The 121896-nt window shown below is 38.2% G+C and overlaps 2 protein-coding genes across 9 annotated transcripts; one reads left to right on the top strand and one right to left on the bottom strand.

Annotated features, from left to right (window-relative positions):
• Nucleotides 1-869: 869 nt before the first annotated feature.
• RAD51AP1 (RAD51 associated protein 1) lies at nucleotides 870-36524 on the bottom strand. Of its 5 annotated transcripts, none has more exons than XM_057303235.1 (9): nucleotides 36371-36487; nucleotides 33695-33744; nucleotides 31824-31965; nucleotides 27799-27908; nucleotides 26354-26440; nucleotides 25695-25844; nucleotides 17490-17654; nucleotides 12576-12728; nucleotides 870-1018 (listed from the first exon to the last, which is right to left on the bottom strand). In XM_057303235.1, the coding sequence occupies exons 1-9, from the start codon at nucleotides 36385-36387 to the stop codon at nucleotides 978-980; spliced, it is 915 nt and encodes a 304-aa protein (XP_057159218.1). In that variant the 5' UTR covers nucleotides 36388-36487; the 3' UTR covers nucleotides 870-977. The 5 variants fall into 5 exon arrangements, with proteins under 5 accessions (XP_057159218.1, XP_026358424.1, XP_057159217.1 ...); XM_026502639.4 differs by lacking the exon at nucleotides 870-1018 and adding an exon at nucleotides 9406-10388 and having other exon boundaries at nucleotides 36371-36524; XM_057303234.1 differs by lacking the exon at nucleotides 870-1018 and adding an exon at nucleotides 9406-10388 and having other exon boundaries at nucleotides 12576-12725.
• A 328-nt stretch (nucleotides 36525-36852) lies between these two features.
• On the top strand, nucleotides 36853-90012 carry CUNH12orf4 (chromosome unknown C12orf4 homolog). 4 transcript variants are annotated; one of them, XM_026502643.4, is made up of 14 exons: nucleotides 36853-36940; nucleotides 38569-38763; nucleotides 40982-41127; nucleotides 50189-50370; nucleotides 55225-55324; nucleotides 55429-55550; nucleotides 60189-60295; nucleotides 62012-62209; nucleotides 63046-63174; nucleotides 67675-67749; nucleotides 72163-72365; nucleotides 88139-88196; nucleotides 88784-88851; nucleotides 89456-90012. In XM_026502643.4, the coding sequence occupies exons 2-14, from the start codon at nucleotides 38586-38588 to the stop codon at nucleotides 89546-89548; spliced, it is 1659 nt and encodes a 552-aa protein (XP_026358428.3). In that variant the 5' UTR covers nucleotides 36853-36940; nucleotides 38569-38585; the 3' UTR covers nucleotides 89549-90012. The 4 variants fall into 4 exon arrangements, with proteins under 4 accessions (XP_026358428.3, XP_057174899.1, XP_057174898.1 ...); XM_057318916.1 differs by lacking the exons at nucleotides 88139-88196; nucleotides 88784-88851; nucleotides 89456-90012 and adding an exon at nucleotides 79202-83705; XM_057318915.1 differs by lacking the exons at nucleotides 88139-88196; nucleotides 88784-88851; nucleotides 89456-90012 and adding an exon at nucleotides 75463-75585.
• Nucleotides 90013-121896: the final 31884 nt, after the last annotated feature.

Genomic DNA, 121896 nt, shown 5'->3' with positions numbered 1-121896 from the left:
GATTTTTGTGCCTGTGAATCACAAAATAATGGTTTTTGTTGTATGTGGTAATGGCAGGGGTAGGGCTGGGGGCAGTGGACTTTGCGTTAGGATCCATTTTTATGAGTTATAACGCTGAGGGAGAGAAGGTGAAGGTTAAATCAGGACCCCTGTTAGAGGAGGTGACTAAGAGTCATAATTTTAAGGAGGTGGTGTGTGATACCCGGGGAGGAGAATTTTCAACAGGCCTCAGATAGGCTGTTGAACTGCAGCTCTTCCCATTAGTGACACAAGCAGGATACAAAGTCAAACCTGAATGCCGTGGGCTCAAGTTTACCACAAAATTTTCAGAGCAAAGACCCAAATAATATGATCTTTTGAGTCAGGTGTGGAAATTCAAACTGAGGGCATTAGATGAAAAAGTACACCTGATTTAGAAGTAATCTTGGAGACGGTGATCACAAGGTCACCACGTCACAAAACTACCTTTATGCTGTGGCGTTTCACTAGTTTTTGAGGCTGGGTAAAAAGAAAGACACCACGTCTGTGTTAGGGGAAAAAAAGAAAACCGAAACACACAGACCTTTTCTGGGAATGTTTGGAACCATTCTAGGACACGTCTGGTGTGGTTCCAGAAATACAGAGCACAATACAAGATATTGTAGAAGAGACGGAAGTCCAGGGCCTCTTGAAACACAAGCCACCTGTTCGATGAAGGCCTTGCAATCCTGGAGTTCTGCAACTATACTCTGGCCCTGCAGCCAATGTCCCTCCAAGCCCACCCAGACCTGGTCTGCCAACGAGCCCAGTCCATCCACATCTCTGGAACTTCCCCTCACCCTGTCATCAAAGGTGCTTAGAGGACAATGGTCACTCCTGGGTTCTGGGTCCCCAAGTCTTCATGATGATACCTCTCTTGCCCAAATGAAATTCAAGGATCTTTACCTTCGCAGGGTTGAGATTCTGTTTCTTTCTTGCTTTCAAAATTGGGAAGGTTGTCAAACTGTAGTTCCTTGGTTTTTTAGCATCCATGTTAGTCCTGCAGTAGGAAGAGTAAAAAGTACATTGGTAGTAGGAGCAAACTATAAGTAATGGCCCCTGCATCCAGGGATGGGAAGAATGCAGGGCAGGCTTGGAGATAAAAAGTGGCAGGCCTAGGGCGCCTGGGTGGCTCAGTTGGTTAAGCATCTGCCTTTGGCTCAGGTCATGATCCCAGGGTCCTGGAATCGAGTCCCTCATCGGGCTCCTTGCTCAGCGGGGAGCCTGCTTCTTCCTCTGCTTCTGCCTGCCGTTCCCTCTGCCTGTGCTCTCTCTCAAAAATAAATAAAAATACTTTTTAAAAATGTGGCAGGCCTAAAAACAGTGGCTGAGTCTCTGCTAACTCCTTTTTTGCCTTCCTGGTGGCTGATGATGTCAGGAGAGGGAGCGTCTTGGCATCAGTCCTCAGGTGCTCAGGGCAGAGGGATACAGCAGCCAAGGAAGGAAGATGATCTAACAAGGTGGCCAGCAGTTTAGGACACCAAACAAAAAGACCCATTTCCTCTAGCTCACTGCAAAGTAAACCATTCTCTTACCACAACCACTTTTTGCTCTGAAAGATACATATATTAGCAGTTACTCCGTAGCTTAATGCCTACAGAAAAAGAAAAAGGGACAATGGATAGAAATGCTGTGCCTGGATCTCATTTAGCCATATTCTTGCACATTATTTATTCAGAGCAGAGCTGTATGAATAATGAACTCATTGCAAGATGAAAAACTAATTCCCATTAAGTTTATGGAATCTGGTTAAAGTGGTGATTTATGTAAATGCAAGAGTCTAAGAGGCTCTGATGCCACTGTTACATGCCTGTTCCTTTAACAGACAGCTGCTGGAATGCTGCTTTGTGTCCCTTTGAAGTTCCTTTTCTTCCTCTAACTCTATCAAGAGCCAAGGGAGCCAAAGATATATGAACAACGACAGAACAGGGATCAGTGCAAATGTTATCCTGGCTTCTGCAAACCACTCCATTGGTAGGTTTTTGCAGACCCTATAATAAATGGTGAGAGCATCACAATTCTGAAATTATTCAGAGGACTCAAGAAAAGTCCTGCCCACTATTATCACAGCATAATCTTGAAACACCAGAAATTACTTGTCTATATGTAATGAGAAGTTAAAACATATGGCATGTATGTATTATAGAATATGAAGCAATCACTTTAAAAAATGAACTAAGTCTTTATGTGTGCCTATAATGTATTGAATAAAAACAGAACAATATGTATGATTCCATGTTGTTTAAGAAAAAAATGAGATGGGGGCACCTGAGTGGCTCGGTCCATTGAGCTTCTGCCTTTGACTCAGGTCATGATCTCAGGGTCCTGGGGTTGAGCCCTGAGTCAGGTTCCCTGCTCAGCGGGCTCCCTGCTAATCATGGAGTCTGCTTGTCCCTCTCCCTTCACCCCTCCCTCTTGATAGTGCGCGCTCTCTCTCTCACTCTCTCCTCTTCTCTTAAACAAATTAAATCTTTAAAAAAGAGAGAAGAAAACAAGATGTCTGCATGTCTTAATCAGGTATACTGAAGAATAAAGAAAAAATAAACTAAAAATAATTACCTTTGGGGGTGGAACTAGGGGAGGTAAGTGAGAACATGAATTTTAACACACACACACAATACAAAAAATTCCTATGCAAAAGTAAACAAAAACTAATTGCCAAGATAATTCCTCTGATAAACCAGACATAGCCTCTGCCCTCAAGGAGAGTTCATTATCTAGGAGGGAGACACATGGAAACAGGTCATTACAATGCACATGATCAGGGCAGTAATAGAGGCCAGTGCAAAGAGCTAATGGAGCACACTGCAGGGGGTGAGGAAGCCTTCACACCTGAACAGAGCAGAATTGTCCTTGAAGAATAAACAGGACATGCATGGAATCAAGAGCAGATGGACTAGACTGTGCAAACACAACAGTATGAAAGAGCACCATCTTCTTCAGAAAGTGTGAGCACATGGACCTTGCCAGTGGAGGGCCAGAGAGGCGGTTAGACTATAAAGAAAGGGTTGCATGGTCCATTCTAAGTCTGACAAAATCAGACTTGTACTTAGGATCCTCTCTTTGGCAAAACCATGGAACAAGGTTTGGAGGAGCTCAAGTAGGAAGCTCTCTTGAGCCTCTGGGCAAGAGTTGATGAGGACCTCAACCAAGGCCATGACGGTGAGGACAGAGTGGAAGTGGGAACTTGGGAATACTTTGGGAGACAGAACTGGTAGAATTTTGGCCATCAATTCGATGTGAAAGTTGCAAAATCCAAACACGGGATAAGAATGAATACAATTTTTCCTGCCAAGGCTCCCTCAATCTATCTCACAGGGACGTGGGAGACCGTACAAGTACACATGCATCGTTGCCGGCAAGTGGAGCTCTTTTCTCTATTCAGCTTCTGGTGCTTTGTAGGTGAAGAGAACATGAAGACCTGAAGAATATGTTGAGGCATCTTGGAGTCTAGTCTCACTTCTGCCCCCAGATAGATTCTGAGCAAGTCATATGCCTTGTCTATACTCCGTTTCCCCATTTGTAAGATGACGGGATAACTAGATGACCTCTGATGTCCCTTCCATTTCTAAACTTCTTTGATTCTAACTTTATTAAATACTACCAGATTGGAAAAGTTCTGTTGTGACTTATTTCACAAGTTCCCTCCTTTGGATAATCCTGTGGTCATCAGAGACTATCTTGTGCCTTTTTTCCCTCAGAATGCATCCAATCTAGCTTTGATTTAATCCATGGCATGTAACCTATGTTCAACGCTTCACAAATGCCACTTTTTATCCTCAAAAAAAGTGGTGAACTATGAGAATGTTTTATATCTTGTTTATAACTGCTGCATGAAGGGTTAAAGATGATAAACTCTTCTCAGAGCTAGAGTGATACTGCTTTGAGAACTGAAACTAAAATTTAAAAGTTCCTATATTATTTTACATGAAGATCAGTTTCCTTACCTCTCCAGCCTAGACCCATTTCCTTCCTCCAATTTCAGCACTTTTGTGTGGAGATCATTTTGTCACTTGGTCAACAACTTGAGTGTTAATTATTTTAGGGCCTACATTTCATCTCATCTTAATTGTGAATCTCTTGGAAGCAGGAATGATGAGCTCGGATTTTATTTTATTTCTTATAGTCCTCCTTGGGACAAGGACAATGGCTTGTCTGTTGAAAGTTCTTGGTACAAATGCGAAGAAAGAGACAACTAAGATAGTTTAGATTAATTAGTCAAAAAATTTGAGACCACCATCTGAATGCCAGAGACTGTGTTAAGCATGGGGGACTGAGAGATAAGTAGAATAGAATCCTTGCTTTCAAGGAGTTCAAGGTCTGGTGGGCATGGCAGACCCAGGAACAGTGGGGCCAGCATCATTACATACATAGTATTTTATACATAATGCCTTATCTATGTGCACCAATCTTCAATGCCCAGAAAGGAAATATATCTTTTGAGGTTTACCTGTTACAATTTCAGTATTTCTATTGCAGTTGTCAGGTAGCTTGATCTTTATGCCCCGGAGAGCTACATTTGGGGCAGAAATTGTGGCAGTGTAGGACTAGCAGGGACTCCCCTTGCATTTCTGTGAACAGGAGATAATGTACCTAATGTATTTAAGTCACTCTCACTGATGCAAAGAGAACTCCTCAGTCCCTCTGCAATTATCTTTGAAACTCTTCATGGTCCATGGATTCTCGGAGCTGGAAGAGGTTTTGGGAGCCATTCATCCATTTTCCCACCCCAGCAGAAATCCTCTTTAGAGTATCCCTGGCTATCATTCAGTCTCTGTTTGAATATTCCTGTGACAGAGTTCACTGTTTTTCCGGGCAACCCATTTCACATCTGGCTGTTTATACTTATGGCTGGTGCTCAGCGAATGTTGGTGGGAAGAAATGATATTGAGCAACATATCCTCCACGGATACTTGCTATCCTCTGCAGAGCAACAAAGAACACATCTACCCTGTCTTCTACTCCAAGAGCTCTTGAATATTCAGAACAGTGCCTTTCTGCCTCCCTGGCTCCTACTCATCACCAGGCATTCTGTAGTTTTCTTTCAAGCACATCTTCGTAGGATAGAGCATCCAGGCTTGACAGACAGAACTTGTGTTGTGATTGTCCTTCTCTACTTTCTAGCTTTTTATGACCTTGTTTTAAGCAGCTACGGTTTCCTGGAGTCTAGATTATGTACAGATCTTTACATCACTCACCTGGTCACTATATTTCTATTAATGAAGCCTAGACCAGTATTTGCCCTTTTTAGCTGTCAAAACACACTCGTGTTGGATTTGGGATCAGCTAAAACCATGGGCTCCCAGCACTGGATCCTCCACAAGTTTGCGTAGTGTGTATTCTAGCCAAGTTCCTGATACCAGTATGGAGCTGGAGTAGGCAAAGTCAAAGAGTGGCTGTCACACCACTCGAGACTCCTTTCAGGTTTATCATTACCCTCTTGATAAGGACTAAAACCGAGAAGGGAAGTAACAGACATAAGTCCCAGAACCAATTAGGCACAGTCCAGGTTTGGAGAATTCCTTGGAACTCCTAGATTTCACGTACTTAACACATGTAAATCCCTTGAGCAAGACTGGCAGCAAAGGACACACTGGTCCTTTCATAGTTTGAACTTTCTATAAATGGCTTTGCACCTTTGCCATGTCTCCATTGATGCCTGAACAGTAAAGCTTGAATTAAGATTATTGACCATCAGTCATTTAAAACAGGTCAGAGGGGTCACAAGTTGCTTAAGACCTGAATTGGCTGGTGGACATTTCAAACATAGCAAGTACCACAAATCAACTACAGATTAAAAAAAAAAATCCAAATTTTGCATTGTTCATCCCCCTTTTAAGGAAAATATTTGTTACTACGAGCATTACAGAGTGGCAAGTACTACCCAGAGGGCAAGTGATGCTGTGGACGTACCTACAATCGATCCACACTCAGCTTGCAGCTGTCCTGCATTGGGCTCTGGTTGAGCATGGAGGCTGCAAGCGGATGGGCTGGGCAAGGACAGGCTGGTATCAGCCACATCCCTAGTACAGCCACGTGAGGCGTGGGGTTGTGGGCTCACTTTTGACTTCCAAGAGGACCAGCCACTCCCAGAAGATAAGGGGGAGTAAAGTTTTGTGCCCCCACGTTGTTAGGGCAGGGTTTGGAAGCAATTTCAGGAGAGGTCTTATGAGTTCCCTAAAATCCATCTCTCCCCACCGCGCACTCAGCTGAAGTCAGCCATGCAACTTTCTGTTAGGAGCAAACTATATGGATGTCAGGTTGTGAGGATGCGGCGGTTCAGAGCACTTTTCCTCCGGTCCGCGCTCACACCCGGCCCCTCTCTCTCCTCCGACCACACTCCCCTGCCATTTTGCATTCTCTGCGCCTCCCTTCACCCCGCTCCCCCCACCTTCTTCCCCCGTTGCCCCAGATGCACCTGCCCCACCGCGGTCCCTTCCGCCCAGCTAGCGCTCCGCGCTGCCTTACTTGGCTCGGGCGGCGGCAGGAGGTGGGAAGAGCTGCATCGGGCTGGCGCAGACTGCCCGGCGGCCGCTGCGGGGCGCTGGCTCCTGCCCCGGCCCGCGCCGGCCGAGGACCACGCCCTCCTCCCGTCGCTATAGAAACGCCAGCCGCCCTTTTTGTGACTTGGGCCGAGAAAGGACTTTGATCCCGTCCCAAACCACCGTTCTGATCAGCCTAAAGAAACCTCTCTTTCCCCCCTACTCCCATTCTCTCGCCCCAGGTAGAACTGGAGGACATCCCAAGGATGGGCAGATTAGAGTTCACCGAACTGCCCAGGCTCATGAAATTATCCCTACTTTCTCCCTCTTCCCAAAAGTTTGTGGTTCCTGGAAGCTCATGGCAAAAGTTCCGGATATAAAGTATTCATCGGATGAGCACTTTTTATAGCATTGACTCTGCATCAGGTTTTAAATGCATGAAAACTAAGAAAAGTTCTAGCTGAATCACAGTAGCGTGACCTGGAGGAATATCGTCTGGTCTATGGAAGAAAGACATTCGAAAAAAGCTTTTAGAAAGATCTGAGTTGAATTTGAGTCTTCAAGGCCAAATAGGGAATTAGCAATGTAAAGCTGGCAAATAAGAGCCAGTGTAAAAGCCCAGAGCTAGGGGACCACATGGTATCACCTGCTGGCCGTTTGGTGTGGCAAGAGTCAAAAGTGCATATGGGCCGCATAAGACCAGGTTGAAGAAGCAGACAGGGGACAGCCAGATTTGAAATATCTCGTGAACTAAACAGGCTAGGGTGTATGTATGTGGATTTTAAGCAGAGAGGTTCATGCCCAGATTTTAGAAAACTTTCTGGCAATATGGTTATGGAGAGTAGGCCAGAGTAGGTTAAGAATCAAGGCAAGGATGCCTGTTAGTAGTGAGTGATGATGTTTCAGAGTAAGGGACAGCAGGTGGAAGAACAGTTCTCAGCAATTTACAAAATGGAAGAGAGCTCAGTGATTGGATGTGAAGGGCAGAAGTGCCCTAGGCCCTCCAGTTGATGGTGGTGCCATTTACTAACAGAAAATCTAGGAGGGGAAACACAGAGGGTAGGAAGGATGTTAGTAATTTACTGATGACTTATTGCATCAGATTATCAATGGACCAAGCTCCTGTGTGGAGCAAGATCTGGGCTAAAAAATCCTGACTTGGCAGTTACTGTCACATAGGTGACCACTGGAGTGTGAAGTCACCTAAGTGAAAGAAAGAAAGAAAGAAAGAAAGAAAGAAAGAAAGAAAGAAAGAAAGAAAGAAAGAAAGAAAGAAAGAAAGAAAGAAAGAAAGAAAAAGAAAGAAAGAAAAAGAAAAGGGCAGGGGAAAAATATGGAGTCACACAGAGTAGGGCACTATGGTGGAAAGAGTGGATGTATAACACAAGGTTATAAAGCTGCCGAATAATGAAGAACAGGTAGGCATGTAGGGAGAAAACTACAAAAGAATAGTGTCATGTGAGCCCAGGAAATAAAATGTATTAATAAGTAGGGTATGATGAATAGGGTCTATAAGATTAGGTGAGAAAAATGTACACTGGATTTGACAACAGAAAGGTCATTAGTGCTTTTTGCAAGGCCAGTTTTTACATAATCTAAGATAATTTTTAGTACAAGCTATTACTTTGAAAAAAGATTTTATCTATTTTAGAGAGAGCAAGCATGAGTGGGGGAGGGGCAGAGGCCGAGGGAGAGAATCCCAAGCAGACTCTCCACTAAGTGCAAGCCCAATGCAAGATCATGACCTGAACTGAAATCAAGAGTCAGATGCTTAACACTGAGCCAAGCAGGCACCCCCAAACTTATTTTGAATAACATGGAGGAAACAGGTTTATCAGGCTGGTGCCTGATGATTAATCAGTGATATCAGTACCTAATACAGGGTAGGCTCTTAATAAACGTTTACTGTTGAACTGCACCATACAGAGCACCTTAACATCTTGTAACTGAGTACGTGTTTTAAGAAGGGGATGCAGTGGGGTAGGTGAGGTGGTAAATGACAGTATAAAAATATACACAAGAGGGGCGCCTGGGTGGCTCAGTGGTTAAGTGTCTGCCTTTGGCTCAGGTCATGATCCCAGGGTCCTGGGATAGAGCCCCACAACAGGCTCCCTGCTCAGCGGGGAGCCTGCTTCTCCCTCTGCCTCTGCCATTCCTCCTGCTTGTGATCTCTCTTTCGCTCATTCTGTGTCAAATAAATAAATAAAATCTTAAAAAATATATATATATATATACACATACGAAAAAAATGTATAATCGCCTAAAGCAAATGGTCACTTTATTTTTTTTTTAAGATTTTATTTATTTATTTGAAAGAGAGAGAGAAACAGAGCATGAGCGCGGGGGGGGGGGGGGGGGGGGAGGGGGAGGGAGAGGGAGAAGCTGACTCCCCGCTGAGAAGGGAACCCAACAAGGAGCTCAATCCCAGGACCCTGGGATCATGACCTGAGCCGAATGCAGACGCTTAACTGACTGAGCCACCCAGGCGCCCCTGCAAATGCTCACTTAAATCACAATTCTAAATTCCTTATTTTCACATTAATATAGATGTTTCTATAAACCAAGAAAAACTGAATAATATTATACATGTTTTAATGGTTAACATGATTTTTTTAAAAGATTTCATTTATTTATCCATTTGAGAGAGAAAGAGAGAGAGAGAGACCTTGAGGAGCAGGGGTGGAGCAGAGGCGGAGGGAGAGGGAGAGGAAAGAATCTCAAGAGATTCTGTGCTCAGCATGGAGCTCAATCCTACATCCCTGACATCATGACCTGAGCTGAAACCAAGAGTCAGACACTTAACCAGCTGAGCCACCCAGGCGCCCCTAATGGTTAAAAAGATGTGAAGAGTCTTTATTAAAAAGTGATCAGGAACTGGTTGAAATTATCACCATGAAATGTAAAATATCTATAACTATTTTTATTCATAACAAATTCACACCCTCTAAAGCATTGGCTTGACATAAAGTGATTATTCTAAGAAACAGCTTCCCCCCATAATTACAACAAAAATACTTTTTTTTTTGCAAAACATTCATTTAATTGTGAAATATAGACAATCAAAAATAGATGGACGTAACGGTATCAAGGAAAAGAGCATACCAAGACTCTTCCACTTTTATTAAAGGTTTTGACAATGAGAGGTTCATAAAATCTCACAAAATTGTTTGCTATATAATAAACATCTACTTCTGAGTAGGAGACATATGCCATATTATAGCAACCATTTTAATATGTAAAATAATTCTGAATTCTTACTATAAAAATATTTGGCTAAAATATGAAACATCTTTGCAGTAAAACTGACAATGTAACTTAAGATTTCAGAAATGTCTCCTGGAAAAAATGCGACTGTTTTCTTTTGCCAGACAAACTCTCAACAGTAAAAGTTAAGGTGCCATAAATTAGACAAAGCTAGAAAGCAACATCAACTTATTATAACAGTATGCAACATGGACTTCCTCCTTGTCAAACAGACAACCACTTAACGACAATGACTTATAATATACAGGAAAAAGAGAATACGTTCTTCAGAAGGAAATGACATCACAAGATAATTCTTATAAACAATCCCCTCCTTGAAGTCCTGAATAGCTTCAGAGAACACCATCACAGAATAGGTAGAGGCAATTCACATGACATGAAAGGATTCCTTTATGATACCCTCCTTAAATAGAAACACAATTCAAATATAAACACACTTGTAAAACTCCGATTCTCTTAATCAAACAATTGTTTACTACCATGCTCAGCTACTAGCGGCATTTGGATGCAAAGGCTTAACTCGTGCTAATCTGGACAAGCCAAGGCGGAGACTCTGATTTGGAGACTTAACTGACACCGCTGCCAGTGGGCTCCTGCTGCTGTTACTGCTGCTTCCAGATATCGCTGAAAGAAAACATACCCCTGATGCTGATGATGTTTGAAATCTCTTAGCAAAGATCAACTTATAAAACAGAAGATGCAAAAAAAAAAAAAAAAAAAGCAGGTATGGATTACTGTGGTATATAAGTTCTATCAAGCTATAAACAAGATCAAAAGAATAAACAGTATTATAGAGCAGAAAGAACACAGTACTGCCTACTTTTGAACATGCTCAGAAGGCAAGGTAATGACACCAAAACTTTAAGCACAAAAGCTGAAATAGGTAAGTTGGGAGCAACTAACATTGGTTGCAAAGGCATGAAGAAAGGCATGCAGTTATAATTTCTAAAGTAGCAGAAAAATCTAATGCATTTTTTGAAAATGCTACAATTTTTACAAATACTCCTTGAATCTATTTTTTCAAATATTAAATTATTTAAACATGAGAAATATTCTTTTTATTTATTTATACTAGTTCATTTAAGTGACATCACATGGTATTTGTCCTTCTCTGACTGGGGGTGGGAGTGGATGGGTGACATAGGCAAGGGGGATAAAGGGACCAAGAGGTATAAACTTCCAATTATGAAATAAATAAGTCACGGAGATGAAAAGTCCAGCATAGGGAATACAGTCAATAATATTGTAATCATGTTGTCTGGGGACAGACGGTAACTATGCTTATTGTGTCGAGCACTGGGTAGTGTGTGGAATTATTGAATCAATATCTGCCTGATATTTCACAAGATGAAGTAATTAAGAGATATTAAGTAATCATGCAGTCTCAAACTGCAATCTTTTTTTATAATGCTTTTTATTTAATATTTCAAGTTTTTATTTAAATTCTAGTAACACATAATGTAATATTAGTTCCAGGAGTAGAATTGAGTGATTCATCACCTACATATAACACCCAGTGGTCCTCAAAACAAATGCCCTCCTTAATGCCCATCATGCATTACCCATCCCCCCACCCACCTCCCCTCCAGCAACCCTCAGTTTGTTCTCTATAGTTAAGAGTCTCTTATGGTTTTCCTTCCTCTTTTTTTCCTTTCCCTATGTTCTTCTGTTTTGTTTCTTAAATTCCACATATGAGTGAGATCATATGGTATTTGTCTTTCTCTGACTAACTTATTTTGCTTAGCATAATACCCTCTAGTTCCATCCAAATGTTAAGATTTCATTCTTTTGGATGGCTGAGTAATATTCCATCGTATATATACATATATATACCACATCTTCTTTATCCTGTCACAGTTGATGGACATCTGAGCTCTTTCTGTAATTTGGCTATTGTTGATAGTGCTGCCATAAACATCAGGGAGCAATATAAAAATACCAACTCAGACTGAAATCTGTCTATTAATACCTAGTTATCCGGGGGTGACCACTGGGGACCAATCAAGAAATGTCAGTGAAAAGTAAACCAAAGCTCAGTAGATTTGGAATGACTTAGAGGAGAGGGAACAAATGAGAGACATACCAGAGGGAGGAAAGTGGACACAAAGAGGCTCTGACAGAAGACGACATACATTGTGTTTAAGGAATAAAAACGGTATCAATTTTCCTGGACTAGAGGGTTCATGTGGTTGGGTGAGAGGAAGGGGATACAGGACTAGTTATGGAGCCACAGGTAATTTGGGCATGAAATGAGCTAGGTTCTTGGTAATGTCAAGAAGAGTGAAGATCAAAGAATTCTTGAAGATCAGTGAGACTTAACTGTGGAGCAAAAAAAACCCCAAAAAACAGAAAACAAAAAAAACACAAAGAGAAGTCAAGTCTGCGAGGGCATTTGTTAAATGCGGGGAGCCCTGTGTACAGGTCCCAAGGCTTCAGTCAGACTGTGACCAGCGGGTCTTGACCAAACAGATTTGTTGCCAAAAATAAATACCAGGAATGTTAAATGTTAACACTCTTTGACACTATAATTCCACTACTAGGAATTTGTCCTAAGAAAATAAACAAGGATGTGCCCACAGATTTCTAAAACAAGGACATTTGTGCTTACTGCAACCTTATTTATGACATTGAGAAAATAATAAACAATCTGGATGCTCAGTATAAGGGAATGACAAATGATAAATGCAGCAATCAAAAACCCTGGTTTTGAAGAGTATGTAATAATATGGTATAACACTTACATCTAGGGGAAAAGATCTGCCAGTGATAATTTTCCAAGCCCCTGTCCTTGGATCAATAAATATACCATACCTGGTGGGACCCACTTAGGTTTTCTGCTTTCAGCTGAAGGACTGCGTATTTGTAATGGTTTCCTAGTGGCCTCTGAAGAAAGAGAAACCTTTTTTGGTGAAGGCTGAAATTCTGATTTCATGGCAGCTGGAGCAGAGTCTCCTGAAGTCGCTTCTTAAAAAAAAAAAAAAAAAAAAAAAAAAAATATATATATATATATATACACACACACACACACACAGAGAGAGAGAGAGAGAGAGAGTAATGAGCACTGGGTGTTATATACAACTGATGAATCACTGAACTCTACCTCTGAAACTAATAATATACTATATGTTAATTAATTGAATTTAAATAAATAAAATTTTTTAAAGATTTTATTTATTTATTTGACAGAGAGAGAGACAGCCAGCAAGAGAGGGAACACAAGCAGGGGGAGTGGAAGAGGGAGAAGCAGGCTTCCCAGCGGAGTAGGGAGCCTGATGTGGGGCTCAATCCCAGGACCCTGGGCAGACGCTTAACAACTGAGCCACCCAGGTGCCCCCATAAATAAAATAAAATAAAATAAAATAAAATAAAATAAAATAAAATAAAATAAAATAAAATAAAATAAAATAAAATAAAATAAAATAAAATCCTAAAAAAAGTTTTTCATAGAGAAAGATTAAGTCTAGCATGTAGGTGTAAAAATTATAAAGTTACATAATCTTATAAAATAATTAAAAAGGCAGTATCATAAATTTGGAAAACACTTATACACAAACATTGATGGAGAGCCTAAGAACAGCCATCTCTCATGACCATTTATAGGCAAGGCAGTGTGGTAAGCATATCACATACACTATCTTTAACTCTCAAAACAACTCTGATACAGATATTCCTATGGGCACCATCAGATAAGGAAACAGAGGCTAAGCAATCTCCATGTAGTCTGATAGCTGATAAATACCTGAGCCAGCATTAGGAACCAGGTCTAGCTCCAAAGTCTACACCAGTAGCCATGACATAATAGTATCTCATCAGTATGTGTCAGTGAGACAATATATTACGCTCTAGGGTTACAAAGAGTACAGCTCATGGATCTTGTTCCCAGGAAACTTAGACTCCAGTAGAGTTAAGTCACTAGACTCCAGTAAAAAGGGGAAAAAAGCAAAGACATGTGTATCATGCCATGTGATGAGAGAGAAGACAGACTTTAGAAATATGCACCATAGGAGGGAACCCACAATCTGTGTATATATCTGCATAGGTTTAAAAAGTCACAGGGACTGGAGGAGATAATGCTAAGTGAAATAAGTCAGGCAGAGAAAGACAATTGTCATATGATTTCACTCATTTATGGAACATAAGAAATAGCAGGGAGATCGGTAGGAGAAGAAAGGGAAGAATGAAGCGGGGTAATCAGAAGGCAGAATGAACCATGAGAGACTATGGACTCTGGGAAACAAACTGAGGGCTTCAGAGGGGAGGGGGTGCGGGATCAGGATAGGCCGGTGATGGGTATTAAGGAGGGCATGTATTGCATGGAGCATTGGGTGTTATACGCAAGCAATGAATCATGGAACACTACATCAAAAACTAATGATGTACTGTATGGGGACTAACATAACATAATAAAAAACTAAAAATAAAAAAAGAAATATATTTTTGAAAAATAAATAAATAAATAAAAAACCACAGGGAAGTTGCTTGAGGATAGTTTGAGCCAGATCAAGGCTGCAGAGTAAAGATGAGTTGGAGGGAAGTTATCTAGGCAGAGGGGGCAGAGCATGCAAAGCTGGAGAATGCGGCCGGTTCCAGGACCAGAGGTGCTGGTTCAATATGGCTAGAGCAGGAATGTCAAGGATAGGAAGGGTGAGACACATGGACCGGGTGCACATCACCAATGCAGAGTTTTGCATACCAGGGAAGGAGTTTGGCTAGTCACAATCGGGAACTGATTTTTCTCAGAAACGCCTGTGTTCTGAATACATCTTTCTGATGGTAGCTTAAGGCAAGCAGACCACTTAGAAGGCTCTTAAGGTAATCTAGGGGAGAGGTGATAAGCGCCTGAACCAGGGGTGAATGGAGGAAAAAACAACAGCTTGGAGATCTTTCAGGAATTGGATGGGAGGAGGTGGTGATGGAGACAAAGAAATAATGACTTGCAAGTTCCTGTCATGGGCACACTTATGCAGAGAATGAACATAAGAATGGGACTAGGTTTTGGTTTTTTGGAGGGATGTGCTGGAAATGAAGGGAGGAAGAGAGATGGAATATAAATTCACTTTTAGATAATGCTTACTGTGACATACCTTAAGGGATATCTAAATACGTATGAATATGAAAACTTTCACTATATACTCTTCTTAATGTTAACATCTATATTCCCTAGATCAGCACTATCCAACAGAGACTTTTCTGCTGTGATAGAAATTCCGTGCTGTCCACGTGACAGCCACTAGCCACATGTTGTTATTAATGACCTTGAAATAAATGTGGTTAGCAAAACCACAGAACTGACTTTTAAAGTTTATTTAGCTTTAATTAAATCTAATATAGGTGCATGTGGCCAGTGGCTATCATATTGGGCAGCACAGCTCTCGAAATTTTCTCTGTCAAGAGAAAAACTGTAACACGTACCTGATGAAAGACTCTCAAAAGTTACTCAATACTTTATTAGTGGGACTAGAAATATAATCCAACTTTCTTAATTCTTAATCCCATTATTTAGCAGGTAAATTTTACTTCTAAAATCATATATTAAACTTCCTTGTGAAGCAACTTGCTCCAAGGTATATAGAAGACTTGAAATGGTAAATTCCAACGTGGAAACTGACATTTTATTCTGAGTTTTTAGGGTGTCTTGGTGAGGAAACATAAACAAACGTCTAAAGAAAATATAAAATATGTTCATATTGTTAGACTTTTTCATATCAGTTTGTGGTAAGCAGAATAATGGTCCGAAAGATGTCTATAACCCAATTTCCAGGACAAGTGCATGTCCCCTTACACAGCAAAGGGACTTAACAAATGTCACTGAGTTAAGGATCTTGAGATGGGGAGATTATCTTGAATTATCTGGATGGCCCAACGTACTCACAATGGTCCTTATAAGTGAAAGTGAGAAGCAGGAGAAAGACAGCAAGAGAGAGTCAGTGATGTGATGTGAGAAAGTCCTTGTCTTTGCTGGTTTGAAGGTGGAAGTGGACCATCAGTCAAAGAACACGGTGGCTTCTAGATGCTACAGGAAAAGGAAAATTTCTCCCAGAGCCTCCACAAAGGAACATGCTCCCGCTTATAGCTTGATTTTAGTGCAATGAGAACCACTCTGAACTTGTGGCCTACAGAATTACAATAAATTTGTGGGGGTTTTTAAAAGATTTTATTTATTTATTAGAGAAAGTGAGAGACAGAGTATGAGCAGAGGGGAAGGTACAAAGGGAGAGGGAGAAGCAGACTCCCCACTGAGCAGGGAGCCCAACACGGGGCTTGATCCCAGGACCCTGGGATCATGACCTGAGCTGAAGGCAGACGCTTAACCAACTGAGGCCCCAGACACCCCTAAATTTGTGGTTTTAAACCACTACATTTGTGGTAATTTTTTAAGGCAGCAATCAGAAACTAATACACAGCTTTATCTCTAAAACCCTCTGTGCCTAAAATCTAATTTCTGAAAACCAGATGAATTTGTCAATTTAAAAAGACACTAATTGGGACTCCTGGGTGGCTCAGTTGGTTAAGCGTCTGCCTTCGGCTCAGGTCATGATTTCAGGGTCCTGGGATCGAGCCCCATGTCAGGCGCCCTGCTCAGGAGGAAGTCTGCTTCTTCCTCTCCCTCTGCCATTCCCCTGCCTGTGCTCTCTCTCTCTCTCTCTGAAATAATAAAATCCTTAAAAAAAAATAAAAAGACACTAATTAGAACCTCATTAATTCAAAATACAGTGGAGGGAGGAATATGACTCAACCAGTACTTAGTTGTCATTTCTTAGTAAGCACTCAGCACCGCACTATTTAAGGTGACAGCAGCTCTCACCACTAATAAGTGGAGCCCGAATAATGGAAAATTTAGTTTCAAACAACTAAGACATAAAAATATATATCAATAAGGAAAGAAAAATCAGGTTAATGTAAGTTATATCTTATAATAATCTATCATATATTATGAACTCAAATGTATCCTGCCTGCTTTTATATAAGAAACATGCTCAAGTTTTCACAAATTCCAAGTCTTATTGTAAAAATGGTTTCTAACAATTTGTTTTGAAAAACCAAAGAAGGGGCGCCTGGGTGGCTCAGATGGTTAAGCATCTCCCTTAGGTTCGGGTCATGATCTCAGGATCGAGCCCCATGTCAGGCTCCCTGCTCAGCGGGGAGTCTGCTTCCCCCTCTCCCTCTGCTGCTCCCCCAGGTTGTACTCTCTCGCTCTATCAAATAAGTAAATAAAAGCTTAAAAAAAAAAAAAAAAAAAGAAAGAAAAGCCAAAGAAGCCCTAAACATGTGGCAAAAGGGTTCTCAAATCAAAGACTAAGTCAAGCGTGAAAGCAAGAAATGAGAATCATGCAAAGATGTGGTCCAGTGGCTAGAGCTTGGGCTCTAAATGGACAAACCTGGGTGCAAATTCCAACTCCTCACATAATTAGTTGTAAGAATTCCAACAAATTATTTAACCTGAGCCTTGGTGTTCTCACCGTAAAATGCAGGTGATCCTAGCTGTCTCAGAGGGTGGCCGTCAGCGCGGCAGGCGGGTAATTCTAGTAAGAGCTACACAGGCAGTGGGGCTCAGAACTCTTGTCTGCTTTTCTCCCTTCTCCACCCCTGCTTCCCTCTGTGTATCTTAGCTAGAAGTGAACACTGGCAAAATGTTACAAAGACCAAAGGCAGGGAGAAGAAAAACACATTAAATAAACCAAATACATTTCCTTTATAAAATTAAGTGTTTTGGACCAAGCTTACCCAAAGTATCACGTTTGGATTTAGGTTTTTTCTCCTTCTTTTCAACTGGGGATTTTACCTTCACTCCTTTCTTTTTAATTTCTTTCGCTTTATTTTTTCCCATAGTGAAGTCTTCATCATCGTCTTCACTCTCACTAAAAGCAGAGTCATCCTCAGACTCTTCACCTAAAACAAGGATTACATACTTGATCTTTGTTCTAAAAAGTGAGGCTTCCATGTATGCCTGAAACTAATATAACATTGTATGTCAATTTATTTCGATTTTAAAACAAAGTGAAGTTTCTATTACCTCTTTACAGCCTTTGCACTAGATTCTTGGGCACCTCGTGCTATGCTATGCCACAGCAGGACTGAGAGCATGGCTGCCTGGGTTTGAATCCTGGCCCCTCTGCTTACACTCTGTGTGACCTCAGACAGGCTGCTCCCTTCACTGTGCTTAAATTCCTATGTATAAAATGAGGATCATCATAAGGCCTACATCAGAGGGTTGTTGTGCAGATTAAATGAGTTAATATAGGTAAAGCATTTAGAATAATATCTGGCAAACAGCAAGCAAAACAGCACTGTTTGCTTTTACTATTATCATTATAATTTCCGATCAGTAATCTTTACTTCCAATTTTTCCAATTTAACTTAGTAATTTTTAAAAAGAATGGTAGGGCATTATATTAGCAACTCCTTCAAAACAAGGACCTTGATGGTAATAACAGTATACCTTCTTTTAATCACATAAACTTCAACATTCTAGAATAGAAACCAACTGGGAATCGAGAAGAGACTAGTCATACCAAAACATCTTAACTGATACTCCTGTGTATGATTTTATTTGGGACACACGTCTTATTTCCCACAAGCTCTTCTCTGTATTAATGGGATGATACAAGCTAGTGAGGTGATATATTAAGTAGCTACGGCTGCTCTGGAAACCAACTTTTTTCATAGAACTGGAACAAATAATCCTAAAATTTGTATGGAAAAGAAAAGACCCTGAATGCCAAAGGAATGTTGAAAGAGAAAACCAAAGCTGGTGGAATCACAATTCTGGACTTCAAGCTCTATTACAAAGCTGTAATCATCAAGACAGCATGGTACTGGCACAGAAACAGACACATAGATCAATGGAACAGAATACAGACCCTAGAAATGGACCCTCAGCTCTATGGTCAACTAATCTTCAACAAAGCAGGAAAGAAAATCCAATGGAAAAAAGTCTCTTTAACAAATAGCGGTGGGAAAATTGAACAGCCACATGAAGAAGAATGAAAATGGACCATTTCCTTATACCATACACAAAAATAGACTCAAATGGGTGAAAGACCTAAATGTGATATGGGAATTCATCAAAACCCTAGAGGAGAACACAGGCAGCACCTTCTGTGACCCTGGCCGCAGCAAGTTCTTGCTGGACACGTCTCCAAGGGCAAGGGAAACAAAAGCAAAAATGAACTACTGGGACTTCATGTAGATAAAAAGCTTCTGCACAGCAAAGGAAACAGTGGACAAAACCAAAAGACAACCGACAGAATGGGAGAAGATATTTGCAAATATCTTTTTTTTAAAGATTTTATTTATTTATTTGACAGAGAGAGAGACAGCCAGCAAGAGAGGGAACACAGGCAGGGGGAGTGGGAGAGAAAGGCTCCCAGAGGAGCAGGGAGCCCGATGTGGGGCTTGATCCCAGGACCCTGGGATCGGACCCTGGGATCACACCCTGGGTCAAAGGCAGACGCTTAATGACTGAGCCACCCAGGCACCCCAATATTTGCAAATATCTTATCAGAGAAAAGGCTAGTATCCAAGACCTATAAATAATTTATTAAACTCAACACCCAAAAAACAAATAATCCAGTTAAGAAACGGGCAGACGACATGAACAGACATTTCTCCAAAGAAGACATACAAATAGCCAACACATGAAAAAATGCCCACCATCATTATTTTCATTCAAAACCACAATGAAATACCACCTCACATCAATCAGAATGGCTACAATTAACAAGTCAGGAAACAACAAATGTTGGCAAGGATGCAGAGAAAGGGCAAGCCTCTTACTGTTGCTGGGAATGCAAGCTGGTGCAGCCACTCTAGAAAACAGTACGGAGATTCCTCAAAAAGTTAAAAATAGAGCTACCCTATGACCCAGCAATTGCACTATTAGGTATTTATCCAAAGGATACAAACATAGTGATCTGAAGGGGCACTTGCACCCCAATGTTTATAGCAGCAATGTCCACAATAGCCAAACTATGGAAAGATCCCAGATGTCCACTGACAGATGAATGGATAAAGAAAATGTGGTATATATATATACGTGTGTGTGGGTGTGGGTGTATATATATATATATATATATATATATATACACACACACAATGGAATATTACACAGCCATCAAAAAATGAAATCTTGGGGTGTCTGGGTGGCTCAGTCGTTAAGCATCTGCCTTCGGCTCAGGTCATGTTCCTGGGTCCTGGGATCGAGCCCCGCATCGGGCTGCCCGCTCAGTGGGAAGCCTGCTTCTCCTTCTCCCACTCCCCCTGCTTGTGTTGCCTCTCTCACTGTGTCTCTCTCTGTCATATAAATAAAATCTTTAAAAAAAAAATTAAATCTTGCCATTCACAACGATATGGATGGAACTAGAGGGTATTATGCTAAGCGAAATAAGTCAATCAGAGAAAGACAATTACCGTATGCTCTCACTCATATGTCGAATTTAAGAAACAAAATAGAGGATCATAGGGGAAGGGAGGGAAAAATAAAATAAGACGAAATCAGAGAGGGAGAAAAACCATGACAGACTCTTAACTCTAGGAAACAAACAGGGTTGCTGGAGGGGAGGTGCGTGGAGGGATGGGGTACCTGGATGATGGGCATTAAGGAGGGCATGTGATGTAATGAGCACAGGTTATTATATAAGACTGATAAATCATTGAACTCTACCTCTGAAACTAATAATACGGTATATGTTAATTTACTGAATTTAAATAGAATTAAATTTTAAAAAAGAATATCCATAGTTACGCAATGATTCTTCTGTTTTAGGGAAGGCCAGGGGAGGGGAGTCAGAAAACCATGTCTTATAAATAATAAATTCTGAATACTAAGTGTAAGTAAAGAGTAGTACTATTATCATAAAAACATCTTTACATTTTTTTATATTATAAAACAGTACATGCTTATTGCAGGAAATATAGAGCACACCAAAGAAATATTAAGGCAAAAGAAAATTCACTACTAATCTCGCCACTCAGAGATAACCACTGTTATGCTCAGCGTATATAATATTTACTTATCTGTAGGAAATAATACATTTTATATAAAAACTAAATATACATAAACATTTCCAAGCATACACAATGATAGACAATAATAAACCAGACTCAATATTCATCAATACTTTTCTACATTTGTTTCATCTCTCTCTCGTCTTCTCTTCCCCTTCCTCCTTGGAATATGTTAAAATAAATCCAAGGCATCAGGTCATTACACTCCTAGATACTTCAGAGTATGTCTCTAAAAAACACGGACTTTTTTTTTTTTTTTAAACACAGCAATGTCGTTATCATATCTTAAGATATGATATCAATAATAGTTTCTTGGTATCATCTTCTATCCAGTCAATATTAATCACTTTTAAATAGAGCTCTATCCCTTTCCTCTTCCCCCCAACGCCTTTGACTTGTTGACGTAATCAGGTCAGTTGTCTTATAGAACTTCCAAAATTCTGGATTTGACTGTTTTCTTCCTCATGATGTCATTTAGTTTATTCTGTGAGCTGGAATTTTCTCAAGGCTCAATTAGAATCAGGCTCACCTTATTATTTTTTTGTAAGAATATACATCATGAGTGATGCTCTGTACTTCATATTATATCAGATCAGAAAGCACATAACATATGTCCTACTCTTAGTTGGTTCAGTTGACCCAAACTCTCATTGCGAAGGTCCTCATCAGCCTTCCATTGACGGGTCTTTGCCTAAATTAACAACGTCATTATGATCTTCAAATTGTGATTTCCTTATTCTGTCTTTCCACACAGCAAAAACTTAAAAACAGATGAGAGTAATCAACCCACATATTCACATAATGATTACTGTGTTATATAGAATTGGTCATATAGGGGCGCCTGGGTGGCACAGCGGTTAAGCGTCTGCCTTCGGCTCAGGGCGTGATCCCGGCGATCCGGGATCGAGCCCCACATCAGGCTCTTCCGCTATGAGCCTGCTTCTTCCTCTCCCACTCCCCCTGCTTGTGTTCCCTCTCTCGCTGGCTGTCTCTATCTCTGTCGAATAAATAAATAAAATCTTTAAAAAAAAAAAAAAAGAATTGGTCATATAATGCCAACAGACCACATGAAGGCTGCTATAAATAGCACTTTGTAAAATCAAAGAATTATTTCTGGAGTTCCAAAAGGATCTACGTTCGGGGAGGGCAAGTAGTGGAGTTTCTCCAAAATTTCAAAATACAGAGTCTAGGAGGACAAAACTTCCTATGTATCCAACAGTTTTGGTAGTGCATGTATACTTTTCTTGGTGTGAGAGGATAATTGATAGGGGCTGGCTAAACTCTATTTATAAAACTTATCTAAAGATGGGGTCCAACTGATCATCATCAGTCAACAAAGAAAGTAATTTAAATAATTTGGTGGTGGGAAGACCCAGAATCCCAAGTCAGCAGCATACCATACTGGCAAATCTGGCAGGCCCAAACACTGGGGTTATGGATTCTGTGACTCTTCAGACGTCCTTAAGAAAAGTCTTATGTTCTCTCCAATTTTCATTTTTCTTTCTCTACTGAAGGTCACAATGACCCTTTCTCTTTTCATCTAGGGTGAGTCAGTAGAGGGGGAAAGTTCTGACATGTCAGCTAAAGAAAAGGATCTTGCTCCAAAATAACTTCAGGTTGTCTGAAACGATACCAGTTACACATTCACATGCAATAAACAATCACCTCTGAGGGGACTGGAGAGTTGTTGGTCACCGCTGGCTTAGAGTGGAATGAAAATAAACTGTACTGCTCCTTCAAGTACACTAAACATGAAGAGGAATAGGTTTATCTTTCAATTTAAAGGTAAAGCAGGCTTGGCTGGAATAGCTTAAGGAGGCTTACACAGCCAGAAGACAGTATAAGGCTTTTGCATGCTCGGATAGGGGACAGAAAAAGAGAGACAAGGAGAAAATTCTGTCTAAAGCTTAGTTTGTATATCCATGGCACAGGCCAGTGGACAGTTACCACCACAACCAATGAGCAAGCTCCCTCTAACGGAGGGACTGCTTCCCAGGGTGGACCACACGGCATTTTATAGGGAGAATAGCCATACTTGTAGTTTGGTGGAAACCGTAATAATGTAACAGGGGGAAAAAACCAAAGCAGCTCTCAAAGACCTGGAGAAGTAGCCGTCTTTTTAGTTCACAAATAACTGCTAGGTAGGGGATACTTCTTAGAACCTAAGAATGTATACTACCATATAAACAATTAGCATTATTTTCTCCCAATGTCCTAACCAGTCTCATATCCAAGGACTCAGACATTCCATTTATTGACAAATCATTGTTACCATAACAGATTCCTGTTGCGACTACTGTTCTAGTTACAATGATAACAGGCCTCATCAGAATTCACACTAAAATCACTATTTGACAACCACATCTCCCCCCAAACTGCTAACAGGTCTTGAATCCGTCCAAAGGAAGTGAGAATAAATTTCAGTTAGAAATATTTTTTGCAGTCCTCATATCCTAAGGAGCACATATTTCAATAAATGTTTTCTTTCCTATTTTTGGTGCTTTCTATATCCTAAATCACCATTCAACTGTACAGGACTTGAAATTAAATCTATTCCTCTCTCAGAACTATGGCTCATATTTCCTCTCAAAAATATTTGCTTATGCAAAATTGAATAGGAAAAACAACCTGGAACCAAGCTAGTTACTTTTTTTAAATGATTATATCCTTCTTTTTTAAAAATTTCTAATTGTGGTAAAAAAAAAAAAAAAAAAAACCTCTAACATAAAATATACTATCTTAATCCTTTTTAAGTGTGGAGTTCAGTAGTGCTGAACATATTCACACTGCTGTGCAACAGATCTCTGGAACTTTTTCATCTTGCAAAATTGAAACCATACCCATTAAACAACTCTTATTCCTGCCTCTCCCCAGTCTCTGTTAACCACCATTCTACTTTGTTTCTATGAATTTGACTATTTTAGATATCTCTGCTAAGTGAATCACACAGTATTTGTCTTCTGTGACTGGCTTATTTCACTTTGCATAAAGTCCTTAAGGTCCACCCAAATTGTAGCACATGACAGGATTTCCTTCCTTTTCAAGGCTGAATATCCCGCTATACGTGAGACCACATGGTGTTTATCCATTAACCCACTGATGGGCATCTGGGTTGCTTCCACCTCCTAGCTATTGTGAAGAATGCTGCTAGAAATATGGGTGTGCAAATATCTGAGACCCTGCTTTCAATTCTTTTGGGATATATACCCAAGAGTGGGATTGCTAGATCATATGATAGTTCTATTTTTAATTTTTTGAGGGACTTCCATCCGTTTCCCACAGCAGAAATGCCACTACCAGCGCATAAGGGTTCTAATTTCTCCACATCCTCACCAACACTTGTTATTTTCTCTTTTTTGACATTCCAATGGGTGTGGGGTGACAGCTCACTGTGATTTTGATTTGTATTTCCCTAATGATACTGATATTGGGCATCTTTTGCTTTTTGGCCATTTGCGTATTATCTTTAGAGATTTTAACTACTTTTAAAGGCATACAGGTGACTTTTAAGTCACTATCCAAATTACAATTTCAATAAAAACTTATTTTTATAAAATGATTTGAAAGAGATTATTGGACGTTGGAATGCAAATAACACATTATTCTTTTTAAATCTCTATCATACCTGAAACATAACCCGTATAAACCCAGCCAACAAAGCAAATGATTTCATTACCACATAGAAAGCAAACACTTGAACCATTATTAAAGACAAATAATTTCATTGGCATGCTAAGTAGCCTTGCAATTTATAACTTTAAAATTGTTTATGGATTTTTCTGACAAACGTGCGTCAGATAATGATAAGGACATTCTAGAAGCGCTATGATCATCATCCCTGAAAAGACACTTAAACTGACAAGGGGTTATTCTTATCATTTGGGGCTTTTTTGTATTCAGTAACCTTACGTTGGGAAGCATTCAGCCCGTGCTCTCCTACACTATCTCCTCAGGGAGTTTTCTGTCACTGGCTCCTGCTTCCTGGTGCTCCACTTATGTCTCTGTTTCTCCAAGTAGGACTCCTGGACCGCCTGCTTTGGCATGACCTGGGTCACGTAAAATGGCAGGGACTGGTTCAAAAGGCAGATTTCTGGGCTCTACCGTCCTTCCTCTTCTTCACAGCTCTTCTATGATGACACTAGACACGTTCTACATTTCATTATTGTCTGTGTCCCCTCGCTCGAATTTAAGCTCCTTAAGGAGCTCTGGTTTTTGTTGTTGTTCACTGCTGTATTCCTAGTGTCTAGAACATAATGCACGGAACAGATACTCAAATATTTAAAGAATGTTGAGGAGCAAAACTATTTGTCAACAGCATGTTAAAATCTGTCAAACTCTATCATCTGATTTGGCACAAATTTATGGATCCATTCACTTTAAGTTTTAATTAATATATTACAGGGCTCCGTCAAGGTCACTATGCTTCCCATCTGTCCTAATTTCTGAAAGAGTCTGAAAACATGTCACAATAAAATACAGGTTCCATATCACAACCTCAAAATATTCATGAATTTCCACTACCTACAGAAAAAAGTCTACACTTCTCAGAGTGGGTCTGAGACCCTCCATGATCTTGTGCCAGCCTGCCTCTTTAGCCTCTTCTATAACATTCTCTCCTGCAGGCTCACTGACTTCTTCTCTGTGTGCTTGTCCATTCCACTGTTTACGCCTTTCTGTCAGTCAGCAATGCTATTTCACCCTGTTATTTGGCCTAAATGCTATTCATTTTTCAAGGCACAGCTTAAAGGTCACCTCCACATAAAGCTTTCTCCTCAAATGGCAGCGCTGAATTTAACCATCCTGTGTGTTCCTCAAGTTTGTATATAGCAAACACTGAGCACAGTGCTTTGCATACATTAACAGTCTCTAAGAACTTTTTACTGAATTTCCATAGGCTTAATTTTGAGGTAGGCTATAACTCACCAGTTGCAGAGTCTGGTTCAGAGTCATTAGCACTGTCGCCATCGCTGCCTTCCGAAAGAATCTTCCTCTGCTGTACTACAGCTTTTGATGCTGCTTTTCTTTTCCCTTGAGCACCATGAAAATCATCTTCCTCAGTAATCTTATCCAAATCTTCAGGAGAGGCATAAAAATCAACGGAAAACTTTTTGTGACAGGTAATATTGAAAGAATTGCAGAATAGACTTCTATCACATCCGTTGTTTTGATTTGCCCTGCTTTGTCCCTCCGCTGCTTCTGAGGGACCATATAGTCCAAGCTGGGTCAATCCCAGTACATCAGTCTCCTGACAAGAGAGTCTAGTTTAAGGATAAGTGCGAGACTCAACTGAGGACTCTTTCCCGCAAAAAATGGTAAAACTGGAGCTGGGAAGATGCAGTGGTCAATAGCTATTGACTAGAAGCCAGGGGTCATCATGACCCTCCTCCAGGCAAGAAAAGGAAAATGAGTCTGCAGTAAAAGGAAAGAAAACTAAAACACAAAGAAACGAAGGAGAAGTGGTGAAGGGAACCTTAACAAATTTAAATATCTTGGTTCTAGCTACAGTGTCAGGTATTTAAATAAAAGTTAGAAAAATAGGAATGTTGCTAGAAAAAGTAAATATTATTAATATCAAAACTTACCTAAATAATCACTGGCTACACTGCAATTGGAGATATGGGGAGCCTTATTCATTGTTCCAGTTTCACTGCTGCCGCATTTTTCGGTGCCTAAAGGCAAGAAGGAAAAAGATACAGATGCACCTTAATCAGCCAACGGACAGAAATAGGAAAATTGGTGCTCAAATGTAAAAGCATCCAGATACAGATAAATGATCCAAACTCAGAGCACAGTGATTTACCTTGGAAAGGTTAGCATACGGTTAGACGAGTTTGGGCTCTGAAATCACACAGACTTAGACTTCAGTTGAAATTCAGGCTCTATCACTTACATTGGCTATACGACCACAGGAAAGTTGCTTATCCTCTCTAAGCCTTGTCTTCATCTATAATATGGAGATAAAAAATAGTGTGTGGAATAATTGGGTTTATTGTGGGGGATCACATGTAGGAATTGCTTATTGTAGTGCCCAGCACATAGGAAAGCATCAATAAATATTAACTATCATTTCTGTGTAGGCAGATACACGCTTTTACTAACAAAGCATAACCTTAAAATGATCTGAAGTATTTCAAGAGGACTTTAAGTCATGATAATTGGTACTATTAAATCCCATTGCTATAAAGTGCATTCATCTATGGGAAGTGGTACTTCCAAGAAAATCCTGCTACGTACTCTACCCTCTCTTACAGGAGAGAGATGAATTTAATCTTCTCAACTTTTGGATGTAAGATAATGCCATTTCACATTTCTTTGATTTCCTGATTACTAAATGGCTCCCTAATCAACAGTGTGTCATTTATTTCCAAATAGGAGGAATACTGATTTAAACATCTATACCCCTAAATAAGCGAACGAGTTAAAAATATCCTCCAACGTAAGTTAAGCCGAAACGATTTCATCCAAAAAGTATTTTCACAGTTTGAATATCTTTTCCAGGAATGATTTTTGCCTCTCCAGAGTATCAATATTGCCATCTGCTGCACAGTTGCCAGAAAAATTGAAGGAGAAAAACTCAGAGAAATCCACAAATCACACATCTCTTATGTCCGCTGAGCTTGCTAACCAAACTAGTATCTTTAACTTTTGTAAATAATAAAAACTACCACCACTAGGTCATGTTTAACTGATTTGAATTTTGAGAGAAAACAGACGGATTATTAGGATTGTACAAATTCATTTGATCAAGAAATTAAATTTCCACTGTAAACAAAAATGTAACTTGAACATCCGAGCTCATAGTCCATGACCACAAGTTTACATTAAGGGTTCAGCAGAGATGTGTGTGTGCGCGCATATAGATTTATGCAGCAGAATAAACAAATGAATCTAATTGTGCGCTCTGCAAATTGATCCGTTTGTTGTCCAAAGTATTAAGATTTTATTCTTTCCTCTGTGAGGGCTCATCCAGAGAATGATGACAAAAACAATAAGGTTATAAAGATAAACATATGGAAAATAAAGTTACTTTTATCTTGAGCCTCTTCCACATCAATGGTGACTGTTGGAAGTTCCTTCACTGATAAAGCCAGTGCGACTTCTAAGTCTCGCTGGTAGAGCTTGTCATCTAGAGCCATCCTAAGGTGGACACACAAATAAAAATGAGTTTTTAAAAATATCAATCTCAACCAAACAGTAAAATCTGTGATTTTCCTGAATTACTATTTAAGAGCAGCCAACCTCACAAAAATGTTTTTAAACAGTAATCATGATCATAATTGACTTTACTGACAGCACTGCTAATATGTAGTAATGTCATGTTACATCTGGCACAAGAGAAAAAAAGAGCAACAAGCGCCATTGTAAGTACAGTTTCCTGTGTAATGTCAGCCCTTACTACCAACTCCAAGCACCTGCTCAACCTAGAATAAAGACTTGGCTCAAAAATCCACATAGAAATCTTCCTTAACCTCATTCACACCTCCTTAGACAAGCATTATAGCTCTTATATTAAACTGATTTTTTTTTAAGATTTTATTTATTTATTTGACAGAGATAGAGACAGCCAGCGAGAGAGGGAACACAAGCAGGGGGAGTGGGAAAGGAAGAAGCAGGCTCCTAGCGGAGGAGCCTGATGTGGGGCTCGATCCCAGAACGCCAGGATCAAGCCCTGAGCCGAAGGCAGACGCTTAACGACTGAGCCACCCAGGCGCCCCTAAACTGATTTTTAACATCTGTTCCTCTCAATCTCAACTTTAACAAATATGTCACCAAGTACTTACAGTGTGTGAGGCATGCATTAGATAGAATACTAAAAGTACCCTCAAGGAGTCTGCAGTTAATGAGGAGGGTAGGGAAATAAGACATACTAATAATTATCCTATATATGCAGATTATTATGTCTCCTATTCAAGGTGGTCAAAAGTGCTATGGTGTGTAAGAAAAGAAATCAAAGATTTTTTTAAAAAAGGTTACATAAAGGACGAAATACTGAGATGCACTTTGAGGGATTTATTGTTTTTTAAAAACAAGTTTTATTGAGATATAATTCACATAGCATAAAACTCCTCCTTTTAAACTGTACAATTCAGCAGTCTTTAGCATATTCAGAGTTGAGAAACTATCATGCTAATTTCAGAATATTTTCATCACCAGAAAAAGAAACCCTATATACATTAGCAGTCACTCCCTGCTTACCTGTACTCCAGCACCTGGCAACCACTAACCTACTTTCTGTTTCTATGGACTCACCTATTCTACACATTTCATATCAATGGATTCATACATGTAGCCTTTTATGTCTGGCTTCTTTTGTTCAGCATGTTTTCAAGGTTCATCCATGTTATAGCATATATCAGGACTTCTTTTTATTGCTGAATGATATTTCAGTGTATGGACAGACCACATTTTATTTACCATTCACCAGTTGGTAGACATTTGGATTACTCCCATTTTTTGGCGATTATGAATGATGAATGATGCTATGAACCTTCATGTCCAAGTTTTGGTGTGGGTAGGCATATGTTTTCATTTCTCCTGGGTATATACCTAGGCTGGGTTATAAAATAACTCTGTGTTTAACATTTGGAGGAACTGCTAACTCTGCTTTCCAATGTGGCTACACCATTTTACATTCCCAGCAACAGTGTATGAGAGTTCCAGTTTCTCCACGTCCTCTTTAACACTGGTTATTGTCTGCCTTTTTGATTATGGCCATCCCAACAGGTATGAAGTACCATCTCACCACGGTTTTGTTTTTTTTTTTTTTAATGATTTTTTATTATATTATGTTAGTCACCATACAATACATCCCCGGTTTCCGATGTAAGGCTCGATGATTCATTAGTTGCGTATAACACCCAGTGCACCATGCAATACATGCCCTCCTTACTACCCATCACCGGTCTATCCCATTCCCCCATCCCCCTTCCCTCTGAGGCCCTCAGTTTGTTTCTCATAGTCCATAGTCTCTCATGTTTCATTCCCTCTTCTGAATACCCCCCCTTTCTTTATCCCTTTCTTCTCCTACCGATCTTCCTAGTTCTTATGTTCCATAGATGAGAGAAACTATATGATAATTGTCTTTCTCTGCTTGACTTATTTCACTTAGCATTATCTCCTCCAGTGCCGTCCATGTTGCAGTAAATGTTGAGAACTCGTTCTTTCTGATAGCTGAGTAATATTCCATTGTATATATGGACCACAACTTCTTAATCCAGTCATCTGTCGAAGGGCATCTCGGCTCCTTCCACGATTTAGCTATTGTGGACATTGCTGCTATGAACATTGGGGTACATATGGCCCTTCTCTTTACCACGTCTGTATCTTTGGGGTAAACACCCAGTAGTGCAATGGCTGGATCATAGGGTAGCTCAATTTTTAACTTTTTAAGGGACCTCCACACTGTTTTCCAGAGTGGCTGTACCAACTTGCATTCCCACCAACAATGTAGGAGGGATCCCCTTTCTCCACATCCTCTCCAACAATTGTTGTTTCTTGCCTTGTCTATTTTTGCCATTCTAACTGGCGTAAAGTGGTCTCTCAGTGTGGTTTTGATTTGAATTTCCTTGATGGCTAATGATTTTGAACATTTTTTCATGTGTCTGTTAGCCATTTGTATGTCTTCATTGGAAAAGTGTCTGTTCATATCTTCTGCCCATTTTATGATTTGTTTATTTGTTTCTCGTGTATTGAGTTTGAGAAGTTCTTTGTAGATCTTGGATACCAGTCCTTTATCTGTAGTGTCATTTGCAAATATATTCTCCCATTCTGTGGGCTGCCTCTTAGTTTTTCTGACTGTTTCCTTGGCTGTGCAGAAACTTTTAATCTTGATGAAGTCCCATAAATTCATTTTATCTTTTGTTTCTCTTGCCTTTGGGGATGTATCATGAAAAAGGTTGCTTTGGCCGATGTCGTAGAGGTTGCTGCCTATGTTCTCCTCTAGAATTTTGATGGATTCCTGTCTCACATCGAGGTCTTTCATCCATTTGGAGTTTATTTTTGTGTATGGTGTGAGAGAGTGGTCAAGTTTCATTCTTTTGCATGTAGCTGTCCAATTTTCCCAGCACCATTTATTGAAGAGACTGTCTTTTTCCCACCGGATGTTTTTTCCTGCTTTGATTTGCACTTCCCTGATGGCTAAGGATGTCAAGCATCTTTTATGTTCTTATTAGCCATTTGTAAATCTTCTTTGGAGAAATGTCTACTTGAATCCTTTGCCCATTTTGTAAATTGGGTTATTAGTCTTTTATTGTTGAGTTGTAAAAGTTCTTTATATATTCTGAATACAAATCCCTCATCAGTTACATGATTAGCAAATATTCTCTCCCATTTCTAGGTTATTTTTTTCCCTGTATTTAAAATGTAGTACAAGTAGCTCAAAAACAAAAACGAAAAAAGAGAAAAAAGTAAAGAGCAGAACATGGGGTAAATTTCTCTATGTTACTGAACTTTTCTCATACTCGCAGCAGTGAACCATATCATGTCCCACGTTCCATTTGTTAATACTCCCCTTCTGCCCATCTCCTTTCCATACTACAGGTTTGGGGCCTCTCAGGACTTCCTTCCCGTATTCTCTCTTCTCTCTACTAACTAATGGAAATCCAGAATTCATCTAGAAACTATAGGACCTTCTCAGTGCTAGACAGTTCTCAACAATATAAAGAGAAAAATATTTTTTATCTACAGAAAAATACATGGTTTTAATTTTTATAAGATTATTCTTACAAATGTAATTTTTAACAAGTAGTCTTATAAGACTTGAGGACTTTAGAGACAGGTACAGAGTCCTATCAAAGTAAGCTGTAACCCCTAAACTTTGTAATTATGATTGTCTTAATACTTAAATGAGTATTTCCTTACATGTTTGTGAATTTCTTTTTTAAGACAGAAAGTCAGAAGGGGATTAATGGTACACTCCTGTTCTTCTAAAAGCACTAAATAAAATAATACCTAGGACTCTGCTCAAGTAATAATTTAAACCGAAAGTCTGAATCTGTCCGTCTCTTAAATGAACACATCTCATGTATATTTAGTATATGTCTTACCTCTCACCTTTTTTTAGGGGTTTTCTCTTGTGGTGGGATATCTTCTTTCTGGAGATTCTTCAGTTTAGGTTTCCTTGTTTCTAGTTTTAACTCCTTTGGTGTTGTTCTGGGTTTCTTATTTAAAGGTGCAGTTGCAGAAACGAAGTCATCTATTTATGTGTGAATCAAAAATAAAAGAATCTATTAAATTGCTTTTCCTAAGTAAGAAATAAAAACATTTTCTGAGCAGTTGAAATTCATTAGTGTGTGTTCAAGTTTTAAACATTAAGAAAATTGTTTAATTTTGCTGCAACGTAAAAAATGTTTGTCTTTATTCTCAGTCATGCTTTTCAACTTTGTTTTGGTGGTCTTTATTTGTTAAATTATCAGTTAGCAAAGGCAATTCGGTAAAAAAACTGATACAGTTCTCTTGACACTCAACATAAAACTGCTGCTATAGCTTTTACACTCATGCATGACACACATGTGCGTAACTTTTGGGCACACGTAGTCTTAATTGCAGCGTTAGTATTAATACATGTTGTCTCTTTCAAGCTTCCCAGAGTAGGAATATGATAACTTGTGGCTTGCCCCCCACCTCCACTCCATAAGGTCTAGAACACAACTGGCAATTTATAAAAATCTACTGACTTACTGATAACAGTAATAAAAAGCTACAAATTACAGTCTCTACGATTTTCTTCCAAGTCTTAGACATACTTATGGTTGAGCCCAGTGCAAAAAACAGGTTCCTTCAAAATTTCAGGATACTGAACATTTGACTCACAGAAAGAAAGCTCTGGTGGTCTGAGAAATACAAAACCTACTTCAAAGTATAATGTAATCTAACTAAATGTTTCTCACACTTTGTGACCAAAATTCCCTTAATAGCAGAGACAAAAAAATACATAACCCATTAGGATATAGTTTACTCCTAGCCTTTCTTTGAGGTCCTTTTTTTTTTCTTCCAAGTTTTTATTTAAATTCCTGTTAGTTAACATACAGTGTAATATTTGTTAGAATTTAGTGATTCAACACTTACAACCAACACCCAGCGCTCATCATAAGAGGTGCCCCTCTTAATCCCCATCACCTATTTCCCCTGTACCTCCACCCACTCCGCTCTGGTAACCGTCAGTTTGTTTTCTATAGTTAAGAGTCTATTTCTTGGTCTGCCTCTCTTCCCCCACCCCCCGCCATGTTCATTTTTTTTTGTTTCTTAAATTTCACATATGAGTGAGATCATATGGTATTTATCTTTCTCCGACCTATTTCACTTAGCATAATACACTCTAGCTCTATCCATGTCATTGCATATTAGTAAGATTTCATTCTTCTTTATGGCTGAGTAATATATGACCCAGCAACTGCACTAGTAGTATTTACGCAAAGGATACAAAAATACTAATTTGAAGGGATATATGCACCTTGATGTTTATAGCAGCATTATTTACAAGAGCCAAATTATGGAAAGAGCCTGAATGTCCACTGACTGATGAATGGATAAAGAAGATGTGGTATATAAGATCTTGTTTTATTGTACCATTAATGGGTATTTCACATTATATTCTGTAACACATTTGTGTTTCAAAAGATAATGTGTTTTCTCTTAGGGAAAGGGATAGGAGGAGACAAGCCCCACTATGAGAAACATGAACCTAGAATAGCTTAGATCTAAAGAGCCATTTCACCTGGCCTTGTTCATTTATCACTTACCTACGTAATTCTTGTCAGTGTAATTATCAGCATAATCATCCCAAATGCTTAGAAGATCATTTTTGCAGCCCTAGCTCATATACAACTGGGCTATATGTTCAATGTTAGAGTTCTATATGTCATATAAATTCTGAGAAAATAAATTTCCAAATTTTTAAAGCAAAAATACGAATCTCCACTTACCATCGCTGTCAGAATTCTCAAACTGTGAGTAATTGACTGGTTTCTTATGCCTATGACCAAGACAGAAATTTTTTAATTACACAAAAGCCAATTTTCTACCTCCAATCCTTAAGACCACTGGGTAAAGGAAAATGTGTTTCACTTCTCTTAAGAATACTTAAACTTGAAACACGAGTTGGATTTTACAGTTGGAACTTAGCATTAGCTGAAATAATCACAACTATACTTGATATACCTGATAAAGAAAAAATGAATTCAGATAACCCTCAAAGTAAAAATAATCAATTATCATTAACACAATTTACATACTGTTTAATTGCTGTGGCGCATTTATAAGTTCCTGTTATATGCATTCTTTTATTTTATATGTGGATTCTGTCTTCTTATTAGATTATAAACTTGACATTGAAAGCTATTGTCTCTTTTTTTAATCTCCCCACAATACTAAATAATGTTCTTTATGCACTGGACACTGAAACAATGGTGAGTGACTTTGTACCTGCCGCCTGAAACAGATCTTTCTACTATTTTAGAAAGCCATTAGAAGAAAATGATATTTAAAGTAGAAACAATAAACTCACTTTCTTCCCCCTTCCTCTAGGCACTAGATGAAATGGCACTGTGGTTTTCTTTTCTACCTTCTGCCAAATACCCAAGTGTGAATAACCTAGTAGGCCAGTTGTTCTTTCAAGTAAAATGGTATCCTATGAAAAAGAGGTCAGTTCAGCTCCCAACTCAATCTCACAAGTGCTTTCCCTGAAGACAACCACTGTAGAAGTAGTTTATGTGTATATATGTAACTCTTGTTACTCTCCTAATCTTTGGAGTTAAAGAATTTGAAAGCTGAATAAAATACGAAAACCTCCTTAGAAACTGTGAAGACTGAATAATAGTAAAATACAATAAAACCTCTTAAAAAAAGTATACTCAACAGTTGAGCTATAATGAATGAGAATTCTTACTGCTTCATCAAGCACATTCTTAAGTGAAACTGGCATTTTCTTTTCTTTTTTTTTTTTTTTTTGTACTCAGAGTGTGCAGCAGTAAGGAATACAAAGATACTCATGCCACTTGGTGCCACTGTCTTGATTCGCGCTGAGGCTCCAGCAGTTATGCCACCATTGCAGTGCACATGACAGAACAATGAATGAAGCGAGCATGTCTTAGGATTACTATGAAAATAGTTTTGACCTCATGGACCTCCTTAGAGGGTTTCAGGGAACCCGAGAGGCCTGCAGACAATACTTTGACAACTGCTATTCCAGATAAGCGGATTATGTCTTTGCTACTTGGGTGTTTAAAATCCATTTCACTTCATGTGCTCAAAATGGAACTCCTGATCTCCCACACCTCCTAACCTGTTCCCTTTCCAAGTCTTCCCCACCTGGGTTAGTAAAAAGATCATCCATTCAGGTAGCTCAGGCCAAAAACACTGTGAAATCATCCTGGATTCTTTTTTCCCCTTACCTCAACATTCACTTCATCGGCAAGTTCTTTCAGCAGTATCTCCAAAATATATCCCAAACTCATCTGTCCCATTCCATGTCCACTGGTAACACCCTACTCCAAACCACTATCCAATGATATAGTGGTTTCCCTTTTCCCATTCTGGTCACCCCATCTTCCATTCTTTCTCCATCAGAAGCCAGTGAACTTTATAAAACCAAAATTAGATTTCCTTGCTCTACTTAAAACTCTCCATTGGCTTCCCATTGTACGGAGAATAAAATCTAAACTCCTTTTTAAAGACTACAAGGTCCTACCTACTCTGACCCCTGCCTATTTTTCTGACCTAATCCCCTACAATTCTCCCCACTGCATGCTAATGCTACAGCTTTAGTGGCCTTCTGTTTCTCAACCACAGTCAAGCTTAGGGCCTTGGTTCTTGTTCCCTTTACCTGGATTGCCCTAGATTTTCACTGGCTAGCTCCTTCTCATCATTCATGTCTCTGATCATGTATTATCTCTGCAGAGAGGCACATCCGAACTACATTATTTAAAATGAGATTCTTCTCCTTCTCACTCTCCATCACTGCAGTATTTATTTGCGGCCTCCTTACCTTACCCCTTGACTAGAATGTAACCTCCTACAATTAATACGGTATACAAATAACTAAATGAATGGCTGGCTCTAGGCCTCCATAGCACTCCACTGTGGTTAGACAGGGGAATAGTTTCAAATAGTATAATGGAAAGCATAGAGGATTTGGAGTCAGATGATTTAGGTTTGAGTGTTATCCTGCCACTCACTAGTTTTGTGACTCAGCTAAATTGGCCTAGGAGTTTAAATCGATAAAAACAGGGAAACCTAAACTGTTATACCAAAGAACTATAGTGATGAAAAAAATGAAATAACACGTAAGTAGGAGCTTGGCGAAATGTAAAGCGCTGTTCGAACGCTAACACAGCCAGGCTTTATTTGAATGGGGTGGGTAAAAGAATCCGCAATTGCTGCAAAGGGAGGCAAAGAGAAAAAGCTAGCATGCTACGATACTTCTGCGGATTGGGGGACTCTCAGTGGAGACTGGAGAGCTTCCCAGAAACCGTCCATCCCACTCCACCGTAGCTACCCTCCGTCCTATTCGGCCCTTTCCCTTCAATCGTGTGTAGACGAAGTTGCCTACAGCGTCTTCCTGCTTTTTCTCCCTATCCCCGCCGCTGTCATGAACTGCTCACCTTACAGGCCGCACCATGGTCCGCTCCTAGGCTGAAAATTCGCAGCTTTCAAGTTCTTGTTGGCTGCAGTGGCGGTTTCAATTCCCGCCCAAAACCAGACACAGGAGTTCTCCGCCCCCTGACACCAGCCCTCCAATGATTACCCGCCATCCTTGCAGCTGCGCTTGCGCTCTGAAAAGAGCTGGTTGTTCACGCCTTTCCCAAGGCATTGCCCTTCCGCTTCCGGTCTACCAAAGCCGAGTTTGTGCTTTGCCTTTTTACTTTCGCCACGACAGTGAATTTCCTTTTTTTTTTTTCTTTTTGTACCTTCTCTGAAATTCATAATAACAGTAGAAATACACCTTCTTACATTTTTTAAATGATCAAATTGAGACAGGATGGAAAAGGGGGCACTTAGACCGAGGAATTTTCTACAGAGTGCCGAGAAAGACGAAAAGGTAAGGGCGAATCTGCTGAAGTGGATCTGTTGGCTGTAAAAACAAGCGGGTAAGTCAGCTGATGTTCCCTGTGCCCCAGCTCATTGACAGCTCGGAGTGTGCGGCCGGCTCAGGACTTCGGAACTTAGGGAAGGTGAGCCCAGAATCAAGAGCGAGGAAGCCCTTTGAGACTGAAACCGCCTAATAGAGCGGATGTTGTCCTCACTCGGCTATAGCTCCTCGCGCCAGCAGCCTGCCCTCCCTTTCCTGCACTCGGAACCTGCACTCTGTTGGCGGCAGGAGTTCGGCTGAGCCCTCCCCCTCCCATCCCAATTTTGCCTTCAAACCTTCCTTAATTTCACCCCTGCTTAAAAAATAATAATAATAAAAGTGGGGAGAGGGAACTAAAGTTTCAATTTGTTGAAACATAGTAAGCTTAAATGTTGAACCGTTTGAAACCGGAGCTAATGGTTTTTGTTGACCGAAAATATTGAATCTAAACAAGATTGGCTCATAACCCGTTTATCCGTAACTTTCAGTTCCCTTTTACAGTGTTCCCTTACTGCCTTTGTCTCCATCGTGTATACTCAGTCAGCAGCCTGTGGTTTTTTTTATGTTCTTAGAGAACTTCTTTTATTATTATTACTAACCTTCATCTGTTGATCATCTTGTCAGATGCTTCGTATTTATTATTCTTCTAATCCTTATGACAGTCTTACAAATTAAGAGACTCCCCGATGCCCATCTAAGCTAAGACCTGAAGAATGAGTAGTTGTTGTCCAAGAAAAGAAAAGCAGTAAGAGTGCTCTAGGCAAAGAAAAAGCATTCAAAAGGTTGGAAGTGGAAAGAAGAGAGGTTTGATATTGAGAAGAGCTCAATATGACTAGAAAATGATTTGTGAATTTGTGTGTTGGGGATGAGGGGATGCAGGTGCTGGGGGAAAACGTCTGGAAATATAAACATTGTATACTGTGTGAAGGCGTTTTAATTTTATCCTGAGAGCAATGGAATATGATCAGAAGGTTTTAAGCAGATGAGCAACATGATCAGATAGGCACTTTGGAAAGATTACTATAACTTCAGCATAGAGAATACTGTGAAAACTGATTTGATGGTGAAAAGTGTAGAGATAGAGTCTAGTAAGGTGGCTGATAAATCCTTAGTTGATACCAATTCTTACTCTTTATGGCCAGATTTTCTTCTTTTTGAAAAGTGTCCAATTTACCTTTTGGGATATCCCAAAGGCTTTGTGTGTGTTTGTGTGTGTGTGTGTCCTTTTCCCACATGGAAATCTTTCCAACACCATATTTCTTCCATCCATGTCCAATAAGATCTCATACTCACAACATCCAAGATCTTCAAGATCACTTCTTAGTCCCTGATCTATTTCTTTGACTTTGTATTCACCAGTTGTTTCATAAACTCTGTATCTGCCCTCCTATTCATCTCTTCCTAAAAATCTTCTCTGCTCCTCTCTCCATGTTCTCTCTCCATTCTTAAGAACCCTGCCTAGGAATGCAAAATACTTTATGGGCGTAATGTTTGGGTTTTTTTTCTAAGTGAAGTTTAAAAGGAACTTTTTCATTAAAAAAAGAAGCACTTCATTTTCTTCATGAAGATGAAAATGCAGGGGTAAAGGTAGGAAAACCTAGAATAATTAGCTTTGAGTCACACAAACAAATTCAGTGAGTGGTGGAACATTTTCATAGAAGTGGTACAACTTCTATGTAGTAATGAACTTTTATGGACTTATAATCTGCTGGGTTTTTGTTTGTTCTATAGAAATCCTGCCAAAGAAGATGAAGAAAAGCAAAGAAAGATCCTGCAACAGAGAGAGGGAATTTGTATATAAATTCAAAGTAGGAAGTCAGTGCTTAGAACTGAGGGTGCCCCTCAAATTTCCTGTTCAAGAGAATGCCAGTCATTTACATGGGCGTCTGATGCTGCTGCACAGTTTACCATGCTTTATAGAAAAAGGTGAGAACTGATTTTTTTTAAAGGTTTATTTATTTATTTTAGAGAGAAAGAGAGGGTGGGGAAGGGGCAGAAGGAGAGAATTTTCAAGCTGACTCCCCACTGAGCATAGAGCCCAACACGGAGCTCCATCTTGTGACCCATGAGATCATGACCCGAGCCAAAACCAAGAGTCGGACACTTAACTGACTTAGCCACCCAGGCACTCTAAGGACTGATTTTTTTTTTTTTAAGATTTATTTATTTATTTGAGAGAGAGAGAACACACACATGTGTGCACAAGTGGAGAGAGAATCTTCAGGCAGACTCCCCACTGAGCGTGGAGCCTAACACCGGGCTTGATCTCATGACCCATGAAATCATGACCTGAGCCAAAATCAACAGTCAGACACTTAACCAAATGAGCCACTGAGGTGCCCTGAGAACTGATTTTTTAATACTTTATTATTAATAACACTTTATTATCTTCTGATAGTCTCTTTCCTTAGACATTTCATATTAGAAAGCTTAAGCCTGAGAAGCTTGAAACAGCCATAAAATATGAAATGTTTAACTGCTTCCTAGAATAAAAAGGTTCCCCAGGCCTTTGTTATTGAGTGTTTTTTTTCCCTATAATCCTTGTAGTTGTTTATTAGGCAATTTAGTATAAAAATTGATATACTGGGGCACCTGGGTGACTCAGTTGGTTAAGAATCTATCTCTTAACTGGGGATGTACTGTATGGTGACTAATATAACAAAATAAAAATTATTAAAAAAAAAGAATCCATCTCTTGATCTCAGCTCAGGTCTTGATCTCAGGGTTGTGAGTTCAAGCCCCACGGTAAGAAAAATTAAAAATAAATAAGTGAAAATTAATTTATATAATGAAAAAATAGTTACAAGGTTTGGGTTAGAATGCTTACTCTCTTAGTTGGGTGGATTCATGTCAGCTATCACTAATTATGATATTATAGAATTGTATTGCTAACTGCATTGCCCTTTTAATGATCTGATCCTCAATTCCTGAGATGTCATGGAAGGGAAGGAATACTAATCTTTGATCAATTTTTGCTTACCTAAATTAATTCCATAAGGTCGTCTGTATTAAATCATTTTTGAAAGGTCTCTTTGTTCTATCACACAAATGAGAAAAACATTTTAAGCTGAGAATATTAGATCATAGAGTTATAAGGGAATCTAGGAACTTTTTAACACAATCTCATTGTACGAATAAGGAAACTGGTACATTGAAAAGTTAAATTGTTTGCCTAAGGCAGTAGTTCCCATAGGTTTTTCCTTGATCAGAAGCTACAGCATCGCTTGGAACCTTGTTAGAAATGCACATTCTTGGGGGGCGCCTGGGTAGCGCAGTGGTTAAAGCGTCTGCCTTCGGCTCAGGGCGTGATCCCGGCGTACCGGGATCGAGTCCTACATCGGGCTCCTCCGTTATGAGCCTGCTTCTTCCTCTCCCACTCCCCCTGCTGTGTTCCCTCTCTCGCTGGCTGTCTGTCACATAAATAAATAAAATCTTTAAAAAAAAAAAAAAAATTTTTAGAAATGCACATTCTTGGGCCTTGCCCCATTCTTTCAGAATCAGACACTCTGGGGGTGGCATGTAGCAATCTATTTCAATAAGCCCTCCAGGGAATTCTCATGCATGCTAAAAATTGAGAACCACCGGTCTAAAGTTACAAACATAGTGACAGAGCCAAAACCAGAACACAAGTATCCTGATTTCTACCCTTGTGCTCTTTCTATTAATATCATTTCTAAGTAGTGTCTCTAAAACTGGAATTATAGATCATCCCAGTTAAATCCATTTTAATATGCTAATCATTCAATTTCAAATTCAAAGAATGTAACTCTATATATAGGAAGCTTTTTCATTTAAGTACAGTAACCTTCAGACCCTCAAAATCTGTAGATCTTTATGTGTTTTTACCTGCTCAGTTTCAAACTGAAGAATCAGACTTAAGAAAGTAACGTTTTTAAATTAGTATCAAAGTTATATATAAGAGTTAAGAATTGTGACCATTCTCAATGCAATAACCTGTAATAGTAAAGAAAAATAATTGTGAAGCTAGTCAAATGATCCCCAAGCTAATTTTATTGTATTTAGACATTTTACTAAGATACAGGCTTGATAAAATAAAATTTCGTGTTGGAATGCTTATCCACGTAAAACGTTCCCTGTTTGTGTCGGGATTTTGCTGATGTTGGCATTCTTATCCCTGTTACAGACTTAAAAGAAGCTCTGAGCCAGTTTATAGAAGAAGAATCCCTCAGAGATTATGACAGAGATGCTGAAGCATCCCTGGAAGCTGTGAAATCAGGTGAAGTAGATTTACATCAACTGGCCAGTTCATGGGCCAAAGCTTATGCTGAGGTAAGAAGATAGATCAGATTGTAAATTTCAGGGATATTCTGGACTTTGATGAAGCTTTTAAATTGCTAAAGTGATACTGAAGCAGTTGCAGAATCCTTTTTTTCTCTACATACAAGACTTTATTCCATAACATATGGGATATATTGATGTTCCTGTGCCTCCTTCCTATATGAGGGTGAGCACCAAATGCTCTACGTAATGTCTTTGTAAAAGAGAAGCTACTTTTATATTTCTAACCAGCACCGGTTGGCAGATTTAGTAATTAAAAATACAGGGCACCCAAATCTTAAAGAATGAATAATTTTTTTAGTATAAGTATATCCCACATATTATATGGAACATACTTACAGTAAAATTTATTCTTTTCTTATCTGAAATTCTAATTTAACTAGGTGACCTGTATTTTATCTGGCAACCTTAAACTAGCAGTAGTAATTCATTTTAAGCTTTACTTTTGTCCTCTCACTTATCCTCACTGTTGTTGCCTTTTTTGTTTTGTTTGGTTTGGTTTTAGAGAGAGCTAATAAGTGTGAGTTGGGGGCAGAGGGAGAGACAGAGTCTTAAGCAGGCTGCCTGCTCAGTGTGGAGCCCAATGCGGGGCTCGATCTCACAACCCTGACATCATGACCTGAGCCAAAACCAAGAGTCGGTCACTCAACCAACTGAGCCACCCAGGCACCCCCTCACTGTTGTTTTTATGGTTACATAATGTCATCCTTTTTCCATTTAAATAATATATTTTATTTCATAAAGTCTAAGATGCCATTGATCATAACACAAACCATTATTTTATCTACTACTGAGATAGAACACCACCACCAATTGAACAATGATAGAATACCAAGATACCATCAGTACAAGACGTGTTCTGATTTCGCAAAGTTGTAATGTGAAAAAATATGCATCTTAGAATTGATGAGATACAGTTGAGAATCTACTACATGCCAGGTACTGTACTGTGCCAGGTATTGGACATAAAATAGTGAGCAAGACAGACACAAAATGAAATTTACATTTTAGTTAAGGAGCCAGAAACAAAACTACATAAACAAATTCGGTAATTGCAAGCTATAATGAGTGAATTACATCCCACTTTAAGCAATTGGTCTATGAGAAGTTGAAAATTGATTTTATGGGGTCATATTTTGTTGTTCAAAGCAGTTTGCTTCATGTCCATTAAGGTTTCCTGGTATATTTAAAAGATGACACTATCTACGTGTATTATTTTAAATGTTAAGAACACAGTTGTTGCATTTAAAAAGAAAAGATAGGCTTATAACAATTACTATTTAAAGAAACCTAATATTTTTGCCGATAAAAAGGAATAAAGCTCTAAGTTGTAGCAGAAGAATAATTCTACTAAATTTATTCAAGCAGTGTTTTTTGTACATCTAAAATAGGTTGGGTACACAGCTGAGGATAAGTCTTTGCCTTCAAGGAGCTTACAATCTAATAGAAAGAGACAAAGAAATCTATAGCCAATAACACTGTGCAGTCAGTGTTGGGATTGGGGTAAATACATGGGAGCATGAAGAGAAGTTGGGGGAAGAAAAGTGGTCAAGGAGTTCTTGAAGAAAGCAATCAGTCCTTCTTCTAGGATTGCTGTTGTTTTGATACAGAAGCTGGAAGCAGAACCTTTTCTAGCCTTGATTTGGTGTAAACAAAGAGAGAACTTCCCAAATGTTAGGTCAATAAGTGCTTATGTGTTTAAATTTATCTTATTATAAAAAATAATTACCATATTCACTAATTTATGGTTTTCCTTATTCTTCTGCATATTAGCCATTCTAAAAATAGGAATTTGACTATCTTCTAGGTTAATGGTCATGATAATAGTAATAATAATAGTAATATTAATATAACAAAGTAACAACACTCTATACTTATTTAATCACAAGAGTACAGATTTACAGTGAATTAAAATCAATAAGCCTCAATTGAGCAAGTACTCTGTTTTCACCCTCTGCAAATTTAGTAGATACAGAGCACCTCTTGTTACAGAGAGCTCAGCTTTCTAGCAATACCAGGATTCTAGAAGTATAGTTGCTTGTTTGTTTTTAAAGAATTACGGAAAGAGGGGCACCTGGGTGGCTCAGTCATTAAGCGGCTGCCTTCGGCTCAGGGCGTGATCCCAGAGTCCTGGGATCGAGCCCCACATCAGGCTCCTCCACTGGGAGCCTGCTTCTTCCTCTCCCACTCACCCTGCCTGTGTTCCCTCTCTTGCTGGCTGTCTCTCTCTCTGTCAAATAAATAAATAAAATCTTTAAAAAAAAAAAAAGAATTAAGGAAAGAAAGAGCAAAGAGGCTAATGCTAACAGTAAAAAAAGGAAATCTTGACTGTCAGGAAAATAACCAAGAGGACCCAGAAATTGTTATACCCACTGGATGTATTCGGGCTGCCACTGGCTATGAAAATTATAAAATTGAACACCTAATACAAGCTCAAGAAATGTAGGCATCGGCGACTAAAAAGAAGGAATTTTTAAAAAAGGAAATGAAGTAAGTCAAGCAGAGAAGGAATTATCATATGGTTTCACTTATTTGGGGAACATAAGGAATAGCAGGGAGATCGTTAGGAGCAGGAAGGGGAAAATGAAGGGGGGGAAACAGAGAGGGAGATGAACCATGAAAGACTATGGAAAACAAACTGAGGGTTTTAGAGGGGAGGGGGGTGGGGGGATGGGCTAGCCTGGTGAAGGGTATTAAAGAGGGCACGTATTGCATGAGCACTGGGTGTTATATGCAAACAATGAATCATGGAACACTACATCAAAAGCTAATGATGTGCTGTATGGTGACTAACATAACATAATAATAATAATAATAATAATTTTAAAAAAAGGAAAGGAAACTGTTACAGATCGCCAAAGGGCCAGCAGAGATTAGAAGCTGCAGCCTTATGGAGATTAGAAGAATCCAAGTATGATGAGCAGCAGACTGTGCTAGTGGAAGCAGAATGGAGTACAGGATAGGACAGAAGGGGGCTAGTGCATCGCTGTAGTATATGGGTAAACAGTATTTCAGTCACCTGAGAAGAATAACTGGGCCATCATAAAAAGGTGAAATAGTGTAATGTTTACGGTAATACTGATTACCTTGGTTATGAAGGAATGAGCTCCATTTACTATAAATGGACTTACTAGATATTTCAGATGCAAATATATTTAAATTATGAAACTTTTGCCTTAACCACCTTTTGACAAAGATCTTTTAAAAATTGTGTACAAGGGTGCCTGGCTGGCTCAGAAGGAGGAATGTGCAGCTCCTGATCTCAGGGTCATAAGTTCCAGCCCCACATTGGGTGCAGAGATTACTTTAGACAAGAATAAATAAACTTTAAAAAATTTTTATTTCTATTCTATTTTATTTTTTTAAAAGATTTTATTTATTTATTTGACAGAGAGAGAGAGAGAGAGATAGCCAGCGAGAGAGGGAACACAAGCAGGGGGAGTGGGAGAGGAAGAAGCAGGCTCCCAGCGGAGGAGCCTGATGCGGGGCTCGGTCCCAGAATGCCGGGATCATGCCCTGAGCTGAAGGCAGACGCCTAACGACTGAGCCACCCAGGTGCCCCTAAAAATAATTTTGAATAAAGACTGTGGTACACATTTCTTTGCCTTCTTAAACACAGTATATAAAATTCAGTTCCAACTTCTTGAGGACCTAATAATGAATAATAATTCATTATTATATTCATTCAATATATTATATTATATTCATTATTATAAATATAAGTGATTATACGTTTAGGTGATACAGTGAGGCATGGCTACAAGGAAGGACTGTCTGTCCCATCACTGCAGAGACGTACTGAATATCCTGCTGTTATATAAGGAATTTCCATTGTGGAGGATCATTGCCCCTGATAGCAGAGCTGTACTTTAACGGATGTACTTGCCTGGTATAGAAGGTTCTGATGGCCTACTAAAGTGTGTATGACTGTGATCCGTACTGTGTGGAGTAATAATGTTTTCTTCTGTGTTTCCTTTTCTTGTCTACTGTCATAGGATCTATTGCGTGTCATCTTGTTCTGTTTTCAGGCTCTAAAAGCCTTATGTGTTTTTTTCCCTAATCACTGCTGTGTCTTTATTATTGCACTAATTTTTTAAAATAATGGGAAGTAAGCTTTGCTAGATGAGGAAAGTTAAACGGAGCCAACTGTTGGCAAAATTGTGACGTTGGCTATTTATTTTTGGTGGTGCCCTATCTTCCATTTCAGTATTGCCTTCTCAAGTCTCTTTGTATTCATCCATTCATCAAATGTGTACTGAACTTCTCTCAGATATCAGATATTGTGTTAGGTACTTGGGGATAAGCAGAAAGAAAGTAGACACAGTTCTTACCTTCATAGAGTTTACAGACTGACAGCAGACAGATATTTAAAATTAAGTGCAGTGGGTGCGCATAGGTGGCTCAGGCGGTTAAGCATCTGCCTTCGGCTCAGGTCATGATCTCAGGTCCTGGGATTGAGCCCCACATGAGGCTCCCTGCTCCTTGGGGAGCCTGCTTCCCCCTCTCCCTCTGCCCCTCCCCGCACTTATGTTCTTTGTCTCTCTCTCTCTCTGTCTCTCTCAAGTAAATAAAATCTTTAAAAAAATAAAAATTAAAATAAAACTAAGTGCAGTGAATGTGGTAAGTGCTATGGTATGGGACAGTGCAAGGAGAGCACAAAGCAGGTATGCCTATTCTAGTCTAGAGAACTTCAAGAAAGCTTCCCACAGCAAAGAGAAATTGAGTTGAGACCTGAAAGATTAGTTGGAAATAGGTAGATGGAAGGTATTTGGTGGGAGAGGAGAGAAATAATATCCTAGGTAGAGGGTATAAATATAAAGGTCTGGAGGTGAGAGAGCCAGCCCATGGGACATTAGAAAAACAGTGAATCATGGAACACTACATCAGAAGCTAATGATGTACTGTATGGTGGCTAACATAACATAGTAATAATTTTTTAAAAAGGGTTCAGAATGGCTAAGAAAGAGAGTTGCAAGCCATCCTGAGTTCTGTCTTTATGCCAAAAGTAATGAGCAGCTTTAAAAGAGTTTAGCAGAGGAGTAAGATGATCATCATATTTGTACTTCGAGGAACATCAGTTCACTGCATTAGTGTGAAGAGTTTATCCTGCAAGGGAGAAATATTGGAATAAGTTAGAAGACTGTTACAGTTAGGGAAGAAATTGTGAAAGCTTAGTCTAGAATAGTGGTAGTGGAGATAAACAGAAGATGACTTTCCTTTCATGTAGTTGTTGATTCAGCAAATACTGTGTGTGGATCCTGTACTAGGTATTGGGGATATATCAATATAACAAATCTGGTCCTTATTCCCATGTAATGGTAGTGAAGAAGACAGTTAATAAGTATATAAATTATCATTTAAAAAATGTTATTAAGGAAATCAGTAGGGTGCTGCCATGGAGAGCCATGAAGAGGGAGAGGTGGGTTGGGAGAACCTAATTTATACAGGATTAGAGAACTCTTCTCTAAGGTGGTAATATTTAAGCTGAGACTCGAAAGATAAAAGATCACTTGGCTCAGATTTCTGGCTTGGACAACTGAGGTAATGGTGGAATGGTGGCTCCATTCACTTGAGCTGCCTTCACCTGAGAAGCAAGTTACGGCATAAAAATGATGGCTTCAGTTTTAGACCTATTAAATGTGAAATGCCTACAAGAGACACCCATGTGGAGATGTCTCATAAGCACTTAGCTATGTGCACCTGGCACTCAGGAAAGATGATTGCATTAGAGACATGGGTATGGGACTCGTTCATACATAGATGAATTTTGAAGTCATGGAATGAATGAAATTGCCCAGGATGACTATGTAGAAGGAAAAGAGTACCTCCCTGCACAGAATCCTGATGAAACCCTGTATTATAATTGTCTGTTGACTTGCCTGTGTCTCCTACTTGTATGGGTAGCCACCTGGAAATGTTTAGTGTACTCTCTATTATAGCTCTGGTACCTAGCCCAGTGCCTGAAAATAACAGTGCTTTGGTATGGGTTGGATAGATGGGATAGGTAGATGGCAAAAAAAAAAAAAAAAAAAAAAAGATGGATGAATATACAAATAAATGAACACACTAACACTTAAGGGATGAACAGAGGAAGAACCTGCAAAGGGAAGAGGGAAATTGGCCCAGGAAGTAGAAAGAAGACAGAAGATTATGGTTTCATGAAAGTTGAGAAAAAAGAGGTGCCAAGGAGGGAATAGTTCATAGTGTCAAATGCTGTCGAGAAAATAAAATGAGGAAAAAACTCAAAACTATCCATTAGGTTTATCAAGTAATCTTGTCTGTGGCAAGATCAGTTTTAATGGGTTGGTGGGGCTGAAACTAGATTTCAGTGACTTTCAGCATGTGTGGGGGTGTGGAAATAGAATGAGTATAGATAACTCAAGAAGCTTGGTTGCATAGCGAAGAAGGATGAGATTCTTGCAAAATGAAAACACAAAGTCAGAGGTTTGTTTACGATGCTATTGATGAAGAAGGGATAGAATCCAGAACTCAAGTAGAGAATTAATCTTGACTGGGAGGAGGGACATTTCATCTGTTATGGCGGAAAGGAAGAAGAAAAGGATGGATATAGATTCTGAAAATGTTACTGCTTTAGGAGCAGGAAGTTGAGGACATTTTCTTCTAAGTGCTTCTACTTTATCTGGGAAATAAAGACGGGCCACGTGTTTAGAGGAGGTGGGGAGTTGATAACACAGGTGGATGTTTGAGGAGAGAACTGAGCAGAAACAGGTAGATTGACAGGCATCACTGAAGAGAAGGGTTAGCGTAGCACCAATGTATCGCCATACTTTACGGTTTTGTAGTTTTTCTGCGGCAGCGTTCTACAGCTGACTGCAGGCATAGAGAAGAGGAATAATATTATAGTTTTATTAGGTGGGCAAGAGAAAGAACATCAGTCAAGGGGGTTGAGGATTTTGGCAAGACTGTTTGAATGCTGGACCATTCCCTAAACTACTTAGGGAAGAAAGCAAAGCTGGGCAGGACCTAATGGCTGATAAAATATAAGAAAGTAGATGGGTCTATGCAGTGGAGATCCTGATGATTTAAAGAACCAATTGCCTGAGAGTAATTGAATGTGAATCTTGGTTGGAGGTTATAGTCAGAGACTGAATGTTTCAATTTCAGAGGCTAAGCTGTTCCTGGGGATGACGCAGAATGGGGAATAGAGAGGGAGCAGAGGACTTAATAAAGATAAGTTCAGAGATGCAAGAAGTAGGGCACTAGATTGGGCTATCCACATGGACATCCAGGTAACCCAGGCTGATGACGGTAGGTGAAATGAGAAGAAGTCTGTGAACTCAGGGCCAAAGCTTTATGTGGGAAGGTGGAGGTGGAGAAATAATGGCCTGGACATAAAATAGTTATCTCTCTGCAGGCCTTTACTTAATGCCCTCATTCCCCTCAGCCGTCACAGTTCCCGTCCTAGTATCCTCTCTCCTGAGGAAATGGCATTGAGTTAGGTTAAGGAAAAATTCTGTTTAGTGCTTCTCACGTTGGTAGTTTCTGCCTATTCGTAAGGCTTGCTTTAGGCCAAGTTTTAAATTGATGCTGCCAGTTATTGTAGTTAGCTGATCTGGTTAGTGGGGTTCATGAATATCTGGTACTATGTATGGGCAAGCAGATCCCTATGATCTCTCACAGGTTCCTTCCTACAAAGTTTTAGCCTGAACCCAAAGTGAATTTTGAACTGAGCTTAAGTCACATGGGCTGGTGATAATTCCTAGAGCAGTTATCAGAATGTGCTTTCAAGTTTTCAGAGGCATTAGAGCAGGTGAACTCCATGTTCAAGATTCAGCTAGTCACCTTAAACTCTTCCCTCCTGATCTGGCAATTGATTGAAGTATAAGTGAAAGAAAACAAGGAGAAAAGGTTTACCTGTTGATTGACTGGTTTCAAGATACCGATTTCTAGGATATGTCCACTTGTTTTATTTTTAGGTAAATTACTACTCTGAGTTATGTCATCATCGATTACAGTTTCTATTTTCATTGGTAAGAAAAGGGAAGAATTCAGATTGTTCTTTTTTAATAGGTATCTGTCTACAAAGATCAGTAATGGAAAAAACATTGAATTCTTTATGTTCATTCCACTTTTGCCATTAAATTGTATAATCTTTGACAAAGGACTGCTAAACCAGTCTTCTCACCTATAAAGCATTGTGTCTGTCTGATGTGTTGACATGTCTGAGGTCCTTGGGACAGGCTTCCATACCTCCCCAGATAGATACATGTGCATACTTCCTTGGATGGATCTGTGTGTTGAGGGTATCCCCATTTTGCCTCTCTCTGTGTTTCTGTTTTTCTTGTTTATCAGTGTTTACTCAGTCCCTTATCATTTAGATAGCTACTGTTTTCATATTCTTAAAAGCATATCCTTAAAAGAGTCCATATTCTTAAAAGCATTTTAAGAAGAAAGCAGAATACTAGAAAAAGTCAAAATAAGAAAATTGCGTAGGTTTATCCTGATGTAAAATCCTACACATGAGTTGGGTTTTCAGGGTCATTGCATCACTAAACGTGTGAGTACATATGTAACCTCATTCTCTAAATGTATATCCTGTAAAACCTTTTTTAGCAATGTATTTTTTAATAATGAGAAGCCTTTTTTCTAATTATTATAATATAATATAAAGAAAGTAAAAGTCATCAGAAATCCCACTCTCCTGAAATAGCCACAGTTAGCATTTTGTTGATCATCCCTTTGCATATGTGTGTGTGTGTGTGTGTGTGTGTGTGTGTTATTTTACAGAAATGAGATCATAGTACCCTTAATTTTTTTTTTCAATTATGGACACTTCCTGTCCCTTCCTCCACATTAGCACCCCCTCCTCATCCCTGCCTCTGGGTAACTCATATTTTAACTTAGCTTATATCTGTCCATATTTTTGTACACTCAAATAATCCTATATAACTGTATATACACATATGTAAATAGAAGGTCTCTATCCTCGTCTGATGTACAAAAATGGATTCATAATTATGTACTTGTCTAGTAGTATAGTAAATGAAAATGCCGCATCATGATTTAAGAATGTCTGTGTGTCATCTTGTAGACCACGTTAGAGCATGCAAGGCCTGAAGAGCCCAGCTGGGATGAAGATTTTGCAGATGTGTACCATGACCTAATCCATTCTCCGGCCTCTGAAACTCTCCTAAATTTGGAACATAATTACTTTGTTAGTATCTCAGAACTGATTGGCGAAAGAGATGTGGAGCTGAAAAAATTACGAGAGAGGTATTTCAAATTTCTTACACTATCATAGTTAAGTGTCACATTGTCAGATATGATGGCTGCAGAACGGTTGGTTTTCATTTGATTGTAAAATTGAAGAATAAAATAGAAAAAGTTCTCTAATATTGGAAATTAATTTTCTTGTGTGTTTTGATCTATAATTTCAACTAGGAAGTCATCATAGGCTTATAAAACTTCTCAGGTGATTTACCTGAATAAATTATGGTGGCTTTATATATTATTTCTAATCTTCATATCTAAGTTCTAGGCACTGTGCAAAGTGCTTGAGATGATTTTTTTTTTTTTTTTTTAAGATTTTATTTAGTTGACAGAGAGAGAGACAGCCAGCGAGAGAGAGAACACAAGCAAGGGGAGTGGGAGAGGAAGAAGCAGGCTCACAGCGGAGGAGCCTGATGTGGGGCTCGATCCCATAACGCCGGGATCACACCCTGAGCCAAAGGCAGACGCTTAACGACTGCGCCACCCAGGCGCCCCTTGAGATGATGTTCTTAGCCTGTTCAGGCTGCTATAACAAAATACCATAGACTACGTGGCTTAAACAAGAGAAATTTATTTCTCCCAGTTCTGGAGGCTAGGTAGTTTAAATCAAGGTGCCAGCAGATTTGGTATCTGGAAGACCTGTCTCCTGGCTTATAGGCAGTGCCTTCTCAATGTACGCTACCCTGTGCTTCCTTCGGTGTGTGGTCCTGATGCGTCTCTTCTGGAGAGAGAACTCTAGATACTAATTCCATTATGAGGGCTCCAACCTCATGACTTCGTCTAAACCCAATGACCTCTGAAGGCCCCACCTCCAAATATCATCACATTGGGGGTTAGGGTTTCACCATACAAATTTGGGGGGACACAAACATGCAGTCCATAACAGATGCCCTATCTCATTGATTCTTACCACAATCCTACTATTATTACCTCCTTTTACAGATGAGGAAAATGAGGCTTAAATAAGTTAAATAACTTGTCTAAGGACAAGCTGGAACTTGAAGTCATAGCTCCACTCCAAAGCTCTTAACCACTGTACTATGCTCTCTCCCTATTCGGGACCTATTTAATACCTGCCGTTGCTAAGTTCATGGTCTCTTGCAGTTCATTTTTGTAAGTTTATTTACATGAGGGAAAAGATAGTACTAGTATTATTCCAAGACATTTTAATTAGATTTTAATTCATTGCATACAGTATTACAAACAATGCTTCTGTGATTCACTTTTTTCCTCCAGAATAAGTAAAAAATTGCTAGCATTATTTATTTTAAAACATGACTTTCCAGATTGCTTCCTACCAATTCTATAAAATGTAATAATAATCAGGATATGCATCTTTAAATAATCCATTTTAATCTAGCAGAATCTAATAACATTTATTACCTTAAAAACATTCACTTCTTTAGGTATACATGGCATTAAGATAATGTTTTGAGTGGCTGGTGTGAAATTTCTTTGACTGTGTAAGTCTATTAGGACCAAATCACATGTATTGTTTGTGACTGACTCGATAGTCTCTCCCAAAGTAGTAAATTTAAAATGATGTACTGATTTGCTCCTGGTTCTCATTTGCTTTGTATTAGAAAATGTTGGGACTAGCAAGATGAGAATAATCTGTTATTTTGAGGGTTGTCATAGTTAGGAAAGTTTAAAATGCAAAAAATCATAAACAAATGAATTTAGTAATTTTTTTCCTGAGAAATACTCTTCTGTGTACCAGATCAGCACTTTACCGTATTGCACAGATTCGTACATTTTTGTAACAATTCTACTCCTCTCAACCTTTTGTTTTCCTATGTAGTAAAATATTAGAACAGTCCCTGTCAGAAAGAACTGATATTTTGACATTTGTCACTGCATATGGGTTTAGCTTTGCTGATCAGCTGTATTGAGGCAGTTTATTCCTTTCTAGATGGGATACCTGCAGTATGGGTAGTTGCCACCAGGTAAAGAGTTGAAGCTGTGTCCCTGAGGGAGACAAAAATTTGATTTTTTTTTAGTCCTTTATTATGTAGCCAGTAAAACTATGAATATATATTTAGAATAAGAACGAAATATAGGTTAGATCTATAGAAATATATGGAAGTATAACTAACTAAGACTTATTACTTTCTGTTGAACTTTCATTTATTTGATTTTTCCTACCAAGGCTTCAAATGATCCAACCTTCAGCTCATTCTGAATCTATTCTTGGATCTGGGACTGTCCTCATTCTGCCTATTTAGGTATATTAATAAATTCCCAGCTCGGCTAGCTGTAGTCCATATCAGTAGCCATGACTAGTACTTTCATTTAGCTGGTGAGGTACTCTGAATGTGGCCCCCTGTGCTACCTACTCACTGCACCTCACAGAACCTTCCATATCTGGCCATAGTGTTCTAAATCAGAAGAAGATTCCTATTCCACATGATTCTTCACCTTTTGGGAAGCTGCATTAACTTACTAATTATCTGCATTTACTGGTACATCATACTTTTTGTTCTGTTGTGGAAGAGTTTTTTAGTAGGAGTTTGTTTGGGTTTATGTTATTTTTTGAAATGTCCTTTGGCCGAATCTCTTGATGCGGTTTTGCTTTTTTTTTCTTTGTAAACATAAACAGTATTTAAGTACATTTATTTTGATAACAGTTTGTAGTTTATTTTCCACATACCCAAACTGTTAGCTTGAAAGGGGAAAATCAGCTAGGTTCCTCTTGAGGTAGGTAATTGTTGTAAAGATGAGCAGTATAACTTAAGGCAGGTTGGAATTCACTGATAGCTGTGGATGTTCACCCAATTAATTTACCTAATACATGAGCAGAAGTGACACATTTTCCTATTTCTCTTTTCATTTTAATTCTTTTTTTTATTATAATAATATTTTTTATTATATTATGTTAGTCACCATACAGTACATCCCTGGTTTCTGATGTAAAGTTCGATGATTCATTAGTTGCGTATAACACCCAGTGCACCATGCAGTATGTGCCCTCCTTACTACCCATCACCAGCCTATCCCATTCCCCCACCCCCCTCCCCTCTGAGGCCCTCAGTTTGTTTCTCAGAGTCCATAGTCTCTCACGCTTCATTCCCCCTTCTGATTACCCCCCCTTTCTTTATCCCTTTCTTCTCCTACCAATCTTCCTAGTTCTTATGTTCCATAGATGAGAGAAACCATATGAAATTACTTTACATCTTTAAAAGACAGTTTCTTAGCACAGTATAATCATTTTTTTCTGTTATAGCAGACTGTTATAATCGGTTTTTCTAAGTGTCTTCAAGATAATGTTCAGGTTGTTAGAATTGTCACACCTGACATACTGAGCCAATATCTAGTTAGATAGAACTAGAAATATAATAAAATGTCCTTTGATCTTAATCCGAGAAAATATATATTGTATCATTAACTGTATCATCAGCTCTTGCATTTCTGACACATTTAGGATGAAATAAATGTCCGTGCAATTTCTTTTGTTGAATTATTTATTAGTCTTTTTTCCCTCACTGATAATTTGCTGCTGTTAGCAAACCAGATTTAAAATACGAATATTTAAAGATATTCATTTGTTGATATTTAAAGATATTGAATCTTTAAAACTTAAAAATGGCAATGATACTTTTTATCCACTAGAGGGAACATGCGTAATGTAAAATATTAATCTATTTATATCAAAGTTTGTATTTATAATTGTGTTGCAATTATTTCTGCTTTAATTAAACATTTTACTCGTAAACACCTGGACCCCATAGTTCTAAAAAGTTAATGGGGTCACCTGCATTAAAATTAAGTGAGGACTAAATGGTACTGAATATTTAATACTAGGAGGTAAATATAGAAATGTATAAATGTATAACATATAAATGAGTTTTATTTATCACGTAGATATAAATGTCTTAATCAGTTGTTATAAGTAAGTATAAATTCTTTTTTAAGAGCAGTTAAATTAATTAGAGTGATAGTAAAATCCTTTTCATTTATGTCTTTATTTCATTCTTTTCTCATTTGTTTGAAATATGTTTTAGAACAAACTCTTTTAATACATTTATATTAGAAGATAATTTTTTAATTTGAAAAATTTTAAGAACATATTTATTAAAATATACAGAAAAGACAACAAGCTGTAGGTGTACAATTCAATAAGTTTTTATAAAATAAGCACTCCCATGTAATCATCACTCAACTCAAGAAATGGAATATCTCCAGCACTGCAGAAGGCTCCCTCGGGCCTTCTTGTCATAGCCCATCTCTCCCATAAAGAACTGGTATTTGAATTTCTAACACCAATGATTGGTTTTTTCCTGTGGGAAAATCATGTTTAATTTCTGCGCAAATGAAGAAGGTAAGACTAAAACATATCTTTAGGATGTATCTTACGTTCCTCTGCAAAGAGAACTTTGTGACTCAATACCAGTTTGATTCTTAGAACCTAATTGACAGCTTCAGGCGATACTGTAAGCTACCTGTCATAGCTTGAAGTCATTGTAACTCCTGTGCATTTAAGTAGAAAATGTATTAAAGCTGGAGTTGCAGAGTATCTTCTTTGAAGAAATCTGCAGATAAGAAAGGAGTCTAGTTTCAAACGTTAGTCATGGAAATTGAAAGATCGCCTAGATTTTGACTGCTTTCACTTATACGTTAAATTTAGATCAAGATTTAGCTGTACAAGTGATGCGTTATAGGACATTATCATTATTCTCACATCCCCATTTCCAGAGCTTCAAAGTGTTTTCCAGGTATATTACAGTTGCCATTCCTGGACATCTTCCTATTTAAAAAAAAAAATTATTTTCACTTCATAGAGATTGTTCAATGAATCTGGAGTGGCTATACCCCTTAAAGATATCATGAATATATCTGATCTGCTCGTTTATGTTTTAGACAAGGTATTGAAATGGAAAAAGTGATGCAGGAATTGGGAAAATCACTGACAGATCAAGATGTAAATTCACTGGCTGCTCAGCATTTTGAATCCCAGCAAGTAAGTAAAGTACAATGATTTTTAGATATGCAATTATATTTTCTTTCACTTATGTTTGTAAAATAAATAAATGAATAACCAGTTGGTGTACTCTCTCTTTTGAGGACTTAGAAAATAAATGGTCAAATGAATTAAAACAGTCAACTGCCATCCAAAAGCAAGAATATCAGGAATGGGTGATAAAACTTCATCAAGACCTAAAAAACCCTAACAACAGCTCCCTCAGGTATTAATCATCTATTTTTCTTATTAGATGAAAGTTCATTGTTAGTAAGAGTTTATATGTATTGTAAAATTGAAGCTTTTAGTTGTAGCTATTTTTAAGTTACCAATGATAGTTCGAGATAATTTTATACTTCTAACACCTTGATGTTATCTGAATTTGTGTGGATTATTTGGGAGGGGGTTAATTGGTTGGCTTAAAATAGTGATTTACCCCCCTAGAACTTAGCTATAAATCTCTTAGGTGTGTATATCTAAATATCACAAGTACAATCTCTTGTTTGTTTTAAATTGGTTTCTGTTCAGTGCAATAAGCATTGGTTAAGCATCTTAAATGCCAAGTACTCTCTAAGCAGAAAACAAAGAATATGCATGTGGAGCTTATATTCTAGAGAAACTGACCTATACATAAAACAATACTATGTAGAATGATATGTGCAGTCACAGAAGCATGTACAAGGTAGAAGAGGAGGGTATACACAGCTAACGAATCATTGAACACTACATCAAAAACTAATGATGTGCTATATGTTGGCTAATTGAACTTAATAAAAAAAAAGAAAAGGAGTATAAAGGACTTCTGTAATTCATAACTTGTACAGTACCTGATGGCCTGAATGCATTGTATTTCATATATTGTCCTAGAGCTTGACAGTGCTTATGTTATTTCCTGGCTGTATACTCATTTGTTTGAGAATTTCTTTCTTTCAAATCTTAAAGCATCTTCAACTGGAAATGTACTTAGTACAGTATAATAATCCTGTTTCCAGCAGTTGCCTGGTATCTGCTCCAAACATTTAGAAATAGCATTTTATTTGTGTAATGTCAGTCTCGCCTGCTAGTCTTGCCTTGAAGACAAAAGTTATGTCTGTTTTTTCTCCTGTTACACCCAGATCCTTGCCAAGTGTCTACCTCTTCGCATTGGCACATAAGACATGCTCAATAAATATTTATAGGATGGGTGGACAAATAGGCAGATGGATGAATTATCATTTAGCTATTTCCCTGATATCTATATCACCTCTTATCCAAATATTACAATCTTTTGTTTGCCTTATTTTCCCCAAGACAACACCTTAGAAATATTTAAACAATTTTTTATGATTAGAAATTGGGTAACATCTGGGGGCGCCTGGGTGGCACAGCGGTTAAGCGTCTGCCTTCGGCTCAGGGCGTGATCCCGGCGTCATGAGTTCGAGCCCCACATCAGGCTCCTCCGCTATGAGCCTGCTTCTTCCTCTCCCCTGCTTGTGTTCCCTCTCTCGCTGGCTGTCTCTATCTCTGTCAAATAAATAAATAAAAATCTTTAAAAAAAAAAAAAAAAGAAAGAAAGAAATTGGGTAACATCTTTGACACTAACATATTTGACTCATTTCAAATAAAAATAATAAGAAAAAATTTAAAAAAATAATGAACACAATACAAAGGGAGAGGTGGGTGGAAAGATAGGTTGGGAACATCTGTATTCTGTAATGTATAATGATGTTTCTCAAACTGCTGGTTGCAGTCTGCTAGGACCATTCTAGATTCTTTACTTTCCAGTCAGACATTTAAAAATAACAATAAAATGGACTGGAATGAAATGGAATGGAACAGAGTATGGCAGAGTAGAATAAGGAAAAAATATGACAGCACATCATGCATGAAGCTTTCTATAAATAAATGTGTATATTAAGCCAGAATGTAAAGTATATACTGTATGTTGTGGTCAGAAATGTGGCGAGTCTGGTGATGGGCATTAAGGAGGGCACATGATCTGATGAGCACTGGGTGTTAAACGCAACTAATGAATCATTGAACGCTGCATCAAAAACTAATGATGTTATGGTGATATGTTGGCTAATTGAACTTAAAAAAAAAAAAGAAATGTGGAGAGTCACTGATTTCGGGAAGCTGAGAAAGCCCCTTATTGTAAACATTATCTCTCACTTTGTTGCTGTAATTTCAGAAATTCAATCTGTAGAATCAATTCCATTGCGTACATACTGGCCTCTAGCTGATGCTGCTTTTACAAACTAAGTATCCTAGGAAAGAATTTTTTACTGTGACTTTGTCAGTTTTGCTTTTCTTTTAATAGCAGTTTCCTTGGGTAGCAGAAACTTGTTTTCAACTCAACTCCATATTGAACTACTATAAGAAGTTGATAAAAGTGGCATTTTATCTTTAGCCATTATTTTTGCTTTTTTTTTTTTTAATGTCAGGCCTATTGAAGGGTAAATTACGCAAATTAAAATTTACCTCTTTTAGGTTTACATTTTGATGAGTTTTGACAAATTTAACTGTCATGAAATCATCATTGCAATCAAGATATAGCATTTCACTTGTATACCTTTATCTCATTCCTTTCTCTTTCCGAGCTCCTGCTCTGATTTCTGTCCCTGCAGTTTTGATTTTTTTCAGAATGTCTTATAAATAGAATCAAACTGTTAGGTAGCAGTTTGTGTCTTGCTTCATAATGCTTTTATGACTTATGTTGTTTTATTTATGAATGGTTCTTTTCTTTTTATTGCTCAGTAGTATTCTAGAAATTTTATAGTTAAGATTTATATGTATAAATCGTGATGTATTATTTCATATATATTATATGTAAGTAAATCTATCTACTATAAAATAATGAAAAAAAATATATATATATATGTATAATGGTGTATAGTTTTGTTTTTCTTATAATATCTTCACTTGGCTTTGGCATCAGAGTAATGGTGGTATCATAAAATGAGTTGGTGGTCTGCTGATGAGCCTGCCAAAGGAATTGATATCTGTGATCATCAATCTGATATCATATTTTTATTGCTAGTACTTTAATTTCTTTTCTGTCTTTGCTGAGATTCCTCATGTGTCCTTGTGTGTTGTTTTGCAATAGATCTTTTAGCATATTGATCATCATTACATGAAAGTCTTTTCTTTTAGGCCCAGTATCAGTGTCATCTCTCTATCTGTATCTGTTGATTGCTGTTTCTCGATAATGCGTTGTTTCCCTTGCTTGCTTTTTAGGGTGTCTCTCTTTTTTTAAAAGATAAATGCAGGATGTTGTGTATATTAGAAGAGACTGAGGTAAATAATATTTATGTCCAGAAATGAAGAGGCCATTAATGCAAAGGTCATGCCACCCTAGTCAGTAGTTGAGCTGAGTTTGGTTTTTGTTCCTTCGGTGATACCACAGGCTTCATTTTCTACTGTAGTAAGCTGAGGCCACTTTGTATTTAGAATGGGGCTTTAGGTTCTAGAGGGTTTTTCCCTGTCATTCTGTTCCATCCTCAGCTTTCAGTGGTCTTTGCAGGCCTGTGCCACAGCATGAGGTCTCTCTCTAAGCTGTTGCTCTGCCCCTGAGGAATAGACTGTTGTTGTTTGTGACTTGATGCTAGACTCATAGTTTGGGGGTGGAAAACAGGTCTTTGGTGCCTTTGTCCAGCTTCAGTCTTGGGCAAGCCATGTATATCTAGGGCTTGGGTTTGGAGCATTTCTACCTGTGCCACTGAAGGGGCTTACTTGTCTCCTGGACTGCCTCCAGTGTTTTCTGGGGAACACCTGGTGGAGACCAATGGAAAAGAGTCTGCAAGTACATGCAAACCTCCCTTCTGGCTGAGGCTCATAGCTATTCTAAATTTACATGCTAGCCCACACTTGGCCTTTAAGAATTCATTAGAATTTTAGCAATTTCTTCTTACTTCCTTACATTACAGCAACTCATTTCTACTATGCTCTGCCAAGAATGACAACTGTGTCTCCTGTCTGCCCTTGGAGGGGTGTGTTGCACTTTAGAATTGAGTTCACATGGTTGCCATGCTACCTCAAATTTCAGAGAAGTTGGGATTTTATAGATATCTGGCTTTTTCTTGTTGTTAAAGTGGGAGCAGCAATCTCTTGTGGCTTTTCACATCCTACAATGAGGATGTTTATTTAATATAAATGTATTTTTAGGTTTAAATTTGCCATATATTCTAATGAAGTTAGTGAGACTAACAAGGCTCTTTGTAATAACCCCAAGAATGTAGTCCAAAATGACTATTATAGACTTATATCATCTTCAGCATACCATGAAATTTGAATTTACAGTTGTACAGTTGTACAGTGCCTCCATGGAAACCTTTTCAGCAAGTAAACAAGAACAGAGTAGAGCACAGAGAGAAGTCCTTGAATGGGAGGAGAATGTTGGCAGGGAAAAAAGCAGGAAAAGGTGTAAAAAAAAATGTGAATACATCAAAAAGAACTTCATCTTTTTTATTATTCCTTGTATTTGGCTTCTTAATTTTTATTTCTATCTCTTCACATATTTCTTAGTTTTGCCTAGGGCCAGCCTTGATATAGGATATATTATATTTTTTTAAATATGCCATTTTAAAGCAGTAAGTTAATCACTTCATTTAGTCATTCTCTTAGGTCACATGAGTTGATATTCTAATGACTGGAAAGAATAATATGCATTACTTAGTAAGGAAATCAAAGAACAAATAGGAGTTTAGGAACTTCTGGTGTTTATGATTCTTCCTTGTTACCATGGATTAAGGAGTCGTTTAGTAATAAATTAAGTGATACTTTCAGCTTTCATTTTGTCTCATTTCATTATAAAGCTTTCTTCCCTTAAGAAAAATTCTTGACAAATAGACAAAAAAAAGCATATGAATAATTTTATTAATTTCAGTGAGGAAATTAAAGTTCAACCAAGTCAGTTCAGAGAATCTGTAGAAGCAAATGGAAGGATTTATGAGGAGCAGAGAAAGTTGGAAGAAAGTTTTACCATTCACTTAGGTAAGTGGATTCATTTTTTGCAGGCATAATTTGTTATAACTTAGGAAGCTTTTTTTATGCTGTAAGAGAAAAATCCCTAGCATATGAGTACAATGTACCCATGCTGTTTTTAATTAGTAATTATGTCCTGCTCCCAGCAACATGCCGAAGAATAAAACTGGACCACTTTCTTACACCATACACAAAAATAAATTCAGAATGGATGAAAGACCTAAATGTGAGACAGGAAACCACCAAAATCCTAGAGTAGAACACAGGCAGAAACCTCTTTGACCTTAGCTATAGCAGCGTCTTATTAGACATGCTGCCAGAGGCAAGGGAAACAAAAGCAAAAATGAACTATTGGGACTTCGTCAAGATAAAAAGCTTCTGCACAAGAAAGGAAATAGTCAACAAAACTAAAGGGCAGCCTACGGAATGGGAGAAGGTATTTGCAAACGACCTATCTGCTAAAGGGTTAGTATCCAAAATCTTTAAAGAACTTATCAAACTCAACACCCAAAAAACAAATAATCCAGTCGAGAAATGGGCAAAAGACATGAATAGGTACTTTTCCAAAGAAGACATCCAGATGGCTAACAGACACATGAAAAGATGCTCAACCTCACTCATCATCAGGGAAATACAACTCAAAACCACAATGAGATACCACCTCACACCTGTCAGAATGGCTAAAATTAACAACACAAGAAACAACAGGTGTTGGCGAGAATACCAAGAAAGGTGAACCCTCTTGCGCTGTTGGTGGGAATGCAAACTGATGCAGCCACTCTGGAGAACAGTTTGGAGGTTCCTCAAAAAGTTAAAAATAGAACTACCGTACAATCTAGCAATTGCACTACTAGGTATTTACCCAAAGGATGCAAAAATACAGATTTGAAGAGGTACGTGCACCCCAATGTTTATAGCAGCATTATCAACAATAGCCAAACTATGGAGAGAGCCCAAACGTCCATCAGCTGATGAGTGGATAATGAAGATGTGGTATGTACATATATATACACAGATATATATATGTACATACAGCTGATGAGTGTGTGTATACACACACACGGTGGAATATTACTCAGCCATCAAAAATTGTAATCTTGCCATTTGCAACAATGTGAATGGAGCTAGAGGGTATTACACCAAGTGAAATAAGTCAGTCAGAGAAAAACAAATACCATACAATCTCAGTCATATGTGGAATTTAAGAAAGAAAACAGATGAACATATGGGAAGGGGGAAAAGTGAAAAAGGAGAGAGGGAAACAAGCCATAAGAGACTCTTAACAATAGAGAACAAACTGAGGGTTGATAGAGTGAGGGGAGTGGGAGATGGGCTAGATGGGTGATGGTGATTAAGGAGGGTAATTGTTGTGATGAGCCCTGGGTGTTGTATGTAAGTGAATTCTACACTGAATTGTATGTCACTGAATTCTACCCCAGAAACCAATATTGCATCGTATGTAAACTAACTAAAATTTAAATTAAAAAAAATTATGTCCTGCTTCTGTAGTTTGTTGGCTACACATTTTCTGTTTTAGCTAATATATTATTTTTTAAAAATAAAAAGGTTAAATCTGAAGTTATTAGGATGGGAAACTGCAAGGCCTACTTCTAATTATTTGTAGCTCAGATTTATCTGAATTATTGCCATAGAGATTTGCATCCTGTTATACTGGATTTTTGCAGCTGTCTGAGTTTCTTTCTGGGACTGTTGCCCACCCCCCAGGAGCCCAGTTGAAGACCATGCATAATTTGAGATTGCTGAGAGCAGATATGCTGGACTTCTGTAAGCACAAAAGAAATCATCGAAGTGGCGTGAAACTCCATCGACTCCAGACTGCCCTATCGCTTTATTCTACATCTCTGTGTGGCCTGGTTTTACTAGTAGATAATCGAATCAATTCATATAGTGGTATTAAAAGAGGTAAGTTAACATTACCATATTTATTTCATTAAATTTCCCCTTTTAATGCCATTCTTACAAAGAAAGGAATTATAGGAAAACAAAAAACTTAGTTAGCCCTAGTATTCTAGTAGCCAAGCAACACACATACCCAGCCATGGCTATTTTAGATTTCTTTCATATTTCAGCATGGGTAAAGTGCTTTAGGGTATTTACTTTTTCTTAAAATTCTATTATATCACAAGTAATGCTCTTACAGGATTGTTGTTTCAAGGCATAACAAGAAGAATAATAAAGATATAAATGTATTCAATTCAAAAGCAGATCCTGGCTCAGTGAATTTTAGTTCATCCATTTGTCCTTTCTTCCTAGGTTTTTTAGATAACATATTTCTTAAATGTGCTAGGTTAAATTCTATGTTCCCTTTGTACAACTCACTTTGTATGATTATTTTTAAAAATTTAAATATATATATTGAAATGTATAACTTTTTAAGGAAGCTCGAATAGAGTTTATTTCCCATCATAAGTATAAGAACTTTCTTGTATTTTTTAGCATTTGGGGGACTGGATTATGATTAAAGTAACTGTTACTTAAAGAAGGTTTGGAATTATCTGAAAATTTCCTTGTCTATTAATTGTTTACTCTTTTGAGTGATTGAGAGATTAGGCTTCTGACTCAAATGAAATCAGCTGTCCCCTAACTTATGACATTTAATAATTAATTGAAAGGGCAAGTATAAGAAATCATACTTGTGAATTTTATATTTTATTTCTGCTAGCTCTCATTGTTTATAAGTAAATACTAAACATTTGATAGTTCACCTGTAGAAGTTTATAAATGTTTTGGGTCCTTAGATTTTGCCACAGTTTGCCAAGAATGTACTGACTTCCATTTTCCCCGAATTGAAGAGCAGCTGGAAGTTGTCCAGCAGGTGGTACTTTATGCTAGAACCCAACGAAGGAGTAAGTTGAAAGAATCACATGGTCAGTAAAACTCAAATTTTTCAAAATTTCACTTTCAGTGTATTCTGTCCCTAAGCACTCTAATAGCATATGGACCATTATTAAAATACAGAAAGTTGTATTGGTGGAAAAGTGGAAGAAAGATATTAAGAACAGAATTCAAGATCTTTAGAAGCTTGAATTCTGTTCTTAATTTCCTTTTTTGCATTATTTTGTTCAATAACCTTAGCAAAAACTGTTTTTAAATTTAAATTTTGTAGGGTGCCTGGGTGGCTCAGTCGGTTAGGTGTCTGCCTTTGGCACAGGTCATGATCCCAGGGTCCTGGGATCAAGTTCCACATCGAGGTCCCTGCTAAGTGGGGAGTCTGCTTCTCTCTCTGCCTTTGCCTCTCCCTCTCTCTCTGTCTCTCATGAATAAATAAAATCTTTTAAAAAAATAAATTTAAATTCTGTAGTTGAAAATTGAAGTACTCAGTGGAAAGTTGGTGGTCTTTTGATCCAAGTTCTATATCTCTAAAGTGAACGTAATTACTACCTCAAAGGGCATTGAAGTGATAGAGTAAATGTTAGCACAAAATATACACTTTTTATATGTTCTGTCTTTGATCCCTCTTAGGTAGCAGGAAATCAATTACAAGACTTGTTTTTGATTGTTCATTTGAAAAATTACTATGTCCAGAACTATGTCCTGTTTTTTTTCGTATTTATCCACAATATAAACATCCTTTCTAACTATTTGAGAAATTTGCTGAAAAATTCTTTTTAAAGCTGTGGAAAATGTTCATGGCATCTCTCTGTAGAAGATTTCTATTTATTCATAGACTTAAGGGAAGATATGGGTAAAGGAAAGAACTTTGGCCCAAATTACAGAGTAATTCTATTTTTTAATTGAAAAATATAAGTTTAAAAAGTAGTTTCTTTATAAGTTAAAATGGCACCATAAGTTTGTTTAGTTAACAGCTAAATATAAGGGTAATATCCATTCAAGAATATGTGTAAGCTGTGAGTTTCTTATTTTTCAGGCATTTCATATTGTATCGCAGCCATAAAATAACAGTACATGTTCTTATTTGGCTTTAATGCATACTCAGCATTTTAATTTTTTTAGTAAAAACTTGATGTCTTGCCCCAAAAATAAAATATGGAAAGTTTTTAAAGTGTGTCTGGTCAAACTTTTAAATCTGCTTCTGGTACTTGGATGTCTTTTTTGTTGGTTTGTTTTACAACTGCAGTGTTTAAAGGAAACCATTATGGTACTTTTGGTTCATATGTTTTGTGTTTTGTAGTAAGCAAAGAGCTATTGTTTTATCTTAGCTTGCTGTCTTTGTTCTCCCAATATAAATTGTAGAATTTCTCCCTTTCTCCTGATGCTAGAAGGTAGCTCTCTAGACTTACTTGATTAGCATTCACTATGGTTTCCATATTTATTCAATAGACTTTCAAAAACTTGTTTTATTTTTTAATCATTTCCTAAATAGGTAAAAGAATCTCAAGATTCACAATTAAGACTGTACAAAAGGGCATACAGTGAAGGTCTTCCTAATTGTCCACCAGCCATTCAGTTCCCACCCCAGAGGCAGCCAAGGCTGCCTTGTACCTTCCAGACTTAAGTTTATGTATGTATCTGTGCGTGTATGTGTGTGCATGTATTTATTTTTCCTTTTTACACAAGTGGCATCTTCCTCTGCACACTTTTCCATACTTTGCTTTTTTTACTGAATATTTATCTTGGCCATCATATCATATCCGTGCATAAAAAGCATCTTTATTACCTTTCCACTGCCACATAGTAGTCCGTTGCAAGGCATCCTGTTATTATTCAGTTCCATGTGAGGCATTTAATCTGTCCCAACATTTTTGCTAGTATAAGTAGTAATGCATGAGTCACCTAATGCATACATCATTGTGCATGTGTGAGCATATCTCTAAGAATAGACACCTAAAGAGAAATTACTAGGTTCAAGGGTACATACACTGGTAATTTTGATAGTGTTAGCATTGCTCTCCATAGCGGCACCACTACTTTATATTCCCACTCTGCGGAACTGTGGCTTTGCTGTGGCACTGTGTCATATATGACAGAGCCAGGCTGTGTCAGGAAATCATACAGAAATATATCCTAACAAAGGACCTTTCAGAAAATTCCAGTGTGTCCTCTTATTCTTCTACCATCTTCTTCCTCCATCTCATTCAAACTAGCAGTGATGTAATCAGAAACATCTTAATAGTATTCTTAGTAGTGACTAAAAGCATGAAGATTGAGATCATGACAGGTGTGGGAGAAGGAGGAGGATTCTAAGTATATTTATGAGAGATCGAAAGTGTGCAGCAAATGACAGGAAGTTTTCAAACCACATACGGTTAAGGCAATGTGTGTAAATCATGGTATTATTTTGTTCTTGTTCAAGCAACTATTTTGTGGTTTAAGTGAGTCAGTGAAACAAGCAGGTCTATAAAAGACAACTTTCTGAAAGGAACCCACATGTTGTCATAGAAGAGTTCTGTGAAAATACTTTCTCTGTCTTTTCCTCTTCTGTGCACACCCACGTGTTTGTTCTACACGTTTACATCCTGATACTCAAGTACCTATTTATTCTAAGGCATTCCATTGTTTTTCTTACTGTGTTTATTATATTAGAATCTTTATATTTCTACAGTCCACGATAACAAGCCAAAACCAATTTTGTTTTCTGTGTACATGTTATATACATTTTTTAAAAAAATGAGAATAGTCATTTTCTTTTTTTATATAATTTTTATTTTGTTATATTAGTCACCATACAGTACATCCCCAGTTTTTGATGCAGTGTTCCATGATTCATTATTTGCATGTAACACCCAGTGCACCATGCAATATGTGCCCTCCTTAATACCCATCACTGGCCTATCCCAATTCCCCACCCCCTCTGAAGCCCTCAGTTTGTTTCCCAGAGTCCACAGTCATTTTCTCAATATTACAAGGTATTACCATTAAAACATGGAGAGGGGATGGACCATGAACTGTTCTCTCTTATTCACTTAGTAGGGATTCTGTTTATTCATACCCCATGCGAACAAAAGAGTCCTTATTATTTCTTTTGTTTTCTGTGCCTTGATCGGACATTTATTCAAAGCCTATCAGTCGCATGGCTCTGTGTGAGAGACAGACTATTACATTAAATATAGATTCTGGCAACACAGAGCCTCCTCTCTCTACCTCTCTCTCCCTCTATTGATAAAATATATGCATTTACAAGGTACAATGATATAATCAATTATTCAAAGTAGTCACTAAGTAAAAATATTAAGTTACTTTCATTCAGAACATTTTTGAAAACATAATTGCCCTTGATATTTTCAGTTTACTCATTTGAAGTTCTGTTTTCAAGTGATACTCTGATGCTGACATCCATTCCAAATAGTTTTGTATTTAATTCAAATACATATACACCCTCTTAAAGATAGCTGCTTTGAATGCTAATATTTATTCTGCATTTTTGAGTTTTGGTAAAAGATACATCTGAATCTTATTAGAAATCTCTTAAAGGGGCGCCTGGGTAGCGCAGTCGTTAAGCGTCTGCCTTCAGCTCAGGGCGTGATCCCGGCGTTCCGGGATTGAGTCCCACATCGGGCTCCTCCGCTGGGAGCCTGCTTCTTCCTCTCCCACTCCCCCTGCTTGTGTTCCCTCTCTCACTGGCTGTCTCTGTGTCAAATAAATAAATAAAATCTTTAAAAAAAAAAAAAAAAAAAAAAAAAAAAGAAATCTCTTAAAAATACATGTATGTATGTAAAATAATTTGTGTGCAAGTATAATAATGTATGGTCAATTGTGATTAATCTTATTTTACCAATATTTATCCTTCTAAATAATACCATGCCTTCCAGAAAGAAAGAACAGCTATTGAATATCTAAAACAAAAAGTACCCATTTGAAACAAAGTTTCACGTATCTGTTTGAAGTAAATTGTATATGGTGTCAGATAAGAAGCAACAGATTTCAGAATGGGCTGAATATCAAGTGATTCCTGGTACTACTAACCATTTGCTTGTAGTCCTGAGCAAGTTATATCAGCAACAGTGACTCAGAATCTAAAAATAAAGATGGCCACATTACAACTATCTAACGAAGTTGTTTTATGTGTAGTTCATTTAGTGCCCTGAACCTCCCAGATGAAAAGTAGTGTACTGGCAAGTCCAATGTGGTTAAGCCCATAGGGTTTGGAATCAGGATATGTGAGTTCAAGACCGGGTTCAGCCACTTACTGTGCATCCTTGGTTAAGTTACTTCACTTATGTAACCCTCTGCTCCCTCATATATACAATGAAGATAGTAACAGTACCTACCTCATGAGGTTGTGTTTTAGGGGGTTTGTGAGAATTAACTGAGATTATGCATGTAAAACATGTATCAGAATGCCTAGTGCCTAGCCATCCTTAGTAAATTTTTTGCTGTTATTGTGATTGTTTGGGGAGCAGTAGAGTTAATGTGTTCTCATATGTTGTTATGTACATACATAACATGTTGTATTATCTCATGAATAGATTCTGGAAACCGAAATGGAGGAAGTGACGATAAGGCTAAAAATGCTGACAGAAACTATTTAAATATTTTACCTGGTAAGTAGTATTTTATTTGAAATTACGGTTTTCTTAAAATCACATCCATGGTGACCATAGATTTGTAATAGAAGTTCTTATGATGTACATTATAAGAAGTTTGTCAATATATCACTTTGAAACATTGTATCTACAGAATACACTTTCACAGATGTTCTGCAATTTAAATTTTTATTCTTATACTAGTACTGACTTTCTAGATCCATACATGAAAAATTGTTCAGACAATTGCATAAATTTGATCATATTTGCAATTTTAAATTTCTTCTGTTATACATTCTTTCTTAATTTCTTAAATGAAGCAAGAAATTCTTTTTATTCTGAAATACAAACAGTACTAGAGATGGAAACAGTTGAACTTGTAGAAAGAATATGGGTCATAATAATCTAGAATCTTTCTTATTTTCACCTCTCCATAAATGTTCCTGTTTCCCATTTCTTTAATTTCCTTTGTTATTTTCAGATAGATTATTTATCAACTGGAAGTTCAGGCTCTTGATCCTCTTCCAGATTGAATTCACCCTGGTGATCCTGAGTAGTGTTCGGATGACACGGTGTAGCAAGGAAGGTGTACACAAGCATAAATTCTTTTAAGCTAACTAATAAAGTTTGCCTTTTCCTAAATAGCTGGGTTGTTTCCTCACTGTTTCTACCCCAGATTTTCTACATGTAGGTCACATTCCATTTAACGTAAGCAAATAGCATATCTCTTTCTGGTATTCATCTTGTCGGTCCCAGTCAGTTAGCTTGTGGTCATCGGCTTCCGAACTCCCTCCCACCTTCAGAGATCCTACCTTCGTGGGTAATGTTAGAGGCAGGATTGCATCACCACATGCTGTTTCCTCCACTTTGTGGAACAGGAAACTGGCCTCCTCTCTATCTAAAAATACCTTCATTGAGACAGGATTTATTGTATTTCTCTGCACAGATCCATAATTTAAATCATCCATATTTTGTGGCTTTCTTAAAATGTGCCAATCTCATTACTTATTCCGGAGGTACTGATGTGTGGGTTTTTTTCAACTTACCTCTCTCTTGCTATATTTATTTCCTTCCTTGCTCCTTTTTGGGAAAAGCCTATAGGTTAGTATCTCATTATTACCAACAAATCAGGAGGATATGTCATAGTCTACGTCAGGAAAGGAGTATCGAACTATTGGGTTAGATACGCTGACAGCATCTGAATTTCCACTTGTTAAAGGATGCCAACAGCCAGAAAGTTTACCAGAGATGAAGAAAGATCCAAATCACAAATGCTTTTAAGTTTTCAAGTTGCAAAAGAAAACAGTTTTATTTATATATATATATTATTTATATATATATATATATATATATTTTTTTTTTTTTTAAGATTTTATTTATTTGACAGAGAGAGACAGCCAGCGAGAGAGGGAACACAAGCAGGGGGAGTGGGAGAGGAAGAAGCAGGCTCCCAGTGGAAGAGCCTGACGTGGGGCTCAATCCCAGAACGCTGGGATCATGCCCTGAGCCGAAGGCAGACGCTTAACGACTGCACCACCCAGGCGCCCCATTTATATATTTTTTACCAGTAGGTTTGCTCTATCATTATCTAAGTGTTTATGGTTTATATCATCTAATTCTCACAACTTTGTAAGGAAAGCAATTAGGCATTATTTTTCCCATTTCTTACACGAAGTACAGAGCATCTATAAATCAAAATGATTTGCCCAGGATCACTCAGCCAAGAAGTGCTTAAAGACCAGATTTTCTCAATACCCAATCTAGACATTTTTCTGCTATATCATATTATTTTGATGACCACTGCCAGCTCTATGACCCCCATTTCACTACTGGGTAAAATGAGGCCAAGAGACAAGTCATGTAAGGTCAAACAAAGCAGTGCCAATTTGGGGATTAGGAGCACCTGACTCGTTCACTAAGTCATCTGCCTCACCCCTGGACCATAGCCCATATTTAATGCTGCCACTCCCTTCATCTAAATGATCAGTTGGAGTTGAGGAAGTAATGCACTTCATTGAGCCCAGAATGATATTGTCTGATACAGTCTGCCAGGTTTCTGATAGGCAGTCTGCATCTTTTATTGCCTTCCAGGGAAATTGTAACTATACTCTTCCACCAGACAATTTTCCTTTTTGTTTGTTTGTTTGTTTTTGTCTAGTTTATTTTGATGTCTCTGTAACTATAATTTCTTTTTCTGCTTATCTAGTCTTTTATCTTAAGTTAAAAAAAAAAAAAAAGCCTTTGCATGGGGCCTGTCAATGGTATCCATGGGTACAGCTTACAAACACTGGTAGCTACAAATGAGTAAACATTGTGCTAATATACATCAAGTACTTTTAAGCATACTATGTGTTTATAAGTCAATATAAGTAAAATCCTAAGATAATGACTTTGAAGCAAGGGGAGGCAGAATTTGTGAGGGCAGGGGTTAGTGATGGAAGTGTAGTTCTTAGAAGAGCAAAGCTTTCCTAGAATTTTCATATCAGCCTTTCCAGGGAGGCATGTGTGTTTGTAAAAACATATTCTTCATAAGCTTGTATATTTTACATATTTATATTGAAAGAAATTGTAGAATATAAAGGCCAATGGCTAGTGTGGCTACATAGAATATGGAGTGATTCTAGGAAGCCTGGATTTTAAGACTTGTCTATAAACATTTGTTCATCCAGTCATTCAACAAATATTTATTAAGTACTTTCTATGCACCAGGCACTGATCTGTGTGCTGGAGATAGAATATTAAACAAGATAGACAAAATCCCCAATGTTTATAGCAGCAATGTCCACAATAGCCAAACTATGGAAAGAACCCAGATGTCCATTGACAGATGAATGGATAAAAAAAGAGGTGATATGGGTGTCACACACACACATACACACACAATGGAATATTACTCAGCCATCAAAAAGAATGAAATCTTGCCATTTGCAATGACATGGATGGAACTAGAGGGTATTATGCTAAGTGAAATAAGTCAGTCAGAGAAAGACAAATGCCATATGACTTCACTCGTATGTGGAATTTAAGAAACAAAACAGATGAACATAGGGAAAGGGAGGGAAAAATAAGATAAGAGGAGAACAGGGAGGCAAACCATAAGAGTGTCTTAACTGTAGGGAACAAACTGAGGATTGCTGGAAGGGAGGTGGATGGGGATTGAGGTAACTGGGTGATGGGCATTGAAGGAGGGCACTTGAAGTAATGAACACTGGGTGTTGTATGCATCTGATGAATCACTGAATTCTACCTCTGGAACTACTAATACAGTACATATTAATTAAATTGAATTTAAATTAAAAAAATTTTTTTAAATAAAATTATCTCGAACAAAGAATTTCAGTGCTGAGAAGAAAATAAAACAGAACAATGTGGAGAAGAATAAGTGAGGGCTGTCCTATATCAGATGGGATACTCAAGGAAGAGCTCTCTGAGGAGGTGACTTTTGATCTGAGACATCACTGGTGAAAAGAAGTCAGCCATATAAGAATCTTGGGGAAAAACTTGGACAAGGCAGCCCTGATTTGGGAAACAAGCTCTACATGTTTGAAGAACTTTACAAAAGTCTGGGTGGCTGGGACAGAGGAGAGCTTGAGACAAGAGGACAGACTGATAGACAGTATTCAGGTCAGGTCATACAGGCCGTGGGAACCACAGTAAAGAGTTTGGATTATTTTCTGAATGAAGTGTGAGCCTGGTGGACAATGTTAAATAGCAGAGTGATATAATCTGATTTATATTAAAATTGTTTGGGTTGCAAATGTGGTAATGGTTTGTAGGTAGCCAAGACTGGGAGCAGAGAGATTAATTAAGAGGCTTTGACAAAAACCTAGGTGAGAGATGATGGTAGCTTAAACTAGGGTAAGAAGCATGAGCTGGATAATAGCAATGAAGATGGAGTATCTCAGATTTGAGATATTTGTTGGAGATATTACTGAAAGTAGTTGATGGTGAATTGTCTTGCATTAGGGAAGAGATACTAAGATAAAGTATTTAAGGGCAACTTCTGTGTTTCTGTTGTGTGCCATTAACTAACTGAAGGGAGATTAGATCCATTAATTGAGATGGAGAATGCTGATTTAGGGTGTGGGGAAGAGAGGGACCTGTTTTTACATGCTCACTTTGAGTTAAGTAGGACACTTTTAACATTTACATCAAAATAGGGATAAGTACTCATTTGATGTACTTACTACTTGGTGGTCACTTCATACCAATTTCTGAACCTAATGCAAAATTGGCAGTTGTCTCTTTTTTTCATCACCTTTCCAAGAATTAAGGAGCAGTGGCTGTATTTGCTTCCTGAGCCCAATATAGGTTCCTGATACACCTCTCCTTGTTCAGCTCATTGACTGCCCTAATTATAGTTACTTATAAAGCCTACTGATGAATGTGATTTATTCATTTGAAAATCATGATTGTATTTGGTGTTCACAGGAGAATTTTACATTACACGGCATTCTAATCTCTCAGAAATACATGTTGCTTTCCACCTTTGTGTGGATGACAATGTGAAATCGGGAAACATCACTGCTCGAGATCCTGCCATTATGGGACTCCGAAATATACTCAAAGTTTGCTGTACCCATGACATCACAACAATAAGCATACCTCTCTTGCTGGTGCATGATATGTCAGAGGTAAGCAGATACAAGAATACCATATTTTATAAATATGTTAACCATCAATATTGTGTAATAATAATAATCTTTACATTTTAAAAGCACTTTCTAAAAAACTAATGGACCTTTGTATCTCCTGTCTGGTTAATAGCACTGAGTGACATATGATACAAAACAGTGAATGAATAATCCTTAACCATTTATGTTCAGAGAATTGTAGCCTTATCCTATAGTAGGTAAATTAGAAAATCAAAATTAGCTTTAGCTTTGGATAATACATATGCCTCTACTCCTCCCCCTTCCCTTCCTCTTCCTTCATTTTTGTCTTGAGTAGCATTAGGTTTACCTCCACATTTATATTTGGCCTACACTAACATTAAAATGAGTTTGCATTCTCTGAGTATGCATTAGTAGGCAACAGAAGGAGATCCTAGATAACAGGAAGAAGCTAGCCTCATTTTAACATTCTCTCAAGGATGCTTAAGGATGCTTTTCGGATAATACAAGTATTGGTTTCTACAGTTAAAATATGGCATAATCATCCATTCATTTTATTATGTACTGTGCTTTGTTTTATATTTTGGAAAAAAATCTTCCCATGACTGGTTTCTCTCCTGTTTTCCTTCTCATCCACATAAAAACTGGTTAGAGGGGATAAGCTGAAGAAATAATGCAAAGACCAAAAACTCAACTTCAAATAGTCTGGAGAAACAAAGTAGCCTCAAAACAATGGGTGCAGAAAAGTGCTTCTGGGAGAGCTAGCGGTCAGCCTGGTGATGAAGGACCCATATCAACAACTTGGGGCCTGCTGGTTTGGAGGTGGCTTTTTTTTTTTTTAAATGAAATGGCTTAATGCAAATTATGAATGTCAGGAAGGAAGTTTGACCATTGGTTATTAAAAGTTATTTCCCGAAATAAAAGATATGTATAGATGCTACTTTTTAAAGCAAAACACTTCGATTCGTTCATTTTAAATGCGATACCCTATGTAAACACACACACAAAATCAATTCCAGGTAAGATGAGGGATTTTAAATGATTTACCACTTACATCCCATTTGTATTTTCATCAGACACATTGTTTCAATTAAGAGAATTGTGGCTTCATCCTATGAAAGCTGCATCAGACCTCCTAATTTGTCATTCCATTCACTTATGTAGCCTAAGTCATACCTAATATGGAATCAGGAGAATTTAACACACATGGTTTGTTTGGGATTCTTTCAACTGTAGTTTTATAAAGTTTTAGTTCCATCAGGAATTTTTAGCCATTTTTAAGATATCATCACTAACTAGTCCATCTATAAAAGTCTTTGTAGAATAACAAAGAAAGTTTGTGATGAATTCCAGCCGCAAGGAAACATCCAAACATTCCTGCAGCTGGACTCCTGGTTAACCAGTTTATAAAAATGGTTATATGTAGGTGGGAAACAACCTCAAAAACAGTATTTCCAAAAGTCACTAAGTTTGGATTTACTTCCAGACATCTGATACTACTAGCATTCCCTCTCCCACAATGTTACAAAAGTTACATGTTTTAAATTGGGACAGCCAGCTGCAGGACATTAAGTTTGTTTCCAAAGTGTCCATTTTAATTCACAAAAGTATATTGAGCCATGATCCTCCCATTTGTTGTATTTAAACATCCATTCGGGTCAAGAAGTTTATTCTACAAACTCAGACAACACTGCACAGGATATAGAGTTAATCTTTGTTTTAGCTTTCATGCGAGGGTCCCAAAGCACTTTCAGGTGTTGTTTACTTCCTCTAACGAACAGAATTTCTAGACACTCGGTTACCACATTTTAGTGTGTGCACAGTAATGACGATAATGTCTGAAACAGCCCATGTTCTGTGGTAGAAATTAATTGCAGTTGTTTGTTTGTTTTTTTTTAAAGAAGGAAAGGAAAAAATAATCTATCACCAAGAAGAAAGACATCCTGATAATCACCAGTTTATCTCTGTAGATATTTGTAGTCTAAGATACCGTCATACTGGAGCCAATCTAACCTGATAGGTGTGGAATGAACCTGCAAGCCGAGAATACCAAGTTCCTGATTTCCTTTTATTTTTTGTTAACTTGAATAATTTGGAACTTTGAGGATTTAGTTACTATGATTGTGGTTGATGAAAATGTTGTTTTTCTGTTTAGAGTAGAATACTCATATAGAAAAGCATACATAAGCATATTAGCTCAAATTTTCACAAACTTAACACCCTTGTAACCAATACCCAGAACATAAAACAGAATATTACCACCCTGGAAGCCACCCTCATGTTCCCTTCCAGTCATGTAAACCACACTGTCTCCATGAGGGTAACCATTTTTTTTTTTTTTTTTCATTTTGAAAAGCATAGATTACGTAGGCTTGTTTTTGTAGTTTATATAAGTAGAATTATATACTACATACTCCTGTATCTGGCTTCTTTCACTCAATAATTCTGTTTATAAAATTTACCCATATTATTGTCTGTGGTTGTAGATTGTTCATTCATATTGTTATATATTACTCCACTGTGTGACTAGACCACAATTATTTAGCAATGCATTCTACTATTTATGGACATTTGAGTAGTTTCTAGGTTTTGATTATTATGACTTATGTTGCTATAAATATTTTAGTACACAGATTTTGGCATTTCTGTTAGGTATATACTTAGGGATGGAATTGTTAGGTGTCGTGGTATGTGTATGTTTAGCTTTGGTATTTACAACCAAATAGTTTCCCAAAGTGGTTGTACCTAACCCATTATTTTTGAATGCGAAAAATAAGAAAGCCAGACCGTTCCTCAACTTTAGATAATGACTGAGAAACTGATTAATGGGAGTATTTCAGGTACCTCAGAGGCATATACTTGAGAGTAAAGAATAGTCTTTCAGTTTCTCCCATGGGTATTTGAACTCAGAAAATAATTCTGATACCTAACGTTTAAGACATATACCAACTGAGTCTTGATCACCTCTGCCGTTCAACTTTGCCCCTACCAGAAGATTCAAGTTGAGTAGTCAAAGTATGGCCATTTACTTTTCAGAAGATACTGTCTGCAATTATAATCACAATTGACATTTAAAAAATTTTAATTACACTGTAGTTAACATATAGTGTTATTTTAGTTTCAGGTGTACAATATAGTGATTCAACACTCCCATACAGCTCCCAGTGCTCATCAAGATAAGTGTATTCTTAACCCCCTTCACCTTGTTCACCCATCCCCCCACTGACCTCCATCAGTGTGTTCTCTAGTTAAGAGTCTGTTTCTTGGTTTGTCTCTTTTTTTTCCTTTGCTCATTTGTTTCTTAAATTCCCACATATGAATGAAATCATATGGTATTTGTCTTTCTCTGGCTGGCTTATTTTGCTTAGCATTATACTCCTTAGATCCATCTATGTTGTTGCAAATGGCAAGATTTCAGTCTCTTTATGGCTGAATACTATTCTGTTGCATATATATACCGCATCTTCTTTTTTTTAATGTTTTTTTATTATATAATGTTAGTCACCATACAGTACATCCCTGGTTTTTGATGTGAAGATCGATGATTCATTAATTGCGTGTAACACCCAGTGCGCCATGCAATACGTGCCCTCCTTACTACCCATCACCAGTCTGTCCCATTCCCCCACCCCCCTCCCCTCTGAAGCCCTAAGTTTGTTTCTCAGAGTCCATAGTCTTTCATGCTTCATTCCCCCTTCTGATTACCCCCCCTTTCGTTATCCCTTTCTTCTCCTACCGATCTTCCTAGTTCTTATGTTCCATAGACGAGAGAAACCATATGATAATTGTCTTTCTCTGCTTGACTTATTTCACTTAGCATTATCTCCTCCAGTGCCGTCCATGTTGCTGCAAATGTTGTGCTATCGTTCTTTCTGATAGCTGAGTAATATTCCATTGTATATATGGACCACATCTTCTTAATCCAGTCATCTGTTGAAGGGCATCTCAGCTCCTTCCACGATTTAGCTATTGTGGACATTGCTGCTATGAACATTGGGGTGCATATGGCCCTTCTATTCACTACGTCTGTATCTTTGGGGTAAATACCCAGTAGTGCAATAGCTGGGTCATAGGGTAGCTCAATTTTTAACTTTTTAAGGGACCTCCACACTTCTCCAGAGTGGCTGTACCAACTTGCATTCCCACCAACAATGTAGGAGGGATTCCCTTTCTCCACATCCTCTCCAGCAATTGTTGTTTCTTGCCTTGTCAATTTTTGCCATTCTTCCTGCTGTAAGGTGGTATCTTAGTATGGTTTTGATTTGAATTTCCCTGATGGCTAATGATTTTGAACATTTTTTCATGTGTCTGTTAGCCATTTGTATGTCATCACTGGAAAAATGTCTGTTCATATCTTCTGCCCATTTTATGATTTGTTTATTTGTTTCTCACGTATTGAGTTTGAGAAGTTCTTTGTAGATCTTGGATACCAGTCTTTTATCTGTAGTGTCATTTGCAAATATCTTCTCCCATTCCGTGGGCTGCCTCTTAGTTTTTTTGACTGTTTCCTTGGCTGTGCAGAAGCTTTTGATCTTGATGGAGTCCCACAAGTTCATTTTATCTTTTGTTTCTCTTGCCTTTAGAGATGTGTCATGAAAAAGGTTGCTTTGGCCGATGTCATAGAGGTTGCACCCTATGTTCTCCTCTAGGATTTTGATGGATTCCTGTCTCACATCGAGGTCTTTCATCCATTTGGAGTTTATCTTTGTGTATGGTGTGAGAGAGTGGTCAAGTTTCATTCTTTTGCATGTAGCTGTCCAATTTTCCCAGCACCATTTATTGAAGAGACTGTCTTTTTTCCACCGGATGTTTTTCCCTGCTTTATCAAAGATTAGTTGCCCAAAGAGCCGAGGGTCCATTTCTGGGTTCTCTATTCTGTTCCATTGGTCTATGTATCCGTTTTTGTGCCAGTACCATGCTGTCTTTGTGATCACAGCTTTGTAGTACAGCTCGAAATCCGGCACTGTGATGCCCCCAGCTTTGTTTTTCCTTTTCAACAGTTTCTTGGAGATTCGGGGCCTTTTCTGTTTCCATACAAATTTAAGGACTATTTGTTCCAGTTCTTTAAAAAATGACCTCGGTATTTTGATCGGGATAGCATTGAAAGTGTAGATTGCTCTGGGCAGCATGGACATTTTAACTATGTTAATTCTTCCGATCCACGAGCATGGAATATTTTTCCATCTTTTTATGTCTTCCTCAATGTCTTTCAAGAGTGATTTATAGTTTCTAGAATATAGGTCCTTTACGTCTCTGGTTAAGTTCATTCCAAGGTAACGTATGGTTTTTGGTGCTATTGTAAATGGGATGGATTCCCTAATTTCTCTTTCTTCAGTCTCATTATTTGTGTATAGAAATGCAACTGATTTCTGAGCATTGATTTTGTATCCCGCCACATTACTGAATTGCTCTATAACTTCTAATAGTTTGGGAGTGGATTCTTTTGGGTTTTCCATATAGAGTATCATGTCATCTGCGAAGAGAGACAGTTTGACTTCTTCTTTGCCGATTTGGATACCTTTTATCCCTTTTTGTTGTCTGATTGCTGTTGCAAGGACTTCTAGTACTATGTTGAATAATAGTGGCGAGAGTGGGCATCCTTGTCGTGTTCCTGATCTTAAGGGAAAGGCTTCCAGCTTTTCCCCATCGAGAATGATATTTGCTGTAGGCTTTTCATAGATGGTTTTTATGAGATTGAGGAATATACCCTCTATCCCTACACTCTGAAGGGTTTTAATCAGGAAAGGATGTTGTATTTTGTCAAATGCTTTTTCTGCATCTATTGAGAGAATCATATGATTTCTGAATTTTTCTTTCTGGATAAAATCTAAGACCCCGATCGATTTGCGAATGTTGAACTACCCTTGTATCCCAGGGATGAATGCCACTTGGTCATGATGGATAATCCTTTTAATGTACTGTTGGATTCTGTTAGCCAGGATCTTGTTGAGAATTTTGGCGTCCATATTCATTAGGGAAATCGGTCTGTAATTCTCCTTTTTGATGGGGTCTTTGCCTGGTTTGGGGATCAAGGTAATATTGGCCTCATAGAATGAGTTTGGTAGCTTTCCTTCTGTTTCTATGTTTTGAAATAGCTTTAGGAGAATAGGTATTATTTCTTCTTTGAATGTTTGGTAGAATTCCCCAGGAAAACCGTCCGGTCCTGGAGTTTTGTTTTCTGGAAGGTTTTTAATCACTGTTTCAATCTCTTCATAATTAATTGGCCTGTTTAAAAAATCAGTTTCTTCCTGTTTCAGTCTTGGTAGTTTATATGTTTCCAGAAAGTCCTCCATCTTTTCCAGATTGCTTAATTTATTGGCATAAAGCTGTTGATAAAAGTTTCTAATAATCCTTCCAATTTCATTGGCATTGGTTGTGACCGCTCCCTTTTCATTCATAATTTTATTAATTTGGGTCTTTACTCTTTTGGATAAGTCTTGCCAGTAGTCTGTCAATTTTATTAATTCTTTCAGTGAACCAGCTTCTAGTTCTGTTGATCTGCTCTACTGTACTCCTGGTTTCTAATTCATTGATTTCTGCTCTAATCTTGGTCAACTGCTTTCTCGTGTGTGGATTAGGCCTGTCCCTCTGTTGCTGTTCCAGCTTCTTGAGGTGAGAATATAAAAACTACATTTTAGATTTTTCTGTTCTTTTGAGTGAGGCTTGGATGGCTATGTATTTTCCCCTTAGGACTGCCTTTGCAGTATCCCATAGGTTTTGGACTGTTGTGTTTTCATTCTCGTTAGTCTCCATAAATTGTTTAAAATGATTTTTGATTTCCTGGTTTATCGAATCATTCTTTTTTTTTTTTTTAAGATTTTATTTATTTATTTATTTATTTATTTATTTATTAACAGAGAGAGAGAGACAGCCAGCGAGAGAGGGAACACAAGCAGGGAGAGTGGGAGAGGAAGAAGCAGGCTCCCAGCAGAGGAGCCTGATGCGGGACTCGATCCGAGAACACCAGGATCACGCCCTGAGCTGAAGGCAGACGCTTAACGACTGCACCACCCAGGCGCCCCTATCAGCAGGATGGTTCTTAGTCTCCAAGTGTTTGAGTTTCTTCCAAATTTTTCCTTGTGGTTGAGTTCCAATTTCAGAGTGTTGTGGTGTGAGAATATGCAGGGAATAATTTCAGTTTTTTGGTATCAGTTGAGACCTGTTTTGTGACCCAGAACATGATCTATTCTTGAGAATGTTCCGTGGGCATTAGAATAGAATGAGTATTCTTTGGTTCTGGGGTGTAGTGTTCTATATATATCTATGAGGTCCAACTCGTCGAGTATGGCATTCAAAGCTCTTGTTTCTATGTTGATTTTCTGCTCCGGTGCTCTGTCTATTGCTGATAGTGGAGTGTTGAGGTCCCTTACTATTAACGTATTTTTATCTATATGTCTCTTTATTGTGGTTAAGAGTTGGCTTGTGTATCTTGCTGCTCCCCTGTTGGGGGCATATATATTTATAATTGTCATATCCACTTGTTGGATACATCCTTTAAGAATAATATAGTGCCCTTCTGTGTCACTAACTATAGTCTTTAGTTTAAAATCCAATCTGTCTGATAGGAGAATTACTACCCCAGCTTTCTTTTGAGGTCCATTGGCGTGTAAGATGGTATTCCATCCCTTTACTTTCAGTCTGGTTGTATCTTTAGGTTCAAAATGAGTCTCTTGTAGACAGCAAATGGATGGGTCATGTCTTTTTATCCAATCTGCAACCCTGTGGCATTTATGGGAGCATTTAGGCCATTTACATTGAGACTGATTATTGAGAGATATGATTTTAATGATGCCATGTTGCCAGTAAAGTCTTTGTTTCTATAGACTGTGACTTTCTGTTCTGTATCACTCTTGGGGCCTTTTTACTTTTATAGAACCCCCCCTTAATATCTCCTGTAGGGCTGGTTTCGTGGTTACGAAATTGGTCAATGACTGGCAATTCTGGAAGGTCTTTATTTCTCCATCCATTCTGAATGACAGCCTTGCTGGATAAAGGATCCTTGGCTGCATGTTTTTCTCTGAAAGAGCTTTAAAAATGCCCCCCCCCCAACCCTTTCTCTCATTCCAGGTCTGTGTAGACAGGTCTGACGTAATTCTGATACCTTTGCCTTGGTATGTGAGAAATTTCTTTGCCCTGGCCGCTTTCAATACTGTTTCCTTGGATCTAATATATGCGAATTGCACCATGATGTGGCGTGGCATAGGTTTGTCGTGGTTGAGCTTGGGAGGGGTCCTCTCTGCCTCTTGGACACGAATGCTTGTTTCCTTTGCTAGATTAGGGAAGTTTTCAGCTACAATTTGTTCAAATATGTCTTCTAGACCTCTGTTATTCTCCACCCCCTCGGGGATGTCGATGATTCTGACATTGGAGCGTTTCATTGAGTCAGTAATCTCCCGTAACCTACATTCCTGAGAATGGATTTTTTTGAGTCCAGATTCTATTTTAGCTTTTTCTTCTACTAACCCATCCTCCAATTCGCTGATACGTTCTTCTGCCTCATTCACCCTGGCCATCAGAGCCTCTAGTTTTGACTGCATTTGGCTCATAGAATTTTTAATTTCTGCCAGATTCGCTCTCATTTCTGCCCTTAGAGATTCTATATTCTCATTAACATTTTCGTTAATACTTTTTTCAAGTCTAGACATCATCTTGACCATTGTTACTCTGAATTCCATTTCTGATAATTTGGTTATATCCATATCCATTAGTTCTGTGGTAGAGGCCACAGACTCGTTGTCTTTTCTTTGCTGGGGGGGATTTCTCCTTCTCATCATTCTGATGAGGAGAGGTTGCGGGGTTGTCCAGAGCCCAGATTATTGACCGGGACCCAGGTAGTGCGCACTTGTTTTATAGGGATCTTAGGGATGTGGGCTTCTTGGTTTTTCAGCCTGCCTTCTGGGGGAGGGGCCTGTCACGTCGATACTCAGGCAACCCTGTTTGGGTAGAGTCTCCGTGTCTCCTGGGAGGGAGGATGGGGATGCGCACACTGTGAGCTGGTCTTTCCAGGTTTTCTCTGGCGGCTTTCCCTGGCGGTCTGCTGTGCCTCTTCTGAGAGTCAGAGCAGCAGTGGCCGAATCTCAGCCTCTGTCTCAGAACAGAGGGATTGCGGACCGTTCTCCACTGATGTTCTGGCCACTTTAATTCTGTTTCTGTTGGTGCTGCTCAACCCTGCAGCGTCCCGGGATGTGCGCCCCACACCCGGCGTCCCAGCCCTCACTTCCAGGGCCAGCGCGTCTCTGTCCTTTGTGTTTCTAACACCGCCAGCCGCCAGCCGTCCCCACGCTCCCGGAACTCCCGGTCTCAGTCTGGTTCCAGTGAGCGCACCAGAGCTCCGTTTCAGTCTGGTGGCACACGTCCGCGGCTCACGGTCTCAGTCCGCTCTCTCGCGGGTCCGGTCCACAAGTCCGCCCACTCCTCCGTGCAGGTGGCTACAGCTTCCCCGCACCCGAACGTGGCGGCTCCCTCCCCCTTCTGTTTATCTTCCGATATCTGTGCAAGGTTTCACAGTTCCCCGCTTCGTACCTCAATACTCATCGCTGGAGATGTTCATTTGTACAGATCCGGATGTATCTTCCTGCGTCTCAGGCTGAATCTGTGGATGTTCAGGATGGTCTGGTATCTATCCAACTCGACTTAGGGGACCAGCTGAAAAAAATGAAAACATTCTCTGCCATCTTAACTTGATCTATACCACATCTTCTTCATCCATTCATCTTATTGATAGACACTTTGGCTGCTTCCATAGCTTGGCTATTGTAAATAACGTTGCAGTAAACATAGGAGTGTATATGTCCTTAGAATTCGTGGTTTTTGTATTCTTTGGGTAAATACCCAGTTGTGTGATTAGTGGATCGTAGGGTAGTTCTCTTTTTTAATTTTTTGAGGAACCTCCATACTGTCTTCCACAGTGGCTGCACCATTTGCACTCCCACCAACAGCACAGAAGGGTTCCTGTTTCTCCACCAACACTTGTTTCTTGAGCTTTTGATTTTAGCCATTCTGACAGGTGTGAGGTGATATCTCATAGTAGTTTCGATTTGCATTTCCCTGATGATGAATGATGTTGAGCATCTTTTCATGTGTCTTTTGGCTTTATGGATGTCTTCTTTGGAGAAATTTGTGTTCATGTCTTGTGCCCATTTTTTAATTGGATTATTTGTTTTTTGTGTGTTGGGTTCTGTCAGTTCTTTATATATTTTGGATACTAACCCTTTATTGGATATGTCATTTGCAGATATCTTCTCCCGTTGGTTGTCTTTTAGTTCTCTTAGTTACTTCCTTTGCTGTGCAGAAGCTTTTTTTTTTTTCCGATGTGTTCCCAATAGTTTATTTTTGCTTTTATTTTCCTTGCCTCAGGAGACATATCTGGAAAGAGATTGCTAAAGCTGATATCAGAGAAATTACTGCCTGTGCTCTCTTCTAGGATTTTTTTGTTTTCAGATCTCACATTTTAGATCCTTAATCCATTTTGAGCTTAGTTTTGTATATGGTATAAGCAAGTGGTCCAGTTTCATTCTTTTGCATGTTGCTGTCCAATTTTCCCAAAACCGTTTGTAGAAGAGACTTTTTCCCATTGCATATTCTTGCCTCCTTTGTTGAAGATTAATGTTGAAGACCATATCGTTGTGGGTTTATTTCTGGATTTTCTATGCTGTCCCATTGATCTATGTGTCTGTTTTTGTGCCAGCAACATGCTGTCTTGAATCACTACAGCTTTGTAATATAACTTGAAGTCTGGAATTGTGATGCCTCCAGCTTTGCTTTTTCAAGATTGCTGTGGCTATTCAGGGCCTTATGTGGTTCCATACAAATTTTAGGATTGTTTGTTCTAGCTCTGTGAAAAATGCCATTGGTATTTTGATAGGGATTGCATTAAATGTTTATATTGTTTTGAGTAATATAGACATTTTAACCATATTTGTTCTTCTGATCCATGAGGTTGGAATTGGAATGTCTTTACATTTCTTTGTGTCATCTTCAATTTCTTTTATCACTGTTTTATAGTTTTTGGAGTACAAGTCTTTCCTGTCTTTGTTTAGGTTTATTCCTAGGTATCTTACAGTTTTTGGTATAGTTATAAATGGGAACATTTTCTTACTCTGTTTTTTAACTGCTTCATTATTAGTGTATGGAAATGCAGTGGATTTCTGTACATTGATTTTGTATCCTTCAGTATTCCTGAATTCATTTATCAGTTTTAGTGGTTTTTTTGGTGGAGTCTTTTGGGTTTTCTATATCATGTCATCTGCAAATAGTGAAAATTTTACTTCTTTCTTACCATTTTGGATGCCTTTACTCCTTTCTGTTGTCTGATTGCTGTGGCTACACCTCTAGTACTATGTTGAATAAAAGTCATGAGAGTGAACATCCTTGTTCCTGACATGAACATCCTTGTTGCTGACATGAACATGTCTTGTTCCTGACCTTAGGGGAAAAGCTCTCAGTTTTGGGGGGCAAGCAAATTTTATGAAAGAAGGCAGTGGTCACTAATGTGAATTATTGCCAGTAAGGTCAATTAGAATATAAAACTGGGACACATTTGGTAATTAATAATCGTTGAATTATAACCCATTGTATAAAGTAAATACCCATGAGTCTATATTGTTATAAACAGATGACTAAATAAATAAATAGGGGAGAAGAAACAGTGCAGAGGAATTCCAAATAATTTATGTAGATACTCATTCTTCAAGGAGGGAAGCAAAAATCACCTTTTACATGTGTGCTGCTCACAGTGAGTGACTTCTTTCCAAAAAGTGTGTTATGGAAAGGTTGGGGAATGGGAGAGGGGAATAACTTTACGGTGGAGAAATCTGAGAATCACTACCTCAGGCAGGTGATTCCGATCAATATCAACAGTCATAAATCATGTTGCTAATTTGAATTCTTGATATGATACTATGAAAATGGCTTCTTACCTCTGTAGTCTTCCCACCAAAATCCATTGCGCCAGTCTGACCATGAGAAAAACATCAGACAAATTCCAATAGAAAGCATTCTACAGATTACCTGACCAGGACTCCTCAAAACTGTAAGGTCATCAAAAACAAAGAAAGTCTGAGAAACTCACAGGCCTGAGGTGTCATAATAATTCAATATAGTGTAGTACACTGGGTGTGCTCCTGGAACAGAAGACATGGATGAAAGACCTCAATGTGAGACAGGAATCCATCAAAATCCTAGAGGAGAACATAGGCTGCAACCTCTTTGACATCGGCCACAGCAACTTTTTTCATGACACATCTCCAAAGGCAAGAGAAACAAAAGATAAAATGAACTTGTGGAACTTCATCAAGATAAAAAGCTTCTGCACAGCCAAGTAAACAGTCAAAAAAACTAAGAGGCAGCCCACGGAATGGGAGAATATATTTGCAAATGACACTACAGATAAAAGATTAGTATCCAAGATCTACAAAGAACTTCTCAAACTCAATACACAAGAAACAAATAATCAAATCAAAAAATGGGCAGAACATCAGGGAAATTCAAATCAAAACCACACTGAGATACCACCTTACACCAGTTAGAATGGCGAAAATAGACAAGGCAAGAAACAACAATTGTTGGGAGAGGATGTGGAGAAAGGGAATCCCTCCTACATTGTTGGTGGGAATGCAAGTTGGTACAGCCACTCTGGAAAACAGTGTGGAGGTCCCTTAAAAAGTTAAAAATTGAGCTACCCTATGACCCAGCCATTGCACTACTGGGTGTTTACCCCAAAGATACAGACGTAGTGAAGAGAAGGGCCATATGCACCCCAATGTTCATAGCAGCATTGTCCACAATAGCTAAATCGTGGAAGGAGCCGAGATGCCCTTCAACAGATGACTGGATTAAGAAGATGTGGTCCATATATACAATGGAATATTACTCAGCTATCAGAAAAAACGAATTCTCAACATTTGCTGCAACATGGACGGCACTGGAGGAGATAATGCTAAGTGAAATAAGTCAAGCAGAGAAAGACAATTATCATATGATTTCTCTCATCTGTGGAATATAAGAACTAGGATGATCGGTAGGGGAAGAAAAGGATAAAGGGGGGGGTAATCAGAGGGGGGAATGAAACATGAGAGACTATGGACTATGAGAAAGAAACTGAGGGCCTCAGAGGGGAGGGGGTGGGGGAATGGGATAGACCGGTGATGGGTAGTAAGGAGGGCACGTATTGCATGGTGCACTGGGTGTTATACGCAACTAATGAATCATCGAACTTTACATCGGAAACCGGGGATGTACTGTATGGTGACTAACATAATATAATAAAAAATCATTAAAAAAAAAAGGGCAGAAGATATGAACAGACACTTTTCTAATGAAGACATACAAATGGCTAACAGACACATGAAAAAATGTTCAAAATCATTAACCATCAGGAAAATTCAAATCAAAACCACATTGAGATACCTTTTCTTCATCCCTTTCTTCTACTACCGATCTTCCTACTTCTTATGTTCCATAAATGAGTGAAACCATATGATAATTGTCTTTCTCTGCTTAACTTATTTCGCTCAGCATTATCTCCTCCAGTGCTGTCCATGTTGCAGCAAATGTTGAGAAATTGTTCTTTCTGATGGCTGAGTAATATTCCATTGTATATATGGACCACATCTTCTTAATCCAGTCATCTGTTGAAGGGCATCTCAGCTCCGTCCACGATTTAGCTATTGTGGACAATGCTTAAAACAGCAGTTTTTAAATTTGTGTTCTGAAGATCCTCCTAGGATCTTAGCCCCTTTCTGCGGCTCAGCCAGATTTAAAATATTTTCATAATACTACTAAGGCATTATTTATCTTTTCCATTCTCATTCTTTCAGGAGCACTGTGAGTTTTTCCAGAGACTCTACACAACAGATTAAATGCAGAGCAGATAGGAGAATCCAAATGTCTTTTATTAAACCAGGCTTTAATGAGATTTGAAAATATGTAAACCATTGCCACTCTTCTCACTTAAATTTTTTTTGTTTCAGGAAATAGTTACTTTCTACTGGGGAAAAAAAAAAGTTAGGCACGCCCAGGTGGCGTTGGACTCTTGATTTCAGCTTAGGTCATGATCTCAGGGTGGTGAGATTGATCCCCACATTGGACTCTGCACTCAGGGGAGTCTCCTGTCCCTCACCCTCTCCCCGCCCCCTGCTTGTCCACACACAATGCGCTTTCTCTCTCTTTCTAAAATAAGTAATCTTTTTTAAAAATATGTTAACATGCAATAGGTTTCTCATTGTCATTTTTAAGTGAAATTGATTCTTTTGCTTTTTGCTGTCTAGTTTTCCCAACACCATTTGTTGAAGTGATTGTGTTTTTCCCATTGCATATTCTTGCCTCCTTTGTTGAAGATTAATTGACCATATAGTTGTGAGTTTATTTCTGGATTTTCTATTCTGTTCCATTGATCTATGTGTCTATTTTTGTGCAAGCACCATACTGTCTTGAATCACACAGCTTTGTAATATAACTTGAAGTCTGGAATTGTGATGCCTCCAGCTTTTCTTTTTCAAGGTTGCTTAGGCTATTTAGGGTCTTGTGTGGTTCCGTACAAATTTTAGGATTGTTTGTTCTAGCTCTGTGAAAAATGCTCTTGGTGGTTTGATAGGGATTGTATTGATAGCAATCTGTAGATTGCTTTGGATACTATAGACATTTTAACAACATTTGTTCTTCCAATCCATGAGCATGGAATGTTTTATAGTTTTCAGAGTACAGGTCTTTCACCTCTCTGGTTAGGTTTATTCATACATATCTTATGGTTTTTTGGTGCAATTGTAGATGGGATTGATTCTTTAATTTCTCTTTCTGCTGCTTCATTATTAGTATTTTTTACATTTTTCTGTTTTAATTTCTAATGTAATAACTATCAAGAGATAAAATCCACATAAACAAAAGCTCATTGGTGTCCTCATTGATTTTTAAGAGTGTAAAATATCGGGACTCCTGGGTGGCTCAGTTGGTTAAGCATCTGCCTTCTGCTCAGGTCATGATCCCAGGGTCCTGGGATTGAGTCCCACATATTGGGCTCCCTGCTCCTCGGGGAGTCTACCCCTCCCCCTACTTGTGCTCTCTCTCTTTCTCTCTGTCAAATAAATAAAAATCTTTTTAAAAAAGAGTGTAAAAGATCCCAAGACCCAAAAAGATTGAGAATCACTCTAATGAAATAATACATGTATATTATGTTATGATTATGAAGACTTGCAAATGGGAAAGTAATTCTGGTGATAATGAAAAGTAGAATTTGAAATGGTATAATCACTGATCGCAACTATAGAAAATTATAAATTAATCAATTATAGTCTGGCAATAGCACTCATGTGTGCATTTGATCTGCGATTAGAAAGGAGTATAGAAAAATGAATGCATTTGATTTGGTAGGTGGCTGGGATGGGAGGTTTGTGTATTTCTGTCACTTTTGTAATAACATACAGTAAAAGCATTTTAATGCATTGTTCCACTATTATACAAGTTATTGGAATTATTCATGCTAAAATTGAGAGTAGTTGGAGTTCTTCTGTCACTTTATTTGTCTTTAGAATAATTATCTAGAAAGTTTTAAGGGTATATTTATTTTTTTAACTATATTTACTAGGATAATTAAATTGGTTGTATTCCACAAATGTAGTCCAACAGCTATAAGGAATTATATCTAAAAACCAGAAGAAATCCAGCTAAAGTTAGCAAATAGTTGCCTGAATCTGTTCACAAAGTAGATGGTCAACGTTAAAGATACATTAAGACTTGATTTTTTTTTTTTTTTTACAAAGTTCTGTTAAAAACATGATTTGTTTTGGTTCTCTTTTTAGGAAATGACTATACCATGGTGCTTAAGGAGAGCAGAACTTGTGTTTAAGTGTGTCAAAGGTGAGCATAACCTTGTATTTTAACAACAGGACCTGTATTTCTTAGTCCCAACTATTGAAAGTAGAGCAACCAGGAGACTATGAACATTACCTCTGTCCTCTGGTGACTCAGTTAAAAGTGGTTTAACAAGGCAAATATTTTTTACTTATCTGTTTCCAGTCATAAAATAAACAAATCATCTCTGGCCCTCTTTAAATACAAAGATATTTGGATGGTATTTATATTTTGCTCTGATTATAGCTTGCTGTCTATTGCCTTTTTATTTTCTTAAAAAGAAAAAAATAGAACCACATCTTCAATTATCCTTTAATAACCTGCTTTAGCTTTATTATATAGAGACTAAATAGGACTTGAGAAATCATGAATAAAAATGCATTGACAAAATTATGTTAAACCTCTCTGGCACGGGGAATTAAGGATTGCAAAAGTTTATCTGTTCTTTGGGCCTAGCCTCTCCCACACACAAGTGGCTACCTAAAAAAGCAAGACATGAAACCCCACAGTGAAAATTCAGTTTATCTTCATAAGGGACTGGTAGGTTTGAGACCAGAACTCATAATTCAGCAAAGTCTATTGTTCTGTTTTAGGTTTCATGATGGAAATGGCCTCATGGGATGGAGGAATTTCCAGGACAGTGCAGTTTCTGGTACCACAGGTGTGTTATCTGAATAGGTCTTTCCCCAGTTTACTCTCTGCTCTAATATTGCTCCCAGATACAGCTAGGCACCCTGTCCGAAACTCGATATAACATAATAAATTGCTAACAGCTTTCTATTTATTAAGGGGAGAAGTGTTTGGGTGCCATAGAGGCATATAGTTTATTGTCAAAGATGTCAGCATCTGCCACTCAAAGGATCTTTTATTTAACCCCAAAACCAAATTTGACTCATCTTTTGCTTTTTTCCCACATTTATGTTCTATAGATCTTGAAGAATTCATGTAAAAGTGCATTAGCAGGAAAGGATTCTGTATTCTATGTAGAGCTTAGCAAAAATCAGTGGTACTTTAGTTACTTATTACACTAATTATCTAGGGATTTTTCTGGTAATCATACTTACTATTTGACAGAAACAACATAGGTTCTCAGAAGAAAAACACTCCCTGCCCATAACCATGCAGTTAACTCAGTCATGAAAGAGAATTTTCATATACTGCTCTCCCTATCTAAGACTAGTTCCGTATTTTAAATTACTTGAAAAATTTAAAAATCAGTGATGATTTAACAGGTGTGAACTTTTTTTTTTTTTTACTTCTTACAGAGTATTTCTGAAGAAATGTTTTATCAACTTAGTAACATGCTCCCCCAGATCTTCCGAGTATCATCAACACTTACTCTGACATCCAAGCACTAAACCCTTAGAGACTGACACGTTGGCAGAAGACGACTGTTAAACTTTCCAGGAACTTGAGCTGTGCTGGGATTCTGTCAAGCAAAAGACGCCCAGAAAGAGAACTTGTAATCCAAGCCACAAATCAAATCATGATGTATGTCTGTGAAACCTTCCAAAAATTCATATACCATAAAGTCTAGTGATCAGCCTTTTACTTATACATTTATTCTTAAAATTTCTTTATGAAAAAATCTTTTTTTCTACTGTTATGCCCTGTCTGTGAATATGAGTAGTTAAAACGTCCTCTATATCATACCTGGACACTTGATATAGGAGATTGTTAATACATTTTTGTGGAGACATTTGACTTTTCCAAAAGGTTTGAATCATATCAAGTGTAAGACTAAATTAACCATAAAAATAAAATCTTTCCTTTACCTTATTTGCCAAGCAAAAATTAAAAGGCACTGAGATATACCTTGAAAGTATGGATTTCTTGTGAAAATCTTTGTAGAAATACAAGCATATGAGACAGACATGCTTATTCTTTTAAATTCTCCTGTTTCAAAAGCTTTTTCTAAGGTTTTATAATTCAGAAAAAAAATCAGGAAAGGACTTTGAATTTTTTACCTCTGTCTCATCCTCTCTATATGACCTTGCCCTTGTCTATTAACAACATTTCATGGGCTGGGAAAATAGTATGCTCATTTGCAAGCCCAATGGAAAGTTAGTCCAAACCAGCACCTGGCAGGATTTTAGTGCTCGTTAACATTATGACAGTCAGGCAACAAAGATCATTTTTATTTCTCCAATCTGCTTCCTGCATTCTCAACTTCCTTAACCATTCTACTTCCTGCATTCCACTGCTGTTAACTGTCTCCATTTCTTTCTCTGCTCTGTTTCCTCTCCTTTTTCATCATCTTTCCTACTTTCTCAGATGATGAATATCACTTATTTCTCCCATCTGTAACACATTTGCTATGAGTAGTGACTACATTACACAAAGACATTTACAAAAGCAATAGTTTCCTCATATCCAAGTTGTGTGGATGTTGTAACTGACCAATGAAACGAAATGTAGGACATCTGACATCATGAAGAGGTGTTAATGGCCTGATTCCAAGAAACAGAAAGCACTCTTGTTAGTATACCTAAATATCTAAATGTAGTAACTTATAGACACTCTTTTGACACACAAAATGCTTTCCCATAATACAGAATGTGTCTTGATTTTCTATGTCTTGATGCAAGAAAATGACTGTCCAAGTAACAACACTAAGGAGAACATGCTCTCCAGACTGTGTCCATTACGCACTAATACCTTCCACATGCTTTCCAGAGAGCCTGGTGATCCCACCAAGAAGAAGGTAAGTGTATTCTGCTCTCACAGTGAGAAATTGTCTTCCAGCCATCGCTGTTATCCTTGAGACTGATTCTAATGCAAAGCAGAGTAGACAGGGGTGAAAATACTGTTAGGGCAGAATCAAAGACTACTTTAGATCATAATATGAAAGGTCAAGTTGGAGGTGGGTGTAGTTGGATCAACATAAGGCGTTCAAGAAGAGAAACTGAGAATCTTTCCATAGAGGTCCTGTAGCTAAGTGGACAGGTAACAGCTAGGGGCATAGCCAGAGGTCAGAGGGTAGGAGTAAGGGTTCACTCATGGAAATTTGGTGAATGCTGCTGCCCCGTCCTTCCTTTTTCACTCTATAATGTAGTGGCTTTCACTCCAGGGCAATTAGAGGTACTATTTGGCCCATGGAATCAAGATAAATGTATTAAGTATCCTTTTTTTTCACATGGTACTGTATTATGAGATATACGGAGTGGTAAGATTGGAAAAATGCTTATGATATTATATGAAGACATACCAAACTCTGAGCTAATAACAAATATATAATTTAAAGCACTAATTATATGTATTCAAGTGATGGGGATTTAAGTGAAGCAGTACATGAGGAAGTTCGGAATTTTGTGTTTGGGCCGGAAAGGGTGAGATCATGACCTTTTCTGAGTGTTCTAGAGGGCTTCATGGAGGGGAGTGGTTTGGGGCACTTCATGAGTGATATGAAAAAGGTACCTTAGCAGGCTGAGAATGGAAGGGGCATTCTAGGTCTAAGATACAGATAGGAACAGAAATCAAATGAAGGGAGGCACTGGTAAGTTGAGAGAAGCTGACCACAGAGCCTTATTGGGGGTGGGGTAGAGGGCCTCAGCTCAAACATTGGTGAGCATGAAGCTTTCTGTTTTCATAAACAGTTAAGTGTTTGTGAGACAGATGACAATATGGTCCTCAAGGCCTTAAAAATATGCTTTGGAAATCACACAGGGGCATTGAGTCTGGTGTCTCCATTCTATACTGCTCTGTCCTCCCATTCCCTGATTTTTATTCTCAAAGCACAAAACCAAGCAAAGCTATAACCTTGCCATTGATCAAGAAGTGTGGCACCAGCTGTTCTCAGCCTGACAGTGTGGCCGGAAAGGAAGAAATGCATGACAAAGAATTTCAACAGAAACACAACTTAGTTTGCCTGGGAGTTGGCAGATCTCTTACTGGCACAGTGCACACATCATTCGTGCCACTTCAGTTGGATGCTGGCTCACTCTCAAGAAGAAAAAATGTTCCATAAAGGAAAGATGAATTCACGGAAACATTGCTAATGTAGAGGCCCTAAGGAGAATCAGCAGAGCTGTGCCGAAAGAAGGAACAAAACTTAGCAGAGTCTTGGCTGTTTGTCAGTCTCTAGGTGAGAATGATTGCTTTTCTGTTACTCCGTTCTCCCATGTAGATGAACTTCGACTGCTTTGCTCAAAAGGAGTTACAGCAGTGTGAAAATCATTATCACGGTTATGAAATGAAAATGTTTTATGATACCTATTTACCAAAAGTACCATGTATTCAGAACAATTTAGATCAATGGTTTGCTACCCTTTAACCATCAAAGACCCTTTCCATGATCTTCCCCGTATTTCTCTGGAATATTTTGAGAACTTTTACGTAGCAAACGATTGAAGTTAAAAAAAAAAAATAGTAATCCTTTTTTGCTGTTAAAGACATATCTGTGAAGCTGAGCGACAGTATTAGCAAACAATACATAGTGTTCTCACATAGATGATCATTGCATAATTCCCATATGTAGTTTTTACACATAAAATATATAGAATTATTGTGTAATACCAGGGAAATTCACAAGAACAACCTTGCTGTTTTACTTAACCTGCAAGGTCTCATCCCAGTGAAATGTATTTCAGAAAGATTTTTTTGTTTTTAGTTTTGTAGTTTCTTTTTTTATTATGTTCAGTTAGCCAACATATTAGTTGGCATCATTAGTTTTTGATGTAGTGTTCAATGATTCATTAGTTGCATATAACACCCAATGCTCGTCACAACATATGCCCTCCTTAATACCCATCATCCAGTTACTCCATCCCCCTGCCACCCTCCTTTCTGTAACCCTCAGTTTGTTCCTGGAGTCCAGAGTTTCTCATGGTTTGTCTCCCTCTCTGATTTCTTCCCATTCAGTTTTCGCTCCCTTCCCCTGTGGTCCTCCGCTCTATTCCTTATGTTCCACATATGAGTAAAACCATATAATTGTCTTTCTCTGCTTGACTTACTTCACTTAGCATAATCCCCTCCAGTTCCATCCATGTCAATGCAAATGGTGGGTATTCATCCTTTCTGATGGCTGAGTAATATTCCATTGTATACATGGACCACATCTTTATCCATTCATCTGTTGAAGGACATCTCAGCTCCTTCCATAGTTTGGCTATTGTGGACATTGCTGCTATGAACATTGGGGTTCATGTGCCCCTTCTTTTCAGAAAGATTTTTTTAATAACTCCGTAACCTCTCCAAGGACCACAAATTCCAGGAACCTCAAGCTGGGAACCACAACTTTAGACAGAAATACTTATGTGAGAGTACATTACAAAGGGAGGGCAGGAATAAGGACAACATGAGTGGCAGATTGACCCTAGAATCGCATTCAATAAATGCCAAGTGTTTACTGAGTTTCTTGCACACACAGGCACAGTGCTTAGCAAGAGTCAGCCTCTAGAAGGCTGTACAAAGGCTATGGGACTTGGGGAACTATTTGATGAAGGTAAGAAGGCTTGGCAAACTTTTCTGTGATCTGTGATGCTGACTATGACCAAGATAAAATCCCAAGTGAAGCAGGTGAAGGGATGAGTAGCTTCCTGAGAATACCTATAGAACTAGTGATATGGGCTTGTGATGTCCTGTTCAATATCCACAGCTACAGTTACTGCAGTGCAATCCAGGTCTCTCTTGCTGTTCTTTTCCTGACATAACCAAATCCAAGATTTAGCTGAATTTCATGCCGTGTATAGTCAATCCTCATTAATCATGGATTCTATATTTATGATTTCACCTATTGCTCAAATTTATTTGTAATTCTAAAATTAATCCATAAAGGCATTTACCAAGGCACATAATCATTTACAAAAGCACTGTTTTTTATCAAATCCAAGTTGTGTGGCTGTTGTAACTGGCCCACAGAATGAAATAAAGAACGTTTGGCAGCACTTTGGCATCACTCAGGAGTGAAAAATTTGAGTAGACACACACAACTTCCCAGCTGAAAGGAGAAAGGTAACACTCTGCCTTCTGGTTTCAGCTCTTGTAAACAAGTGTACTTTTCATGGTCTATTTAGTGTCGTGTTTTTCACACCTTTATTCTTTTTGTTGGTGATTTTGCTGTTAGCCCCCAAGTGCAGTGCTGAAGTTCTGTCTAGTGTTCTGAGCACAAGACGGTTGCGACGTGCCTGATGGAGGAAATGTGTGTGTTAGAGAAACATTGTCCAGGCATGAGTTATAATGCTATTGGTCATGAGTCCGTGGTTAATGAGTCAACAATCTTTATTAAATAAGGTGTCTTTAAAGAAACACACGTTTAAAAATGTTATGTATGGATTAACTCACAAAACTGTAGTGAGAGGCTCGCATTAACCTCACCCTATAATTTAGGAGCAATGGCTCAAAATGTGTTCCTTCGTGTTCACAGCACTAGAATCAACTGTCTTGTGGGTCTTCTCTCGTAGGCCAGAGCACCTCAAGAGCTACCTGTGGATATCTTTAGCACAGGGGGAGTAGGACATGAAACATATTACCAGAGAAGCAAACAGATCCTTTCTGGAGATGCTTGGGAATTAAGCAGAAATTGCTGTCACAGGTTAGGTATATCTGCAGGAGGAGAGTGTATTTGTGGATCTCTCCCTCCCTGTTTATTCTATCCTGCTTTCTATCCTTCTCCTTTTTTTCTTTCTTTATAATGAAGTCCTAGCTTCTTGTTACCAGCAAATCTGTATTCAAAACTACTTAGGATGACAGTATGCATCAGCGAGGGGGAGCACAGTCCCTTGAATTAAACAAACCAGGTTCAAGTGCCACCTCCCTGATTGACTTTCTGTGGCTTGTCACATTGGGCATATTACCTAACCCCCCTAAGCATGTTTCCTCATCTGGAAGCTAGGAAAAATTAATAATAGTATCTACCTCATTGAGTAGTTGGAAGGATTAAGTAAGAAAGTGCACACTACCTGGCATATAGTCATTCTATAAATATTTGCTGCTATTATCCTTCCTTCATGCCTTCCTGTCTCCCCTTCCTTCCTTTCTTCCTTCCTGTCTAACCTTTCTCCTTCCTTCCTTTCACTAGATAGTAGGGATACTAAGTCACTTAAAACATCATATCCTCAAGGAGCTTACACCCTTATTGAGTTGAGAAGGGAACCCATGTAACTCACAGTATTAGCCCACATATAGTAAGGGTATACAGTCAGTGCAGAATAAAGTGTACACAGAGTGCTGTGGAAGTCAAAATAGAAACATGAGCAATGCATTGGGCCGAGAGGGATGTTGAGCCCCTTGAGAGCTGCTTAGCCCTGCCTTTCTCTGGCATTGAGTGAGTATCCTCTGGGAGCCCTTGTTATACCCAATAGGTCAAGCACAAATCCTCCTGGCAGGCAGACAGAATGCCACCTGTGCCAGTGGCAGCAACAACTTCAGAAACAAAGGACAGGGCAGGTTAGAATGTCAGGAGGAAGTCACAAGGTAGGTGAGTAACCCTGTATTTGGAACAGGAAGGACTATTACATTTTTATCAGGTGAATCTACATTTTAGACATAACGATAGTATGAAGTAGTTATAAAAGTGAAAGTCTCCTAGCTCTGTAGTAGCAATGTAGAATTTGCTTCTGTAATGCTTCCCTGATTCTTCTCTTATGACTCTTTGTCAGTGAGCTGATCAAAAGTTTCCTATCTTACAGGTAACTGAGGCCAGAGGATTAAGTGCTGGCAAAGGATTAAATGCTAGAAAGGTATAGGGAAGAAGTCCTACCAGTGGAGGATTAGAATTCAGACATAACTAGTCGACTTGGTGTACTTTCTGCGTGTGGTCGCGGTGAAGGGGTGGGGATAATAAGTACAACTCTTTATTTTAAAAATCATCTTGGCTATCAGAATAACAAACCACTCTAAAATTTAGTGGCTGAAACAAGAAGCATTTATTATTCATGACTCTGTGGGTCACCTCTCTAGTACTTCTGGTCTTAGCTGGTCTCATTCATGAGTAAGTCTTCAGACCTACTCCAGTAGGTCATATAGGTAGTTCTGATGATCTTAGCTAGGCTTTCTCACATGTTTGAGTGTTGGCTGGCTGTAGGCTGGAATAGAATGACCTCAGCTGGGACAACTGGACTTGCCTTCACTGGGTCTCATCCTCCAGGAGACTAGTCCGAAATTTTTCACATAGCAGTAGCAGAGTTAGCAAAGAGAGAGTGGAATCATGCACTGACTTTTGAGGCCTAGACTCAGAGCTGACTCACTAACATCTTCCACCACATTCTATTGGTTAAAGCAAGTCACGAACCAGCCCCTACTCAAGGAGTGAGGTAGTAGACTCCTCATGTTGATGAGAAGGGCTACAGAAGTCACACTGTAAAGAGCAGGGACACATGGGGCGCCTGGGTGGCTCAGTCGTTAAGCATCTGCCTTCGGCTCAGGGCGTGATCCCGACGTTCTGGGATCGAGCCCCACATCAGGCTCTTCCGCTGGGAGTCTGCTTCTTCCTCTCCCAGTCCCCCTGCTTGTGTTCCCTCTCTCGCTGGCTGTCTCTATCTCTGTCAAATAAATAAATAAAATCTAAAAAAAAAAAAAAAAAAAAAGAGCAGGGACACAGGATGGGCAGAAGAATTGGCAATATTTTTGCTATTAGTGTATCACTCTCTCCTTAGCAGTTACTACTTTCTTGATGTTATTTTTCATTCTTATGGGTTTATTCATAGTTTCAATGCATATCTATATAGTAGAGCCATATCTATACAGTGTAGCTGTAAAATGTGTCCTATTGAAATGTGCCACAGTGTCATATTGAAAGCTTTATTTTCTATATGTCATTCAACAACTTGCTTTTTTTAAAATCCCACATCATGGGGGCACCTGGGTGGCTCTGTCAGTTGGGCATCTGCCATCAGCTCAGATCATGATGGTGGGATCCTGGGATCGAGTCCTTCATTGGGCTCCCTGCTCTGCAGAGACCCGGCTTCTCTCTCTCTCTCTCTGTCTCTCTGAATAAATAAATAAAATCTTTAAATATATATATATACATTAAAATCCCACTTCATGTTTTTGAGATTTAATCATGTTGACACAGCTGCTATATTATTTTTGAATACTCTGAATTATGTGCTTGCATATAATAGTATTATAGTTATTTATTCATTCTCCTATTAATGGACAGTGGGAGGTTATTTTCACATTGTGCCACTTTGTACCATGCTGCAGGAACCACATTCTTACACAGGTATTGTTGTGCACATATGTGCTGGTTTCTCCAGGGTATATACGTCTGAATGGAACTGCTGCATTATAGAGTATTGACATCTTCGAATTTGATGGTTCCAAATATTACTCCAAAGTACTTGTACCAAATTCCCCTTCTACTGGCAGTATGTGAACACCCCGTTTTCCCCATATCTCATATGAACTAGGCAAGAATTTTCAGAAATTTTAGTTTTTCCTATTTGGTAAGTATGAAATAGCTTCTCATTGTTCTTTTGCTTTACATGTCTGTGGTTATGGTGATGATGAATAGCACCGCATGTTTGTTGTCCGTTTTAATTTTTCTTTTTTTTTCAGTTTCCTGTGTGAATCCTTTGTCTACTTTTTCTATTGGTTTGTCCTTTCCATATTGATTTGTAGACTTTCTTTTTATAGTCTGAACACTAAACCTTTATGACTTATTCTTGTACATCTTTTCCCCCAGTTTATAGTTTTCTGTTCACTTTTTTATTATATATTATTTTTTACAGAGTTTTAAATTTTAGTGTAGCATAATTTATCACTCTGAGATCTAAGCAGGAAAGCAAAAATAAACCTACATCTAGGGGCCCCTGGGTGGCTTAGTCATTAAGTGTCTGCCTTCGGCTCAGGGCGTGATCCTGGCGTTCTGGGATCAAGCCCCACATCGGGCTCCTCTGCTAGGAGTCTGCTTCTTCCTCCCCCACTCCCCATGCTTGTGTTCCCTCTCTCACTGGCTGTCTGTCTCTGTCAAATAAACAAATAAGAATCTTTGAAAATAAATAAATAAACAAACTACATCTAGGCTTTTCATGGTAAAACTGCAGGACACCCAAAATGAAGATAAAAATCTTAACAGTATTTTATTTTATTTTATTTTATTTTATTTTATTTTATTTTATTTTATTTTATTTTTTTAACTCAGAAGTCCCCAAACCTTTTTATTAACCAGGAAAATAGTTCTATTCATTGTGCAGATAAGGAAATTTTCAAATAGAAGATTAGGAAAGACACATTATCACGTGAACAAATAATTACATTAGAGATGCAAAAGTTTTTTTGAGATTATGCTTTTGTAAACAAGGTGATCTTGTTAAAATGGAGGATTTGTGATAACTGCAATGTAAAGGAGCCTCAGAGGAAAAATTAGGAAAGCTGAGTATGAGAACTATTTATTGCCCGAGTTAGTTGTATGCATAAAATCCAATGAATGCCAAAGACTGTGCAAAATCACAACACACTGCATTCTATGACATAGTCCCATTCACTTCTTTTAAATATCTAGGTAACTTGTCATTTCTTGTAAGTGAACTGAGGAAATGTTGTCTCAGACTGACACACTTCTGAATGTTTTAAATCTCTAACAATCAAAATTTTAAATAAAAACCAAGCAAAAGCAATTTGAATTACAATTTGAAAAACAGCAGACTTCTCAGTAGCAATAATGGATGCCAGAAAATGATCAAGGTGTCAGAGAAAATAACTGCCAACTAAAAGTTTTATACCCAACTAAACTATCATTCAAGCCATACATCTACATAAACACATTTAAGTCAAAAAAGGAGGTTTCAACTAGCAGAACTCTCTAAAAGATCTTCTCAAGGAAATTACTTCAGAAAGAAGGAAACTTATCTTCAAAGGAAGGGAGAATCTTTCAAATTGAGAACAGAGGGTTTGTTCATATACAACAACAAAAGGCCAAGAGAAACTTGGCCAGGTCATCAACAAAAACATTTAGCTATTTATGGATTTTCTGAACTACCTTAAGAGTTTAATCATGGAGCACACATGGCACGCTGTCTCCGTTTAATATTTGCTAGTGTCCTTTTGTTGGCACATCCACCTTAGTTAAATCAAGACATCATTACCCACATCAGAATTTCCCCATCTCTAAATCTTTATTTCATATTTTCCACCTATGCTGCATTCTAAGTCAATACCTTTTATCTGCTGTCTGTTCACTGTTTCTCTTAGTTTGTATGTAACCTACTGTTTGTTTCAATTTCATTTAACTTCAATGCTGAGGACCACATATTTTTTAATATTTTTTATTATATTATGTTATCCACCATATAGTACACCCCCAGTTTTTGATGTAAAGTTCCATGATTCATTACTTGCGTTTAACACCCAGTGCACCATGCAATATGCGCCCTCCTTAATACCCATCGCCAGCCTATCCCATTCCCCCACCCCCCCCTCCCCTCTGAAGCCCTCAGTTTGTTTCCCAGAGTCCATAGTCTCTCATGGTTCATTCCCCGTCCCCAAAGATACAGACGTAGTGAAGAGAAGGGCCTTATGCACCCCAAAGTTCATAGCAGCATTGTCCACAATAGCTAAATCATGGAAGGAGCCGAGATGCCCTTCAACAGATGACTGGATTAAGAAGATGTGGTCCATATATACAATGGAATATTACTCAGCCATCAAAAAGAATGATTTCTCAACATTTGCTGCAACATATTTTTTGTATAGAAATTCTACATTGTTTTCATTTATAAAAATTCTTTGTAAATCTGCCTGATATCTTGTTGTAGTGTCTTGTTCTTTTCTTATGTTTTATATTCTTTCTATGACTTTAATCATTTGAGATATATTTTTTATATATGCTTATCAGATCATTAGATTATTATTTTAGTGAGAACATTTAAGTTCTCTCTTAGCAAATTTCAGTTATATAATACAGTGTTATCAACTATACTGACCATGTTTTACATTATATTCATAGATTTTATGCATCTTGTAGATGGAAGTTGTATCCTTTTACCAACCTCTCCCTATTTCTCCCACCCCTCAAAGTCTGACTTTTTTTTAAGATTCTACAGATAAGCAATGCCATGCAGTATTTGTCTTTCTTTGTCCAGCTTATTTTACATAGTGTAATGCCCTCAAGTTCTATCCATGTTGTAGTAAGTTGACAGGATTTTATTTTTTCTCATAGCTGATGTGTGTGTGTGTGTGTGTGTGTGTGTGTGTGTGTGTGTGTGTTTATACACACAGATACATCTTCTTTTTTCATCTGTTGACAGACATTTATGTTGTTTCCATATCTTGGCTGTTGTGAATAATACTGCAATGAACACGGGAATGCAGATAGCTCTTTGATCTCCTGTTTTCATTTCTTTTGGATATATAACCAGAAGTGAGATTGCTGGATCATATGATAGTTCTATTTTTAATTTTTGAAGAACCTCCATGCTCTTTCCCATAGTGGCTGCACCAGTTTACATTCCCACCAACAGTGCACAGGGTTCCCATTTCTCCACATCCTCATGAGCACTCGTTCTCTCTTGTCTTTTTTCCCTCAGTTTTATTGTGATATAATTGACATATAACACTGCAACATAATGATTTGTTATATGTATACATTGTGAAATAGTTATCATAATAAGTTTAGTTAGCATCCATTACCTCACATAGTTACAAATATTTTTTCGTATGATGAGAACTTTTAAGATCTACTCTCTTAGCAACTTTCAAATATAAAATATAATATTGTTAACTGTAGCAACCATGCTTTATGTTATATCCCCAAACTTACTTATCTTGTAACTATAAGTTTTACCTTTCAACCACCTTCACCCATTTCCTTCCCCAACACCCTCACCTCTGGCAACTATCAATCTGTTCTCAGTTTCCATGAGTTGATTTTTTTAGGGTGCACATATAAGTGAGATCATACAGTATTTGTCCTTCTCTGTCTGACTTATTTCACTTAGCATAATACTCTGAAGACATCACGTTGTCTCAAATGGCAGTATATCCTTTTTATGGCCAAATACTATTTCATTATACACACACACATATACATGTCACATTTTCTTTATTTGTTCATCTGTCAATGGACACTTAGGTTGTTTTCATGTATAGGCTATTATAAATAATGCTGCAATGAACATAGGGGTGCAGATATCTCTTCAAGATAGTGATTTCATTTCCTTCAGATAGATACCCAGAAGTGGAATTGCTGGATCATATCATAGTTCCATAAACTTTTTGAGAAACCTCCATACTGTTTTCCATAGTGGCTACCCAATTTACATTCCCACCAACACTGCACAAAAGTTTGCTTCTCTCTGTGGCCTCACCAATACTTATCTCTTGTCTTTTTTATAATAGCCATTCAAACAGGTCTGAGGTGATATCTCATTGTGGTTTCGATTTGAATTTCCCTGATAATTGGTGATATTGAGCAACTTTTCATATGCCTGTTGGCTATTTGTATGTCTTCTTGGGAAAAGTCCTATATAGTTCCTGTCCATATTTAATCAGGTTGCTTGTTTTCTTTTTTTTCTATTGAATTTTATGAGTTCTTCACATATTTTGGATATTAACCCCTTATCAGATACATGATTTGCAATATTTTCTCCCATTCTGCCGGTTGCCTTTCCATTTCATTGATGGTTTTCTTTGCTGTGCAGTTTTGTTTTGTTTGTTTGTTTGTTTTTAGCTTGATGTAGTTCCACTTCTTCATTTTTGCTTTTGTTGTCTTTCTTTTGGGGTTAAACCTCCCCCACAAAATCATTGCCAAGACCAATGCAAAGAAACTATGCTTTCTTCTAGAAGTTTTATGGTTTCAGGTGTCATGTTCAAGTCTTTAATCCATTTTGAGTGCAGTTTTGTGTATGGTGTAAGATAGTGGGTGACTTTCTTTTGCATGTGGTTATCCAGTTTTTCCAACACATGTATTGAAGGACTATCCTTACCCCATTGCCTATTTTTGGCTCTTTGCCATAAGTTAATTAACTATATAAGTGTGGTTTTATTTCTGTGTTCTCTTCTGTTCTATTGATCTATGTCTGTTTTTATGCCAATACCATACTATTTTGATTATTATAGCTTTGTAGTATAGTTTGAAATCAAGAAGCATGATGCTTCCAGCTTTGTTCTTTCTCAAGATGGCTTTTGCCATTCACAAAAATAGACAAGGCAAGAAACAACAATTGTTGGAGAGGATGTGGAGAAAGGGATCCCTCCTACATTGTTGGTGGGAATGCAAGTTGGTACAGCCACTCTGGAAAACAGTGTGGAGGTCCCTTAAAAAGTTAAAAATTGAGCTACCCTATGATCCAGCCATTGCACTACTGGGTGTTTACCCCAAAGATACAGACGTAGTGAAGAGAAGGGCCATATGCACCCCAATGTTCATAGCAGCAATGTCCACAATAGCTAAATCGTGGAAGGAGCCGAGATGCCCTTCAACAGATGACTGGATTAAGAAGTTGTGGTCCATATATACAATGGAATATTACTCAGCAATCAGAAAGAATGAGTTCTCAACATTTGCTACAACATGGACGGCACTGGAGGAGATAATGCTTAGTGAAATAAGTCAAGCAGAGAAAGACAACTATCATATGATTTCTCTCATCTATGGAACATAAGAACTAGAATGATCAGCAGGGGAAGAAAGGGATAAAGAAAGGGGGGGTAATCAGAAGGGGGAATGAAACATGAGAGACTATGGACTATGAGAAACAAACTGAGGGCTACAGAGGGGAGGGGGGTGAGGGAATGGGATAGACTGGTGATGGGTAGTAAGGAGGGCACGTATTGCATGGTACACTGGGTGTTATACACAACTAATGAATCATCGAGCCTTGCATCGAAAACCGGGGATGTACTGTATGGTGACTAACATAATATAATAAAAAATCATTATTATAAAAAAAAAAAAAGATGGCTTTTGCCATTCAGAGACTTGTAGTTCCACACAAATTTTAGGATTATTGTTTCTTTTTCTGTAAAAATTGACATTGGAATTTTGATAGGGATTGAATTGAATCTGTAAATTGCTTTGAGTAGTGTGGATATTTTATTTTTTTAAGCTTTTATTTACATTCCAGTTAGCACACGGTGTAATGTAAGTTTCAGGTGTAGAGTTTACTGATTCAACACTTCCATACAACACCCGGTGCTCATCATAAGTGCCTTCCTTAACCCCCATCACCCATTCAACCCATCCCCCCACCCACCTTCTCTCAGATAACCATCAGTTTGCTCTCTATATTTAAGAGTCTGTTTCTTGGCTTGCTTCTCTCTCTTTTTTTCCCTATGATTCTTTGTTTTGTTTCTTAAATTCCATACATGAGTGATATCATATGGTATTTGTCTTTAACTGACTTATTTCACTTAGCATAATACTCTCTAGCTCCATCTATGTTGTTGCAAATGGCAAGGTTTCATTCTTTTTATGGCTGAGTAATATTCCATTATGTATGTGTGTGTGTGTGTGTGTGTGTGTGTGTGTGTGTGTGTGTGTGTGTAGATAGATAGATCTATGTGTCTATTTTTGTGCCAGTATCATATATATATATATGTGTATATATATATATATATATTTGTGCCAGTATCATATATATATATATATATATATGTATATATATATACACACACACACACACACACACACACACACACACATATACACACACATTTGGGTTCTTTCCATAATTTGGCTATTGTTGATTATGATTCTATAAACATCAGGGTGCATGTATCCCTTTGAATTGGTATTTTTTATTCTTTTTTTCAAGATTTATTTTTTATTTATTTGAGAGAGAGAGAGATCGTGAGTGAGGGAAGGAGCAGAGGGAGAGGGAGAGAGAGAATCCTCAAGCAGACTCCCTGCTGAATATGGAGCCTTATGTGGACTTAATCCCAGGACCCTGAGATCATGACCTGAGCCAAAAATCAAGAGTTGAATGCTTAGCCAACTGAACCACCCAGGTGTCCCAAATAGTTTTTGTATTCTTTGGATAAATACCTAGTAGTGCAATTGTTGGATCATAGTATAGGTCTATTTTTAACTTTTTGAGGATGCTCCATACTGTTTTCCACAGTGGCTGCACCAGTTTGCTTTCTCACCAACTGTGTAGGAGGGTTTCCCTTCCCCACATTCTCACTAACACCTGTTGTTTCTTGTGTTGTTGATTTTGGCCGTTCTGACAGCTGTAAGGTGATATCTCATTGTAGTTTTGATTTGTATTTCTCTGATGATGAATGATGGTGAGCATCTTTTCATATGTCTGTTGGCCTTATGGATGTCTTCTTGGAAAAATGTGTATTCATGTCCTCTGCCCATTTTTAAATTGGATTATTTGGTTTTTTGGGTGTTGTTTTATAACTTCTTTGTAGATTTTGGATACTAACCCTCTCTCAGATATGTCATGTGCAAGTATCTTCTTCCATTCCACAGGTTGCCTCTTAGTTTTGTTAGTTCTTTGCTGTGCAAAAGCTTTTTTTTTTTTTTCGATTTTACTTATTTATCTGACAGAGAGAGAAAGAGAGAGAGCACAAGCAGGAGGAGTGGCAGGCAGAGGGAAAGGTAGAAGCGGGTTTCCCACCAAGAAGAGAGCCCAATGTGGGGCTCAATCCCAGGACCCTAGGACAATGACCCAAGCCGAAGGCAGATGTTTAACCAAGTGAGCCACCCAGGCACCCAAGAAGCTTTTTATTTTGATGAAGTCCCAATTGTTTATTTTTGCTTTTGTTTCCCTTGCCTCAGGAGACATATCTAGAAAGAAGTTGCTATGGCCTGTGTTCTCCTCTAGAATTTTAATGGTTTCCTGTCTCACATTTAGGTCTTTCATCCGTTTTGAATTTATTTTTGTATATGGTATGAGAAAGTGGTCCCATTTCATTCTTTTGCATGTTGCTATCCAGTTTTCCCAATACCACTTGTTGAAGAGACTGTCTTTTTCCCATTGCATATTCTTGCCTCCTTTGTTGAAGATTAATTGACCATATAGTTGTGGGTTTATTTCTGGGTTTTCTATTCTGTTCTATTGATTTATGTGTCTATTTTTGTGCCAGTATCATACTATTTCGATCACTACAACTTTGTAATATAACTTGAAGTCTGGAATTGTGATGCCTCCAGCTTTGCTCTTCTTTTTTCAAGGTTACTTTGGCTATTTGAGGTCTCTTCTATGCTTCCATATAAATTTTGGGATTGTTTGTTCTAGCTCTGTGAAAAATACTGTTGGTATTTTGATAGGGATTACATTAAATGTGTAGATTGTTTTTGGATAGTATAGACATTTTAACAATATTTGTCATTCCAATGACATGAGTATGAAATATCTTTCCACTTCTTTGTGTTGCCTTCAATTTCTTTTATCAGTGTTTTATAGTTGTCAGACTACAGGATACTTAGGAATAAACCTAACCAAAGATGGTAGTGTGGATATTTTAACAATATTAATTCTTTCAAACCAAAAGCATGAGAATATCTTTTCATTTATTTTTGTTCTCTTCAATTTCCTTCATCAGCATCTTATAGTTTTCAGTGTAGAGATCATTCACCTTTTCGGTTAGACTTATTCCTAGCTCTTTTATTCTTTTTGATGCAATTGTAAATGGGATTGTTTTCTTAATTTCTCTTTCTAATAGTTCACAGTTACTGTATAGAAACATAATGAATTGCAGGGAGATCATTAGGAGAAGGAAGGGGAAAATGAAGGAGGGGAAATCAGAGGGGGAAATGAGCCATGAGAGACTATGGACTCCGGGAAACAAACTGAGGGTTTTAGAGGGGAGGAGGGCGAGGGTATGGGCTAGCCCAGTGAAGGGTATTAAGGAAGGCACATATTGCATGGCGCATGGGGTGTTATATGCAAACAATGAACCATGGAACACTACATCAAAAACTAATGATGTACTGTATGGTGACCAACATCTCATAATAAAAATAAAAAGAAATGCAACTGATTTTTGTATATTGATTTTGTATCGTACAACTTTTTTGAATTTATTAGTTCTAACAGTTTTGTGTGTATATGTGTGGAGTCTTTAGGGTTTTCTATATGTAATACCATGTCATCTTCAAATGCAGACAGTTTTATTTCTTCCTTTCCAATTTGGATGTCTTTTATCTCTTTGTCTTGCCTAATTGCTCTGGCTAGGACTTCCAGTACTATGTTGAATGAAAGAGAATTGTGGGCATCTTTGTCTTGCTCCTGATCTTAGAGGAAAAGCTCACAGCTTTTCACCATTGAATATGATGTTAGCTGTGGCTTGTAATGTATGGCCTTTATTCTCTTGTGGGGCATTCCCTCTATACCCAGTTTGTTGTGAGTTTTTAATCACAAATAGATATTGAATTTTGTCAAATGCTTTTCTTTTTTGCATTTATAGAGATAATCACATAATTTTTATCCTTTATTTTGTTAATGTGGCATATAACATTGATTTTTAGATGTTAAATCATCCTTTTATCCCTGTAATAAATCCAACTTTATCATAACATATGGTCTTTTTAGTGTATTGTTGAATTTGGTTTGCTAATATTTTGTTTAAGATATTTGCATCTACTAATGAATCATGGAACTTTACATCAAAAACCAGGGATGTACTGTATGGTAACTAACATAATATAATTTAAAAAATATTATTATTTAAAAAATTAAATTTGATCATAAAAATAATAAATTTCAACATAAACATATTTGAAAAATAGAGAAAACACAATATAACTATGTAAACATTCAATTTTGTTTCTTTTCTCCATGCATATGTATACAAACTACAAATATTAGTAAAATTATTTTCATTATAAAAAAATAAGATATTTGTATCTATGTTCATCAAGAATGTTGTCTTATAATTTTCCTTTCTTGTCCTTGTCTGGTTTGGTATCAGGGTAATGCTGTCTTTGTAACATTAGTCTGGAAGTGTTCCCACCTCTTCCTCCCTGTTTTTTGGAAGAATTTGGGAAGGATTTGTGTTAATTCTTCTTGGAATATTTAGTGTAATTCAACAGTAAAGCCATCTAGTCCTGGATTTTTCTTTATTGGGAGATTTTTTTTTGTTACTTATTCAATGTCCTTACTAATAATTGGCTTGTTCAGCTTTTCCGTTTCTTCATGATTCAGTCTTTAGTACCTTGTATGTTTTTAGGAATGAATGTATCCATTTCTTCTAGGTTGTCCAATTGTTTGGCATATAATTTTTCTTGTGATCCTTTGTATTTTTTGTGGTATTAGTTGTAATGTCCTCTTTCATTTTTAATTTTATTTATTTGAGTCCTCTCTTTTTTTTTCCATAGGTCTAACTAAGGTTTTTTATTTGTTTGCTTATCTTTTTTAAAAGACTATCTTGGGGCACCTGGGTGGCTTAGTCAGTTGAGTATCTGACTCTTAATTTCAGCTCAGGTCTTGATTGCAGGGTCATAAGTTTGGACCCACATTGGGCTCCATGCTAGACATGGAGTCTACTGAAAAAAAAAAGATTGTATCTTAGTTTTATTGGCATTTTCTATTGTCTTTTTAGTATCTATCTCCTTTATTTCTGTTCTGATCTTTGTTAATGTCTTCCTTCTACTAACTTTGAGCTTAGTTTGTTCTTTTTTTAGTTCCTTGAGGTGAAAGCTAAGTTGCTTATCTTTTTGATTCTGTTTACTTGTCTATAAAGTACAGTTAATACCTTTTCTCTCTCAACTTCAGAGAATCAGACATAGAAGAGAAATGAGATATGAGAACACTTTACAAATTATTAAGTTACCAAAAAAGTAAGATTTAATTTGATTCTTAAGAACCAAGGCCATATCTGAATATGAGACTATTATTTCCTTTGAGGATATGTAGACAGAAGGAAGAATAAAATTATCCACTAAATATTTATTGAGTATCTGTTATGTGTCATACACTATTTTAAATACTAGAAAAATTACACAATGGTGAAAAGAACAAATATGATCCTATCCTCTGCCTAGTATGAGAGATATAATAAATCAAGAAGTAAATAAATATGTAATTATAAATTATGAGGATTCCTATGGGGAAATAATAAGAAGAATATAATTGATATGCAAATATGGGAAGGCTTTTAGGAGGAAATGACATTTAAGCTAAGACCTGTACAATTAATAGTAATTATCCAAACAAAGAATTGAGGAAGAGGTTTTCCCAAGCTCAGGAAATAAAGCAAAACAAAGAACAAATAAATTTTTTTTAAAAAAATTCAGCAGGAAGTATGCAACTGAAGGGAGAAACTAAAGCCCCAGATTTCTTTTTTTTTATTATAATTTTTTATTATATTATGTTAGTCACCATATAGTACATCCCAAGTTTTTGATGTAAAGTTCCATGATTCATTACTTGCGTATAACACCCAGTGCACCATGCAATATGTGCCCATCACTGGCCTATCCCGATCCCCCACCCACCTCCCCTCTAAAGCCCTCAGTTTGTTTCCCAGAGCCCATAGTCTCTCATGGTTCATTCCCCCTTCTTTTTACCCCCCTTCCTTCTTCCCTTTCTTCTCCTACCAATCTTCCTACTTCTTATGTTCCATAAATGAGTGAAACCATATGATAATTGTCTTTCTCTGCTTGACTTAAGAAGCCCCAGATTTCTGACTAGAAGATGAAAAATAAGAGACACAGGGAAATCATAAAAAGTGAGAGCTTTAATACCCCATGAAGTTGTTTATGAAATCCTGGGCTTACTCTAGAGCTGTGTCAACATGGATCTGATCCTAAACATCATACTAAAAACTTTGATAATTGGATTATTAGGTAGACCACCACACAAATGCTAGACTGTTCACTGACCAGCACATATGCGAGAAAAATTCAAATAGCACCACCAAGACTTTGAAAATGGAACTTACATTGAAATCATGTTTCACAAAGTTTGTTTTGAATTTATGGCCGGAAAGAAACTGGATTGATTGCCAGCTAAGAGAAATATATCAACATTCTCCATAGGGTTTAAACAAGACCCATGATTTTATAACATAATATTTTAAATGTCCTGGATGCAATCTAAAAATATTTGTCATAGACAGGACAAGAAAAATCTCAACTCCCAAGAGATAACCAACAAATGCCAATTCTGAAATTACACAGATGTCAGGATTATATAACAAAGACTTTAAAAATAGCTATTATAAAAATGCTTTATGAACTAAGGACAAACTCTTGCAATGAATAAAAAGTAGAAATTCTTAGCAAAGAAATAGATATAAAGAATTTCATGAAAATTTAAGAGCTAAAAAATGACATCTCTAAAATTTAAAAAAAAAGTTACTGGGTAGGATCAGAAATAGAATGGAGATGACAAAGAGAAGAGTCATTGAACTTGAAGATAACTCAATAGAAATTCTCCAGGCTATACAATAGAGAGAAAAAAAGATTGGAGAAAAAATGAGCTGAGCCCCAGGGATCTCTGGGAAATTACCAAAAAGTCTGGTATTCATGTCATTGGAGTCCCAAAAAGAGAATGAATGTAGTTTTGAAACAACATGTGAAGAAATATTAGCTGAAAACTTCCCAAATTTAGTGAATGATAGAAACATAAAGATTCAAGAAGTTCAGCAAATCCCAAACAGGATAAAATCAATGAAACTTACACCCAAACTCATCATAATCAAACTACTGAAAACTAAAGACAGAAAAAAGCCTTGAAAGCAACCAGAGAAAACCAATGCATTGCCTATAGAGAATGCTAATTTGAATGGCAGCAGATTTCTCATCATAAATTGTAGAGGCCAGGGGCGCCTGGGTGGCTCAGTCGTTAAGTCTGCCTTCAGCTTAGGTCATGATCCCAGCGTTCTGGGATGGAGCCCCACATCTGGCTCCCTGCTCAGAGGGAAGCCTGCTTCTCCCTCTCCCACTCCCCCTGCTTGTGTTCCCTCTCTCACTGCCTCTCTCTCTGTGTCAAATAAATAAATCGTAAAAAAAAGAAGAAAGAAAGAAAGAAAGAAAGAAAGAAAGAAAGAAAGAAAGAAAGAAAGAAAGAAAGAAAGAGAAGAAATTGTAGAGGCCAGAAGGAAGTGGAAAAATATTTTTTAGGTGCTAAAAAGATTGTCAACCCAGAAATCTGTATCCAGTAAAAATATATTCAAGAATGAAGGTGAAGTGAAGAAAATTTTTAATGAAGGAAGACTAAGATAACTTCTTGTCAGCAGACCTGATTTGAAAGTATTGCTAAAGGAAATTCTTCAGACATTAGAAAAATGACCTCCAGGAAGAAATTTGGAATATCAAGAATGAAGGAAGAGCAATAGAAATGGTAAATGTCTGAGTAAATATAATAGACTATTTTTCTCTTGAGTTCTTTAAAGTACATCGGATAGCTGAAAGCAACAAACAAACAAAAAATTAAAACATTGTCTAATGAGGATTTCAATGTATGTAGATGGAACTACCTAACAACTATAAAATAAAGGGAGGGGTAAAGGGCTTAATATGCTGATCAGGTTTCTATATTTCACTGAAGTGGTAATATTAAGCCTAAGTGGACTATGAAAACAGTCAAACAAATAAATAAACAAGTAAAAAAACTGAAACAAGAAATTTGTCTGATGCATTCAAGTAAATAAAAAGTCAAATTGTACCAAAGGGCTACCGGGTCGTGATTGCTCCTTCCTCATCTGAGAAAGATTCCAAATGGAAATTTTGCCTCATGGCCCAGCACTTTCCCATACCCCCATATGTAGACAAACACCAAATCCTTACTTCTTTCAAATCTCAAATATTTCTCTCCATTCTGTTGGGGTCTTCATAGACCAGGACATCATTTCTTTTTTTTCTTTTTTTTAATTTTTTTCTTTTTCTTTTCTTTTTTTAAATTTTTTATTGTGTTATGTTAGTCACCATACAGTACCTCATTAGTTTTTGATGCAGTGTTCCATGATTCATTGTTTGCATGTAACACCCAGAGCTCCATGCAATACATGCCCTCCATAATACCCATCACCAGGCTAACCCACCACCCCACCCCTCCCCTCTAAAACTCTCAGTTTGTTTCCTGGAGTCCATAATCTCTCATGGTTTGTCTCCCCCTCTGATTTTCCCCCCTTCATTTTTCCCTTTCTTCTCCTAATGTCCTCTATGCTATTCCTTATGTTCCACAAATAAATGAAACCATATGATAGTTGTCTTTCTCTGCTTGACTTATTTCACTTAGCATAATCTCCAGTTCCATCCATGTTGATGCAAATGTTGGGTAATCTTTTTTTTTTAAAGATTTATTTATTTATTTGAGAGCGAGAAAGAGAAGCAAGGGGAAGGGGGAGAGGGCGAGAATCTCAAGCAGACTCCCCACTAAATCCAGAGCCCAACAAGGGGCTTGAACTCATGACCCTGAGATCGAGACCTGAGCTGAAATCAAGAGTTGGACACTTAGGAGCACCTGGGTGACTCAGTTGGTTCAGCATCTTTGGCTTAGGTCATGATCTCAGAGTGCCAGGATCAAGCCCAGTGTCAAGCTCCCTCCTCAGCGGGCAGTCTGCTTCTCTGTCTCCTTCTGCTCCTACCCCTCCTCGTGCTACTTCCCCTCCTCATGCTCTCTCTCTCTCTCATTCACTCTCTCTCTCAAATAAATTTTTAAAATCTTCAAAAAAAAAAAAAAGAGTCAGACGCTTAACCGACTGAGCCACCCAGGTGCCCTTGGGGCATCATTTCTCATCTATGTACCATCCCCCCAAATGGTCTCCTAACCCCAGTTTTGCCTCCTACTTTTTTTCTTCATCCCCCCCCAATTGCCTAAAATTCAAATGTCATTATGTATTTCTGCTTATAAGATCAGTTGTTCCCTCAATGCTTTTACAATAGTGAGTTCTTCAGCCTGCTACAAGGCTTTTCATAGTATGCCTCCTGATCATCTCTCTACTCTCATTGTTTGCCACTCTAATTTCTCCCCCTAACTATATTCTCTAGACCAGCATAGTAAATATTTTAGGTTTTGAGGGCCATATGTTTCCTGTTGCAACTACTTAACTCTGCACTTGTAGTGCAAAAGCAGCCGTAGACAATATGCAAAAAAAAAAAATGGGTAGAATTATTTGCAAATAAAACCTTAATTACAAAAATAAGTGTCTGCCTGGATTTGGCCAATGGGCCATTATGTGGTGACCCCTGCTTTAGACAACTGAACTACCTTCAATGTGAACACGGCATTTTCTTTTATCTCTTGAGTACTGCACAATCTATTGTCTGTTTGGAATGTTTCTCTCCTTTGTCTGGCTGCTTTCAGTTCATTACCAGGTATCAACCTGGATGCCACTTCTTCAAACTCTTTCCTTAGACTCCTTGTCCCTCTATCTCCATTGTTGCACCTACCACACTAATGTATTTACCTACTGATGTATTTACCTGTTTACTTGTCTGTCTTCTCCCACTTATCTATAAGCTTCTGGAGGGCAGAAACTATGCCATGTCCACACTTTAATCCCTAGTGCCTAGAAGAGTACTTGGTACATATAAGCACTTGATAAAACTTTCAGTTTTTCCATTGAGTGAAGGGAAGGCCAATAGCCCTCTGGCTGACCCAGCCCCTGTCCTAAACCTTCAGGGCTGGGAATATACTGCCTAACTAGATGGTTGTATCTCCATGGAAGCTGTGATCTGTTTTGGGCAAGCCATCCCTTTCCTTTGGCCTGGCTTCTTCTTCCAGGGAAGTAGAGGTCCAAAATTAAGGACCAACCACTGTATCTCCTCTCAGGCAGCACCCATCCCATCTACCAGGCGTATGCCCAGTGCAGCCTTACCAGAGCTGTCTGACCCCACTTTCGGCAAGCATTCTCAGCCACTGATTTTAAAAATAAGCCCCGAGGGGGAAATTGCTACATCTCTTTCCAAAGGCTGTCGTAGATGCCAAAGGCGGTGGACAATGAACCATTTGTGGTTAAGGGTGGAGCAACCGCCATTCAGCCAGGCATCCTGGGGACTCTCCCTGCCTGTTCAATGTCCTCCCTTTCCAGCCCATCACCAATAAAGTGGGGAAAGGGCAACTTTCTCTGCCAAACCATCAGGTAATTAAGTACCAGAAGGATCAACCATGTGTCCTGTTCTCAACTAGTGCTAAATGTCAGGTAAAGACATGGACCCTTCCTGCAGGACCTTACAATCTATTTTTTAAAATAAGACAGGTATGTTTGAACCATTTAGAGGTTAGCAACATGCATTTATTTATTTACTCGTTCACTTTTTAAAGTACCAACTCAGTGCCAGGCACTGTGTGGGATGCTAAGTCACAGAGACAAAAAGTTCACTCAAGGATACTCTCAGTCTACTAAAATTTCCAGGAGGAATCTGTAATGTGAACGGGGTTTAGAGTTAAAGATATCAATAAAGGCTGAAGTTGTCAGAGAAAGTTCCATCAAGGAGGTGGAACTTGGTCTGATCTTGAGGGAAGTATGGCATACAGATTTACGAATGGAAAGAGAAAAGAATTTCGGAAGAGATGACATGGCCAGAGGTGAGGAGGAAAACCAAGTGTGGAGAGAGGGAAGGAGAGGTCAAGAGTGGGAAATAAGGCTAGAGAAAAAATGAAGGATTGTAGTGGAAGACCTTGAAGACTGGACATTTAACTCCGAGGGGGGAGATAATATCCTTCTTTTCTATAATTGAATTGTGATTCACATACCATAAAACTCACCTTTCTACAGTGTAAAATTCAGTGTTTTTAGTATATTGACAAAGTTATGCAACGATCATCATGATCCAATTCCAGAACAGACAATATCCTTTTGAATATTTCTGAACAGAGAATTCATGGGTAAACCTGTATTTCAAGCAGAGTACCCCAGCTATATGAGCAGGAATGATTATGTGGGAAGAAACTGGATGTGGAAGCAAGCTAAGAGGTTCAGAGGCTTGGAGACCTGGACCAAAATAGGTCATAGTGCCACCTCCTGTCTATGATCTTCTCGCTTCAGCCATGATAGTGAGGTTTATGGCAGGATAATTCATTGAGATAATAATCTATGTCTTGCTCTTCTTGTATTTTCCCTCCCTTATTCCAAGAAGATAGCAGACATTTGTGTTTCTTAGCCTAAGCAGTTTTGGGACCTAGGCTAAAAGCAAGTTGCCTGTGGACAGCCACCCTTCCTGACTTCTGTTTTAGGAGTTCAGACTCAATATTGGGATTGTGTTGGGGGAGAAGAGAAAAGAGACCTTTGGGGGCAGTGGGAGCTGAAGATGAGAGAGCAAAGAGAGCAAAGCAGAGAGGGAGATTCCCCCAAAACTCTGAGGGGATTTCTGGTTCTGAGAGTAGGAGGAACTTCAGAGGGGATGAGAGCATGCTTGACCCCCAGGTCCCAGGCCCCAGGTCCCAGAGCTCCAAGGCTGCAAGCTTCAAAAACAACTCCTGTACCCAATTGTGGTACAGTGAGTATATCAATTCTGACAAAGTGGACTAAAGACTAGAAGAGCTCTCTCCTAAGTGTTCTATTCAACAAAAAACTCCTGGGATTTTGCCCTGTCCTGGGGGGTGGGGAGACCCAACAATAACAGAGACTGCATTAACTACCAGCTTGGCAGGTTCAGAGTCAGAAGTTGAAGCACTGGGGACTTTCTTGAGAGGTAGTACAACATAGGGGCTACTCCACCAGGTTCTAGGAACCAACTGTCTGGGATTGAGCCCATAAGATGGGCACAAAAGAAAAGCTATATAAGTGTTTGCTTACTATTACTAATTAATAAGAGGGAAACAAATAGGGGAGAGGAAGAGTGTTGCCCTATAAAGGAAAAGTATTGGGTGGAAATAAGGGTGGGAAAAATAGAGGGAATGAAGAATTTTAAAAGGCAGTATTAAGGAAGAAAGACTTAAGGTATAACCATTTAGACATAAAGAAGAAAGGAGAGTGAAATTAAAACAGATGAAGATAAATAAGGATAAAGAAGTAGATGAATTGATAGATATGAAATTAAAAGAGATTGAGAAATAAATGCATTACATAATGCAATAATAAGAACATCACAAAGTTAGAACAATGGTGGCAAAGAGTAACTGATAAAATTATATAATTGAGAAAGAGCTAGGAAGATCGGTAGGAGAAGAAAGGGATAAAGAAAGGGGGGGTAATCAGAAGGGGGAATGAAGCATGAGAGACTATGGACTCTAAGAAACAAACTGAGGGCTTCAGAGGGGAGGGGAGTGGGGGAATGGGATAGGCTGGTGATGGGTATTAAGGAGGGCATGTATTGCATGGTGCAGTGGGTGTTATACGCAACTAATGAATCATCGAACTTTACATCAAAAACCAGGGATGTACTCTATGGTGACTAACATAATATAATTTTTAAAATATTATAATAAAAAAAGAAAGAGCAGCTAATATAGATAGACAATAAACTCAGAATGAAATATAGAAAATAGCATCAGATACGACATGGAAGAAAAGGGGGACATAAAGGAAAGATGCAAGGGAGGTGGTGAGAACTCAGTCACGATGGATTGAATGACTTCCAGTCTGTGAGACAGAGGGGACTACTGTCCCCCTGCCTAGCCCTGCCCCGCCAGTCCCCTCCCACACAGTGCTCAGCTCCATCTTCTCTGCCTTCCAGACCACGTTCCTCCAATTGAGAACTGCCTGTTCTCTGTTCTTTACAGTTCAGAAATTATTTTCTGTCTGCTTTTCTAACTGCTTTGTGTATGCAATTCTTGTGTCCATTCCAAAAGACTGTGTCTACCACTCTCTCCAGTTTTGTGTTATCTCACCCAGTACGAAGAGGAGAGGAAAATGTGTGGAAGGTGAGTCCTGGTATAGAAATGGGAATAGTAAGGGGCACTCCAGTCTCCAACTACTCGTATCACCACCCTGTAGGACATTACCAATCACCCCTGGAAGGTTCATCTTTAAAAACAACCTGGAGGGAAATGTCCAGCTTGCCCTAGCATAATAAAAATTTATGCAGTATGTGATGATCCCTTCCCCTCATGCTTCTCAAGAGTCCAGACATCTGTAACTCAGCATTTTCCTATAAATAATCGTTCTCCCTACAAAACTGTGATCTCCCAGAGGGCAGAGACTATATGGGAAAAGCTTCAGAAATGTTACAGAATGAGCAAGAGCTTATATTCTGTATCTACCACTTCCAAGCATCTGAAAATTTCTACCACATTGTAGTTGATGTGCTTGGTCCTAAGGACAGAAACTATATCATCAGCGGAAGGGGAATTTTGGCACGAGAAAAGAGACCTAGGAAGCTCTGTTTACACAGGTCCTGAATATAGGACCAGGGCTTGTTAGGATCCAGAGAGAGTTCTGGTCATTTTGGCCAAATGAAACTCCCCCAGACTGACCTAAACCCGTTCCTTTCCTCCTAGACAAGAGGAAGGAAAAGTCCCATTCGTAACCACGGAGAAATAAAAGTCTTCCTCAGTGATTATATACAATTTACAGCAGAGTGTTTCATTTAGTGTCCAGGAGCCTGTAATAGCTGGAATTGCCCTTGTTCCTCTTCCTCCTTGAAGGGCCAGAGCTGAGAAGTGCTCTGTGATTATGGGTCAGGGTATGGCATCTCTATGCCAAACTTGCTCAGCCTGGTTTGGTGTTGTGTGCATGTGCGCGTGCATGCCTCTGTGTGTGTGTGTGTGTGTGTGTGTGTGTGTGTGTGTGTGTGTGTCTGCTTCCAGAACAAAATTTTCCCACCTCTCTGCATGGTTTTTCAATTCATAAATGATGAGTTAAAATGTTTTTGCCATTTCACCCATCCTTACTGGAAGGGAGGGAGGCAGCAAGGATGGGAGGAAATTAGAATCATTCCCCCTACCCCAAAACTTCACAGTGGATTGAGAACTCCAGTATCAACAAAGCACAAAAACTGAAGTGAGCTGGGCTGAAATGTACTGATGTTTACAGTACAGGTGATGAGAACCTGAGAGTAACAGAGTTCCTAGATTGTGAAGGTGAATGCTGCCTCGTGAAGATAGTTTATGACTGGTTCTCTCCCAATGTTTTGCAACACAGAAGCCCTGGGGAGAGTGGTATGCAATAAAATATTAGAAACCTTAAGTCTGGGTTGAAAACTTTTTCTGTAAAGGACCAAATAGTAAATATTTTAGGCTTTGTAGGCTATACAGTTTTTGTTACAACTTCTCAGCTCTGTAGTGAAAAAGCCGACATAGACAATATGTAAACAAATTAACATGGGTATGTTCCAATAAAACTTTATTTACAGGGGCACCAGGTGGCTCGGTTGGTTGAGGGACCAACTCCTGGTTTTGGCTCAGGTCATGATCTTGTGGTCATGAGACCAAGACGCAGTTGGACGCTGTGCAGAGTCTGCTTTAGATTTTCTCTCCCTCTCCTGTTCATACTCTCGCTCTCACTTTCTAGCTCTCGATAAATAAATAAATAAATAAATAAATAAATAAATAAATAAATAAAATCTTTTTTTAAAAAACCTTTATTTACAAAAAGAGCAGATGGTTAGAGTTGGCCAGTGGAAGGTGGTTTGCTAACCCTTGCACTGAGTGATTTAATAGTATGAGGACCTGGTTTTGAAAAATCTTGATACTTTTAGAGTAAACACTGAAAGACAGAAAGGATGAAGAAGGAAAGGAAGAAAAGGAAGAGGTGAAGAATGGGTAATAATTGTTTTTAGAATAAAAACAACTTGGAGCATCTGGACTTACAGGCTGGGTACAAAGGGAAGCACAATTCCAATTTGAGTCATTTGTGGGTGAAATTTTGGACATCTTTAAGTGGGGTTTTGAGTACTTGCAAGGAAAGCAGTTGTGACCAAGTACTGAGGACTAGAATCTGGGTTCTAACATGAGAGAACTATCTCCTGGTATTACTTATCTATTCCTATGTAGCAAATTAAGCCCAAACCTAGTGACTTAAAACAAAAATAAATATTTGTCATCTCTCATATTTCCTGTTGGTCAGGAAGTCAAGAATGGCTTGGCCAGCTGTTTTGGCTCATGGTTTTTCATAAAGTAAAGACAGGTCAGCCAAAACTGCCATTATCTGAAGGCTTGACTATAACTGAAGGACCTGGTTTACTCACATGCCTGACAAGTTGGTGTTGGCTGTTGGTAAAGGGCCTCAGTTCTCCACATGGGCCTCTCCACAGAGTTGCTTGAGTGTTCTCACAACATGGCACCTGGCTTCCTGCAGAGTAAGTAAACCAAGAGGCCAAGACAGAAGCTGCAATATTTGTATGACCTAGTATCTGAAGTCATACACCATCATACCTACCATACTTCACTGGGCACAGTGACCAGCCCTGATTCAGTGTTGAGGAAGGCTAGTGCTGGGTGCAAATACCAGGGGGCAGGGATCAACGGGGTCCAAACTAGAGGCTGACCACCTGCCACCTAATAACAGAGAGAGGTAAAAGATATGTCTATGGTCTCAGTCTAGGATCGGCATATTAACATGGCCTAGGAATTTGTGTTAGAATGCATCTGGCTAGAGAAAGAGAACAACTTGAAACACCCCACTTCAAGTTGCTTAAACAGTAAGATTGATTTCACTTATGAAAGAGTCTAGAACTGGGAGTTTTCAGGGTTAGTCAATTCTGTAGCTCAACAATATCAGGTTCTTGTTCAACCTTTCTGTGGTTTTCTTGGCTTTTCCTTCATGGTCACAAGATGGTTGCCACAGCCCACATTACATGTTTATACAGTTGCATGTGAAAGCAGAAAGTAAGGGATATCTATTGAGTAGCCAGCTAGCCCTGCTTGCCACAGAAACTGGTGTGACACCCTGAATTGAGTAATATGAACGGTGTACTTGTAACTTTCCTAGAACCACAGGATCTTAGAGATGACTAAGTCCAGTTCCCATGTAATACTTGCATCCTTTCTATTGGATCCAGGGAACATTGCCATATACCAAAATTTCCTCTCACTGTCGTAAAATAGCTTGGAGACCATAAATACATGACAGAGGCTTCTGGTCAAAGTGCAGGATTGTAAGAAATGTAAAAAGTTGAGGCCAAGCTATTTGGGGGACAATCCCTGAACCCCCCACTGGTATCAGGAACTTCGGAAGCCCTAGTGGAGTCTTTTATTAGGGACTGTCTCAGCATGTCCTGACCACCATGTAGATGAGTATCTTTCTTGCCCTTTAAATGAGTTTCGGAAGAGGCACATTCCCCTAAGTGACTTTTGCTTATAATGGTAAAACCCAAAATTGAATAACTAATACCCAGGGATAAAAGTCACCAGGAGAGAGACTTCCAATTCAGTACTAGCAAAAACCATTTTCAACAATTAGAATAGTCCAACGATGGATTTGCTAATGGGAATTCCTCAATAGGAGGAAAATTTACATAACATGACCACCAATTTTCCTCCTAACTCCAAAATCAATTTTTCTATATTTACTGCTAGGAATTTCTTACCAATGTCAAGACTAAACCTCTTTTGCTGAGCTTTCAATCTACTTCATGAAGCCATGGACTATCAGAGTTGGTATGATTTAAGACACTGTGTATCCTTTTATTTCTTAAATATCTTGAGTGAGAGCTCCTATTCATTTATAATCAATATTTCATGACCTTCCTTCTTTTTTCTTTTTTTTAATTTAATTTTTTTGATGTAAAGTTCGATGATTCATTAGTTGCGTATAACAGCCAGTGCACCATGCAATACATGCCCTCCTTACTACCCATCACCAGCATATCCCATTCCCCCACCCCCCTCCCCTCTGAAGCCCTTAGTTTGTTCTGAGAAACATGACCTTCCTTCTATGACTAGAAATTTTCAAGTTATATTTGAATAAACTTTCTTAAAATATAATTTACTGAGAATAAAATGCCATCATCTTAAGCGTAAGATCTAATAAGTTTTGAAAAATGTGCAACCCTTACCACCACAGTCAAGATACGGAACGTTTCCATTACGCAAAATGCTCCCCCACACCCCTTTGCAGTCAATTTACATCCCTCCTGGCTCAGGGCACCACTAAGCTACTTTCTATCATTATAGATTTTTTTTTTTTTGTCTATTGGAGCATTTCATTTAAATATAGAATCATAAAGCATGAACTCTGCTGTGTAAAGTAGCTTGGGCCAGCAAATTGTTTTGGACATTCACTCATGCTACTGCATAGAATAGTTCCTACCTTTTTATTGTTCAACAGTTTTCCTTCATACAGATACACCAGTTCATTAATCATCCTCATGTTGATGTGCATTTGAGTTGTTTCCAGTTGAAGTAATTATGTATAAGTCTGTGATGAATTTCCACATACAAGTTTACAGTCTTCACATAAAGTTGATAGGTTTTGTACAGAATATGCTTTCATTTCTCATGGGTAAAGATGCCTGAGTGAAATTGCTGAGTTGAAGAGCAAATGTATGATAGGTTTGTAAGAACCACCGAGTGGTGGTATCAATTTACATTCCCACCAGCAATGTTTAGAGTCCTAAGTTGTCCCACATCCTCACCACCACTTGGCATTATGACACTTTTCAAATTTACCATTCTAGTGGATGTGAAGTGGTATCTCACTCTGGCTTAATTTATCCTTCCTGGACAAATGACGTAAAACATCTTTTCATGTGCTCATCGACCATTTTTCTACTTCTTTTATGAAGAGTCTGTTCAAATCTTTTGCTCGTTCGGGTTGTTTATAATATTATTGATCCATGAGAATTCCTTATATATTCTGAATACTAGTCCTTTCTCAGATACATGTATTACAAATATTTTCTTCCATGCTGTGGCTTAGCTTTTCATTTTCATAACATTGTTTTGAAGAGTAGAAGTTTTAATTTAAATGAAGTACAGTTTAAAAGTATTTTCCTTTATTGATATTGCTTTTGGTGTTAGGATTAAGAAATCATTTCCTAACCAAAGTTGCAAATGTTTTTTCATATGTTTTCTTCTAGAAGTTTTATAGTGTCATATTTTACATTTAGGTCTATTTTGAGGTAGTTTTTATATAGGGTGTGAAGAGTGAATCAAAGTAGCTGCAATAACAAATTACTATATATTTAGTAGCTTAAAACAACACAAATTTACTATCTTACACTTCTGTGGATTCAAAGCCCAACACAGGTCTCACTGGGTTAAAATCATGACGTCAGCAGAGCTGCAATCCTTTCTGGAGGATCTGCAGAAGAATCTATTTCCTTGCTTCTCTAGCCTCTAGAACATATCTTGGTTTGTCATCTACTCTCTCCATCTTTAAAGCCAGCAACTTTGGGTTGCATTGTATCTTCCTTTCATGGTCACATCACCCTCTGACTCTGTCCTGCCTCTCTTCCACCTCTCTTCCATGCTTAAGGACACTTGTCATTACCTTGGGGCCACCTGAATAATCTAGGATAATCTCCCCAACTCCTCAGATCTCTCACTCAGTCTCTTTTGCCATGGAAGATAACATATTCCCAGGTTCTAGGGATTAGAGCATGGACATCTTTGGGGGTGAGGGTCATTATTCTGCCTACCACACTTATGAATTGTTCCAGTACCATTTGTCGAATTACCTTGGCACCTTTGCCGAGGTCAGTTTTTACACGTGTGAATCTATTTCTGGGCTCTATTCAGTTCTACTGATCTCTATATCTGTCTTAAGCCATACCATAACCTCTTGATTTCTGCAGCTTAATAGAAATCTTGAAATCAGATAGTGTTAGTTTTCCAACTTTGTTTTCTTTCCAAAATAATATTTGGCCATTCTATGACTTTTATATTTCCTCTAAATTTTAGAGTCAAATCATCAATTTCTATAAAAAGCCCTCCTGGTTTTTTTTTTTTAAACAGCTTTATTGATGTGTAATTTGCATACCATAAAAATTTATTCATTGTAATATAAAACTCCAAGAGTTTCAGTAATTTGCAGAGTCATACAACCA

This window comes from Ursus arctos, unplaced genomic scaffold (genome assembly GCF_023065955.2).
Source record: "Ursus arctos isolate Adak ecotype North America unplaced genomic scaffold, UrsArc2.0 scaffold_26, whole genome shotgun sequence".
Taxonomy (NCBI): Eukaryota; Metazoa; Chordata; class Mammalia; order Carnivora; family Ursidae; genus Ursus; species Ursus arctos.
Note: the sequence above shows the minus strand (reverse complement) of the source record. Positions and strands in the feature narration are given on the sequence as shown.

What these genes read in the sequence shown, in the direction of transcription:
- RAD51AP1 (XM_026502639.4), bottom strand. An exon ending in TGAGAATTCTGACAGCGATG is followed by an intron (nt 31,966 to 33,694) that starts GTAAGTGGAGAT and finishes ACACATAAATAG; the next exon opens with ATGACTTCGTTTCTGCAACT. An exon ending in GGAAGAGGCTCAAGATAAAA is followed by an intron (nt 26,441 to 27,798) that starts GTAACTTTATTT and finishes TCTTGCCTTTAG; the next exon opens with GCACCGAAAAATGCGGCAGC.
- CUNH12orf4 (XM_026502643.4), top strand. Translation starts at nt 38,586, where the DNA reads ATGAAGAAAAGCAAAGAAAGATCCTGCAACAGAGAGAGGGAATTTGTA. An exon ending in CCTAACAACAGCTCCCTCAG is followed by an intron (nt 55,551 to 60,188) that starts GTATTAATCATC and finishes TATTAATTTCAG; the next exon opens with TGAGGAAATTAAAGTTCAAC. An exon ending in TGCAGTTTCTGGTACCACAG is followed by an intron (nt 88,852 to 89,455) that starts GTGTGTTATCTG and finishes TACTTCTTACAG; the next exon opens with AGTATTTCTGAAGAAATGTT.